This window comes from Natrix helvetica (genome assembly GCF_964273705.1).
Source record: "Natrix helvetica genome assembly, chromosome: Z".
Classification (NCBI taxonomy): domain Eukaryota; kingdom Metazoa; phylum Chordata; class Lepidosauria; order Squamata; family Natricidae; genus Natrix; species Natrix helvetica.
This window is the reverse complement of record NC_138554.1, coordinates 58,813,491-58,957,669: the sequence shown is the minus strand read 5'-3', so window position 1 is coordinate 58,957,669 and position 144,179 is coordinate 58,813,491. Positions and strand designations below refer to the sequence as shown.

Below are 144,179 nucleotides of genomic sequence, written 5' to 3'. Positions count from 1 at the left end.
TTTTTACAATTAATTAGTGTAATGTAAACAATAATAAGACAAGGTTCTTTTAACCATAGTTAGATTTACAAACATTAATGGCCTGGTATAGACATAATGCTGAATTATGATATATAAGATAAAATTACTGGCTTTACACATTACGCTTTACCATAGTTGCTGTCAAGGGGCAGGGGAGATTAGAAGATTAAGGCAATTCAACTGAGTATAAAAAATATTGCAAGCTTAAGCTCTCTACAGGAATCTGAGCTACTAACAGTCAAAGCAAATTGGCAGTAGATAAGAGTCAAAGGAATTCAAGATGGGCTGGACCTAGATCTCTTTTTTTTTAATTGAAAAAGTTTTATGACTTAATCTCTTCTCTTGGGCTCAGCCTGGTCATCTCCTACATCACTCCATATTGGCCCCTCTCCTCTTCCATGGGTTCTTCTATGCTGCTTTCCCCTTCCATCATTTAAAGTCTGAGTTCTCGTGAAAATCTGAGTTCTCGGGAAGTTGGCAAGGGTAGAGAGGAGGCAGTCTCAAAGGAATCCTCCTCCCACTCCTCTCCAGGAGCTGGTGAATCAGGTGGTGGTTGCTGTAACACACAAACATCTTTAGAGGGTCCCTCCCTGCCCCTTCTCGGGAGTTGAAGACCAGGTATGGAAGGTGCATCCTAGGTGAGTCTCCCTCTTTCCCCCAGAAGAATGCAGAGGGACTAGCTAACCTCTTCCTCAACCAGTTCCTTTGGTGAAATTGGCAGAGTGCTCATAACTTGGTTGGCCATGGCTTGTCAGGGAAGTGTTGGTGGAATTGACGAACTAAATCAGGGGCATCAACATACCATTCATTTTCCTAGGAGTGATTTGCAACCATGTAGCCTTTCCAATGAATCAAGTGCTAGATGCCTTTGCTTCTTTTCCTAAAGTCTAAGATTTCTTCCAGCTCGTATTCTGGTTCACCCTCTATTATGACTGGCAATGGAGGGTGTTGCTGGGATCTTATTGGGCTTGGGAGGCATCTTCAGAAAGTAATGCTTAATGAAATACTGGCCTTCCCATTCGTGGCAAGGGGGTGAGCTGAGGAAAGGTTAATCTTGACATTTAGTAGCTGGAAAAGTGTTTTCCAAAATCTAGATAGGAATTGCGCGCCTCTGTCTGACCCAAGTACTAAGATCATGCCATGTTAGAGAAAGAGGTTATGTCTTTATGCTTGTGAGTATGCCCTGGTGCAGCTGGATAGCTTCCAATCTCTCAGTGGTTGGTGGTGATTGATGAATTTGGAAATTGGAAGATTTAGGATTGTTGTTGGTTATGGGATCTTTTGAACAGAATACACTGGTTTGCAAGAGAACTGATCTGGCATTAAATTCTTGGAGTCTGGGATGCATTTAATATAGAAATCAAAACATGAGAAGAATTGACTTCATCTGACTTGTCTGGGGGAAAGCTTGGTTTGTTGCAATAGTTCCTATGGTCAGTGTTGACCTCTATGGGAAAACGTGCACATTCTAGGAAGGGTTTCCAGTGTTGGAATGTTGATTTAATAGCAAGGAGTTCTTTATTAAACATGTCGTAATTGCATTGTGGAGCAGACAGGGCACTGGAAAAGAAGGCACATGGCAAGATGTATGCAAAGGGCTGCTTTAACCTTTCCAAGGCTAATTGCAAATTTAATTCTGTTCTTCGTCAGTTGGGTCAGTGGTTTGGATTTATGAACAAAGTCTGGTATAAATTTCCTGTTGAAATTAGCAAAGCCCAGGAAGCATTTAACATCTTTGGCTGTGGCTTTCCAGTCTAGTATAACTTGAACTTTCTGGGAGGCCACCTGGAGGTATATCTGTGTCATCAGGGTCCCTGTGGAGCTTTCTTGGAACTGTTGAAAGGACTGTGTTATAGACTAGAGATAGATGGTGTTATATCCCTCTCCCTTTGTGGAAGGAGGGCAGTTCAGTTTTGACATAGATGGTCTCTTTGACCTCTCTTTCAAACCACAGTCCTTTCTGTCCAAAATGTGGACTTTGCTGTCTTCAAAAGAGTGGCCATTGCCTTTAAAACACAGCTGGGCTGCTGAATCTTGTCCTGATGAGTTTGTTCTACTATGTTGTGCCGCGCGTTTATGAAGTGGTTGTTTGGTTTCCCCAAAGTACAGATCTACACATGGCTCACTGCATTGTACTGCATATACTGTACCTCATTGCTCAGTTTGTTTCTGAGTTATTTATCCTTGGAATGGACAAGCTTCTGCCTTAGTGTATTCTTAGGTTTGAAGTGTGCACATATGTTGTGTTGGTTAAAGATCCCGCTGAGCTTTCTGATATTCCTGCAATGTATGGAATGACAATGTTGCTTCGTTTATTGTTCTCTTCATTGTCTGTTATGGAGTTGCTCCTGTAGGATCTTTTTTGAGATCTGATGAAAGACCATATGGGATAGCTACATGTTCTGAGGGCTCCCTTGATATGTTTTAGTTCTTTTTCTTTAGGCAGGCCTTCAGCTCAATGTTGTGGGGTCCTGATGACTCCTATTTTGTGCTCCAGTGGGTAGTGAGAATCAAAATATAAATATTGACCGGGGGGGGGGGATTCTGTAAACTTCAGTGTTAAGACTTCTGTCTGACAGCTGCACAGTCCAGACAGGCTAAATTATTTTCCTTAACATCTTCCCATGTGAATTTGATGTATCTGTCCACAGAGTTGATACGTTTGGTGAACGCTTCCAATTCCTGTGTTTTGATCTTGACCCAAGTATCGTCCGCATACCTATACCAGTGAATGGGTGGAATTCCTTTGAAGGAGTCTAGGACTTTGGTTTCTACCTTTTCCATGTAGAGATTGGCCACAACAGGTGAACCCATGGCACAGCCGTGTTTTTATCTGTAGAAATCTTCATTGAATTTATTATATATTTATGTATTATTATAAATAACCATCTATCTGCAAAGAGTATAAATCCTTCCATTCCCCACCATCCAGTCAGAGCTGGAGAAGCTTCTTGGATGAGAAGCAAAACATCTTCAAAGAAAAAACAGAAAGTCCAGATGTCTCTTGAAAAAGCATTTTTGGGACAACCATGACCTGGATGACTGAGGAGTTCCAAAGACATTGTTCAAAGGCTAGAACAGCTAGAACAGTTAAAGGTCTTCTAGTCCAATCCCCTGCTCAGGCAGGAGACCCTATACCATTTCAGACAAATGTTTGCCAGGTCTCTTTTTAAAAGCCTCCAGCGATGGAGCACCCACAACTTCTGAAGGCAAACCATTCCACTGCTTTGTTGTTCTCACTGTCAGGAAATTTCTCCTCAGTTTTAGGCTTTTTTCCCCTTGATTAGTTTCCATTGATTGCTTCTTTTCTTGCTTTCTGGTGCTTTGGAAAATAGGTTGACCCCTTCTTCTTTGTGGTAGCACCTCAAATATTGGAACACTGCTATCATGTTGCCCCTACTCCTTCTTTTCACTAGACTATATATACCGAATTCTGCAAACATCTTCATGTGTTTTAGCTTCTAGCTTTCTAATCAGTGGAATTGTGCTGGTTTGGGCTTTTTAAATCATATTTTTCAGTTTGTCAAGCTTCTTGATTTGTTTTCCCCTTTAAGATTTTCATCCATGGTGTCCTTCCCAAGTTCTCTCTAAGTTTTTTGACATCAGTTCTTTTAAAGTCTAAGACAGGGGTCTCCAACCTTGGCAACTTTAAGACTTATAGACTTCAGCTTCGCTGGCTGAGGAATTCTGGGAATTGAAGTCCACAAATCTTAAAGTTGCCAAGGTTGGAGACCCCTGGTCTAGTACATTGGTCTTATTATGTTCTATTGTTTGTGTCTGTATTATATTTCATTCTAACATGGCTTGGTCACTCCAAAATTCCTGCAAATCAACCTCCTTTATAATTTCTTCTCTGTTAGTAAGAATTAGGCCCAGTATAGCATTCCACTAGTTCCTTTCTCTACCTTTTATATGACAAACTTGTCAGCTGGGTTAGTCAGAAACATGATTGATCTCCCTCTTGATGCAGAATTTGTCTCCCACTTGATATCAAGATAGCTAATGTTGGTTGGGTGGCCTGTAATGTATGACAATGGCATCTTCTTTTCTTTTTATATTGACCCATATGCATTCTAAGAGGTTTCATCCTTGGTGTATGCATTTCTGTAAAGTTTACATATAATGCAGTTTCGCCTCCTCTTTTATTAGGTCTCTTTCTTTGAACAGTTTATATCTTTCTATCAGTACATTCCAGTCATGAATTTTATCCCGCCAAGTTATCCTACTTGTTTGGGGGCAATTGGTTTGCTCTCAAATAGCTACTCATAAACTGCTTCTTAACAATTCCAAAACTTTAAAGCCAACATGTGTTCATATTTACTTCTCTTAACTTTCAAATGGTGAGAAAAGAAACTCAGAATCAAGAGGTGAGTTAAAGCAAGAAAAACAATCCAATAAGGGAAAAAATCAATTTCAGAAAAACTAGCATAGAATCAAGGAGAGGAAAAGGCTCAGCCCTTACAGTGGGAAACTGAAGGAACACTTGGCTTTGGAACACATTCTAAATTGACAAAAGGGGGTTGGGCAGAAATTCCCTAACGCAATGGAAATAGCAATACAGAAAGAAAACATTAGATTGCAATCTGCCAAAAAATTTTTTAATTAAAAAGACATTTTTGACTGTAAAACGTAATGGATCAGACGAGCCATGATTTCATTTTGCTAAGCACATACTTAAGCAAGATGGCATACCACATTATTATATATTGAAAAAAATCTAGCAAAGTTATATAATACTTCAATTAATCATAAAGATAGTCAAAGAAGGGAGCAGATCGTCTGACAGATGCTAGCAAGAATAAGTGAGAATGGGCCCAATATAGATATATGGATATATGAGTAGATCACTCAACATTTCAGCATATTAGCAAGGATTTAAGCCTCTATTGTTCTAATAGCAACCTTGTAATGATTGAGAAAAAAGTTAGTGTGATCCATATTATTGTTTGAAAAGACTGTGAATTCTGTTCAATGCTTATTCAAATTGCTTGATTTAGAACTCTTCTGTATCTTTATCTTGAACCTCAGATATTTTTTTAAAAGAAGACTCTGAAAGCCAAAAGTTTCATTATTCATGGTATATTTAACCAGCAAGGCTTCATTTTATTCAGTTTTAATTCAGGTAGAAGTGTTTCTGAAAACATCTTGCTGTTGAACTGTCCATTCATCCCCTGAGGTTACCACGAGCATCAATGGAGACTGTTGTGATTGTAGCTATTGGGGTATTGGCAACCATCTTCCTGGCTTCTTTTGTGGCTCTGGTTGTGGTATGTAGGCAGCGTTACTGCCGACCCAAGGACCTCTTGAGTCATTATGATACCAGGTGAGATAATTTTTCAATTGTGGATTCTAATAATTCATTCACTCACCTAGAATGTTTTGGGACAGCAATTTCCAGAATTTGAAACAAGGATCACCAAAATTAAGGAGTCAAGGCACTGCAGGCACAGCACATGTGAAAGATTCCAAAATGGGAATATCTAATCTATGACTTTTGTTAATAATAAATGACAGTCAATTATAAGTAAATTTTGATCTCAAAACATAATTTATTGGTCAAAAATAAGCTTAATTAGGGGTATTTTAACTCACACATCCAACAATGCTTTAGATTTCTTTTGTGCTTCCTCCTAGGCCTATTGTTGACCTAATTGGAACCACGGAGACACAGTCTGAACCCTCTGAATTGGAGATGGACGATGTGGTAATAACAAACCCACATATTGAAGCAATCCTGGCAAATGAGGACTGGATTGACGACGCTTCGTAAGTTGGGCAGCAATGCCTTCCAGACTGCATAATCTGGAAGCGATTGTTTTTCTTCTGCTGCATGCAATTTGGGACAAAATGGCATAAGAGAATAAAGGCCAAAAATCTCTTCAAATTCCTTTCTTTAAATGCTTAGTACAGAAGTACTACGCTGAAAAGGATTGATAGTCAAGTATTTGACAAATACAGGTGAACCAAACACATATTTCTTCACCCATTTTTAAACCTATGTTGGTGGGGAGAAAAAACTGCAAAGGATAAATAGTTAGCTTTTGAAAATAGCCTTGTTATCCAATAATATTTGTTTTTAGCTGAATGATACTTTCCTTTCATTATGATCATCATTAACCTTAAACATCAATTTTGCCCCCATATTAGAACTAGACCCTTGTGGCAGACTTTGTTTTTTAATCATATCTGCCACATAAGTTGTTTTTTGCTTCCCTTTAAATCCACTAGTGCTTACTATCTCTGTCCTTCCGTGCTAACATTTTGCAAGCTCTTATCTCATCTGATACCTTTTTTCTTTGTCTGAGAAGATAGTTTCAGGCTCCATACTTCCAATGCATCTTATCTTTGCAATATTAATTTAAATGGAATAACAAAGAGTGTAGTAGGGGAAAGACTAGAAAAAACCTAATTCTAACTTATTAGTCATTTGTGCAAGTTATTGGTATGAATTTCATTATTGTTAAAAAAAAACGCTAGATAATGTCTTTGAGCCTTAACATGTGCATGTCAAGGTTCCAACTGACAAACCCAAACAAGTCAGCATTCCAAGACTTTCACTTTCCTCAAAGAACTACTTTACTGAGTACATCATTACCACACAGATGATCTTAAAACCAGGTCGGGCTATTTCCTGCACTTTCAGTACAATTAAAGATTAGACAATTCCCACCCTCCTCGTCACAGGTCACATTATCCAATTAGGTGTTCTGGCATCTCCTTGATAGCCTCTTTCAGTCTCTGGCTAGCACTGTTCAGATGATTTTGGTTCCCATGAGATAGAAAGTTGTTGATGTCTGGTTTAACATTGCAAATCTCCCTCGTCCCCCCCAAAAGTGTGTCAAGCTGAGAAATGGAGAAAATTGACTGTGATGGGACCAATCCATTTAGAAGTTGATAGTCAGACCCCCCCTAAGAGTGAGAAACACTTGGAAAACATCAAGCACGTACACACATTAGAGGTGGCTGGATCCCCCCTGACTTCGGAGAGGGCCTTCCGGTTTCTGGGAGTATTTCTCCTTACACTTTTTTATTAAGCGGTCTGCTTTCATATGCCTGGCCTTCACCTATCTAACCTCTGCTACTGGATACCCTTGCCACTGGACCAGGTATTGAAGTTTACCCTTATGTAGCCTGGAATCCAGGACCTTCTTGACTTCATAGTGGGTTTCCCCCTGCACCACTATTGGAGCTGGAGCTACATTGCTAGTGGACTTAGTTCTTTTTTTAAATCACATTTTATTAAGTTATAAGGTATTGTAAAATGCCAAAGTAAATAAGAGGACAATGAAGGGGTAGCGGGAAGAAAAGAATAGGGGGAGGAAGGGAAACAAAAAGAAGCATTGATTTCCTATTCTCTCTGTTACAGTAGAATAAGGCATTAACAACAGATCACAGTCTTTTGCTTTTCCTCTATAAATATAAAAATGGCTCTGTGTGTTTATATTCCAGCATAACTGGAACACCTCGAGCAATTTCAACCAAACTTGGTACACAGATGACTCACTCTCTGGAGAAAAATACTGTGGGGATAAGACACCCCTAACACCCCTTGGGTGTGTGTGTTGTGTTAAGATACAGCCTGTTGTGCCGTACTGCCGTACTGGCTTCTACTGTACAGCACGGTGGAGTTGCCATGGTAACGGTTACAAAGTACTCCACAAGGGAGCTCCCTCTGGTAAGGGGAAAAATCCAACATTAGAAATTACATTTGGTCCAGATATTTCCCCCCTATAAGTAAATACCTGGGCAACGCTGGGTTATCAGCTAGTAATAGTATAAACAAATCATTTCTATAAAGATCTATCAATCTAATATGTAAAGATCTATCAATCTAATATGTAAAGATCTATCAATCTAATATGCAAAATCAAAGTTTCATTTTTTTCCACATCAAGCACAAAGTTCAGAAGCCGTTTCCATGTAGAAACAAAAGTACTTATGTTCTTTTCTTTAATTGATAGTCAGTTTTGCCATTTCAGCCAATTCCATCTATTTCTGTAACCATTCTTCTACAGTAGGAATCAAAGTGTCCTTCCATTTTTGTGCATACAATAGTCTTACTGCTGTCAACATATATAATAACAAAGTTCCAATTTTTTTCTCCAGTTCTTTTTCTATTAGGCCCAAAAGGAAAAGTTCTGGTTTCATTTTTATTTCAATTTTCAGGATTTTCGGTATTAAAATATGAGTCATAATCCATTTTTTTTTTTTTGCTTTATCACATGTACATCATAAATGGTAAAAAGTCCCTTCTTTGTTTTTACACTTCCAACATACATTTGACATACCTTTATAGATTTTAGAAAACTTATCTGGCCTTAAATATCAACAATAAAACGTTTCTTTTAAATTATAATTTAATGTAAATTTTAGACCCTTCATCCACATTTTCCCATCCTTCAAGCATCACATTATAACAAAATCCATTGCCCACTGAATCATACAAAGTTTCACATGTTCATTTTCCAAATTCAATTTCAATAACGTTTTATAATCTTAGCAATAATATGTTCATCGTTATGCTAGTGGATTTAATTCTGACCCTGCCACCGGCTTGAGCAGACTACAATGGAACACTTGGTGCCTTTTCACTAACAAGCGTGGGCAGTTTCAATTCTACTGTCACTGGGTTTATTATTTTTACTATTGAAAAGGGTCCTATGAATTTTGGACCCAGCTTCTTATAGAGTAGTTTCAATTTCAGATATTTTTGTGGAGAAGTAGACCTTCTCCCCAATGTGAAACGGCCTCTGGAATGACCGTGTCTTATCTGCCTGAGCTTTCTGCATTTCTGTTGCTTTAGCCAGTGCCCATTTTAATTTCCCCACACACTTTGTAAGAAACCCACCCATTCCATTAGACTCACTGAGGAGCAGGGTTCCTGCAGGTATTCTGGTATGGGGATGAATTCCACTCCTATGGCTACTTTAAAAAGGATGAGTCCCATGCTACTATGCATAATGTTATTGTAGGCAACTTCAGCAAATGGCAGGCGATCTGCCCAGTTAGATTGCTGATAGTTAACATAGCACCTCAGCTATTGTTCTATCATTTTGTTAGCTCATTCCACAGATCTGTTGGTACTCAGGTGTAAGACAGAGCTAAGCTCTTGAGATGACCCAATTAACTTAATGAGCTCCTTCCAGAACTTTGCAGTGAACTGAACTCCCCAGTCCGAGATGATCCTTCTTAGCACCCCATGCAGCTGGCAGTCATGCTGCAGGAACATCATGGCCAGTCTTTGGGTGGAAGAGAGACTCGAGCAGGTGACAAAGTGTGTTTGCTTGGAGAAATAGTCTATCACAGTCCAGATTACTGTGTTTCCCCTGTTCTCTGGGAACTCCACTATAAAGTCCATCACTGTCTCCTCCCATGGTCGAATCAGATCAACTACCTGTTGCAGTAATCCTGGGCTTTTCCTTGGCCTTTTTTTCATCGCTGCGCACACAGCACAGCTTTTCACGTAGTTCTCTATGTCCTTTTTCATTTGCAGCCACCAAAATTGTCTCATTGTTAAGTGCAGGGTGTTTAGGAACCTGAAGGGGCCTGATTGCTTGGCATCATGGCTTAGTGGCAAAACTTGAGCCTTAGGATGCTGGGGACATACAACCTGCTACCCTTCCAGGCCAGTCCTTCCTTCAATGTAAGCTTTTCCCCATGGTCCTTGAACCATGGGTTGGATTGCAACTCTCTTTTTAGTTACTGGGTCAGTTCATCACTAGGGTCTGACTGTTTACTCCCTGGCTGCTGCCTCATCATCACTTGTGCCATTTTCTGGAGGGAAGGAATAAAAAAGTCTACCACCTCCTCCTGACAACTTTTGTATTATGGCAGGCGGGACAGGGCATCTGCTAGGAAATTCTTGCTCCCTTGGGATGTACTTCAGTTTGAAATCAAATTCTTTGAAGTATTGTGCCCACCTGGCTTGCTTTGGTGAGAGTTTTTGGGGAGTCCAAAGCACCTCCAGGTTCTTATGATCAGTCCACACCTCAAATGTTACTTTGCTCCCCTAGAGGAATTGGTGCCATGTTGGCAGCACCCATCGGATAGCAAAGGCTTCCTTCTCCTACACTGCTCAATGTCTCTCAGTTTTGGTGAGCTTTCAGGACGTGTGCATAGTTGCAGCTTCCCCTTTCAATTTTTCTGGAAGAGAACTGCCACAACCGGCCTCACTGCTATCAGCTTGGATGACGAAAGGCTTCTCAGAGCTAGGATATTTCAGGACTGGTTCCTCATCAAACAGTCCCTTTAACTTATCAAAAGTGTCCTGGAACTCCATCATCCAGGTTAGAGGCTGTTTCTGGTGCAGCTTCCTTCCCCCCTTTCCTGTCTTCCACAGTTCAATGATCAGCAGAGCGATTTTGGCAAAAGAGGGGATAAACTTCCTATAGAAGTTTGTGACTCACAAAAAACTCTGCAGCTGCTTGCGGGTTCGGAGGGCCTGCCACTCAAGTATGGCTTTTACTTTTTCTGGGTCCATCTCCACCCCTTCACTTGACACTCGGTAGCCAAGGGAGTCTAGGCAAGTCTTGTGGAATTCACACTTAGATATCTTAGATATAGGTTCATCACTAGAAGCTTCTTGAGCATCTGGCACACTTCATGTGCTCTTCCATTGTTTCAATGAAGATGAGAATGTTGTTCAGGTACACTAAGATTCCCTTGTACAGGTGTTCATGGAGTATCTCATTAATTAACTGCAGGAACACAGCAAGGGCTCCTTGGAGGTTAAACGGCATCACTTTGAATTGGAAGCTCCCCAGTGGACAATTAAAGGTAGTCTTCCACTTGTCACCCTCCTTAATTCTCACTTAGTAGTACACCTCTCTCAGGTCTAGCTTCTTGAAAATCTTTCCTTTGGCTAAGTAGCCTGACATGTCTTTCATTAGGGGGAGGGGTACACTCATATCCCATTGATCCCCCTCCATGCATAGCTCATTGATCCCCCTAAAATTCATGCATAGTCTCAACTACCCATCCTCTTTGAACAGTATGGGGGATGCTATACAGACCTTGGCCAGCTGGATGAATCCCCTGGCAAAGTTCTTATCAATGTAGTTTCTCAAATTCTCCAACTCTTTTGGGGTCATGGAGTACATCTTTGGCTTGGGGAGTTTCAACTCTGGCAGGATCTCTAATGCTCAGTCTGTAAGGCGGGGGGAGGGGTGATGTAGGACATCACATTCCTCTTCACTGAACACCCCTCTCAGGTTCCGATACTCTCAGGGGATGAGCTGGGTCTCTGACTGCTGTTATGAATCCGCTTTCAGCTGCACGCTTCCTCCAACCTCCTCACTCTGCCATTCAGCCTCTCCCCGAGTCCCCAATGAGAAAAGAGGGGAGTTCCCTCCTTATGCTCCTTTTCCACTTTCCTTTCTGCCATCATATGGTAAGGCCCCATTTTTCTAGCCAGGACATCCCCAGAATCACTACCTCCATCATTTTCAGCATTATTATGAACCAGATGATCTTATGATGCTTGCCTATCTACAATCATACAGACTCAATCAGGTGCATTGTGGGGGAGCTTCCTATTAGGGACCAGTCCACCTGCTCAAACCTCATGGACTGGGGCAGCTTCCTCATTCGTATTCCTGGCTTCAGAACTGTGGACAAGATCATTAAGCATTGGGTGCACCCATGTCTATGAATGTCTTCAATTCTCCATGGGCTCCCGACTTGGGCACTATGGTTCTTGCCAGAATAGAGAAGGAGTGGACGGCTCCACTTTCCATTGGATTGCCCTCTCCCTCGTCTTACTCTCATAAGGAGCCGGCTGCTGGTCCCCCTTGGCCAGAGTTCCCTCTTCCTCACTGCTAGGAGAGGAGAACTCTATGGTCTGGTGTGCTGTGCTTGACCTCTCTCTTCCCTTTTGTTGCAGCTTCTTTGGCTCGGCAGGACTGGACAGGGTGGGGGAGCAGGTACCAAGCATTATACTGCCCTATGGCCCTGCTGGCCACACCAGAAGCATAGGATTGCTTTGAGGGTTGGGGCTGCTAGGGGAGCAGCCACTGGAACAGATGCAAAACTATGTCTCAGCAGGCATCATTCTTGGCTTCTCTCCAGCTCCACTTCCATCTCTGTGACCTTCCCTGAGTCTTCTCCATTCTCCTGAAGGTGATCAGGTAGGCAGCCAAGTCTCAGGATGCCGGGGTTTTGTTTGCCAGTTAAAGCTTGAGAAATGAGAGCTAGTTTATTGTTAAGGTTTCAACTGACAAACCCAATGAGTCAGCACTCCAAGACTTTCAGTTTCCTCAAAAAACTGTTTTATTGAGTACATCATTTTGGCAAGGATGGTCTTAAAATCAGCTCTGGCTATTTCCCGTGCTTTCTGTATAATTAAAGATTAAACAGCTCCCTCCCTCCTTGTCACAGGTCATGTTGTTCAGTTAGGCTTTCTGGGTATCTCTTCCTTGGTAACCTCTTGCAGTCTCTGACCAGCACCTGTGATGATGATCTTAGTTCCCATGAGAAAGGAAGTTGTTGATGTCTGATTACATTCCAAAGCTCCCTCGTCCCTCCAAAGTGTTGTCAAGCTGAGAAAGGATAAAATTGGCTGTGACTGGTCCAATCCATTTCAAAGTTCACAGTGAAGGTTTTACACGTGTTTAATAGTAATAGCTTTTATATACACTTCACAGTGCTTTACAGCCCTCTCTAAGTGGTTATAGATTCAACATGTTGCCCCCAACAATCTGGATTTTCATTTTACCGACCTTGGAAAGAAGGAAGGCTGAATCAACTTTGAGCCAGTGAGAATTGAACTGCTGAACTGCTGGCAATCAGCAGTCAGCAAGATTAGCCTGCAATACTGTATTCTAACTACTGTGCCATCACACTGCAGAATGTGCATTGATGTTCGGTTTAATCAATTCTTGAAGGGAAACTTGTCAACTTGAATGACAAGAGCCAAATTATTCAAGTGAGCTGAGAACAAAATGTCCTACAGAATGCTCAGAAACAGAAAATCTTGTGTCTAAATAGGAAAACTGAAGACCAGAAAACTGAAGACCAGAAAATCATGGAAGAGTCCAAGTAGAAGACTTTTGGTGAAGTACTTACTCTAATTTGCTGCTATTTTCTTTTTCCTTAGGGGCCTGGTCTCTCACTGCATTGCTATCCTAAAGGTACATTTCTTATTTTTTTTTCCAAAATCATAATATGAAGATAAAAGGTGCACAGTCCACAGGAACATATGTAAGTCAGTAAGTACAATTAAGTAGCAGACAAACCCACCTCACATAACATTTATCTTACTTTCTGAACAGATCTGCCACACTCTCACCGAGAAGCTTGTTGCCATGACAATGGGGTCGGGCGCTCAAATGAAGTACCCAGCAAGCCTGAGTGACATTATTGTGGTGGCCAAACGAATCAGCCCAAGGTGCGAGTTATAAAGAACTTAAGGGGAACAGGACTTTGGATTGATCTAGGGAGAAAAAGTCCATTTTAGCCTGAACAAAAGATGGGATATAAACAGTGGTGGGATTCAAATTTGTTTACTACTGGTTCTGTGGGTGTGGCTTGGTGGGAGTGGCTTGGTGGTCATGTGACTGGGTGGGAGTGGCCAACTCAATGTCACTCATGTTGAGGAGGGTTTCACCTAACCTGGCCTCTTGTGACCATGGGGATACTGCAATGATTGTAAGTGTAAAGAACAGTCATAAATCACTTTTTTCATTGTAACTTTGAATGGTACTAAATGAACTATTGTAAGTCAAGGATTACCTGTCCAAAAATACAAAAATGCCCTAAATACCAAGCATCAGATTAGAAATACTTGCAGGTTGGAGTTACAAATCAGGCAGGGTGCCAGAGCATCTTGAGGAATTAAAATAGTTAAAATGCAATGATAATTATCAGCAGCGAAGTCTTGCTCATAAAGTGAAATCCTTTAGCAGAGAGGTCATTTAAGTTCTCCAGGAGAAGCAATCCTTAGATCCATTTGCACTACTTAAAGATATCAGCTGGCCTCACTCACCTTGTAAGATATCCTAAGGAAATCATCCAGATTTAAGAAAAGATCACATGCCCTCAGAAAGGCAGTAAAAAAATTAGTGCTTATTAAACCAATTACCAGAACAAATAGACACAGGAACTAGCCAGATTTCTGAAGCTGCTTCTTTTCAGGAACAGAGATTAACATTTTTCTTTCCAAACAAAGCTGAATAGGGAAAATTATTCCATCAATAAAGCGAAGATTAAACATCACCAAGCACAGAATTAAACTTCACCAAAACCCAGTTTTAGACCAAAACTCAGAAAGAGTATATAAACTCATGTTTGAATGTCAATCTTTTTAGCTAGTCAAGAAGCCTTGCTGAATGTCACTCATCTTGGTTCCTTGTCATTAAAAGCTTCTTTCCGGCAGCTCTGCTTCATTATTCAATTATTTCTTCAAAGTGCTGATCATTGCATCCCAGCTGGAAGAATTCCAACAGGTGACTATTTCATCCCAACAGCAGTGTAAAAAGCTTAAAACAATCCTTCCTCTTTAAGAAAAGCAAGCCCTAGCAAAGAAACAGCAAAGGGAAATTTAAAAACAAAACAAAACATCTGGAGTCAGTAAGCCTAGGCATACTGCCAAGAATGTAATAAGGGTTAAAGGAGAGGCAGTTTCTGTAAGCAGGGCAATAGAGATTAGGCTACAAACAACACCAAAATGTTTCTTCCCTGCTTTCCTTACAGGATTAACCCTGTAAAGTGGAAAAAACAAAAGGAGATTTCTTCTAACAACTGGTTCTTCAAACTGCTTAGAAAATTAACTATTGGTTCTAGTGAATTGGCTAGAACTGGTTGAATCCCACCTCTGGATATAAACCAAATGAATACTGTGTTTCCCTGAAAATACATCAGGGTCTTATTTTCTTTTTACCTACAAAATATGGCTTTGGCTTTATTATGGGGGGAGGGTTTATTGTTTTGGGTTGCTGGGCGGCTGCTCTATGGTTGTGGGCCAGCTGCTGCAGAGCGTACAACCATAGAGTGTGCGCTCAGAGTGGCCACTGCTGAAAGACTCAGGTTGGAAGCCACGGAAAAAGCCAGGCTGGGATGACGGCAGCGGCGGAGGTGCCCTGGCTCCTTAATGAGAGCTAGGCCATGCATTGTGAGGCTGGGAGGTGGGTGAGCAAGAGCAGAACAGCCACTCATGCAACCCTCCTCTCCAGCCGTGCAGAGCGTCATTCACTGGCATTTGGAAGGCAGCAAGCCGCGGGAGCCGGGCAGCGGTGAACAGGCGCTCACGTGGCTTGTTGATATCCCTAGGTCAGTGAATGGCGCTTTGTCCGGCTGCAAAGGGGGTTTGCCAGGTGGTAAGCGGCGCTCTGCCTGGCCGGAGGTGGGGGGTTGTCCAGGGGACTTATATGCGGGAGGGGTTACATTTGTGCCCACCAGAAAAATGTGGCATGGCTGTATTATGAGGACATGTCGTATTTTCGGGGAAACACGGTAAATGAAAGGGAGGATGTACAGAACACTATTGTGGGATTATTGTTTAAGCAACTTCTTTATGAAAAGGGCTGTTTCAACTGGTCATACTTTGGATGGGGATTCTTCCCTGATTGGGGCAGTTGCCCTTGTTGCTCTTTGCCCATTCTGTTTTTAATGTCCTTGAATTTGCAGGATAGATGAGGAAAGTTTTAGAGAAGGGATAAGTAAACTAGGCTGCAATTCTGTTCAAGATGCTAAATGTATCTGGGTATATCACAGGAGCATAAGAAGAAGGAAATGCAGTGGGGTACCTCAAGTGTCTGTCTTGAGTACAATACTCCCAAGCATCATAAATGACCTAGATGAGGGTATTAAGGGTGGATTACACAAAGCTGGGTGGGGGAGATGTTAACATTTCGGAACACAGACTCAAAATTCAGAAGGATCTTGTCAAACTTTGAGCATTGGTCCCTAGTCAACAAGCTGCAATTCATTGGTGAGAAATGTAAGGTCCTGCACTTAGGCAGGGGGGAAAATGCACACAGAATAGAATAAGTGGTACCTAGCTCAAGAGTAGTACTTGTGAAAGGCATCAAAGTGTCCTGACACTGGTTAAGTATGAGCCAGGAGTGTGCTGAAGATTCCAAAAAGACCAATGCAGTCTGACTACATCAATAGAGGGAAAGAATCAAGATCATGGGAAGTAATAGTACTTTTCTATACTGCACTAGTGAGGCCACATTTGAAATACTCTGCCTAATTCTACTCAACACAATACAAAAATTATGCCAAGACCTCAGAAAGAGTACAGAGAAAAGCAACAAAGATGATAAGGGGTCTGGAGCCTAAATCACACAGTGAATAGCTAAGGGAACTGGGTATGTGTAACCTAACGAAGAGAAGGTTTAAGGGTGGCTTAATAGCCATCTTCCAATACTTAAAGGGATGTCACAAGGAAAAGGAAGTCAGTTTATTCTCTATAGCACCTGAGGGCAGAACAATTTATTTTCCATAGCACCTGAGGCAGAAGCAATGGATGGAAGCTTGTCAGAAGGTGATCCAACATGGTACTAAGAAAGAATTTTCGGACAGTAAATTAATCAATTGGAACAGTTTATCTCTCTGAGTTGAGGTTACTCCATTGCTGGAGCTTTTCAGGAAGATTAAGCAATCATTTCTTCTGGTTGAGGTCCTGCCTTGGGCAAGAGGTCTAGTGACCTCCAAGATCCCTTCCTACTCCGTGTTTCTATGAGTCTAAGATGTAGTTAGACATTTATCTTTCTATCTCTCTGTGTCAGGTGCAAGTGACCACATCCACATATAAAGAGTTCAGGTTGACTATTTTATTGTGTTCTAAAAAAACCCGATATAAATTCTGTATAAGCATTTTACCAGACTGGTTGCCTTTGCCTTCCCTTGGAAATTATCAGATAAGATTTCAAGGAACTTAAGGGGAGGGGGTTAGGTCTAAGTCTCTTGCACCTGCTCAAAGTTAGTTTCCCACATAATCCCTTCCCCTTGTCTGGCTGGGAACTTCACAACACCTTAATTTCAACAGTTTAACCTTAACAACATCTGCCTGAGACATAAGGTCTATCCTCTATATGAAAGTAGACGGAGGTGGTCCTGGTAATGTCCTCACTAACAATCGGATAACAATCTTTAGTGTACTTTGTCACACTACGTTAATATATGAAATGCAAGAAAGACATGCTGAGGTTCATACAATTCAACAGGAGCAAGCTGTGCTGCTCCCCTCTCCTCCCCTCCCCCTTATACTGGACAGAGAAAGAGGGAGAGGAATGAGTGGATGGATGAATGGACAGACAGATACATAGCAGTTTTTATTTCACTTCTTAATGTGTACATTGTTAAATTACAACTAGCCATCTATGTTTTCTGCATAGGGTAGATGATGTGGTCCGATCTATGTATCCACCACTGGACCCCAAACTCTTAGATGCCAGGTGAGTAGGCATTGCTTGGGAGGGAAGGTGTGATACCTTTATTTTAGAGAAAAGAGGGCCTCTGTTTACATTTCTGCACATTTTTTTCTTTTTGACAAATTTAAATTTGAATTGTTTTGAGAAAGAAAAACACAAGGGAGAAGGAGGGACATGCTTACTTCTCCAAACAGACCTACAACTCATTCTTCTTTTTGAAATAATCGCTCATGAGAAAAAGGATAGATTTCTGCCTTACTTTCTAACTATATAATAAACTATATAACTAGAAAACAGTATACCATATTTTTCACACTATGAGATGCACTGGACTATAAGACACACATTAGTTTTAGAAAAGGAAAACAAGAAAAAAAATCTGCCTCTACCATTTTAATAATTTTTTCCCAAAATTCATATCTTTCAAAACTTTAAATAAGAAGCCTCAGTTTAAATTGTCATTTTTATTCTGCATTTTAAAGAATCAAGAGTTTACTTTTCATTATGTTGATTTAAGATGTTCAAAACATTTTATCCTTTAACTGATTTTTTGGCAAACACATTAATCCTTATAAATAAATTCTTGCAAAATTATTTTTAAGCACTCAGCCAAAATAATTATTTAAAACTTATAGCTATTATTCAATAATGGTATCAGCTGAGTTTCTTGTTAATTTCTAATCTTGTTCCTTCCTGCACATTAATGGAATATAACCTCTTTTTGATTCTCTAGCTGTAGCTCTAGCTTTCCCTTCTGTAAAATAAATTCATCATTTTTTGCGAAAGTTATAAAAGCTTATTGTCAAAGTATTTATAATAATAAATCAGTAACCCATTTGGTCCAGACACCTTTCCTCTTTTAGGGTTTTTTTTTAAATAGCTTTGCAAATATTCTTTATTGTTGCGAGTCCATTCGTAATCTTTTACTGCTTCTCTAGTCTTAAGCAAATTCTGTTTCTTGAAATATTCAACTATTTTCTCCATGAAAATTTACATAAATTGAAACAATATTGATGAAATACTTTTTCATAATCATGTTTATAGTGTCTTTTTGTAATTTTATCATTTGTTCTTTTTTGAGACTGTATATCAATCACTTCTCTAGTTTATCTGTAAATTCATTTTTTGTTTTGCATAATTCATTTTTATTCCATTATCTTAGTGTTAATATAGATAATTATCCCTATAGAAGCTTAATGTTGAGAAATATTAACCTTATCTGGAAACTTCTTTAATTTCTCATTATCTCATCCAAAATGATTTGTTTTTTCTCTTGCCTTTTCTTTTTGAATTCACTATTCATCATCATTTTAGCCATTGTCAATCCACTGCAGGATACAATAATAATACAATACAATACAATACAATACTAGAGTTGGAAGGGACCTTGGAGGTCTTCTAGTCCAACCCCCTGCCTAGGCAGGGAACCCTATACCGTTTCAGACAGATGGCTATCTAATATCTTCTTAAAGACTTTCAGTGTTGGGGCATTGAAGGATGAAGGCCTCTTCTACATGTATGAGATTTGAAAAAAAAACCTTTCCAACCAATATGGTCCTGAGCTTCCTTTTGACAATTGGCTTCATAATACTAGCTGATGTTGCTGATCCATTTTGTTTTAGGTCTTTTTCATGGATGCTTTTTATCAAGTGGGATCCATTTTATGACTGCCTTTGTCTAACTGCCATCAGTTCTTCTTGCTATGTGACCAGTCAATTTCCATTCTTTTACTCTCTTGATATTGTATACTTTTGCGTACAAATGCAAAAGTTCTAGAACTATATTAAAAATTTTATAATATTAATGTTAAATAGCTACTTAGAATTAGGCAGCATCAAACTGAATAAACAAATATGGTAATTAAATAATAGTATTATAATATCAATTTAACACACTGGTATGCACGCTTTAAATTTTAAAAAAGCTGGAGGAGCCTTGGCAGCGGAGTAGGAAAGGCTGGGCTTGGTTCATCAGCCTTGCCCCAATTTCTGTTTCTTTTGCAGGACGACGGCGCTGCTGCTCTCAGTGAGTCACTTGGTGCTGATCACACGGCATGCCTGCCAGTTTCCCAGCCGCATGGACTGGATTGACCAATCCTTGTCTGCGGCGGAGGAGCACGTGAGCGTGCTGCGCCAGGCAGCCTTGGCTTCAGAAGCTGAGCGAGTTCCTTCTGGACCGGAAGTCTTTCTGCAGGAGCAGTCTACAATTTAAGAACAAGGGGAAGAGGAGAGGGGACCCGTGTCATAAATGGCTTTGTAGTTCCTCTTCTTCATAAAGCTGATGATTTGGCATAATGACTGTTATCCTGAGGATGTCAGAAGCTCCCCTTCGGCTGTTCTAGTCTTGCATCTGGATTAGTGACTCAGATATAATTGTGCTGGAGTGGGTAGAACGGGGAAGGAGGACATAGTATTATTGTTAGTACCTTTTGTTTGCAATCAGAAATATTTTTGCTATGACATTTGTTATTTGTAATTAAAGCGAAGAAAAAAAAGGAGGAAGTTATATACAGGTAGCTTAACTTAAGACCACAATTGAGCCCAAAATTTCTATTGCTAAGCAAGATAGATGTTAGATATTTTGCTCCATTTTATTATTTTTCTTGCCATCATTGTTAAACAAATCACTGCAGGTGTTAAGTTTGTAACATGGTTGTTAAGTGAATCTGACTTCCCCCTTGACTTGTCAGAATATTATAAAATGTAAATACATAATCACTGGGATACTGCAATCCTTATAAATACATGCCAGTTGCAAAATGTCTGAATTTTGATCACATGTAAGTGTGAAAAATGATATCATTTTTTCTGTGCTGTTGTGACTTAATGGTCAGTAAACAAATGGTTGTAAGTCGAGGACTACCTATACGAAAACTGATGTGTGTAGTTAAGTGACAGTCACCCATAATTACAGTACATAATCCCAGGGCCTTGGTGTCTTTGATAGCAATTCTCCTAGCCATTAGTTACCTGATTCTGAAACATTTTCCAGTTTCTGCAAAACCAATTCTACAGTTGTTTGGATTCTAACTCGTGTTTTCTTTCTATATGAAAATAATGTGTACAGTGTAAATTAGGAGATTGTAGAGGAATGAACAGTTGATGGCATCAGTGAATTCCTCTTCCACAATTGCAGGTTGAACTTAAAATCATTCTTATGTATATAGAGGGAGTTTTCCCCCTCATTCAGACTTTTGTAATAAATAGTTCCCTTCATGTATTCAGTATCTTTTATTGCTAATATTAATGTATGACAAAAACCTCTTTTCTTACAAAGATACATCTGAATGTTAGATAGCAAAGCTTTAACTAGAATATCTATTGTTCACCCAAGTATTTCCAGACTGGGTCCTTTCCTGGTTTGCCTTTGCACAAATTTTTGTTTACCTACTCCTACACTACCCATTATCACTACCACTTTCATGTAAAAATAATATAATAATATAATAAATTATAACTTCAACCATTTCAGTTAGAAAAGGAAATATTTATTGACCAAGTTGAATCTTGCTTGCTTAGGTTTTCATTGTAATCAGCAGCATTATTGAAAAAAAAATTAATATACATATATGCAATGCAGATAATGAAACCGTTGTTCACTTTGACAAGAATCTGTCTTCTCTAATCTTTAATCTTCCTAAACCACAACTTCCATAATTCTAAGCCCTAATTCTGCTTCATTACAAAATAACTGCTGGAATAATTGCAGCTCAATCTTAAAATTAACTATGTAAAATAACACATTCCAGAGTGCATAATTGCAGAGTTCTCCCACTGAAAACAGTCAAATTTTCTGACCAGCTTATATTGCTTAGATATTATTTTCCTATAACTTTCATATAGGAATCGGATCTGGATCAAGCTATGTTTTGCTAGGTTCAGCCAACATTCAGAGGAATAGTTGAAATGCTGGTGGCTATCATTTATAGAAATTGGCAACATTGTAAACATTTCTCTAGCATTCAATAGTTTCAGAAAAGACAGAGTAGGGGTCAAAATACAGTCAACAAATGCAATGTTGATAATTGTTTTTTGCCAACTCAAGGATAAGACTTTCATTCAGCAGGGGTCAGACCCCTATGTAACTTGTTAATGGCCATTTCAAATTCAAAAAGGAAAAAAAATGTTTAGAGTATCTTAAATATCATTGTCTGACATTTACATTATTATCACATATATTGACATGTATATCTGAATCAAATATTTCCCTACATATGTTATCTGTTCATGTTAGAAGATGCATTTCAACGAACCTGCTATAAACCAATTCTGTTGTTTTTTGCTTTGTGTTGTTTTACTATGTCATTCCCTCGTCCCATGGAAATAAATTAGTGGAATAGTACAGTAGGTTCCATATGATAGTGAGGCTGGTGAGAAGATAAATGCTTGTAGGGTCACTCTTGCTGGTAAGGTCAACAGAGGAAGGGTGATACTGAGAATTATTCAAAAGTTAAGACAGATGAAACTGTATAAGCTTACCAAAAATCAAACCTTGAAGAAAATAATGACATATAAGGGCTCTGTTTTTGCCATTAAAACTAGACTGTTGTAACGTTTAGATGAATCTGGATAGCAACTCATCCAGAATGTGCCTCTAGGTATTGAGGAAATCATAAAATGTCCATAGGTAAAAGTTTGAGGGAATGAAATGACAGACAAAAGTTGCAAGCAAGCCTAGTCATTATGTGTAAATATTGTAATTCATTTTAGCCTTATGTGACATGATATCTCCCCTTCCATCTGCAATCAGACTGTCACCAGGGTGCTTTTGACTCTAAAAATCAATGCACAGCAGCACTGTATTGGTGGGCCTTCAAATTTGTACAAGATGCATAGAGTTGAATCTTTTAGTATGAAGATTCCCTTTGAGTTAGTCCAACAACCCTGCACCAATTGTGTCCAGGCAGCTCCCAGCCATGTATCAACATTAGGAACATCCTCTGTGAAAAAATCACTGACCAGTACATTAAAATGGTAATCATGTAGTAGGGTTAGACTACTCTGTCAGTATTAACAGTGACAGGTTTCATTCTACATTCTTAAGGGATTTTTCCACAAAGCTGAAATAGTGCGTTGGTGAGCAAATGTTTCTCCTCTCGATCTTCAGAGGAAAGCATTCATTTCCTTTATGAAGAAAAGGAAGAGGAGGAAAATCCTAAATAAACACACAGCTTGTACTCTGTCTCCTTCATGAGTCTGACCTTTTTCATGATTGCGATATTGCTATAATAATTTATTTGTAGTCAAAATGGAACCTAAGAGATAAGGAAACCCTGCAATCAGACCCACCCTTAGTCTTAAATCATTGTGCTGCTTGATCCATCTCTCTTCATGCTTCTTATTTTTTTTCATGATGATTAATTTTATGTGTACGGTCAAAATGGAGCCTAGGAGAGAATAGGCAGGAAACCAAAAGTAAAGGAACTTGTAACTAGACCTAGCCTGTTCCGAAAGAAATGCTATGACTGGTGGATATTTTCCTTGCTAGCTGTTTGGGTATTGAAGCACAGAACAATCATGTCAACACAATACAAAGCGTGGGGTTTATCTTACAGTTGTGAGGAATCACTGCTTCCTGATAGGTGCAGATGGAGCTGAATCCTTTGAAAAGAAAAGGGGGAGAGCACCGGGGAAAGATCTTTTCCCTCATGTGCTGATCATTGCTTTGCAATTTACCTAGAGAACTGTTCTTATAGCTTCACATGAACAACTTAGCACACACATAAGGAAGCTCAGTTCATGCATGTAAACACTGCAGGCACTAAATCGTAGCTGAGAGGAAAGGTAATCTGGTTCAATAACTGCGTCTTTCATTCTTTAGTTCCGACCAAAAACATTAGGGAGACAGAAGGAACAAGAACTGCTGTCTTGAGAATTAATTATTTTGACTGCTTAGAAAGGAAGCAGACTTCGAGACGGTAAAGCTACGTATTAGAATCAAATGTATATGTAAGATTTCTAGAAATTCTTGTTAGGAACCTGTACACATTTCTTTATACATTACTACTAAATTCGGATTTGTGAGTATTACTGCTTGCTGCGAATGTTAAATTTAAGTATTAAAAAAAGAAAGAAGGGGGCACCCGGATTTGAACCAGGGACCTCTTGATCTGCAGTCAAATGCTCTACCACTGAGCTATACCCCCTTTTCTGCTGTGAATGTTGCGACAGGTTTTTTTCAAGGGAAGGAAGTGAAACTAAACATTCCATTTTTGTAATAGAACCGGTAGGAATCCTGTTAATTAGTTCTTCAGGAATGTTGTAATTCATCAAAAAAAATGACATAAATAGTTCAATGGTAGAATTTCTTCTTGTAGTTTCATTATCTCCCCAAAGATCCCTTGTTCTTTTTTTAAATTAAAAAAAATATATTGTAGGGCTTTTTGTTTAGTGACCATAGGAAAGATTCACATAACACAGGATTTGAAATTGTACCATTTTGACCCAAAGCTGTATTAAGCCTACAAATATATGTGGAATATATACTGAGAGAACCCAGACTAGAAGATCAATATGATTTTAAAATTGGATAAAAAAATACAGGATTAATTATCTGCAGTAAGCTTGTGACACTTGTGACACTGAAAATGCAAATGATCCACAAGCACAACAAAACAATGAAAATAAAAAATTGGAGCGTCAGATATAATGAAGATGACTAATGACAATAGACAGCAATCAACCTTAGAACTGACAAAAAATATTGAAGTCCTGGAGACTTCTGCTTTTTAGGCTATCAATAATAAAGTAACCAGCAGTCAAGACATAAGTTGCAAGCAAGATTTGAAAAAGTAGCAATGAAGGTGTTGGAAAAGATATGCAGGTATCAGGATATATCTCTTTCTATAAAGATCAGAATCATGCATACAACAATTCTGCTGTGACACTTTATTGAAGTAAAAGTTGGACTTTGAAGACTCAGGATAGAAAGTATACTGACATTTTGAACTTTGTGTTCTCCAAGACTCCTTGGAGAATACTATGGATAGCCAAGAAAATAAACAAATAATCATCAAAGATATCAAATTAGGGTTCTCACTCAAGGCACACAGGATCAGGCTCAAATCATCATACCTTATATTATGTGAACACCTAGTTCTCCAGGAAAGTATATGTTGCAAAGGTAGAAGGAAAAAGAAGAGGATCATTAGGAGGAAAGTAAGACTCATTTATATGGCAACTAGTGCACTACTGAAAGACCTGCAAAAATAGGTTAGGACAGAGAAAATCTGTGCAGTCATTAAAATACACACCAACTTGTGGGCACATAAGTAATCAACCAATCATTTTGACCATTTAGGAAGGGAATTGTTTAAAACGTAATATCCCAAGACTGGGAACGGATATTTATTGTTTATTGAAAAGTTTGTTATGCATGGAGTCCTGTAAATAATGCATAGGATTCCTTACAGGATTCTGTAGGGTTGGGCATTACATTATAAGAACTATCTGCAGCCTAGTGCTTTGAAGAGGCATTGGCTTAGAAATATGGTGAGAGTTGTAGCCTTATACACATGGAAAGTATGCATTAATTAGTCTGCCACTAATCGTTTCCTGAGATCTTAACAAATAAGCCACTTATTACTATAAACATTTTCACTGGTCGCAATCCTAAACTTTAGTTCTTTCAAGTATAATTCCTGAGAAGAAAATTATATATACAGTTAATGGGGTAAAGGAAGAAAATGGGGAATATTTCAGAACAGATAGTAGGACAGTGAAAATAATTTTGTACAATGTCTTTTCATAGTTTTAATAGACACTTACCCTGGCTGATTAGTTTATTGTTCAATGTATCATGTCAACACAAGAGTCTAAGCTGAGTAAATAATGTTCATTTAATCATGGGTGAGCATGCTAATACAACCTATTTTAGTTAACAACTGATTTCAATGAAATGATATTATAGCTAACTTGCTGTTTAATTTTTGTTCAGTCAGTTACTAAAGTAATCATTTCTCATTTAACTATTCATTTCCCTTCTCTCTTCCCAGATATACATTAAATATTGTACAACAATAGCACTCTTGATCTTTAAGGTGTCATATAATTTGTTGTATGAGTTTCAGAAGCCCAATTATGGTCTATTACAACCTATATTTGCAAGTTGTAAATGCAGACTGAAAAAAATTGACATCGTGTATTATAAATGAAACTTTAATTGTTGCTCCAAACTTAAAATGCTATCTTTCTTGTTTTATTAAGAAAGCAAGGATTGTTGTAGCTCCCACAATAACCTAGTTGATTGAGAGACATTAGCGGAGTGGAAGGAGCACTTTTGGCAGCACTTTCTCAACCTGGCACATTTTAAAACTATTATATTCTAAGATTATCCAACCATCAGTGTCATAATACTTCTAGACTAATGAAAAGACAGGGTTTTTTTTGTTTTTGTTTTGCATAATCCATATTGTTTGCAGATTATAGGCAGATTGACAAAAATATTATAGTGGAAATACTCTTCATACAGGTTAGAATACCAATAATAAGCAATTCTGGGTGGAATTAATATAGATCACACAAACATATTTTCCTCTTCCTCTTCTTTGCTGCCACTCTTTATAGTCTAATGGAAATATAGACATATATAGACCTTGGAAAGTCTATATAGACCTTGGATGCAAGGTCTATCATGCAATTCCTCTTGAGTTGATCATCAAGTCCCTTTTTTGTGTTTCTGCTCAACACTTCTCACCTTCATTAGCAAAGCTTCTTTTAGAACAGCATCCTTTGCCTTGCCCTGGTCTGAGGACTGTTGCAGCTAGAAATGGCATATAAAGAACTGCTCTGCCCTAGGGCTGCACAAAAACATGCCATACTACTTCATTGACTCAATATTAGTATTATTCCTTTCAATTACAAGTCATCTTCAACTTAACCTTTTTAGTAACCATTCAAAGTCACAGCAGTGAAAAAAATACTTATGACCATTTTTCAGTTATGCCTGTTGCAGCATACCCATGGTCACATTATCAAAATGTGGATGTTTGGCAACTTCATATTTATGATGGTTGCAGCAGTGTCCCGGGGTTATGTGATCATCTTTTATGACCTGAAAGTCAACATGGAAGCCAAATTCACTTTACAACCTTATTACTAATTTAACAGCAGCAATTATTCATTTAACCACTGTGGCAAGAATATCATAAAATGGGGGGAGGGGATTCACTTAACAACTCTCTCGCTTAGCAACAGAAATTTGGGCTCAATTGTGGTCATACAGCAAGAACTATCTATAGTTGTAAATTAAGCTGCGTGTAATTGTTAAATTTTAAAATGCACACATATATTTTGAACATATCCCTCTGTCTTCACAATTTAACTTATTTCTTTAATACCTTTTCAGATTTAAAATAAAAATAGTACGTCAGGAGCTTCCACTCCAAAACCATATCCCATAATGAGGAAGGAGGACAAAAAGTGGTGAATTAGGAAGGGCGGGGCTTGCTTCATCAGCCCTGCCCCAATTTCTGTTTGTTTTGCAGGACGGCGGCGGTTGCTGCTCTAGTGAGTCACGCGGCGTGCTTGACAGTTCCCCAGCCGCGTGGACTTGATTGACCAATCGTTGGCCGCGGCGGAGGAGCACGTGAGCGTGCTGCGCGAGGCAGCCCTGGCTTCGGAAGCGGGTCGGAAGACTTCCTGCTCGAACCGTCTTGGTTTACTGCAGTGTTTCACGACCCGAGCAACTTTAAGACGTTTCCTGTACTTCAACTCCCAGAATTCTCTAGCCATGTTGAGTGTGGAATTCCATACGTCATACTATTGTTCAGATTGAAAACCATGGATATGTAATTCATTTTGCGAGGCTGATTTTATCCTTAGCATTATAGATATTGAGATATATAGATCCCAGCGATTTTGTAATTGTGTAAATTAAAAATGATTTCCTCGAGCTTGATTGGTCGTTTAAAAGAACTTAGAGCTGCACGTACACGGTGCTGCCGAGATTCCTGTTATGCAATTTGCGTAAATTAGTTTCATGTATGTACATAATGTATATAAATTGTTAAATGGCTTCTGCGTTGTTCCTAAATTCCGGTCGCTGAATATTACTGCTTGCTTTGAATAAAAAATATTTTTTGAGGGGGCACCCGGATTTGAACCAGGGACCTCTTGATCTGCAGTCAAATGCTCTGCCACTGAGCTATACCCCCCTCGCTTGTTTTGCGCTTGCTACAGTTTCTCTTCAAAAGAGAGAAGAGAAACTTCTCTCTTTCGAAGAGAAACTATCGTCCTGTTTTTTACGATAGGAAGATTTTGGATTCTGTCAATTAGTATTTGGAAACAATCCACCCGTTATATAAAGTTTATTTGGGCGTTTGCATTTTTTTCCTGAAAAATCCTTGCTTTCACTTCCGTCACTAATATATAGAACTGATTTTTTTTTCTGCTTAATGATGATAGGAAAAAGTCATATATTTTAGTGTTTTAAATATGTCTGATTTTGACTATTCAGGAAAGGCAGCCTTTAAAATTGTAATTTCCTGAGACTGAATCTGAAACTGGTTGCTGGTTTGAAAAGTTCATTAAACAGGAGGGCATAAGATTCCAGATGGGATTCGGCATTGTATTGTAAAAATAATCTACAGAGGACATGTTGACTATAGTATTCTCTACCAGCATAACAAATGGAAATTATGGATGGGGATGATTCCATGTATGTAGTCCAACATACATGAAAAGTATGGACTTTGGCAGACTTTTAACAACCAGTAATACACTTACTGCAATATACATCTTCACTATAATAGAATAATAGACCTTGAAGATTTTCTAATCCAACCCCTTGTTCAAGCAAAAGACCCTATACCATTTCAGACAAAGGGATATCCTGTCTCTTTTTTAAAAGCCTCCAAAGGTGGAGCACCACAACTTCTGAAGGCAAACCAATGTACTTTCACAGGAAATCCATCACTTCTTGTCCTGCCTTCAGGCGCTTTGAGGAATAGGTTGACCCCCTCTTCTTTGTGGCAGAATAGTTCTTCATATACTATATGTTCTGGCTTCCAGCATACTAATCATCTTGTTGCTCCTTTCTGCACTCTTTCCAGCGTCCCAACATATTTTTTATGTTGTGGTGACCAGAACTGAATGCAATAATCCAATGTGTGGTTTTACCAAAGCCTTATAATGTTGTACTAATCCTTTATATGATCTTATTTCAATCTTCTGATAAAGTATTGGCTTTTTTTGACAGCTGCAGAGCACCGCTAGCTCATATTAAGTGGTTATCTACCAGGATCCCTCTTGCAGTTACTTTTATTGAGCCAAGTTTCACCTAATCTGTATATATATCCATATTTGGTTTTTCTTGTCTAAGTATAAAACCTTACTTTTCTCTACATTGAATTTTATTTTGTTAGATACGGCCCAGTATGAAAGTCTGTCAAGATCCATCCTGATCTTGAGCCTATTTTCTGGGGTGTTGGTTATTCCTGTCAGCTTAGTGTCATCTGCAAATTTGATGGGTTTCCCTTCTATTCCCTCATCTAAATACACTGGTCAAGATCCTCCTCAGATGCTTCTTAAAATCAATCAAAAATATCAGCCTCAAATCCTCCTCAAATTTTCAAGTGTAATCCTGATAATATTATATATTTGTACAACTATTGTTGGATGGGGGAAGAAAGAGAGGAAATAATATAATAGATAATGAAAAGGTAAAAATGATTGTACAACTGCGCTTTCATAACATACTTAACTACAAATTACTCAATTACATTTAGCTTATTTTGTTACACAAATTCAACCTAATTAGTTAATCGTTCAGTAGGTATATTAAGTCAACCCAAGAATCTGAGCCAATGCAATTCATGATTCAAGCAACAGTTCAGTATCATGCTAAATTGTTGTTCAAATTTTGGTCAACATTTCAGTTAACCTGCCTTATTTTTTCCTTAAATATTATTTCCTATTCCTCATTTCACTTTCAAAACATTAAACTTTGTACAATAGCAGTACTGTCAATCTTCAAGCTGTCATAGATATTTTTGCAAAATATTATGTTAGGTACTCTTTTTGGCACTATAAATAATAATTGGAATTGAACCCACATGTTTAGGAGAACTTTTATCAGGATTCGAATAATAAGTATTCAATATTTTAAAATTACCGACTCAGTTTGAATATTCTTTTTAAACTAAAATTAAGCTCGGTTACATGGGATCACCCTACGGCAGAGATATGACGACTAAAAGTATTTAAAGAGGGCGTTTCTTTGAATAAATATGTACAAACTTAAACTACAAAGTCAAACTTTAAAAAAACGGCTAAAGCCCTTTGACTAAGTTCACCTTTAACGGTATAATATTACTTTAGCCATTAAAAAGAGAGAGAGAGAGAGAGAGAGGAGGGTTCATTTTATATCCGTTTCCGGCTTTCACATGAAAAGGTCGCCTCACGTGACATGGCATTTTGAAAACGTATAAGTGATCCCGGCAAGCTTTGCGCCTTCTTTTTTTTCCTCGGCCTCCTGAGCAAGATGTCTAAGCGAGGTAAGGCCTGTTAAACCATGAGATGGTCTGGAAGAGAATCCTCCTTCATCGCTCTAGTTTGGGAAGATATTAGGCTCGCTTTATCGGGCATTATTGATGGATGAAAGTTAGGTCTCTGATGAGATGGATATTTTCGACCACCCCGCTCAAAAACAATATTTTTTGGTTCGTGGGATTTAAGGAAACAATTGAGGGCGGGAAGGTGAGAAGTTGATTGGAAAGCAGTGCAGTTGTAACTTCAGCTGCTTTAGTAGGATTTTACTATAATAATATTTGCTGTATAATGGTTTTCAGACGGCGTACTCCAGATATTAGCCTATCGTCCCCTATTTTATTTCCATTGTAGTGGCTTAGATTACTATTTCACAACTCGCAACTTTTAAGATATGTCGAGTTCCCCAACCAGCATGGAAAGTTCCAGTCCATATAAATGTTGCGATGGTTGAGAAACTCTGCCTTAGATCTTTGAGAGGACAAAAGGAATTATTCATGCTTGCCCATTTGGATGATGAGGGATATGCAACTCCCCCCCCTTTTTTTTTTAAACCACAGTATGGAGATCAGTAGAGTTAATAGCTTAGCTATCAGTAATGGAGTTTTTCAAACTATTAGAACAGCAATTAACACAAAGTGAGCTTTTGTGTAAGTATGTGGAAAACAGTGATTTCTTAGTGAGGGGTAAATGAACCTGATTTTAAGACTCAAAAATCAAAAAAGGTGGTAGGTATTGGAATATTTTTATTGCTTTAATAAAACATTCTTCATCCTATGACTTTTTAATAGGACGTGGTGGTTCATCTGGTGCGAAATTTCGCATTTCACTTGGTCTCCCAGTGGGAGCTGTGATCAACTGTGCGGATAATACAGGTATGTCTTAATTTTGGTTAATTTGAATAAATAATTCTGGACAGCAAGTCTGGGAATTTTCTTAAAGGACTTTTAAACTGATCTTTAGCCAAAACGGCTTCCAAGAGCAGCTTACAGGCAACAGGGTTCTTTCAATTCCTTGATTAAGCAGCAGAATCAATCCTGAAGTAGATGGGAAAATGCTAGTTCTAATATTGGTCTCCTGAATGTTGGATTGGTAAATATATAAGCTTTGTGGACAATTGTAACATTCATTGTAGGAGATCATATTTAATGTTTCCTCTGCCTTCTGATAATGGAAGTTATTTCTGGAATTGGATGGAGCTTCTGTTTGTCCATCATGAAACACCCTAGGTGGTAAACAATGTATTATATAAATTAAGAAACATCCTTTAATTCAATTATTTACTGCAAAATCTAGATCAAACATATTTTTCTTAGATTAACATAAATATTTGTCGGTAACTTTTACTCTCCATAGAATGGAAATAATCCAACATGTGGTTGAATTTGGACTGGGTGATATTTGGGTGCTTTATTCTAGTAGAAAATATAAAGGTTAATACTTGTGCGAGTTAATTTCTTACACTGAGGAAAGGGTAGTAGTTATCAAAACAACACAGCCACAAGCTGCTATCTTTTGTACAAGAGTGAGGCAGCCGGCCTTATACATAAAAAGTGAGAAAGCTTGATTATGAAAGCAAAGTAAGGTGACAAATAAAGCAGGCAGGAGCCATTTTTAAATTGCCATATATGTTGACTAATAATGTACTCACTTAAATTATCACCTCCCTTATAATGCATATTAAAGCTTTTCATTCCCTGAATTAACTTTTTGCAGTTCAGAATCTTGAGAGAACTCTTGACATTATCTCTGTCCAGTTCAGCTGGAAAAAAAATCCTAGTAAGTTCAGTTGTGAGCCATAGCAGTCATGCTAAAAGAACATGATACAGACTAGAAGCAATAGGTTTTTCCCTTCAAAAAGCACTTGCTGGGTCTGTTTTCAAATGGCCCAGGGAGTTGTCGTGGAAGGGTAAAGAAACAGCATTACTTTTGGGTGAGGTTGCAGCATGTGCTGTTATTCCTCAATCGGTGATGCCACAAAAAATAGAAGAAGTCTTTATAACTTTGATACAAAGTATTTGTTAACAGCAATAATTCCTTCATTTCACAGGAGCCAAGAATCTGTACATAATCTCGGTGAAAGGAATTAAGGGGCGTCTGAATAGACTGCCAGCTGCAGGTGTGGGGGACATGGTAATGGCTACTGTCAAGAAAGGAAAGCCCGAGCTGAGAAAGAAGGGTGAGTGATTGAGTAAATAAGATGTATTGATTTACAATCTTGTTATTACTTTGGGACTGTAAGAGAAAAGCAGTTGGAAAAAAACTGGTTACTATCTACTAGTCATTACTTACCAACATTTTCAGCATTAAAAGTAATTAAAGTTAAGATGGTTGAATACAGTGATCCTTGTGGTAAATATATTGATGGGATCTATATTAGTTGTGACTTAACTATAAAGTGTTTTTGCGCTAGATTATTAACATTGGATGGAATCTAGTTTGGGTTTACTTTAAATTAATTTATAGATCAGATTGTGTTTCCATCTTCTGAATTCATCTTTTCTGGGAAAAACATTTTTCTTTTGGGAAATTCAATTAGACTAATATATCTAGTTTGGGTTATATTTTAGAAGAGTACATTAATTTAATCCAGAATAGAATATAATTTAGGCCAGAAATACTGTAAGTGATGCATATGTATGCTATCTATCTTCCTCAAATGATAACTCCCAGAGTTTTCAGAATATGGGGGTTGACTGAACTGTAGTCCATAACAAAGGTACTAGACAAAGAAAGACTATTCTGTTTTCCAATTTTCCCCCAGAGGGGGAATGTTTTATAATAAAGTAAAATCATACACTTTAAAGTTTATGTCTATTAGAAATCTTATTTGAGCACCAGAACCAAAGCTAGAGGCTTAAAAGATGATCTCTTCAAACTGAGTATTTTTGAAGTGCTGTTAATTAAATGGTGTAAACACATAACATACTTATCTGTTGCGATACCTGTAAGTCATAAAGAATTTAATACTACTTGGAGCATGTTTTCATTCTAATTTTTCTGACATATATGCATTTAGGGTTTTACATTTTATATTCTATGCTGCCATGACCTGCATTTTAATAAAGTTGATCTGTTTTCAGTTGCAGCATGTCCTACAACTCTAAAGAAACTGTTGCTTGATTTCAAATTCAGGTGTTGCTTACTAAACTACTGATTTTGAACTTTTCATAGTGCATCCAGCAGTTGTGATTCGTCAACGGAAATCCTACAGGAGAAAAGATGGTGTATTCTTGTATTTTGAAGACAATGCAGGAGTGATAGTAAACAACAAAGGAGAAATGAAAGGTATTGCTGCTAAAGGGACCACAAAACTAAAAAGAACATCATATTTTGCTTCTTGCAAAAATATTCAGTTTATTAATAGCTTATTAAGTTAGAGTTAGAGAATGTCCTGGACACTCATTAAAGTTTTACAAAACTAGCACAAACTAATAGAGAGCAGAAGCAAGCAACAAAGAAAGAAAACAAAAGCAAAAGTGTAGAATTAAAGAATTAAAAAGAAAAAATAGGAGGTTACAATTTATTTTGCAGCAAACATTAAGTACAACATTGTTTACTTTATGATTGTAGTAAACTCTTCATTTTCAATCCTTTGATACTTTTCTAATAAAAACCACATGCATTTTTCTGTTTCATGCAAAAATGTCAAGGTATTTCCAGTTCATCATAAATGTAGATATTTGTTTTTATAATGGTGTTGGGCGGCTGCTGCTAAGAAATATTTCTGGTTTGTTCTTTATTTTTCCAGGCTCTGCTATCACAGGCCCTGTAGCCAAGGAGTGTGCAGATCTATGGCCCAGAATTGCTTCCAATGCTGGCAGTATCGCATAAATATGTTTGTTCTTTGTAAAAATGAAATAAAAGTGATTCACTCAAAGTTTTGTGATGTGAATATCTTCCATGTTATAGAGAAGGAAAGAAACAGACATTCTGAACTAGCTTGGATATTATTAACAGATTATTTAATCAGAAAAACACTAAAACTGTTTGATGTGCTGTTTTAATAAATCTCAGTGCAAATCCATTTATGATATATATTAAGATCCCTTGGGTCGTGGACAGCCTTAATTCCACCTTTTAAAAAGTTGTAAGGTTAGAAATAGGTGAAGGAGAACCATATTTGTATAATCTTATTCAAAACACAGAAGAGGTATACTGTAACTATGACTGTACAAAAGGAGACACCAGAATTATTTGCTCTGTGGTTGTCCAGTGATAGACTAACTCCTTTTGGATGTTTTTTTAATTGCCATAAAAGATAAAAAATATATAATAATAAATGTATATAGAATTCTACTAAATAATTTACATTATTTTACATGTATGTTAGTTACACTACTTTGATTCATTAAAGCTGTAAACTCCACTGTGGGTCCTCACATCTCAGCTAAATATAGTACATTTTTGTGCTAGAAATATCCCCGGGTTATGCAGGATAGTTAATTACATGCTGGTTGGGCTGCCTTTCCCACTGAGTAAAGTTGAGTAGATTGTATCATTTGAGCAAATTAAGTGAAAGAAATCTTAACAAAGATGCACCCATGTGACCTTTTTTAAAAAATTGGACAATTAACTAGTATAGGACAATACAATCATAAATTGTATTATAATACGCTCCTGTTCATAACACATGAATGATTATCGCACTGTACAGTACATAATTTTTGGAGTATTTTAAAAGACAGAATACACAATTGGAATTGCAGTCAAAGCATCAGTTAAATATATGAATCTGGCAATAATTCAGAAAGTACTTTTTTCTTTGCACCATTTACGCCAGTTAATTATTCAAAAGTGGGAACTTAAAATCAGCAATTTCATGAATGAAATCCATGAAACACGTAACTGGTTATTCATTAATTTTAGGTTACAATACTACTTTGTTCCATAAATCTATCTAAAAAGATTGTGTCTTGCACTACAGTTCATGTATCAGGAATTGTGAGCTGCACAGTACTAAAGGAAATTCAGTTGTATGAAAAAAAATTAAACTTGGCATGTTACTTTAAATGTAGCTTCGCGATTTTAAGTTTTCTGTTGTGCAGGAACTATGGTAGATTAATTAATATAAATGAAACTAAGGATAATATTGAATGAACTATACTAAAGTAAACTGCACAAATGAAAAAACTATGCCAGCTTCAGGTTGTTAGGGAACAATTGTCTCTTGATAACATCACAGAGACTCTAGTAGTGTAATAATGAGAGTTGCTAGGAGAGAGGTAGCATATATATATGGTGTGGTATGATGTGAGAGATTAGTTTAGTGTGACAGTCACCATTTTCTCTTGAAATCATGACTTGTATTACACGGAGATGTCTACAAAAGCAAAAGGAATTCATCCTTGATGGTGTGGCAGTAGACACCATTGGTAGCGGATATGCTCACATCCTGCCCAAGCTGTGGTCTGCACTGCCACCATATAATGCTCAATTAGATATCCATGCTGCTAGTTATTTCTCATCTCCAGTGGTCAAATCACTGCTAAAAAGGACGGAGCAGGTAATGACATTTGAAACTTGAAATGGAAATAAATGTCGTAAATGAGCAGCAGGGCTATGAGATATAACGATGCAATTTCATATGCTAGACTATAGTCCAGGTTCCCATGACTTGTAGATAATGTAATACTTTAAAACTTTTGCTGAAATCAATTTTTGATGCATTCCTGTGGGAAATGGGTCAAATAAGCATACATAAAATAATTGAATAGCTTAATATATTTAAAGGGAGTGGAGAATTAAGATATTGGGCTTGTCTTAACTGTTGGCAGTTTGAGACCCAAGCACTGTATGACAAAGCGGGCTCCTATTCTTGCCCCAGCTCTTGCCAAACTAGAGTTTGAAAGCATGCAAATATAAGTAGATAAATATCACTTTGGTGGGAAAGTAATAGTATTCCATGTACCTCAGTCATGCCGGTTTGTATGACCACAGAAGTTTCTTTGGATAACATTATCTCCCTCAGCTAGGAAATGGAGATAAGCACCAGTCCTAGAGTTAGATAGGACAGGACACAAGAAATCCTTACCTTTACCTTCAATATATTTAAAATAGAATTACCCAATACCAAGTACCTAAAAACCAAAACAAAATCTCTGAAAACATAGCTCCAGCAGCTTTTATATTATTGCCTTAGCTATCAACAATAAGAAATATGGCTCTGGCTGCAAAATGCTGGACTGTTACTCTGATAATCCAAAGTAACACATTCCTCAACTAAAAAAAAAAATATTCCCAAATAATAAATTTATTTAGGTTTCTAAAATAACTGAATACCATCCACCCATCCATCTAGTCTAGCGAGTATAAAGACAACCTGTATTAAATATGGGGAAAGCCCAATTAAAAACTGTTCGTGCTGCCAAATTATCATCAGATGCTGGTTCCTCCTAAATTTTAGTACAGAATATTCCTCTTTTATGTGCTCTTGCACAGAGCTGCTTGATTTTTTTAGAAGGGAGATGGGAAATCGTGGGCAACAATGTTCTGTTCCTTGGACAGAGATTGGCCCAGACTGGTAACTGGTTCATTACACATACTTAAGAAAGCTATTAAGTGTAAAAGTATAATGTATCCAATATTTAGATTTTCTTTTCTTGGAATGTTTGGTCTTCAGGCTTGATGTCACAACTCTCTTTATGATCTCATTGTAGACATTACACACTGCATCACATTTAAGAAAAAAGAAAATACTCCATAATGATAAAAATTAAAACCAGTCTTCTCTCTCTCATACTCTGAATATTTACCATCCCTGCATATTTATTTGTTTTTAAACTGAATTAATTGGGCTTTGTTTTTCTTTTGCTTGACAGACTCGTGGTGGGACCTCTAGGGATGGGTGGATAGTGGACTATTTCCATATCTATGGGCCAGGCCAGAGGTATTTGAACAGGAGAAATTGGGCAGGAGCAGGTGAATGAAGTGTTGAACCTATCTCTTTCTCTATCTTTCATCTCACCAGTAATTATCTTCCAAATTTTTAAAATAATTCAGGAACTATGATAATGTCTTATTGAAACTACATTTCATAGCACAAGTGAAAATTATTGTTTAAAAAATGTGTGTGTGTGTGTAGATTTTCACGGGTATAGGTATGCTGGTCTTGTTGTATTCGGGTCTTTTCCCATGTAAGATTGGCAACGTTTCGGCGAGGTCTCACTCGCCATCTTCAAAACCCAGCCTGGTAGCAGCAGGAAAGGGAGGATGGTTTCACACATGCAAACCATGTGTGATTTGTCGCACGTGCACAATGAAGCTTTGCACATGCTTGCACACTGCTTGCAACGCCTGGTTTCCAACAGTACTGATCCACAGACTGGGAGTTGGGGATCCCTGGTGTAAACAATGAGTGATTAAAAATAGTTGAAACTAATGAAGTTCCTGGTGGCAAGTAAAGCAAATGACATGTACTATGCTTTATGTCAGGCTCAAAACTACGAATAACACAGCAATTTTTCCAAGCTGAGTTTTTTGTTTCACACCTATATACAAAACCTTGTCAGATTGAAGACTATTTGCATCCACAATATACTCTGAACCATTAGGGAGGGGTTTGTTCACTCTCGTCATCTCACATATAATATTTAGGCTGAGTTGCTTCTTATTCCTTTAGAATACACGTCCTCCCTCCTGGGAATTCAACACCTCGCTACATTCCATCCCAGTTTTCCTGTCATATCTCATATGGGCTCTTAAATATAATAATTCAAGAGTAACTTTAAGGCTTGTTAGCTCACCACCTTAATACTCCCCCACTTATTTGTTTTACACATAGGGAGCCAAATGCATAGAGCATGAAATTAAAATGTGAATTGGTAATATTGTTTATGTGGATCAAGATGACATTTGTTATGAGAACTGCTATGGCTGGTAGGACACAGAGCAATGTTCTTTGTTTTTGGGTTGGTGGAGAAGAACACTGATTAATCAGAATAATCTCTGGAGGTTCTCCCATTGAAGGCCACACAGAAATGAAATTTATCTTGTGATTTTTCAAAGTGCTTCGGCAGGATTACAAAGTGGAAATGGTGTGGGGAGAATATATATTAAGGGTACAATAATCCATTGCTGATAGGGCAGTTAGGGTGTGCAAAGTAAAAGAAAAACAAGGCAGATATTGAAGAAAAAGCATCAAGAGATAAATACTGTAAGAAAAATGGTGTGTTTTTGTACACAGGTTGCATTTTCCAAAATAATTCTTTAACATATTTTTGATGGATGATTTTTAGTATTTTTTTTATACAGGTCACTCTCCAGAGCAAGTGGCTGGTCACCATCTATACTTGATGGGTACAAAGCCAGCAACAGGTTGGAACGGCCGATATGGCTATCGCCGCAACACTCCAGATCTTCGCACACGCTCTTCTTGCTTTGGTGAAGTAACATGGCTCCCCATCCACTGAAGAAAATCAGATTATATCAATCTGTCTCTTCTTCTAACTTAAATGCTCTTCGTACGTTTTGTTTGTTCTTGATTTTTTCCAAAATAATAAAATACTTTTAATTTCTTATTTAATAGTTTATTGCTTGTGGGAAGGGAAATTCTGGCAGAAGATTACATTAGGATAGCATTTTCCTAACTGGGCATGGTAGCTGGGATGCTTTGGGGGAGGATGAAAGCTGTACTATAGTCCAAGTTGGGGAAGGAAGGAAAAGAGTGATAACAAAACATTCTGCCTGTGACAAAAGTGGCTTGATCGTATATTTTGTTCTTTGGGACTTTTGTTTTTGGGGCAGAAAATGTGTTCATATTAACTATGTTATACCATAACTGTATACCACTTTGGGTTTCAACAAGCATTGAATAGCAAATCTCAAACTTTTTAATTAATATTGAAGAGTTTCTCATTCCTATTATTTCTATTCTTTCATATGAACTCTGATAGAAAAATATCTATGTACTAGGATGACCAGTGGTAGAAAAAGAATCCGGTCTGGTTCAAAGCCTAGAGAAAGACACTGGAAAGAAGGTGGTGTTTATTTGGATGCCAGAAGCTTCAGTGATAGCAGTGTGTTTCTGGAGTGGCTCACTAAATGGGGTTGAGATAGGTGGCCATTTATAAATTCTTTGGGGCTTTGTGATTGAGATGCCTGTTCCTGTGTAAGAATGTCCTTTAATATTTTAATGGCTGCTGCCAGATTCCCATTTTTCCCATAAGGGGAAGTACAAATCTTGGGGGTTTATCTGAGCTAATCTTGTTAGCTTGCCTAATTGTATTCCTTATTTGGAGTCTCTTTGTTTATGGATGGATTGGCCCAGTCTTTCTGAATGGATGCAAAATCTCCATTCCAAAAGACCAGCCTCTTCAAAAATTAACATCTGGTTTGCCCAAACTGGTTTGAAGCGGCTGAATTGCACCCCTGAACACTTTAATGTTAAAATTGCAGCCATTAAACCACAATTGCGGATACACAGAATCATTTCTAAAATTATAAACAGGATCTACCAGCCATATCTGTAGTAGTATTAGCAACATCGCAAACACTACAGCAACAGAGGTGGGTTCCTACCTATTCGTTCCAGTTCAGCCGAATAGGTAGTAACTCCGGTGGACACGTGACTGTATCGGTTCTATCCTCGGCGGCACCATCTTGATTTTCTGTGTGCACAAACGTAGAACAATCTTCAATGAAAAAATGTAATTTTTATTCCTTTTAAAATGTGCGCATGCACAGATCATTTTAAAGGCAAATGCGCATGCACACAACATTTTTCAGGCACCGTACCAGTAGTAATGGCGGTCAGAACCCAGCCCCTGGACAGCAGCCATAGACAGACATGCAGTTCACAGTAGCTATACTCACATGGCATACTAAACTCTAAATCTAAGCACAATAATGAATAACATTTTAGGCTCTTGCATTGTTGGACACAGTTCAGATGGTTAGTTTATACTTCCATCTGTTGTGTTTCTGTAAAGAAATGTAAGGGAAATCATCCCAGTGCTATTATAGTTAAGCAAGCATGTAGATATCAAGGACAAACAAATGGGTCATGTACAAAGCAAATAATTGTTGGAAGAAATGTCCTCCTGGGTTCAGCTCCAAGTGGGAAGAAAGACACTGGAGACATGGAGGCTGCTTGGAAAGATGGTTTAATGGTGGAGAGGACCACATGGCTTGAGTCCTGAACAGAAAAGTTGATCACATGCTTCAATGTTCGGTGAAGTGAAGAGAAAGAAGGGCTAAAAGTTCCTGGCTTTATACCCCTTGATCGGCCCCACCTCTCTTGTTTCCTGTTCTTGTGTAAAAAATGTATTCTGATTGATTGTCAGACTCCCATGGGGTCAAGTTTGACTTTCCAGATGCCATGTGGTGAGTTGGGTAAAGGGCTAATACTATCATGCCTTAATCCCATTACTCTGGAGCTGAAGGGGAGAACTCTTTATTATGTAGAATAGTCTGACTTGGGCATCTTAATGGGTCATTAAGAAAAGTAGGGGCTATTAAGAGTGTGTCTGTTTTCTGCCTGAAAACATGTTTCTCCATTTCTGATCCAGGGAAATGTAGTATTCTGCCTTTTCAATATTTCCTAGGATATTTCATTTTTCTAGGAGAGGGGTGGGTGCTAATTTCCTACAATCCCTCCTTTTTTAAAATATGCGAGTGGGAGACACATATTCTTGACAAAAGATTAAAATTGGTCAGATCAGGGAGCTTTAATTTTTTTCTGATGCAAAAGGGGAGGCATTGAGAGAGGCTAGAAGGCTGGCAGCAGAAGTGGCTCCCAGAGCAAGCTTTCAACCATGAAGGTTTAGCAGCCAGGGAAAAAGTTTTGGAAAGAAATTTACAGTATCCAATTTTCCATGCCAATTAATTTCAGATATCACTTTTCTGAGGTTCCACACAGGTTACAAGCAAGCAGAAATCCCAAAACTCTTCACAGCCATGGTTTTGCCTTTTAAATAGCTACAGGCTGCCCATTTCCAAGGGATGGTTCTTGAACCTGCCCTAGCTCTTATTTTAGTGAGGCCAAATTGAGTTTAGCCAGTGTGCAAGCCAAGCTATTTACTATTTTTTAAATTACACACAATGAGCCCTAGGGCTCCTACTCATAAGACCACCAGTGCAACACATCCTGCTTTACTAGGTAACTGGGCAGCATCATTTTTGAGTCAGTCAGGGTTTTGGTTTTAGAGATCCTTTCTACTAGCTCTTCAAGTGGGGGAATTGCCTGAAGGGAATTTCCCCTCCCCCATGGGATTAGCAGGGAGATGTGACTGTTTGGGCTTTAGTGCCAGGGCAAAAATCAACCTAGGAGAAGCTTTGTGTGGAGGTAAATCAAGGAGATAGTTTCAATCTAATTCTGAATGGGGTTTCTCTCTCTCCCTTTCTCTCCCCCCCCCCTCTCTCCCTGCAGTTGCTTCTGCAATACAGAAAATATAGACATTTTGGAGAAATTTCCCTCCCACCAGACAGAAATCTAAGGTGTTCAGAACTTGCTGGGCTAGCCACTCTCAAATACAATTCTTACATGAGTACATTAAATTGATTACAATATAAAAGAGACAAGAAAGAAAACCTTACAATGAATTTATGTGAAGGAAGCAAAGACAGAAAACCTTACAATCAATGTCCACCCTCCCCCATAGTCTTTACAGCTGTCTTCTGGGGATTGAAAATAATCTTTCAGTCTTTACTTGTCCATCTCAGGGTCCTTTCTTTAATGTCTGCTGGATGGCATTAAGCTTGGCTTGCTGGTATGTCAGGCTTGGGAAGGTCTGCTCCACTCTGGTTGCTGTGAAGACTTTCAGTGGAGGGCTGGATTGAAACCCAATTCCTGGCTTGGTGGATGGAAGGTCTCCTCTGGAGGCATCTGGATCCAGGTGCTCTGCTCATCTGTGCAGGGCTGAAAGACATGAGAACAAGACTCCCCTCTTGTTGGTGGTAACAATATGGGGATATCATAGATGAGAAATGGGGTCTGGATACACATGCTTCAGGAAAGAGATGAAAACATTTAAAACACATACAGCAAATGCAAGGATAAAACTTTTCTAGTAGATGAGCTTAAAATATTCCCTTGTAACCTCGGGTTGATACTTTAAGGTACAGGGAGGGAAGGAAAAAGAAATACTTCTCTTTAATCTGTTTTTGGTGGCCAAACAAACAGAAAGTAACTCCCCCCTTCACAGTTTTCTGGGGTCAACAAATGGAGTGAAGGCAATTTCTGCCAGTTTACTCTTTTCTTTCATTGAACAATTTAAAATTGTTCTTATCTTTTTGGATTGGAGACATTTTATAGTTACAATTACCTCAAGGGTACACAAAGACTTAGACACATGTATACACGAGGACAAGGGCAAATAAGATGGGGTGAAGAGAACTCTCACGTTTACACACCTTAGTCAGTCCCAGCACAAATCTCAGTTAAATTAGGGAAGGCACAAATCTTAACAAACAAACCACATGCTTGCATAGACAACAGAGAGGAAGAGACAAACAAACAAACAAGAAAAAAAAAACCAACATTTTCCCTTTAATTTAAGTACCTTTATGTAGCCAAATTAGTTTTCCTGTGTCATCTCTCAGCAAAGCCCAGTTGCCACACAGTTTCCTTGCTCTCTCCATGCCAACCAAGATAGGCATGTGCCTGGCATCGCAGACTTCAAGGAAATCTCCAAGAGAAATTCCAATCACCCGTGAGCTAACGCTTCCCATGACACTTTACATGTAGGGCTCATTTTGTCCTAGATGGGTGATCCGCCATATATTTTCAGCAGGAAAAAGATTCCGGGAAGGACTTCAATTCCTTCAACGAAGTATTTCCTCGTAGGGAATTCCGCTAAGGTTTTCGGATCCAAAAAGGTGATCCAGGAGGACCCCTGCCCCTTTGCAGTGAGTACTAGCACCACCTCCTCTCTTTACGCACCTTGGGCCTTTGCTTTTTTGCTTTCACGGAATAAAAGCAACAGCAACAAAATTTCCATTCATTTTCACACATACTCTCCTTTCCCTAACAGAAGGTCCTATGCTCTGGCCTGACCCTAATACTTTCCAGGCTCTTTCCAGGCTCTCTCAGTAAAACACACAGAGGAACCAAGATCCAGCTGTGATTGGGAGAAAGATCCCATCACTAGATGGTTCCGCCCCAGGCACCTGATGGACCCTGAAAGGTTCCTGATGGAGCTTGGGACTTTTCCTGAATCCCTTGCTCACAACTCGACCGAAGCCCTAATGGAAGCCTGGGATTGGGTGGCCACTGGGGCCTTGGATCACATTGTGCCTTTGAGGCCTCTGATCCGGTGTCGATCCCATGTGGCTCCCTGGTTTACCAAGGAGCTCCGGGAGATGAAACGCCGGAAAAGATGCCTAGAGAGTGGCTGGAGGGCCAGCCGGTCTGAATCTGATTGAATACTAGTAAGAATTCATATTAAATCCTACTTAGTGGCTATAAAAGCTGCAAAACGGCAACATTTTCCCGCTCTTATTGCGTCCACGGATAACTGCCCAGCTGCCCTGTTTAGGGTGACCCACTCCTTACTTAACCAAGGAACTGGGAAAGACCCCTTGCAGGGTAGGGCTGAAGAATTTGTTCAGTATCTGCAGGATAAAATCGCTCAGATCCGCATAGGCTTCGACTCTGATTGGGTAGATTCGGGTGAGTCGACGGGGATGAATCTTGTGGAGACAATCTGGGATGAGTTTGACCCTGTGACCCCCGAGGGCATGGACAGGATTATGGGGAGACTCAGTACTGCCACTTGTGTGCTGGACCCATGTCCCTCTTGGTTAGTTTCGGCTTCCAGCAAGCCATGCCTTAATCCCAGTACTCTGGAGCTGCAGGGGAGAACTCTTTATTATGCAGAATAGACTGGCTTGGGCATCTTAATGGGTCATTAAGAAAAGTGGGGGCTATTAAGAGTGTGTCTGTTTTCTGACTGAAAACATGTTTCTCCATTTCTGATCCAGGGAAATGTAGTATTCTGCCTTTTCAATATTTTCCTAGGATGTTTCATTTTTCTAGGAAGGGGTGGATGCTAACTTCCTACATAAGAAAGGAGAAATTAACTAAATCAATACTGTACTTTGGTAACTTGTCATTTCTCACTTTATAGATGCCTATATTCTATGTAGTGCGAATACTTTAGTCCAGTATTTCTCAACTTCAGCAGTTTTCTGGTGCCTGGACTTCAATTTCCAGAATTTTGTCGTAGGATGTTAAAACCCACCCCTCTCCTAGAAAAATGAAATATCCTGGAAAATATTGAAAAGGTGGAACATTATATTTCTCTGGATTAGAAATGGAGAAACATGTTTTAGGCAAGAAGCAGACTCACTCTTAATAGCCCCCAACTTTGTCAATGGGCCATTAAAAAGGCTGTGACAGTCTATTCTACATAACAAAGATCTCCCCTTCAGCTCCAGTGTGATGGGATTAAGGCATGATAGTATTAGCTCTTTACCCATCTCACCACAGGGCACTTGGGAAGAAGCAATGCTCAACCAAACGTGGACTCAATACAGCCTACAGAGTTGCCCCCTGCATGGCCCCATAGGAGTCTTACAACCAATCAGAATACAAGCTCAAGAGCAAAGACCAGAGAGGGCATAAAACCAGGAACTTTCAGCATCTTGCTCTCTTTTTCTTCTTCACTCAACAGCTGGAAGCATGTGATTCCCCCTTTTCTGTTCAGAAGCTCAAGCCATGTTATCCTGTTCACCATTAAACCATCTTTCCAAGCAGCCTCCATGTTTCCAGTGTCTTTCCCCCCCATTTGGAACTGAACGCAGAAGGACATTTCTTCCAACAGGACACAGCAACAGTCATAAATATGGACCAGTTGCCAAGCATCTGAATTTTGACCACCTGATTATGGGGATGCTGCAAAGGTCATTACTGTGAAAAATGGTCATAGATCACTGTGGAAAGCCCCCCCCCCCCCAAGAATGAAATATTTTGGGGGATATTAAAAAGGCAGGATAGAATAATTCCCCTAAAGGAGAAATTGGAAAAAAACCTTACAGGGCAGAAACCTGCCCCAGTTTCCCTGCCCCCCAAGCAGAAACTGAGGAGGCCAGGTTTTAGAAATGCAGATTTGGTAATCCATTCAGAAAGACTGGGTCAAGGCAGAAACTCAGATAAGCCACAAACAAAAGGTTGACAAAATTAGCTGGGAAAAACCCCTAGGATTTGCATTTCCCCATTTTGTCTACACAGCCAGGCAAGACTTCTACATGGACCCATAGGAATCCAGAAGGTATAAAATCCACTCACCCTAAGCTCCATTTTGTCAGTTGAGCCAGAATTGTATGTGGTCGGTTGTTCTGCTTCATTAATAAAGGGAACCTTTCCAATCAGCCTCCAGCCTCTATTTTATTTCTAGCACTTTTCTCCCAGCTTGGAACTAGATCTGGAATTTTCTTCCAACATCTCTTTTTTCAGTGCCATTGTAAATTTGAATGGTCAATAAATGAACTATTGTTAGTTGAGGACTACCTGTGTTTGAATAATCCTTTCATGTGTCCATTTTGCTATCATGCTCCCATTCCTGTGAGAATTTATTTCCTTCACACTTTCCCTAATCTTGGTTGTTGAATTCTGGCTAGGTTGATAGGTAGTTAAAAGTAGTTTCTGAATGGACTGAAGTATCACAAGGATTGAACTGGCTTAAGATGGATCAAAGGTTTTCCTGCTACCTGCTTACAAACCGTATAAAAATGAGATGCATACAATCTTCCTTTAAGCCTCCACTCCTTCCAAATATCATATTACTATTCACATCATCGATAGTTGAGCCTGGGATGATGCGTTGCAATCTGACATATCAGGATCATTCATTATAATGAATATTATCAATTTTCCCCGTAAAGGAACAAAAACTGCAGATTCGACAGAGGAAGCTTTATTCACATCTAAACTTTTTAAAACCCATCACTTCCGCTTTGGGAGGAGCGACGTTTGAGAGAGGTATAAAATGCAACGTCATCATTCGACGCCGGTCTAAGCACAGCAGCCGAAGGAAGAGAAGAGCTGCGTTGCGGCTGCAGCGGAGACTGAACTGTCGCCATGGGGGGAGGCGACCTGGTGAGGAAAAAAGAGGGGATTGAGAGAAGCCGAGGTTCTCTTGAGGGCGGTGGATGGAGGGGTTGGGAAGGGAATCGAGAATTGGGGACCAATCCGAATTGGTTTGAATAAGAGTTAATCGAAACTAAAAGCCGATTTCTAATCGCCGTCCGGGGTTCACTTAATATTTATACATCTGGATGAAAATATAGGGATATTTCGTATAATGTAATTATATACTATATTATATAATACATGAATTTATAATTATATCATTGAAATGTAAGGACGTATTTAAGGGTGGAGAGCTGGGGTGGGAGAAAGGTTCAGTTGGAATTCAGAGTTATGGAAAGCAGTTCAGAAGAAATGGGGTAGGGACAGCAGCATACCTTCTTCAATTTAATCACTTGCTAGAGGTAAAGAGCATATTTATGGCAACCTAAGTGGCTTATCACAAAGTCATAATCGAAGTGTGATATCTTAGCTACTGTTTCACATATCACCAATTCATAATCTTTTACTTTTGCTTTAGCAATTTATGATACGTTACCCAGTGTTAACAAGCCATGATTTATGGTTTAATGTATGTGGTGAGCCCAGTTAGTATTCAAATGGTATATTCAACCATTTCTACGGTAAGAAAAGCATAACTTTCTATGATGTGTGAATCTAGTTGGTGAGTATAGGACCTTCAACATGCTTTTAATGTACAAATGAACAGATGATGGAAACCTCATTTGGAGTGGAGGAAACAAATTAAATAGCTCCACAGTCCAAAACTTGTAATGTGCTATTCTAAATCAATGATATGAGGTTGACTGTTGAAGCAAGGTGTATGTGCTGTGGAGTTAACTGCCATTCTGTTATAGAACAATTACTGTAAAGTATAAATTGAGGGAAGTATTTGAATAGCAATATGAATGTGGACAAAACACTTCTATGTACTTAGTTTTAGTTTACTGAGGTTTGCATTCCCATATTTTTCTGGCTGATATTTGATATTATTTGGTACAGCTTTTGTAGAGGAAATTTTCAGATTAAATCAAGGTAAATTTAAATGCCTAATTTTGTCTATAGAATCTTAAAAAAAGCTGGCATCCACAAACCCTCCGTAATGTGGAAAAAGTTTGGAAAGCGGAACAAAAACATGAAGCTGAACGGAAAAAAATTGAAGAGCTACAACGGGAATTGCATGAAGAGCGAGCACGAGAAGAAATGCAGCGTTATGCAGAAGATGTAGGGGCTGTCAAGTATGTTAAGTTGGATTTACTGGTTTGTAAACATAGAATTATAGCACAGTAAAGAACTATTTGGGCTATCAATTCTCTACACTAATATTAAAATATCCCTGGCAGAGACTGTTTAGTCTCTATTTAAAGAATTGGAGCGAAGGGAAAACATCACATCTTTGGATAATTGATTCCATTATTGAAATATTTATTACAATATTAATTTACTTTGAATGTTCAGTCAGAATTTGTCTTTGCCAACAGCTTTGTTGAAATAAATAAAAAATTACTATGTCTTCTGCATTCCCATAATGTTTAACAAAGCTATTCAATTCCAAAATGATACATTCAAACAAGATATGTGTTCTTGATATTTCCATAATAACTTCTGCTAATTGTTTTCAAGCATAAACAAGTTATTGTTACGTGCTCTAGAATCGCCCTTTAACTTGTTAAAGATTTTAGAACTATTTACTGTCTTCTAGTTATTTAGTACTTCCCCAGTTCTCTAGGATTTCTTAGTGAAAATATAATTGAAGACTTAGCCAAACCATCCTAAAATTCAGTTCATTTAGATCTGAAGAGTTAACTGATTAACATTTAACAGAATTTGTTCCTAATGGAACATTTATCTTCATTACAGATGACTGAGTGCAAAATAGCTTTGCATTTTCATTGTTGCCTCTTAATATTTTTCATTGTCATTGTACTTGTGAGCTATCTCTACCCTTATTTTAAGACTTGGCTCTGTTATATTTACTATGTATTTTCCTCTTTGGATCTTTATTAAGTTCTTTTTGCAACTATATTGGTTTCATAACTTGCTATAGATAAAAAGATAAAGATATAAAGCATACCTTAGCTAACATTTTAGTACCAAAAGAAATACAAGGCAAGTAGTATTGCCACCATCTTCAACTGTCTTTAAGTGATCTATATGTATACATATATATCATCTGTGCATAATATCCTGGTTTGCAAGTGACTTTGGCATAATATCTTCTAGACTGAAACTCTAGAATGTAAAGTAATTAAAGGTGATACTGTTCTGTATATTTGAAATGCATTTCCTTGTCACTGCCATCATCTTATCCAAATTATATTTTAAGACAAATTTGAAGGGATAAAGACTGAAATTTTAATTTATTTCAGTTTGGAGATGAAAACACTGACCTTATCATCCAATTATAGTACTTAAAATGTGATAGCATTTGACTTCTTAGCAGCCAAATTGATGAACCTCTCTAATAAAAGATTTAAAAAGTGGATAGTTACAGAAACAAGATTCTCATTTGGAAATCTAATGCTTGTTGATAAAGATTTTTTAAATTCAATTAAAATGTATTTTAATTAATATTAAATTTCCTTTAATAAAACTATGGAGATCATTGGAAAAATAAAATGTACCCCTTCAGTTCGCATCACTTCAGGAGAACTGGTTGTTAACTTTCTGAGCAGTTTGGTAAACTGGTTGTTGGAAGAAATTAGGACATAGAATCGGCTGTTAAATTATTTGAATCCCATCGCTGTCCTTTCCTCTAACAATTGTATTTCATTTCTGTCATCCCTGGGGAAATTATGATTTTGATAAGTATCATCAATATGTGTTCATTAGCCTTTTGTTTTCTCACATTCAGGAATTAAAATTGTATTTCTTGCATTTAGCATTCCCCCAACTCATCCCAAGTTTTAGACTTATCTACATGTGTAATGTGTTTTGATCCTCTTTGTAACCTTAGCCCCCAAGAAATATTAAATATTCTGCTGTAAGATGGCTTTACCTATTACAGTAATTCTTTGGTTTTTTTTTAAATTTGCACCTTCTCTTCTAACTCTAAGTTTTTTAAAAAATATTTGTTAATATCTTCCAAATAAATTAGAAAAAAAGATGAAAAGTTGGAATGGATGTATCAAGGACCAGGTGGCATGGTGAACAGAGATGAATACCTTATGGGGCGTCCAGTTGACAAGTATGTCTTCGAGACAACAGAGGACAAGGAGGCAGGCTGTTCTTCTGAGACTGGCCTTCTGCCAGGCTCTATCTTTGCCTCCACGGGTGCCAATTCTGCCTTGGATATGGCTAGCAAGATTCGGGAGGACCCTCTCTTTATGATAAGGTAATTAGGATTCTTTTCAGTGTGAAAAGGGGGCAGAAAGTATATAAATAAAATAAATAATAAATGAATGAGTAAGTGAGGTGATGGCCTGGTTGATTTATAAAATGAAAGTATTGAAATATCCCTGATATTTTTTAAAAAAACTCAATTATTCCCATTAATGTCTACATTGCTTCTCTTTAACATTTTGTGATATGTTTGATCAGAGATGCTAATCCTGTAGATTTGAGTATTCAGATGCTGTAACTATATCTATTTATTAGGAAATCTGTGTGGTCACTCATCTTATACAAGATAATCTGAATCCAATTATGATCAGTAAAAGCAAAATAAATAAAGCCAAACAAGTTTTGATAAAGATAGAATTCAATACCAATACTTGTAGAAGATAGAATCCAATACCTGTGGAAGATCATAGGTGTCAACCTGTAATCACAAATATATAATATTGAAGTAGAATATGTGAATTTCATATGAACATTACTTAATTAATTAATATTTTGTCTGTATAGGAAGAGGGAGGAAGAGAAGAAACGTGACGTTCTGAATAATCCTGTAAAAATGAAGAAGATCAAAGAACTGGTATGCTAATGCTGAGTGCTCTGAATGTAAACATCCAAATGGTTCTGAATTCCATGATGACAATCTTACGTATATTGAGCAAAATTTAGTGGGGCTTTTTTTCCAGTTTGATGTACTTGTTAAGGTGGTTACATAGAAATCAGAAGACTTAAGTTCTAGTTCTGCCTTAGGCATGGAAAACTGGCTGCCTGACTTTGGGCCAGTTATTCTCTTTCAATGCAACTCACCTCACAAGGTTTTTGTTATAGAAAAATAGGAGAAGGCAGGAGTATTAAGTATGTTTGCCATCTGAGTGGTATATAAAAAAGGTGGATCAAGTATTTAAAAATAAGATAACTATAACATCAAATTATTATGGACAGAATTGGGAGTTTAGAGTATATGTAGACAGTATGAAGTTTAATTTAGTCTCTGCTGAAAGACTATTTTAGAGAGAAAGAATAATATGCAGTATTAATGATTCAACAAAATATTAAACAGTTGCCCAATCAAATCCAAAGTCTTTTAATAGTTGCTGTATTTACAACAAAAAAATGTTAGAAATTAGTACAAACCGGAATGTAGTTTTCCCAAATAGTCTTGTACAAGATTGTAGCTGGAGTAAGATTTCTAAGTAACACTTCTGAAGATATGAAATTATTCCAAATATAATTAATGTAGAATAATTGCTATAAATCTTCACTCTTCTTATGGCAACCAAAATTTTCATCAACATCTTCATGAAAAGTATTAGAAAAACATTGAAAGATAAAGTTTTCTGAAATAATATAAGAATATTGAGCAATGGTTCATGTGACTGGTCCTTCTATGGCAGCCATTTTATGAGCATGCCCATAAATATGCTCTCAAATTGTAGTAAGTGCCTGTTAGCCAAAAAGGAATTGGTATCATGTTTTAAACTCTGGTAATTATTATGAAACTTTTACTTCCTTTTTCAAATGTTCCAGTTGCAAAACAGTTTGGAGAAGAAGAAAAAGAAAAAGAAAGAGAAGAAGAAGAAACACAAGAAACATAGACACCATAATTCCGGTAGTGGTGAAGATGAAGAGATTAAAACAAAGTATGCTTTGTACATGTTATACATTTATTCATTCATCCTACTTTAAAAGTTGGGTTTGACTACTGTTCATAATTGCAGAGAAAGGAGTGGAACTCAGTCCCTCACAAATACACGCTATTGTATAAAGAGGCTTTTGATATTTTAAAGGTGGTATATGTAGTCTCTGGTTAACAGCCACTCGTTCAGCAACTGTTTAAAATCATGAAGATACTGAGCAATAGTACTTATAACCTGTTCTCAAAGTTCCAGCCATCATAACCCCCACCCAGTCGTGATCACAATCCATGTGCTTGGCAACCAGCTTGCACTTAAAATACCAGTAGTTGCAGTATCCCATGGTCGCACGATTACCCCTTGTGTGATCTTCTTTGCTAGTTTCCCATAAAGTAAATCAGTAGGGAAGCCAGTAGGAAAAGTTTCAAGTCACTCCCATAAGTCATTCCAAACACTTGTTTTCCTGAGGAACCCAACTGTAGAATGCAAAAATACCCTATAGCGTGCACCCATTTTGCAGTCTATCCCTGATCTTACTCAATAGCACATGCCCACCCAGCTATGCTCATGCTGCAGCAGCCATTTGTGCTCCTTACATTCTGCAGCACCTATCGGCTTTGATTACACTGTAGCAGCCACTCACCTGTCCACTTAGCTGCTTAGAACTTGCAACTTCCTACAGGCTTTCCCATTGACTTTACTTCTTGGAAACTGGCAGGGAGTTGCAAGGAAGTCTTCCTTTAAAAACCCATGATCCTCACTTAACAATGGGAATGGGAACTCAGGATTGTTATTACTAAGTGATGGGTCACATGAGATTGTGCTTCATAATTGCATCACTTAGTTACAGAAATTACAGTCCCTGATATCATTAAGCAAGGACTACCTATACCGTGAATTGACAGTGTATCTTGATAGACCATTGTATTATTCTACATATCCCAGAGGAGCCACAAATGATATATTTATCTTCATATTTGAGCTAGTGTCCGTATATGCTGGGTTTCTATTCATATGGGCTTGAATTTGCATGTACACTACCTACACATTTAAAATAACTAGGGACTTAGACTTGTCACATAGATGAAGTATTATAATTTAATTTTCTTTTGCTTTAGGTCATGGGAGAAAGTAGAACATCTCCATCCCAAAAGAGCAGGATATGGATTGCAAGTATGTACTGTATTCTGTAATATTTACTATACAATATAAAATAGAGATGCTATTTATTGGGGCCAGTTTGACTCAAGTCATGAAGTATGCAAACTTACCTATTGTCACTGAATTCCTTGCTAGTGTAGATTAACTGCCAGTATCTTCACAGTCACAGTATGGGACATCTGTGTGCAGTCAGTTGAATATAGCAATATTTATTCTCTAATAAAGAAATATTTTCCATGCTTAAAACTCTTTTAAGAGAATGGCATTTTTTTCATAATGTGTAAGGTTCGTGATAGTGGCCATGAAAGGATGTTCCAACAGAGCTTACGATCAGAGCATCAAAGCCATTCTCCTGAAAGGCATGTCAACAGGAACACAAATCACGAATCAAGCAGGCATAAGAGATCAAGATCACCTAGAGACAGTAAACAGTAAGCAAAAATTGGGCAACCAATTCTCCTTTTCTAAGATAGATGTTATCTTAATTGCTGTGGAATTATTCAAATCTTAAATTAGTGTTTTGCATACAGTAAAATGTAAGGACTGAGAATACTTGAAAGATCATTATTCTGGCATCTATTCATTGTAATTTTTAATGTAAATATTTTCAGAATTATGGAATAATTATATTCATTGTTTAAAATTAATAACAATATTAGTATTTGAATTCACCACCACCACCAAATCTTGATTTGGAATGTTGCTCCTCAAAAGGCAAGTGCAGTCACTAGGTTGAAAGTGTAAGTGCAGTCACTGATATTTTAAGATTAAAAAATTAGTAGAACAGCTTAAAGTAAATAATTTTTAATAATGAATTATTATTTTCATGGAGGAAATAAAATTTTTGAATTGCAGGGACAATGGTATGGAACAAAAGGCAAAAACAGAATACAAAAATTTTCACAAGGAGCACCAATATAGAAGACCCCAGACTTCGAGGTATGTGAATGGATATGGTATTGGTGTATTTTCAGTGGATTGTGACATAAATTTATAATGTATTGCAGGAAAAGAATATTTTGAAAAACATGCATGCTATAATGCTTGGCAATTAAATGAAATGGTTTATAAAAATAATTAGATTCAGCAATTTCCTCTTATTTAAAAATCATATTATTATTGCCATTATTTAAAGAAACCAAATGTCCAACTTTATAAGACCAATCTCTTCCAATTTGATGGGTGAATGATCTACATTACTTAGGATACTACTGAACCTCAATCTCTGTATATCTAAGGATATTCTCAGTCATCCAAATCATGATTGTTGGAAAGGCGCTTTTTCCCCCCTAAGAAAAAACAAAGTCCCGTTGTCCTTTTTGGGGGGGGAGTGGGGAGCACTTTTGAAACTCAATTTTTACACCTTTTTCCTGCTGATTTCCAAACACTTTGGAAACCTTTAAATACTTTTGATGCGCTGGATGCAGTCAACTATTACATCAGATTTAAGGTATAAATTTGTTTAAGATTCATGTGTTGCAGAAGTGTAAAGAACGTAGGATCCTTTTTAGCTTGAATTTAGCCAAAAACCTAATTACTATTTTAGCACTTGGTGTGTTTTGACTAAAGAATAATAATTTAATAATAATAATAATTTGAATTTATTAGCCGCTCCCTTTCCAGACAGGACTCGGGGCGGCGTACAATGGAGCATATAGAACATAAAACATGAGTACAAACACATAAACATACATATATACAAAGACACACATGCACGGAGGAGGTAACAAATTACAACATTTAGACAGTTAAAAATCACCATTAAAATACCCCAATTGTAAGAAACCCAATGTACAATTAAAATTTAAAATTTAAAAAGACAGTCAGGAGGAGTAAGAAAAATTACGGTTGCGCCAGGCCAGATAATTGAAAGAGGTGGGTCTTCAGCTGTACACGGAAGGAGCGGAGATCGGAAGTAATCCTGATGTCACGGGGGAGGTCATTCCACAGGGCTGGGCCCATCACAGAGAAGGCTCTGCTCCTGGGTGTCGCCCCCCGACACTGTTTGGCGGACGGCACCCGGAGAAGTCCCTCTCTGTGTGAGCGAATTGGTCGTAGGGATGTGTGGGGCAGGATGCGATCCTGCATGTAACTAGGTCCTGTGCCATGAAGCGCTTTAAAGATCATAATCAAAACCTTGAAACGCACTCGGTAGACCACAGGAAGCCAGTGCAGCTCGCGCAGGAGAGGTGTTACAGGGGAGTATCTAGTCCTCCCCATAATCACCCGCGCGGCCGCGTTCTGGACCAACTGTAGTCTCCGAGTGCATCTCAAGGGAAGCCCCATGTAGAGAGCATTGCAGTAGTCCAGGCGAGACGTCACTAGCGCATGGGTGACTGTGCGTAGGGCATCCCGGTCCAATAAGGGGCGCAATTGGCGCATCAGGCGAACCTGATGGAACGCCCCCCTTGCCACGGCTGTTACATGGTCATCCATGGACAGCCGGGCATCTAGGAGGACGCCCAAATTGCACACCTGTTCCATGGGGGCTAGTTGCACGCCCCCGATGGCCAGAGATGGAAGCAACTGGTTGAACCGGGGGGCCGGAAGCCACAGCCACTCCGTCTTGGAAGGGTTGAGTTTTAGTCGGTTGCCATCCATCCAGACCCGTACGGCCTCCAAACACCGGGACATCATTTCGACGGCCTCATTGGGGTGGTTCGGGGTGGAAATGTATAGCTGAGTATCATCTATTTGAACTCTATTTTCTCCACATACAATAGCCAAGAGAAAGATTACTCCATAGATTGATGATGATGATTATCATTTGAAAAGCCACTGTCCTGTCTAAAATCATATTAATCTATTTTAAACAGAAAATTATCTGCAGAAGAGCTGGAGAAAAGACGGAAAGAAATGATGGAGAATGCCAAATGGCGAGAAGAAGAAAGGAAAAACAATGTGAACAAACATAGAAAAGAAGAAGAAAGAGAGCAAGCTCTAGAAAAACTTCGCCAGTCCAATGGGAAGTTTATACAGTGAGTGACCCCCCTTCCTTCTAAAATTAGGGAAGAAGCCGTAGCTCAATTGGAACAGCATATATTGAACACAGAAGGTCCTATTCAGTCTTCCTTAAAACACTCGATCATTACACTTGATATAGAGCAGCAACATCCTATATTTCGGTTTAATAGTATTTTTGTGCTGCATGCTTATTTCACCTACCAAAGTATTCGATATAAGGAGAAAATATTTTCTTTAACTTTTAAAACAGACACATTTGGAAGTTTCATACTTTTGTTCAGTGTTTCTCAACCTCAACAACTTTAATGTGGACTTCAATTCCCAAAATTCCCTTGCAAGTATACTGGCTGGGAATCAGAGAATTGAAGTCCACATATCTTAAAGTTGCTAAGGCTGAGAAACGGTGACTTAGATTCTCTGACTACAAGTAGTCTTCAACTCAACTTACCACCCCAGTTGAACCCAAAATTTCCATTGCTAAGTGAGATGTTGTGAAATTAGTTTTGCTCCATTTTACAACCTTTCTTGCCATAGTTGTTAAGTGAATCACTGCAATTGTTCAGTTAGTAACACAGTTGTTAAGTAAACCTGGCTTCCTACTTGTCAAAAGCTCACCAAAGATCATATGACCCTAGGACACTGCAACCGTCAAATGTCAGTTGCAAGCATCTGAAGTTTAATCACATGACCATGGAGATGCCACAATAATTCACCAGAAAACCGTTCATAAGTCACTTTTTTCAGTGCTGTTGTAACTTCAAACAGTGATTAAATGAACTGTTGTAAGTTGAGCACTACCTGTACATGCATATAGATGGTGCTTCTGCCGGAACAGCCAGTAAAGTGGCAAATGCAGACTGCTGGATGCAGCCTTCAAAGCAGTTCTGTGAACTTTCCAAAAGGTGGGGTTTCTTTAACAATTTGGGAAGGAATGTTTCACTTTCAATAAAATCCCTTTTTTTATCATGCATTAGTTAACTACAGAAAAATGTGAAAACAAGATAGATTTTTCTTTCATGAGAGTTCATGTTTTGCATTGCCCCACCCTAGAAGGGCATTTAAACAGGTTTTTTTTAAAGTATTCTGTTAATTTCCCCTTTTTTATTTCCTGTTTTTTTTGTGAGAAATGTTATTTGCGACAAAATGGACACTTTTCTAATTCTTAATGCCCTTCTTTATTTCTTTGACCTGCAGTAATATAAAATTGGAAAGTGCCTCCACTTCCTCTCTTGAAGACAGGGTGAAGAGAAACATTCACTCTATCCAAAGGACACCAGCAGCCCTGGAAAAAAACTTCATGCATCGATGAAATTGTTTTGTATCCTATCATTGGCCCACTAAGGACTTAAGTTGTTGTTTTTGTTTTGTTTTGTTTTTCTGTTGGTTTTTTCCTGAGGACCAACTGACCATTCAGGAAACCTCCTTGGGCCTGGTTATTTTTTCTTTGGTCTGGATAGCACAAGAGAGTTCACTGTGATATTCCGTTACAATGTTTTCCAATTAAGGTATTTTAACTATGTACAGTTTGAGATACTACTTGTAGGCCAATTTGTTCTGCCTTTTTCTTTTATATTTTATAATATAGTGCTATAAAAAGATTATAAGAGTTTTGCTTCTCTTCCCACTGAAAGGAAAGATGGAATCAAAAAAAGTAATTCTATTATTTTTAGTGATATTACAAAGAGAATAATTATTACAGAAGTTTTCATTGTCAAGTAATAATTCCTCTGCCTTTCATGTTCTTAAAATATAATATATTTGGGCTCAGGCTAACTGGGTTTACACTTCAGTTTTTCAGAATTTCTTTCCAGAATGGTTCATATCACTTTATTTGATGAAAGATATATTGTTAGCTGTAGAAGAAAATCCCTTTCCTAAAAGGAGAGAATTTTTTTTTTCATTTTTTTAAACTGGAGACATGAACATTTTGTTGTCTAAAATTGCTTCTATAACAAGCAATGTTTGTTAATAGGCAAAAGGGAACAGACAAAATTCTAGGACAGCAATCTTTCATATATTCTTTTGTGATATGTAAATGTTCACCTTTGTATGTCTACGTGGCATTTAATATATGTATATATCTTTATGAATCTTTTTAGTATTTTTGTGGTATTTTTAAATATTAGTAGTTAAATATACATAGTTTTTTACATTCTGCATTTTACATTTACTGTACCTTGCAAGCTGCTCTGGGTAGCTTGCAAGGTACAGTAAAAATGTCAATATATATTTAAAAATTTAAAAACTAGTAGATAAAAAAGGGCATTAAAAGTCCTAGGAAAATATTATAAACCTGGGGTCTCCAACCCCTGGGCCACAGCCTACTGCCAAACCCTTGAGCCGCTCAGAACTGGGCCATGTAAATGGCAGGTGAGTGCACACATGCGCATCCCCAATTGCATGAGTAGCAGGAGAGTGTGTGTGCATGTGCCTGCCGCTCACACAAATGGAGATGCACACCTGAAACATCCCGTCTTCGCCGCCTCTACCCCCACCAATTGGTCCACAAAGCCAGGAAACTCTGTTTTAAACTATAGTAAGGAAATGGCCTGTTTAAATTTAGATATAAATTTATTGATAATATAAACATGCTCTGAAAAAAGTTGGGTGGGTTGTTAAATCAACAACAAATTATTAATAATAACCTTCTTTGGAAGGATTTGTAAAAGGTGCCTCTTTAATGACTAACAGTGCGATGCTGAATGGAGTAGAAGGGCCTAAAAGAAGCATAGGCCTAAACTCTATTAAGTTTTAATACACAGTTGCAAGCATCTTAATCTGGGCAACCAGCAAAGTTGCTTTAGCGTGAGACTAATGTTAACTGAAGAAGATCCCATTCATCACTCATAAAAACAATTCTAAATCAGTTGTGGTTTGTAAACGTAAGTTTAAAGGCTGCAACACAAGAAGTACTTTGCAGTAGTCTTTGTTTCAGACTACCAGTACATAATTCACCAAAGCAAACTCATTCATATAGAGATGAACCTCCTGCATCAGCCAAAGCTGATGAACAGTTTGTGCCATTTATGACTGCATTGGATTCAGGACAATCATATATAACAAACATATTTAAGAAGGGGGGGGGGGACAGATATAGTCCCCAAATCTTGCAACATACCTTCCAACTTTGATTCATTGTTTTACACCCAGTCCCTTATAACCTGAGAATGTATGGAGGCTGTGCAGGAAAGGAGAAATGTAAGCATTACTGGCCTATGCTGCTAGCATACATGTAGTCATTGTTTAACTACCACAATTGGGGTAGCAATTCACATGATTGCGGTAGACGTAGCATATCATTTCTTCTGCAGTTGTTTTGCAAGACATATACAATCATGTGAAAAAGTATGCCCTCTTTGACTTCCGTGCTTTTATGTATCGGCATTGTAAAATCCTATGTTTTAAAAGTAACAGTTCTTAAAACTTCCAGCTTTAGTAGAGATAGTCATGTTTGCTGAAAATCAATTGATCAGCAGCACTTGATTAGCAGCACCTGGTTATTACTTAACCACGTCGTATCTATGGAAATAGTAAGGGTGCGCTTCATTTTTATACATGGCCTCTCCCTTTTGCTTTTCTTTTTGTAAAATAAATGATGACATAATATAATACTGTGATGGCGAACCTATGGCATGTGTGGCACGCAGAACCCTCTTTGAGCATGCAGGCTGTTGCCAGCTGTTCTTCGTGGGTGCCATTTGGTCGAGTGCCAGAAAATGGTCTGGAAAATGCCCAAAAGCCGGGTCATTTTCCAGGTCATTTTTCACCCGGAAAAAACAGCCACTAAACAAAAACGGCCTGAAAATAGCCCCCCAAATAGCCAGGCATGTGCCTACCGGCCAGCTGGTCTTCAGGTTTCCGGTGCATGCACGCGTGTTCTGGTTTGCGCACTCAGTGCCAAAAAGGTTCGCCATCACTGGTATAATATGTCATGTGTTGTTGTTCATCTTATATTGCAGGGGTCCCCAACCTCTGGGCTTTGGCTGTAGCCTGTTAAAAACAGGGCCACAGGAGAGATGAGCACGTGAAGCTCTTCTCGCATGAATGGAGGGCGCTTGAGTGGAGGGTACTTGTGCTCCGGCACAAAGTTCCATTCACACGAGCAGCAGGGACTTGCGCTCAGGTGCAAAGCTCCCCTTATGCAGAGCTTCCGCATGAGCGCAAGTGCCCTCCATTCGGGCAAGTGGATCTTCACACACAAGGACAAGTACTTTCCACTCACATGAGTGGTACTTCATGCACAAGCGCAAGCACCCTCTGCTCAAGTGCCCTCCAATCGTGAGTGGAGCATCAGGCATGAACACAAGCACCCTCTACTTGTGCACGAACGAAACTCCCATTTGCATGAGTGGAGGGTGTGCGTGCTCACCACTTACTCAAATGGAGTGCTTCTCACTAACACGAGCCCCCACTCTGGCACCAGGCCGGGCCATCAAGCTACAAAGGTTGGGGAATGCTGTTGTATTGTATTTAGGGTGCCGTCTTCTAAGAATTGCTAAGGAATAGATCTTTTTTGCTATGTCCTGATATAATAAAACCATAGGACTCAAGGAAGGTGTACTTTCTTTTTCATATCACATTCACATCACATCATATGTGCAATTCACAACTTTACTGCTGGCTTCTCCATTGATTCTGCTTGTAAGAAGCCAGCTGTGAAGTGCATAAATGGCAATCATGACTCTGGAATGCTGCATCAGTTGTAAATGTGAGAACTGGTCATACAATTATTTTTTCAGCATTATAGCTTTGTATGGTCATTAAACAAGACAGCCCTTAAATGAAGGTGATCTGTACTGCTGTCAATTTAACTCCAAATTACAAATGATTCTTTACAATGGATTCATACAGACATTAACATGGATGAGAAGATGGAACCTTGTGGACGCTCCATGATCATTCCAAAGTGTTCAAGCAAAAGTTACAATATTGCTTTCTATTTGTGTCCCCAAAAATAGGAGCAGAAACAACATAGTAATGTCTCCATGTCCCTAGTTTCCTCAAATGGTCTTAACATCTCAATGGCATCAAAATCTGCAAAGAAATCTAGCAGTAATAACAGAAATGCTTCCCTTGTCTCATTACAAATCATTCAACAGGTCAGTCAAGGCAAATCTGGAAAAAGATCAAGATGATCCATTTCATTAATAGCTCTTGGAGCTGTAATGTTTTCAACTTTTTCCTATTAGCTTTACTTCAAATAAAATATTGGGTATTGGTAGGTAGATGTTAAAATCATATGACTATAGTGAAGGTTTGTTAATCCATGGCCTCTTAGAGCAATTTTACCTGTAAAAGAGGAAAAATGGCGTGAATGATAACTGGAATGATTGGATTCTTAGTGACTTTCAAAGCTAAACGGTAGGGATCTAATGAAAAAAGTGTTACGATCAAACAGCACTTTCCTCAGGAGACAAGTCATGAAACTGATTCTACTGAATTGCATGGTGCGTATCTTAAATAACTGCTCCAAAATGATGACATGAAACACAACAAGAAACTTGAGTAATCTTGTTTGCACATAATAACATTCAAGAAATGTATGGGTGCCAGACTGATTGTTAGAGATTAGACACTTAGTTGTAGATTTGGATAGTTTTATGCAGATGCAATCAGGGAGAAAAAAATGTGTTTTTTTTCTTTCTAATTACCCTGGCACAGGCTTTATTTGTTAAATCTATTTGTCCGTCTTGCAGTGGAGCTACTCTGGGTGGCTTACAACAATAACATGGAAAAATCAATTTTAAAAATGTAAAAATGCAATAGTAAAGGAATGAACCCATAAACATAAACACTGAAATTAGAACAATATGAGAAAAATGAACAGAGGAGCAGCAGAAAGTGCAGGGGGGAAGTGGAGTCAGTTGGTTACCGCCTCCAGTGACAAATTCCTCTACTGGGTCTCCCAAGCCAAACAGCAAAGCCACATCTTCAAGCCCTTGTAGAAGGATGGGGATACGGGGTGGTGGTGTCAGGATGTTACAGAGGACAAGCACTACAGCAGAGAAGACTCTTCTGGATCCTTTCAGTTGGAATTCCTTGACTGACAGGATCTCAGCAGGCCTCCTCTACCAATACAAGTAGAGTGGGCTTGTCTAAAATCTTGAACTGCACCCAGAAGCAAATGAATAGTCTGTGCAGCTTGTCAAGCAGTGGTGTACCTGGGTCGTTGTACTTATGTCTTCACCATATCCTATTAGACATATGTCTATGGACCTGTCTCACAATAGCCTCATCACTTCATATTTCATCTTCAGTTGCTTCCTCTTCTCTTTCCTTACATTCTTCTCAGCATTAGAAGGCTCTTAAGGGCCTTGCTCCCCAAGTTTCTGCTGCGAGACTGTTTTGATACTAGACTCACGGGAGCAGAATGGGACAAGTCACCATGACCAATTCACTGTGGCCAACTCACCATGGCCAACTCACCATAAAACATCTTGCCATAGGACAACTCACTGCAGGACAATTTAACAATTCAATTATTTAAGATAAAAATAATTTTTGTCATTCATATTTCATTTTGTTCCTCTTGGCATCTTTTAATGATTCTACTCCACCATTTCTTTGATATTAGTGTAACTTTCCCTGAAGTGAGTTGTCCCATGGCAAGTTGGCCACAGCAAGTTGGCCGTAGTGAGTTGGCTGTGGCAGTTGGCCATAGTGACTTGTCATAGATGCCAGAATCAGTTGAGCTTATTGCTATTGTACCGATCTCCCTGCTGCATAGCGATTCCCTGCCTGAGCTGTTGAGTCCATCTCTGGACTGGCAATGGAATTCCCCAGACTTGGTTTTCAGTGACTTCAATCTGCCTTCCTTGAGTTCAGCTTCAGAAGCAGCTCAAGAGTTCATGACTCCATAATGGCTATGGGTCTATTCCAGATTGTCACAGGTCCAATTTGGAACAGTGATCACACATATCAGATCTAATATTTTATTGGTGCAATGTCAACATGATTTGGTGAGGAATCTAAAAATATCCCCCATCATGGTCAGATCACACACTAATATTCCTGAGACTCTCTTATACCACCCCCCTTCTCAGGAAAATCAGACCCATTTGAGAAGTCTATCCCTGGAGACTAAAGCCTTAACAGACTAGAATCAAAAAGGCCACTGAGGGTCTAGACAAGATCGCACCTATGCAACCTCTTGACCATTTGCTTTCATTGTGGTTCATTGAGGAACTAAGAGTTCTGAAACAAGAGAGGTTTGGAGCAGAAGTACCCAACCCCTCGGCTACAGACCAGCAGTGGTCCATGGCTCATTATAAATCAATACGGTTCTGTTGTTATTGCATCTGCAGAATCTTGCTCCTTGGCCCTGTTCTAAATCATCCAATTTCTCCTAAGCAAGGTGAGGGGGGAATCAGACAATCACCTCGATGGCCGAGGAGAATTTGTGGAACACAACACTCCAGATATCACAGTTGTTGAGGGCTGAAGTGTACAGTTTATTGATATCGCTGTACCAGGAGACACCAGAGTCAAAAAGAACTGGAAAAAATAATGAAATATCACAACCTGGCCATTGAAACTACGCGATTATGGATGAAACATGTAACAATGATACTCATCGTCAGGGCACTTGGTACCATGCCCAATAATTTTATAAAATACATCAAGAAATTGCAGCTTTCTGCAATAACATCAGCGGACCTGCAAAAAACTGCACTACTCAGAAAACCATACATCTTGAGAAGGTACTTGATTGATTCCTAGAACACTGACAGCAACCGTATCAACCTCAGCATCTGTCTATGGTATTTGTGATGTATTTTTGAATGTTCTGTTGACTTGAGTTTCATGTTTGCGGAATAAAAAATTATAGTAGTAGTAGTAGCAGCAGCAGCAGCAGCAGCAGCAAAAACGATCCTACCCAAAACTTTGGGGAGAGGAATGAAACATACTTCTTTCTAATTGTTTGTGGGACAGGTCTCCCCCCACTAATATGGATCAGAATTCAGAAGTCAGATTAGAACAAAACAGAGACATGTGTTTCCATCTAAAATAAAAGACCATAAATGTGTGTAGCCAATCAACATGTTCATTAGTTTAACTGTTTTTTTTTAAGCCGGCAAAAAACGGAAGAAAGCGACCAGCAATTAAACCACTAGCTGGATGTTCTGCAGAAAACCGAACAATTTTTTCATTTATTCTTATAGCAATCGCTACTCCTACCAGAGGTGGCGCTGTCTCTAAAATAGAACGTTTGTGTTACATAGTCATAATTTCTCATTCATAACTCTAGGTGCTCCGTTGTTGATTGGTTATTTGGTCCGTAAAACGGAGAAATACCAATCTATTTGCTGCAATACTCTCTTCGGAACAAACTATCTTTTCAAGAAAGGCAATTAAAGGAAAAGTTAGTGGATATGCTACCAGCGCGTTATTTTTTTAAAAAATAATCCAAACCCCATTGCTTTGCCACTACCTGATTTATTGACTCTTTTAAAATGAACTATTACTACCATACTTTTGCCCTTCAATTTCTCAAATAGAAATGGAACATTCCACTCCCCCTCCCTTTATTCGTCGCCATCTTGATGCCTCCTTTGCGCAGGAGTCGATGGCATAACTTGTTCTGCGGTGGAACGAACCACGGAAAGGGAAGCATGGGGGGGAAGGTGGGGTGGGGCGATATATTCATAGCGGGTGAAACTAATCGAACTATGTTATAAAGGGGGGTTAAGATTAGGCTCACTTGGGGAGGGAGGTAGACATTACTATTCGATAAGTGACAGGAGGTGGGGCTTGGACCTAACTATGATGTGGAAGGGGAGTTATGGTGTGGTGCCCGGTTCTCTGAACGGAACTCTTGCTTGTAACGAGAGGAAGGGTGTGTGCCTGTGGGTGGTACTGTTGTGATTGGTGCGCGTGCATGTGCATCTGTGTGTATCTCCGATCTATTCCGCTAAATTAGGCGGAGAGAAAAGAACAGAAAAACGACGGGCGGAGCGAAGGTTGTACCGTTGTGAACGCTTTTTTTAATTGGGGGGGGGAGAGATACGGCTGACTTAATTGCGCTGGGACTGGTCTAGGTGAAAAAGGGAGGGCTGGATGGTACCATTTTGGGGAACTTACAGGGAGAACTAAAGAAGTGCCGCCGATTCGATTGATATTCAACCGCGGTTGAGCGGAGAAGAATAGAAGCGGTGCCTTTAACGGCCCACTGTAATCTGAAGGTCGGAAAAAGGCAAGAAGAAGCACCGCTCCAAGTTTAAGAAGGTGGCATCAATGAGAGGCTGGTCCTAGTGGTACCTTGCAAGGAGGTGTCAAGTCTAACCAGCCTATGTACCCGTTGGTGCCATTTTGAGCTGATACAAGCCCTGTCTTCAAAGAGTGAGGAGGGAAGAGTGGCTTGAGAGCTGAAGAAGCAGAAGTCTGGGCCTTTTCTTGGAGAGCATTTTGACATGACTGCCCAGGTTGGAGGGTCCCAAGGAGAGGCATGAAAAAACCCTGCTTTTAGGAGGAGGCCAATATCTGTTCAAGCAGCCCCAAGGACCCTCTCTCTCTCTCTTCTCTCTCTCTCTTTCTCTCTCTCTCTCTGCCATGGCTTCAAACTGTACTGGAGGCACAGCAGCTGCAAGCGCTGGCTCAGCTATAGGTGCTGCCCTCAGTGCTTCCAAGACCAAGACAAAGAAGAAGCATTTTGTCTGCCAGAAAGTGAAACTCTTCCGAGCCTCTGAACCACTCCTGAGTGTCCTTATGTGGGGAGTCAACCACACGGTGAGCAAGAACTGCACAGTTCACCTCCCACCTCTTTGAGCTTAAGACCTCTCAACTAGAGAGGCACATCGAATATTTGTCTCGTCTTACAACTATTATGTAGCATCCCTTGTGTTGACTATTAGGTACAGGGTAAACATCTTTATTTTGGTATTTATATATTAGAATCCATATCTTGCATGAAAACAAATATTGGAAATATTGTAGCGAAAGGCATCATTTAAAAATGGACAGCAAGCAAAATTTTCTAAAATAATTACAAAGGGGAAGCAATTCTGTGCTGAATGAATTTCAAAGTTTTCCTCTATAGAAGATAGACGTTCTTTACTGTCATCTTTCTTCTCACACATGTGAGAGGGAATTTGGTGGAATGGTGGAGCATGTGAGTGGGTGTGTATTGTACGGTACCTATTAACGTCTTTAAAAAGCTGTGCTTTTCCTGAACTTGATTTAAGGAGAAACAATATTTTTGTTGAATCACCCTTCTTCTTCAAAATCAGGATTGCTTCACAATTTTAGTTTTTAGAACAAAGCAGGAAATTATCTTTATTCAGAAGTCAACTCTTGAGTTTAGGAACACTGCTCTGTATATAGGATTGTAGCTTCAAATCCTCAGCAGCAGATTCTGGTAACCTATGTTGTCATCTGGGTTCAGTAAATCCCTTTTTTGCATATTCTTTACCAAGGATGAGTTTTGATTTTCTGTATTTTAAATGATTGCTTGCCTGGATAGCTATCTTCATTAAGCAGTAATGTAAGTTCTCTGAGTTAAGAAGGGATAACAGATGGATTTTTTTAAATATCCAGAATAATATTATATAATTCTTAAATATCTATAAATATTATGATAAATCATTTTGTTGGAATTTGTCTGAATATATTTGTGCATTGTCTCAGTTGTACAAAGCAATAAAAGGCTCTTGCCATTTCAGAATCCAGGGACAGAACTGTACACATCTTAGAAATCCCAGTGAGCATTGTCAACTAGTAGCCCTAGAATATTTGAAAAGTTGCAGTTTAGAGGAAGGTTACTAAAAAGTATTCACCAGCAAACTTCACATTAGTTAGTAAGATGTTCCCAAATAAAATTGAGAATATTTCTTTCAATAGTAGCGGTCCTGACAAATGGAGTAGAGATATTTTTTTGTATCAATCTTACAAGCCCTGTTGTGTGTTGTATGTACATATCTAAATAGGAAATTATGGTGTTGATGGACTACAAATCCCAGTATTTTTATAATCAATCATGCTTCCTGAGTTTGCCGGGAATATTAATTTAGCAACGACCACACAGGTAGTCTGTGCTTAACAATGTGACCAGGATTTCTCTTGTTAAGGGATGCAGTCATGATGTGTAACATCACATGACTACATTGCTTAGCACTGGCATGCCTGGAAATTCCCATTGCTGTCATTAACTGAATTTCACGGGTCATTAGGTGAGGACCCACCCTGATCCAAGCCATTCCCAACTATGTCCTCTCCTCTCCATGCTTTGGAAAGATAAGGGGCTGCCTCCACTGTCTTTTCCTGAATGCCCCTTATTTCCCTATGTTCTCCCCAATCTCTCCCCTTTTGGCTACCTGCTAGCTCTCCCAACCACCCAATCCTTACCCCTACATCTTACATCACTGCAGTACCAGCCGGGGCCTTCTGTTGCAGGTCCTTTCGGGCCAGGACAACCAAGACTTCTTTTGCACCCCAGCCAGGATTTCTATTTGCAACCTGGGCCTCATTCATACCCCAGTTGGCCCAGCTGGGACCTTCTTTCATGAAAGGAGCCTGGCATGTGAAGAAGATTTGGCTAGGAAGGTTCTTTTATTCTGGGGCTTTTGTTCATATGCCAAACATCTTTTGCAACGGGCTTTGGGTGGGACATAAGAATAACCTCAGCTACACTGGTGCAAACAAGGCCCTGGTCAGTGCAGTAATGACTTACGGGGTAATGGTGAATATAGTATAGGTAGGGCCAGCTAGCAGCAGTGGGTAAGTGGGCACTTGTAAATTAAGATGGATCCAAGTGGGCCCAAATTTTGTTCACATGACCATAAGAATGTTGCAATAGACAGAACATTGAGGATTAGCAATAAGTCTCTTTGTTCGGCACCATTGTTGCTAGGGAATAGAAACTAAGCAAGATTTATCTGTAGGTGCTTAACAGACAGGGAATATGGTCTAGTGGTTAAGGCAACTGGCCAGAAACCAGAAGACTGTGAGTTCTAATCCTGTCTTAGACATGAAAGCTGACTTCTTTTTCAGTCCACAATGACAAGATGGGCTACAAACGAATCAGTCAATTGTTAATGAATCAACATTGACTTGATCTGGAAAAGTGAATCCTGCATTAGGGAAAACAAGAAAAAATGTGTAGATGGTTAAACTTGGTTCATTCAATTGCAATAGGTTTAATTATTTAGAAGTCACTGGTGAATATTTGTAAATGTTTGATGAATATTATTTATACAAACAAAGTGTCTTCCCCAAGTCACTTTATTTAGGTGTTTGTTTATATGATACATTGTGGGGAAAAACATCTATTGTTATTGCAGTAGCAATAAATACTATTGAATAAAAATGCCTGACAATTTGAGTTGAATAATATTTATCATCTATCATCTTGTTTTGTACTTGATGATTTATCTGATGGAAAATTGTTGGCCAAATACAAATATATATGTAGTACAGCACATGAAGTTAAGAAAAAACAAACTACCATGTTTCTTCAAAAAGGAGGCTGGGTCTTATTTTCCTTTGACCCCCGAAAAAATGGCTAGGCCTTCATTTTGGGGGGTTCTAATTATTTATTCACCTCACAATGGTGGCACCAACAGCCCCACCCAGCAGGAGCCCACTGCTGGCCCACCTCTGAGGCTGCTTGCTGCCATTCTCACACAGCGCCCCGGCCTCTGTTTCACCTTCAGACGCCTGCCAGAAAACATCTGAGCCAATAATAGAGGTCTGGATTGGTCCAGAGCTCTGTTATCCACTGCAAATGCCTTCCAGCAGGCATCTGAAGGCAAAACAGAGGCCAGGGCGATGGGTGGGAGTGGTGGCAAGTGACTGCAGAAGGAAGAAAGGCAGGTGTTGGGGTATGCAAGGCCTGGTAAGTAGGGCAGCTCCATCCCCATCCCCACCCTAGCTTATTTTTTACCTGTGTGTCTTACCCCCCCCACCTCGCACCTTAGGGTGGGTGGGGTCTTAATTAGGGCTAATTTTGTGGTTGGGGCTTAATTTGATTGCATGTGCTCAAAAACATGATAGGGTTTCTTTTCAAGGTGGGTTGTCTTTTTGGAGAAACACAGTAATAAGAAAAATAACATTTTAGCAGATGCTTACCATACTTTCAAACACATCTGAGGATCAAAATACAATCAGATGATTATCTAAAAGTATGAGTGATTAGGACAGATCAAAATTATTAATATAGACATAAATAATTATCTGAATAAAAACTGAGATAGAGAAAGAGGAGCATTACACTGTCATAAATTATGCAAACTCATAAACTGGAGGTAGCAACTGCTCATGATGATGATGTAGATGACATAGCCTAGAGCACTCAGATACTTATGATTTCTTCTCTCAATAAATATTATCCCTTTCATAGAACATAACTCTGCTTTCTTGACCACATTCATTTAAGGTTCAAACTGCCAGTAAATGTTAATGTGATTTATTGGCTCTACCATTGTACATTCCAACAATTCAGGTGACTTCCTTCCTTTTTTCCTTCACATCCTGTTTAGATGTTGCATTTCTTTTGCAGATTAATGAGTTGAATAATGTCCCTGTCCCTGTTATGTTAATGCCAGATGACTTTAAAGCCTACAGCAAGATTAAAGTGGACAATCATCTTTTCAATAAGTGAGTAATATTTTTTTTGATTAAAATATACTCCCCCATTCCCCATTTAACTTCAGTATCTGAATAGATGGCTTGTTATGAATATATAATGACATGAATTAGAATGTTGCAGAAGACAATGTGACATGAAAGAAACACAACTATTATAAAAGAGTAATTGAACTCGGCAATTTATTTGTCTGAATTTGCTCTATGTCCAGCCGTGAAAGGATATGATTGGGGATCACAATTCATTTTCGAATAAAACCAGGACATAGAGGATAAAATTTACACACTAGGGGTGAGGGTGGCATCATTGATTCATCCCTAATATGCTTTGAAGGCGACAATCTCAAGTACACATATGTTAACCTTTGGTGAGATTACAGTTCTCAGGCAACCTAGATCAACTTTTAATAATTAGATATTTGTTAATTTTTCCCATTAATACCATTAGTGTAATTTGAATAATATGTATAGTTTGGACATCAATTGTTAATAGATCAAGAATGTTTTGTAGATATAAAGAAAACTTCTTTTCTTCTTTAATAGCCTATCACAGTGATGGCTAACCTTTTTTGGATTGTGTGCAAAAAATGGGGAGAGCACAGGGGAGTCATGGTCATGCGCGGCATGCCCACCACCCATAATGCTATGCGCGCAACCCCTGCATGCGTGAACCTCCCCATGTGCAGGTGCACGCAACTGGTGCCCTCCCCCCCACTTTTGGCATGCTTTTTTTACCCTTCCCAGACTCAAGAGGCTTTCTAAGAGCATGGGGAGGGCAAAAACAGCCTCCCCCCCCACGGAGCCTCCCTGAAGCCTCCAGTGGGCAAAAAATGGTGCTATGGACAACCCAGAAGATCGGGAATGATGACTTCCGGGTTGCCCGTAGGGCCGTTTTTCACCCTCCGGAGCGCGAAAAACAGCCCAACACACAAACCGTTCCCAAACTTCAGGGAAGCCTCCGGAGGGTGAAAAATGGCTGAGGGTGAAAAATGGCCGAAAAAGAAGGCCAAAGTCAGCAGGCCAGTGCACACATGCGAGCTGGATATGAAATGGCAACACCTGGCGTGCCCTAACAAATGGCTCTGCGTGCCACCTGTGGCACGTGTGCCATAGGTTTGCCATCACGGGCCTATCATCATTTTAGCCATTGTGTATCAATTGCAGCATGAAGACCTCTTCCACATGTTTCCAACCAATAAAGTTCTCAGCTTCCTTTTGGTAGTCGGACCCACAATACTTGCTGATGTCGTCGATCCATCTTGTCTTAGGTCTCTTTTGTGGACACTTTTTATCAAGTGGGATCCATTCTATGATTGCCTTTGTCTACCTGCCATCAGTTCTTCTTGCTATGCGACCAGCCTATTTCCATTAGAATTCTTTCATTCCCTTAATAATATTGTATACTTTCATTTGTCGTCTAATTCATGCGCAGATCTTTCTATCTTGTCTTGTAAAGCTGAGCATGTATCTTTCCATGGCATCACTCATAGCCTTTGTGTTGATAGCAATAGCATTTAGACACAGTGCTTTATAGCCCTCTCTAAGCAGTTTACAGTGTCAGCATATTGTCTCCAACAATATGGGTTTTCATTTTACCAACCTCAGAAGGATGGAAGGCTGAGTACTGAAGTAGACTGCAGTACTGTATTCTAACCACTGCTCCACCACGGCTCATAGTGAGGTTAGCGTCCATGTTTCACTAGCTTATGTTAGAGCAGATAACACTGATCAAAAACTTTCTCTTCAGGCATAGGGGGAGCTTGCTGGAATACTGAATCAAACACCTTTTCATAGTCAATAAAAGCCATGAACAGAGGTATGGTGTACTTCTTGTGCCTTTCTATGACTTGCTGAACAACCTGAATATGATCCATTATTCTGTAACCACTTCTGAACCCTGCCTGCTGCTTTGGCTATGTATCATTTAATGTTCTTAATATTCTTTTTGCTATTATCTTGGTGAAAGCCTTGTAAATGACTGAAATAAAGTTTATTGTGCAGTAGTTTTTAAAATTAACCTGGAGTCCCTTTACTATGTATAAGAATCACTTCAGCATTTTCCCCTGCACTAGGTATTTTTTCTTCTCTGGGGCATCTCGAATACAGCTTTGCTAGTATTTTATCTAAACTGTGACCACCAGATTTTAGCATTTCAACCGTAACAGAGTCATTTCCTGAAGCTTTTCTATTTTTCATTGATTTTATGGCATTTTATTTTATTTTATGTATTTTATTTTATTTTATTTTATACACTTTATGGCACTAACAGCTTATCACTCATTATTTTTCTTTTTCATGAGGTCTTTATCATTTTATATGCTTTTTTCAGCAGTGCATCTTCATTTTAGCTTGTACCATTCTATTGATGACAGTACAATTGCAGAATATGGTTTTATTACTTGACATGATGTAGTCAACTTTGCTTGTGTGCCCAGATGGAGTCTTCTATATCCATGTTCAGCTAGTTTTTTTCTTGTAAAATTCATTCATGATGTAAAGTCCTGTCCTTTAGCAAAGTCTACTAGTTTGTTGCCTCTATTATCTCATTCACACCATATGGGCCAGTTGCTTTTTCTTCAGGTATTCTTCTTCCTATTCTTGCATTAAAGTCATCCATTAGTATTTTGTATTGGCATTTTTCTTTGTCTTGAAGGTGGACCACATCGTCATAACACTCTTCAACATCTCGTCATCACTATAGTTTATTGTTGGCATGTAAGATTGGATGATTTGAAGTTTGTATTGCTTTTTCAATTGAATGATGCATTGGGCTAGTCTGTCTGATATACTTTCATCTCTTAGTACAGATTCTTTTAGCTTTTGGCTGATGAAAAAACCAACTTCACCATATCATCCATTTTCAGGACCTCTAGTGTAGAGTAAATACCCAGTCCTATCAAGTTCAACTAAATTTTGAACTTTTTGTTGTGTTTCACATAATTTAATGATATCCCAATGCATATTTCTGCATTCAGTGAGCAGTTCTTCTAGTCAAGCATCTGTTTTCAATGTTCAAATGTTGACCATTTCTGTGTCCAAAGTCCAAAGACAGCCTGATTTAATCTGATGATTCTTAGCACCCTCCCCCTTTGGGCAGGTCTTTCTGCTGCCATGGTTGTTGCCATAGGGCCTCCGGGAATGAGGGCCATTTTTGAGGTGGTTTTGGCATGACGAAGGAATAGACCAGCGATGGTGAACCTTTTTTGGCTCGCGTGCCACAAGTGGGCGGAGCGCAGGGGGGTCGTGTGCGGGTGTGCCGCACCCATAATGCAACGCGCGACCCCCCAGTGCGCATGCGCACACAACGCGCGACACCCACCCCTCATTTTTACATGCTTTTTTCACCCTCCCCAGGGTCCAGAGGCTTTATAGGAGCCTGGGGAGGGCAAAAAATGGCTTTTAAAAAGGTGAACTCAGCTGGCCAGCGCACGCATGCGCGCTGGCCAGCTGACAGGGCAGCGCCTCGCGTGCCCTGACAAATGGCTCCGCGTGCCACTTGTGGCACGCGTGCCATAGGTTCGCCATCACGGGAATAGACCATAATCTGCACAATGGTGTAATGCAGGTTAGCAGATGTGATCTGTGATAATCTGAGGTATCCATCATGGCCTGTTCACCTTGTGAGACCCTTCTGGACATTTACATGTCCAAAAACATAACCCACAATCTTATTTACACTTTTGCCTCGTCAAGACCCCGATCATAGAAGGAGCGTTAGCCTACATTTCCCATTAAAATTGCTTGGAACATACCTCCAGCAGTTACATAAGATTTGAATGTCAGAGTCTGTAGAACTACCCAGAATTGTTTCAGAAGTCTTCTGACATTTTAATGTAGTTGAGAGGATATATAGTAGTTGCAAATTAGAAGAAGCATTTTATTTTTTCTTTCAAAATTAGCTGCAAATAGTCTTTCTTTCTTGAACTCTGAACAACTATTATGAAATCACCAAATTGCTTTTTGTAGCTTGTGTCTTTTAAACTACATCATAGTGTTTTAATTTAAAACATAATTTTACAATTGTGATTGTGATGTTCATTCAGTCCAGAAGCCAGACCAGATTTTGGCTATACCCTTTATGCATAATGCTTTTCATGTAGTTTTTAAACAAAAATATATTTTTCTTTCTTAAGTAATCCCACCTTTCCTCTAGGTTTCAAGATGGTGTACATACCATACTATTTCCGCCAGTTTTCCCCACAACACCTTTGTGTAGTAGGCTGTCTGAGAAAGAGAAATTGGTCCAAAGTACCCAGTGAGCTTACATGGCTACAGCTAAAGATGATTTGATTCTGGATCTCCCCAGTCTTAGTCTAACATTTTAATTTTACACCACACTAACATGTTTATTCAATTGATTAATATCATTTGTTCCCCATGGAGACAATGATATTTTCCAACTGGTACCTACCTTATCTAGTGAAATAGAAAAAGAATTTTAATCAGTCTGAATAAAGAATTTTAGATATAAGAGCCTCCTGACATGAGAAGGAATTTACCTTAGGCAAAGTATTTGCCTTTAATATTTATACAGAATATACCTTTTAATCTAGATTTACCTTGATCTTGCAGAAATGAAATGTTTTATAGATATTGACAGTACGTTTTGGGGTAGCAGTTAAGGAAGGATAATTTCTATCACGAAATGTTATAGAGATGAATCTTAACTGTTTGCATCTGGACAGTTGTACTACATTAGATAAGTATTTGACAGGGATCTCCCCTCAGGCAGATTCTATGCATGGAACCATTAGGTAACATTGCGAATAGAGCTGTTAATATGGTGTAATAATGCCCTCAGACAAAGTTTCAATGAGAGTATACTTGCACCTTTGTATACCTCTCTTAATAAAAATATTTTAGAACTAGACAAGAGGCAAAATAGGGCAGGCAAAACCATTAGGAGGCCAGAATTACATCCTGTTGAAAAAAAGCCACAATGGTTCAAACGCTTTAGCTTGGAATGAAGAAAGGTAAGGGGAAACATGATATAAATATATATTATACAGTGTGTAATATATAAACACTGTATAATATATATTTATTATATTAATATAATAAACATTTAAAAGTTTGTGAATCTTTTTGAATGCTCATTGTTTCTGCAGAAATAAAAGCTAAAATGATCTGTTCTCCAACCAAAAACTAGATACAGAGAGGCCAATTAAGTGTCTGTGTGTGTCTCTGTGTATATGACAATGTGTGTATATGTATATGCTGGAAAATGTCTGGGTATATGTCCATGAACTGATGCTCAAGACAAAGTGGGCCGTGCAGCAAGACAACAACTCAAAACACACAAGCATTTCAAACCAAAAGCTAATTAAAGCAGAAGAAAGTTATTGTTTTGGAAAGACCAAGTCAAAGTTCTGACCTTAATCCTATAGAAATGTTGTGGAAAGACCTGGAATGAGCAAGTTCATGCAAGGAAGCCCCTCATTATCCCTAAGTTGAAGCTATTCTGTAAGGAGAAATTAGTTAAATTTCCTCCAAGCAAACATACAAGACTGGTTAACAGTTATCAGAAATTTGGTTGCAATTATTGCTGTCCAAGGAGGTCACACCAGTTATTGAAAGCACAAGTTCATATACTTTTGCCACACATAAGTATGTCACTTTGGATCATCTTCCTCTATAAATTAGAGGACATGTAAAATGTTTTTGACTTATTTGTTTTGTTGAACTCTTTAGTTTTAGTAATCACATTTTATATCATTTGTACCGAAATATTGAAAAAAGGCTTCAAAATTTAAAAAAAATACTGTTGTAAAGTGCCTCGATTATGTGAAAAAGGAGATATTTGAATCATACGAATCACACTTTCATATCCAGGAGGCATAATCACACAGGGCATAATTTGAAATTTGCTAATAATACTTCTGTTAATGTCAAACTATTTTTAAAAAGATTGAACAAATACACATAGGGTCAGAGGCTACTAATATTTATGGTTATTTATTGGCAGTGTGAGTTTATGGAAAGTCACTGTAAAAGGGTCTATTGCTTTTCAATCCAAGCTTGTGAGCTTCCAAAATGCATCCAGATGGCTGATCCAACATGATTACTTATTGAGTAGATTTAATCTAATCCTCCTACTAGTAGTCCCCAAAAGAGATTGTCAAATCTAATGAAGGGAAATTTTTTAGGACTGATCATGAAAAGACAAATGTTATTTGAAATATTGAAAATGTAACCTTAAATTTAAGTGGAATAGAACTATAATTCATTTATCCTCCTACAGAAAAGGAAGTGAAGTGACAAACACTTATTTTTATGCTACATGAATTACTGAAAGCTTTGAACAATTTTGCCTATATATGTTCACTTATAAAATTAACTGTTGGGCATAATTTTTAGTTTCTTTCCTAGGTTTTTCAGTCAATATATGAAGTTAGAAATTCTACAACTGTTACTAACCAACTCATTTCCTTTAATGAAACCCAATTCATCTTTCTCTAATGCCATAGTGGAAGATGTATCATTTTGCCTTTCTTTTTATTCATTTAGATTTTTTTTAAAATTCTTAAGTCAATGTCAGTATTAACAGATATACCTTCATTATAGAGTAAGCAGTCAGCAGCAGTCAATCACAGGTTTTGATTTGGCAGCCAATAGTTATTCAATCTGATTTTCATTTTATGTCTTTGAACTGCTATGTTGCATTACAGTTCCAGGATTCCAGAACAACATAATCAGAATTACAGCATATCTGAGAGAACATTGTGCTAGTGAAGTCTGAATTCATCATCACATAATGTACTGTAGATACACATTTTAAAAAATAGTTATGTACAAAAATGAAGAACTAGACATACAGTATTAAGGTATGTTCTCAATCATACCATGTCTCTAAAGATCAGGCTCTTCTGATTGGTCTGAGAACCGAATAGGGGAGTTCCACACTGGAGATGTAGAGATGAGGCTGGAGGGGGCTGCTAGATTTATGGCAAACTCCACCTAACCTTCCCACCCTTGCTCTCTGCTGCCCACTCATCCATCTTTTTAGTTACCATATTCATATATTATTATCATTGTGTTCCTCTTTCGTTGTTTATTTTATTATTCTGTTATTTTACTTCTGTTCTGTTTATACTTTCATTTTTCTTTCTTTTTATTTTATAAGCCACCTAGAGTAGCCCTATGGTGAGATAGACAGCAAATAAATTAACAAATAATAATAATCTATATGTATATTTAAATTTTACATTTACACGCTAACATCAACAGTAGAGACCTTCATGTTTCTAGGTTCTGTTAGGTCCAAGGACTTGGGAATAGACACCTAACCATCATTAAAAAGGCACAACAAAGAATGTTCTTCATGTGTCAAATCAGAAAACTAATATTGCCAAGAATCTGCTGATGCAGTTCTACAGAGGAATTATTGAGTCTGTCATTTGTACCTCTCTAATTGGTTTTGCACAGCGACCAAACAGGACAGACATAGACTTCAATGGATAGTTAATGACTGCACAAAAACGATCCCAACCAGCCTGCCTTCCACTGAAGTTCTGTATACTGCACGAACCAGAAAGAAGACAGAAAATATCCACAGACCCCTCACATCCTGAAAATCCTGGACATTATTCATTTCAATTTCTCCCCTTAGGACGCCACTATAGAGCATTGCATGCACAACCAGATATAGGTTTTTCCCCTGTGCCATCATTCTGTTGAACACTTAACACAGCACTGTCTCATTTCTCCTTTTTTTTTCATTTTTAATCTTTCCTATTCTGTTGGTTTCCTATGATTTATCAATTATTGTTTGTAACCTATATTTAATGATTGTAATTATGGTTATGACCTATGATCTATTACTTGCTGTTTATATGTACGTTGTAAGCTTATGCACCAGAAATAAATTCCTTGTGTGTCCAATCACACTTAGCCGATAAAGAATTCGGTTCTATTCTAATTTTCTATTCTATTTTCAATATTGAATCATAAATTCTTTGTTGCTACTTTCAGAGAGAATCTCCCAAGCCGCTTCAAATTTAAGGAGTATTGTCCAATGGTATTCCGAAATCTCCGGGAAAGATTTGGGATTGATGATCAGGACTATCAGGTAGGGAACAAACTAATAGTTTTTATTGAGATGTGTCAGTTATATAAATAATTGAAGTATGAAAGTATTTCTGCCTTTGTTGTAATTGGAAATGAATCTTGTGCAACAACAGCTGGTGTCAGTGAATCAGATTGAATTATTTATTATATTGATTGTATTTGTATTTTCCTCCAAACAAATTGTGTATTTAAAAAATGCCAGGCTTAAAAAAAGGGTAGATAGAAAAAAAAGATGTATTTGGGGAGCGGTTGGTGAAAGTATGAATAAAGAAACATATAAAGCAGTGATGAAATTCAATTTTTTTTACTACCAGTTCTGTGGGCGTGGCTTGATAGGTGTGGCAGGGGAAGGATATTGCAAAATCTCCATTCCCATCCCACTCTGGGGCCAACCAGAGGTAATATTTGCCGGTTCTCCAAACTACTCAAACTTTCCGCTACCGGTTCTCCAGAACCTGTCAGAACCTGCTGAATTTCACCCTGATACAAATACATGAGGGAGAAGCCTAAAAAAAGAGGACAGCAGAAACTTATACTAAAGAATAGATATTGTATGTAAAGCAGAGTTTCCCAACCTTTCTGGTTTTGTGGACCAGTGGCGGGGAGAGGGGATGTTTCTGTCTGTGTGGTAAGCAAGCAGGCATGTGCTCATACAGCTCCATTAGCATGAGCAGCGAGCACAGACACCTGCCACTTAAACAAATGGAGTGCGTGCATTTGTTCGCCTGCGCAAATGGGTGTGTGCACACACTCACCATTACTTCCGCAGCCTTGTTCCGAATGGCTCAAGGCCTGGTAGGTTCAAGGCTGGGTAGGTTCCCCAATCTTGGGGAACCCTGATGTGAAGAAATGTTCTATGAACAGAACAAATACAGGTAGTCCTCGAATTACAAATTACTGGAGCCTGCCCATTCCATTTGTAACCCGAATGGGAGTGACTCTCATACCTTGAACAGGATCACTCCCTCCTTTCACGCTTGCATTTGCTAATTGAATGCGAGGCTTGTTAAATGCACATGAGGTATTTTAGGGTGGGGAAGGCTGGTGGGGCATAGTCAAGGCCTCTGCGACCCACTAAAATGCCTCATGCTCCCCATAATTGCTTTCCCCTCACAGCCAACCTGCCGCACCAGGTCACTTACAGTGCAAAGATCTAGCAAGAAGTCTCTTCTCCAGCCTCTCAGCCATGTGCAGCTTTGTTCAGGTCTACGCAGACCTCACCCAGCATGTTGCAGGCCAAAATGGAGCTTTGGAGGGATGGATTCACCCCTCTGGTAGGCTGTTCAGGCCTCCGGAGGCATCGCCCAGCACTTTGCAGGTCAAAAAGGAGCTCTGGAGGGATGGATCCGAGCTTCTTTTCAGCCTCTGTGCCAAGCGAGACCTCCGGAAGCCCGAATGGAGTATTCAAGGAGTGGATTCGCCCCTCCAAACCTCCATTTTGGCCAGCAATGTGCAGGACAAATGTTGCAGAGCTTCTGCCGTTGTTCGTAAGGTTAAACAACTAACTGCTATGGTGCTGCAAGATTCATAGTTTGAGGACTTGTTCATAAACCCTAGGGGGCGCTTATCACATAACATCAAATGTTCGCTAAGGGAACACTCATAACCCGGAGATTACCTGTACATTGTGGCACAAAGGTTTAGCAGAACCATTTTGAGTGGGCTTTTAGAAAACTAAAATCTGGAATGACCTGTTTTCGGTTTCAACCAAAACAAACTCCGGTCTGCAACATAAGTAGAGAAACTCCTAGAACTTCCCTTTGTTCTCTTTGATTTCCTTCTCCATGTCATCTATATGCTATCTTACCCATCAATGTTCCTAGCACTTTTCTTCCCCATATCTCTTAGTTGTCATCTGTATATTATTAAATTCTCATTGACCTGATCTTTAATTAGGTGAGATGATACATCATAGGAGGATACTTTTTGAACCAACCCCTAATAAGCTAACTTATAGAATATGTCCAAAAGTCCAGGACTCTGCAGGGAATGAAATTTGGGGAAGTTGTAGTTGCTTCAGTTCTCCTGGCTGCTGTGGTCACATGATCTTTATTTGTGATATTCTGTAACAGTTCCCAGTCAGTCTCGCAATCACTTGCTCCTCTCCCACGCAGCAGCAGCTACTCACTAGCCTGCTGGAAATGGAAGGGATACTGTCTAATGGTCCCTGCCAGTGGGGAAGCTGGCAGAAAGTTGTAAGTCCCTCTTACTCTCTCTGTTGTGTGTGGTGTTTTTTTTTTTGCCTGCCCTGGGTTTTTCTGTGTCTAAACAGAAGCACAGAAATATCGGATATGGTCTCTCTCTAGTTTTATACAAGTATGACATACCCAATTTGTCTGTCTGCTCTTCTCTTCCCCATTATTTCCAAGTATGGATTTTGTTCTTCTTTTATCTCCACACAGAATTCTGTGACCCGGAGTGCTCCAGTATACAATGATAGCCACGGGCGGTGTGGAGTTCGCTTCCTTACCACTTATGACCGGCGGTTTGTCATCAAGGCAGTGTCAAGTGAAGATGTTGCAGAAATGCATAACATTCTAAAGAAATATCACCAGGTGAGATATATGCAGGGAGAAAGTATACTGGTTTTTTTTCCAATAATTTTTTTTATTTTTTGTTACAAATTTTTAAATTATTTTACGAACAGTCCGTGTTTTCCCCCTTTTTACATTCTCTCTTATACTTAATTTGTTTTACATCACATTGCCATTCCAATTCCAGCCCATTATTTTCTTCCCATGGTTCCATCTTAAATTTAATTTTTTCTTAACACAGACAATATCATTTTTCATCATTTTATTTTTCATTTGTTATTCTAATTTCTATAGGTAGCATATATCATCACATTCAATTTTACTATAACAAGCATTTTACTTAATTGGTTATCCACAATTAACCATGTTATTTTTTTAAACTATATATCATTAGCAGTATTAAAATATTTCATTTTCTACTAATACATCTTTTCTTTCTCTTCCTCCTTTCCTAGCCATTTTTTCTTGACTCATCTCTTGCTCTCTTTGATGTTCTATTTTTCATCAATTTGATGTTTGTCCTCCTATCCCCTTCTCTTAATTTCCTTTTTTTCTTTTTTTTTCTTTTATATGTATGACATCTTTTCTTCAGAATTTTCCCTATCATTCTTCTTTGAATTATTTGAGTTAGCCTCCCTAGGATTTCTCTTTTTTTTGCTTCCCACTATTTCTCTCTTTATTTTTGTATTGTTCTTTTTTTAGATAGCATTTTCCTTTCTCTCTCTCTACTCTTTCTGTATCTCTGTAAATCTCAATAGAATTTTCTAACTGGTTTGTATTTTCAGGTTTTTTTTTCACCCATATTAACCTCTTGCCCCTCTTTTGTGTTTATCTTTGTCAGTTCCTCTCCTTTGTCCTGTTTTATATTTTTCAATGATTTTTCTGGTTCTTTAATATCCTTTAGTGTTGTATGTGCATCTTTTAACATTTCAAGTAACTCTTTATACCTCCCACACTACATGTTCAAGTTTAACAAGTTTTTAATATTATTATATTTTACCACACTTAATTAGGTCTCTCTCTTAGTTCCAAATTTTTCCAGCTGTAATGCCCAACCCCAGTCCCAAAATATAGCAGTTCGTTCCAAGATTTTTAGCTTTCTTTCTCAGCTGTGGCAAAACAAAGTCAAACAACAGGAAATGGCCATACTGTTAGGCATGCCTCCCTCAGTAACCAAGAAAGAAACCACTCAGTTCAATGGTTGTGGAATTAAAAGTACTTTTACTGGTTATGAATAGATAGCAGCGAAGTAAAGCAAGGTCTGAGGCAGAAAAGCGCGAAATCATACATATCAAACTTTTACCCAGCCCCCTCCCTCCAACAACCCCTACCCCATTGCCCAATCTGCATCTCCCTTAGGTGTCATATGGGTTGCATCTCCAAGTAGCATCATCAGGTTAATATGCAGGATGGTTGGCCTTGACCAAGTCCAAACATCGGCCATCAGCATGCGCAGATGATAGTGAGAACAGAACTCTCTTTTTGACATATCCTCCTGTACTAATTATTCCCATCCCAAATACTATGCCCCCCGCCCTCGTTTCCATGGCAGCCGAAAGCAAGCAAGCGAAGCAGAGGCTGACATCCAGCCCTTCTTCAAGAGAGATATCATCCCTGCAGAAAAAGAGAAAAGGAAAGCAAAAATGCAAAACAAGAATATATTAAATCAAGGTTTATCAGGATAACTGGAGTAGAATCTCCTTAAAAGTCTGGGAGCTGTAACTTGAGATTTGTCAACCCATTCCGCCTGAGAGGAGGAAAAATGTTTACAGGATACCAAATACTGAATGCGACCCCTATGTTTTCTGGAGTCCAATATTTCTTTAACCCCAAACTGTTGCTCTCCCTCAATAAGAAGAGGGACCGGAAGTGAAGGTTGAGGTGGACGAAAAGAAGAAGTGTGTTCCAGTTTTAACAAGTTCACATAAAACACAGGATAAATACTTCTAAGGATCTTTGGTAATTCCAATTTTACCGATACAGGATTTATGATTTTCACAATGGGGAACGGTCCTACATACTTCGGGCCCAGCTTCTTTAATTTTTGGTTGGTTTGCAGGGACTTATTGGATAAAAACAACCTATCCCCAACTTTGTACTCTCTCGGTTCAATCCATTTCTTATCCACCTGTTTTTTATGAGCCTCGTGAGCTGCATCCAATGCTTTGAGGGTCATGGGCCAAAATTTCTGAAGTTGATCACTCCACTCAGATAAGGACAAAAATTGTTCTTGAGGTAATTCAGGAATTGGCATAAAGTCTTGACCAAACACAACTTTGAAAGGAGTCATGCCGGTACTGCTGTGAACAGAATTATTGTACGCCACCTCTGTATGTGGTAACAGTTCAGCCCAATTATCCTGTTGATAATTGATGAAACATCGGAGGTACTGCTCCAAAACCGAGTTAGTCTGTTCACAAGCCCCATTAGTCTGAGGATGGTGGCGGAGTTTAACCCTTGGGCGGAGCCCATCAATTTCAGGAATTCTTCCCAAAAGAGGAAGGTGAATTGAACCCCCCGTCTGAAATTATGCGTTCAGGCACACCATGTAATCTATATACATGTGAAATAAACAATTTAGCCAACGACTTCGCTGACGGGGTCTTGGAGCAAGGCACAAAATGAACCTGTTTGGAAAACAAATTGGTGATAATCCAAATGGTATATCCTAGTCTTTCTGGTAATTCGACAATAAAGTCCATTGATATCTCCTTCCATGGGGCTCCAGGAAGGGCAACACTTTGGAGGAGACCCTGGGGTTTCCCTGGTGGTCGTTTTGCGGCCACACAGACAGGACAACTGGCTATGTAGGACTCAATGTCTTTTTTCAATGCAGGTCACCAAAACTGCCTCTTAATCAAATGCAAAGTCTTTACAAATCCAAAATGGCCCATCATTCTTGAATCGTCGGCCCGTTGAAGAACGACCGGTTTCAGGATAGCAGAAACATACAATTTAGCCCCCACCCAAGCTAGTCCATCCTTCATGGTACATTCATCAGAATGTTTCTTGAACCATTCATCGGATCCAAGGCCCTCCTTCAGTTTGTTCATTAGGTCCGTAGTCACATCCAAGTCAACAGAGTTTTGGCTTCTAGTAACCATTGGTGCAGCCAGATTCTTAGCTAGGATGACTAGATGAACCACACTCAGTTTAGAGTTATTGTACTGGGGAAGCCCGGGCAAGGCATCAGCCATAATGTTCTCCCCCCACTCCAGGATGTATTTCAGAGTAAAATTGAACCGGATGAAGTGTTGTGCCCAACATACTTGTTTAGGTGATAGTTTACACGGGGATTGCAACAGTTCTAAATTTTTATGATCAGTCCATACCTCAAAAGGGTGTTTTGCCCTCCAGGAAATGTTGCCGTTTCATCAAAGTCCATCTGACAGCAAAAGCTTCCTTCTCCCATATGGCCCATCTCCTTTCTGTCTCTGTAAGCTTACAGGAGGTGTAAGCACACGGTTGCAATTTACCCTCAGCGTTTGTTTGAAGCAATACCGCTCCCACCGCCATGTCACTGGCATCAGTCTGTACCGTGAATGGCGCATGCATATCAAGGTGTTTCAAAACCGGTTCTGCTGCAAAGAGTCACTTTAATTTCTCGAAAGCAGCTTGATACTCCACAGTCCAGTTCAAAGGCTTCCCCGGCCTAGGTTTTGCTTCTCCTTTAGATTTTAGAAGATTTGTAATGGGCAGAGCAATGCTAGCGAACGAGAGAATAAATTAACGATAAAAATTTGCAAATCCCAGAAACCTTCGCAATTGCTTCTGGGTGCAAGGAGGCGCCCAATCAGTAAGAGCCTGGACTTTTGCTGGGTCCATCTCGATGCCTTTGTGGGAGATATGGTAATTGATCTTCTCCTGATGAAATTCACATTTAGACAATTTGGCATAAAGTTCAGCTGCTCGGAGCTTCTTGAGGACTGAGTGGACCAAAGTCACGTGTTCCTCATGTGTTTCCGTGTAGATAAAGATGTCGTCGAGATAGACTAATACACCCTTGTACAGGTGCTCATGCAAAACTTCATTTATTAATTGCATGAAAACTGCTGGCGCCCCCTGCAGACCAAACAGGAGTACCCTGAATTGGAAGCATCCCAAAGGGCAGTTGAATGCAGTTTTCCACTCACCTCCTTCTTTGATTCTGACTCTGTAGTAGGCCTCCCTTAGGTCCAAATTCATAAAAATCTTCCCCTTCCCCAAATGGGCTAACATATCCTTCATGAGTGGCAGGGGGTATACATTTTCCACGCAAATTCCATTCAGGTTTTTGTAATTCACACATAAACAAAAGGAGCCATCTTTCTTTTCTCTGAACAATACGGGTGCGGCCACCCGTGGCCTAGCTGGTTGTATGAAACCCCTTTTTAAGTTTTTGTCAATAAGCTTGCGCAATTCCTCCATTTCATTTGGGGTCATCGAGTAAATCTGGGGTTTGGGGAGTTTTTCTCCTGGGATGATCTCGATGCTGCAATCAGTAGTGCGGTGGGGGAGGGGGCAATTTGTCCGAAACTTTTCACTGAAAACCTCCTTGAGGTCCCAATATTCCTTAGGGATTTTCTCCTCCCCTTTGATTTTCTTTTGTGCTGCAGCCGCTAGGCTTGGTTCAGCCTTGGCTATGTGGGAGACCCTCCCCTTCCCCTCTCGGGGTTTAGCAGAATGAATGCGTAACCACCCTTTTCTCCAATTCACATAAGGGTTCCATTTACGTAGCCAGGGTAATCCCAGTATGAGGGGTCGGTCCATTCCTGGGGCAACGATGAAACTCAAAGTTTCTTGGTGATCCCCCATCCACATTTCCACTGGTTCCGTTACAAAATGGGCAGCCCTCCATCCCCCCAGTTCTCCGCCCAGTTCTCATGAAAAAAACGCTTCTCCTAGGCCTCTTGGAAGAGTTTCATAGCGTGGGACATCATGAAATCCTCCTCTTCAGCTTCCTGCCAGGCAACTGCAGGTCATCGGTGTCGGCTGATGGTAACTCTGGCAGGAATTTCCTCAGGCTCATATTTCTGCCCCAAGGTGAACAGATCTTTCCTCCAAATTCAGTTCCGCCATACGCTCCATCTCCAAAGGGCAGGAGTCTCCTGCAGCCAGCCATTTGTCCTCTGGTCATTGCCTGGGTTGGACATTTCTTTGGAGGTTTGGGTTTTTATTGCACTCCCCTTGGAAGGTGTTAGCTCGGGATGAGCGCGAAGAGAGACTTTGCTTAATGTCAGGCATGCCTCCCCCAGTAACCAAGAAAGAAACATCTCAGCTCCAATGGTTGTGGAATTAAAAGTACTTTTACTGGTTATGAATAGATAGCAGTGAAGTAAAGCAAGGTCTGAGGCAGAAAAGTGCAAAATCATACATATCAAACTTTTGCCCAGCCTCTTCCCTCCAACAAGCCCCACCCCATTGCCCAATCTGCATCTCCCTTAGGTGTCATGTGGGTTGCATCTCCAAGTAGCATCATCAGGTTGGTATGCAGGACGGTTGGCCTTGACCAAGTCCAAACATCAGCCATCAGAATGCGCAGACGATGGTGAGAACAAAACTTCCTGTTTGATAAATCCTCCTGTGCTAATTATTCCCATCCCAAATACCATGTCCTCCCCCCCCCGTTTCCATGGCAGCCAAAAGCAAGCAAGAAAAGCAGAGGCTGACACATACACTCCTTAGAAAATCTTCCACTTATTTTTCTTGTATTCAGTGTCAAGTTTCTCCACTGTACTTTGTTGCCAGATGTTGTTGTATATTCTTTCCTCCAGTAGATGGTTTTTACAATCCCACAGACAGTCAAATCAATAAATTGTCAAAGTTTCCAAGAGCCAAAAGTTCCAACTGCACTCAATAATGTTTTTTCTGTTTTCTCTGTCTTTTTCCCTTTAAAAAAATGTTCTAGTTCCAATTATATTAGCCACAATTTTCTCGGGCAGTCCCCATTTTTTTCCTTTTCTTTTCCCTACTTTCAAATTCCAAGTGACAGTTAGCCGCTGTTTTAAATCACTGGACAATTTTTTAAAGCTCCGAATTTAAAGTTTTCTTTATCCTTGGGTCAGCCAGACTTTCTCCCGGTCCCAACACTCAGTCTGATCGCTGTTCCTGCTCTGAACTTAATCCGGATGCCCAGGCTCAAGAACAGTCATTGAAGATGGCCGCCACGCCCGCTGCCAGACTGGAGAGCTTTGTTTCCGATCTGCCGAGGAGCTTGCCTTGCTCCTCGTGGTCATTCAAAATGCCTCTCCTTCTTCACCGTCCCTTCAGGGCGGTTCTAGCTCGAAGGCCTCCCAATTACGGTTCGCCAGTTGGGTTTTTTCCAGCTGTTTCTGCCATGATGCTTCCGGTTTCTCGAAAGTATACTGTTTTGGTGGAATTTTAGTAGATGCTCATATTTTGGAAAAGACTTCTGCAGAAATTTTCCTGTTCTCTCCCAACAAGAGAAAAAGAAGAAGCTAAAAAAAGAGATTCATTCTTTCTAGTTTATGAGATTATTGCATGCATAATCTATGAATTATGCTGCAATATTTTTATTTAGACTATTAGATACAGATGTGCTGAGAGTTATTTTCCTCAATTTCTTTTTCACTTTCTTTTTTTAAATTTTTTTATTGTTTTAAATAAACAAAAACACAAAAAAGAATCATCCTTCTTTACGTCTTGTCAAAAGTGTGTCGATTGGTTACAAACAGTTTTCGTGCGTTTCTATAATAATTATTACATACATTTCCTTCCCATTGAATAATAGATTTTACATCTAAAATCTTCATACATTTTACTATCAATACACCACCATTCTCATTTAACTATAATTATTTAAATGTGCTTTTATCTGATATCATTTGCATTCAAAAACACAACCACCCACTGGCATTCATTGGCAATCTCAACAAACCTCCTGTAACATTACATCTTATAACATATTCTAAGAGAAAAAAATCAATTAATAAAATATCTAAGCATTTCCCCCCCTTCCCCTCCAATTCACCATTTAAAGCTTTTATACAATTGCTTTTACCAATACCAACACAAGTAAATATCATTAAATATTATCCGTTAACATTTCTTTAATTATTATTGTAACTAATTAAGAATTATTTATTATATATATCACATCTTCTCTCATCCGACCCAAGTAGACTTACATTTTTATATATAATCTAAACAAGGATTTGTTAATAAGATTTATAAGTCTTTTTCCCAGGTCCCAATTTGCAATTTATATCCAAATGGCTTTTACTAGTCAAAATCATTATTTCATTACTATTATCATTATTATTATAGGTAACTAAGGATTATTTACTATTTATGTCACCTCTCCTCTCGTTAGACCCAAGAAAACTTTACTTCTTTATAACAAAATCTCAAAAGTTTATTAATAACATTCATCAAAAAAATTCCCCCCAGGTCCCAATTTGCTATTTATATCCAAGTTGTTTTTACTGATTAGAATTATTATGTCATTCTTATTGTCATAATGTATTACTTTTTAACAAATAAACATTTAAAAGCAATCTAAAAAAAAGTCTATAAAATATTAAGGTTCCTATCTATTAATCACTAATAATTAATTAAATTTTTTACCATCAACATTCACTATCAACCTGTATCTTTCCAGTAGAGAACAATCTTGTCCCTTTTGCCAGTTGTTCTGTCAATCTTCTTATTAATTCCTTTATAAAGTTTTTATAAACTTCTCTCCGCACTTTTTTGCTTGAAAGATCTCTCAAAAAGCCTTGTTGCCCTTGAACTGGTATTAAAATTAGCATGTCTCTGATTAAACGTATTTCTGAAACAGTTTCTCTTCTTAGTTCCTTCATCTTCACTTCCCCCCCCCCCCTCTGTATTTTGAAGAAAGGGATAGGACTCCTGCATATCAAATTCACTTTTCCATATTCCCTTCTTTCCATTTTCACCCAGGTTTGCTCCATCATTAAATTCATCTGTTATCTTATCCTTGTCTTCTTCATCTTCATTCGTTTCTTTATTTTTTGGGACTCCAACTCCATCATCCTTTGCTGTAGGAGATAGTAGTCTATCCAACTTCTTATCAAATCTCTCATATCTTTTCCCACAAATCTTGAAGACTCAGTATTCCCTCATCTGAAGATTGATACATGTTTCCAAATGAAAAAAGCAGGGAGAAAAAAAAAAGAATTTCCTTCCCTTGCCAAGAGTGTTTTTAAAAAAGGCACCTGTAAAAACAACTGTGCCCTTGGCTTCTTATCAAATTGCACAGATAAGCTGCAAAGCTCCAAAGCTGTAAAGCTCTCCGTTAGAGCGTCAGTAAAATCGAAAACAGAGAGAACATACATTGTTTCAAAGAGAAAAAAAAGCCAAGTTCTAACTTCCGAGTAGCAGATTCATTTCTTCTCCTATTTGTCTCAAGCTTATGGAAAACAATAATCTTTAAAAGTCTTTAATGAAAATTAATGAGAAGTAGTAAGAAGAATTATTAGAATAAAAAGGTTTTAGTTCCATCCAGCAAATAAGGCAGCAGAAAATAGGAGGGAAAAAAAACTGTTTGTTCACTTATGAAGAGAAACAAAAAGCGTTACAGTCACTTCAATCCACAAAACATCGTTAACAAGAAGAAAAAGAAATAAAAACTTTCCAAGGCAGTCCAATAAAGATAAATTCAGCCTCTTTATTCTTTGCTTAAAGGACTAATTTATCTTTAAAAGAAAAATCCTTTGGGCAATCATTCTCAGAGGAAAAGCTCACCAGATAGACTCACTTTCACTGCCTTCTTTCTGGAGCCTTCTCCGACTTTGTCAGCACAGGGCTGTCTGTTTATCGCCAATTTGGAGCGCTTCCCTTGGGTCAATCAGGGACTTTGCGATGTCCCTGAGACCAGCAAGGCTTTGTCTCCCTGTTCACCATCTCTTCAGGATGGCTTAGGTCTGTTTGGACCGTATGGCGATAAAAATATCAACGGCGGTCTCAGACAGTCGAGACCGCACGTTGTGTCATCGCAACATTGGCTCTTCTCCCAATTTCTTTTTCACTTTCCAGTTACTGGAAAGACCTGCCTTAATTAATTTATATCTTGTGATGGAGAAGCAACATTCCAAATAGAGGAAATAGGATATCAAAAGAAAAAGCTCTTTTACCATCCAAATGCAAAGGGTTTTTTTGGATCATGGGGATTTTTTTCCCTTTAACCTTCATTTATTTTATCCTGAAATTCATTTTTATTTTAATTTATTTTCTTCATTTGAGACATTCTAGTTGTATTATCAAAGAGTTCTAAACCAATAGTCTATATTGGACAACTCATCATACTTGAGTTGAATATAGGGCTCAAAATTATGTTTCTTATTTCTAAAATTAACCATTGTAGTAAAACAATTGTGCTTTACCAATGTCATATTTCTCAACCATTCCACAAAATAAAAGATGTTGTCCTTTTGGTTTCATTTATTATAGATAATTTAGTATATCGGGTTATATTAGGAAACATTGATACTTTTAAAAGTACCTCAAATGCCCTTCTAAATCTTCCTTTTGTGGCAAGCTTTTGTGGCAAACCTGGCAGCTTTCAGACTACACTAATTGATTATATATTCTTTCCCTTTTTCCCTTATTCTCTTCAGTTCATTGTGGAATGCCATGGAAATACACTTTTACCCCAGTTTCTTGGCATGTACAGGCTTACAGTAGATGGTGTGGAAACCTACATGGTAGTCACCAGGAATGTATTTAGTCACCGGTTGACAGTACATCGAAAATACGATCTCAAGGTGAGCATCTCTGAAGTTCAACAATGTCCCATTCTGGCTCAAAAAAGTGCATCCTTGTAAGTTTAGAATTATAAGCAGATACTTAAGTCTTGGAGCTGTGAAAAAAGTAAGATTGCTTGAAAAATACTATTCACATGGCTACTACAAGTAATCCTCTATTTACCACCATTTGTTTAGTAACCACTTGAAGTTACAATGGCACTGAAAAATGTGATATGACCATTTTTTACACTTAGGACAATTGCAACATCCACATGATCATATTTTGGATGTTTGGCAACTGGTTCACATTTATGACAGTTGCAGTGTCACACTTTGTGACCTTCTGGCAAGCAAAGTCAATGGGTAAGCTGGAATCACTTAACAACTGTGTCACTAAATTAACAACTGCGGCAATTTACTTAACAACATTAAGAAAGGTCATAAAACACAAAAAGTGTGGGGCAAAACACACTTAACTACTGTCTTAGCAATGGGAATTTGGGTCAATTGTAATCATAAGTCAAAGACTACTTTTATATTCACATGGTTTTGTTTCCTTGTATAAGAACGCTGGTTTTCTCTGAGGGTTGAGTCTCGTAAACCATGGCTACACTGAAGCATTTAGGCCTGGTGTTGATTTTGTGTTCAGTAGGAATTTTATGCTGGAAGAGGAAAGCTATCACCACAGAGTTAAAAGGAGAAAGATTATTTCCAGATTTTCTCTGTAAAATGAGATGCGGTATTCACTAGTTGTATTGTGTTTTTAATTCCTGTGATTTGCTAGTATAGAAACATTCTATTCTATTATAATATTTGGTATTCCCCATCTCACCCCCCAAATTGGGGGTGTTAGGAGACATTGGAGGGTAAAGTAAATATTTTCTTTTGAATAACTGTGACTTATTCAGAAATTTTTAGACTAATTCTTTGGAAATCTTTTGTTTTTAGGTAATCTTATGACTGTTTGCCAACTTCTATTTGCATATAATGACAATCAGAAATGAAATATTATTGCATATATATTCCTGCACTACATATTCCCCAAAAAATCAAACTGTACTGCATAGATGCACTTGATTTCCTAAATCAAACACTGTGATAGTTTTAAGGCAATTAGTTTATGGTTCACTGAGATGAGAGAATACAGCTATTGTTTTAGTATGTTGTGTGAGCCTGACTATCCATAGAGCCATAATGTCTTCATTTATGGATGCATTATAAACAGCAGATCTATTGTATTATTCTGGATCAAATTTAGCATGTTCTTTGAATCTTGCTGGTCTGTCTGTGTAAGCATTCTGCCTTCAGCCATGGAAAATGCATGCCTTCTTGGGGGAGAGGATAATGTGATCCTCACAGATCCATGTGATCCATGTGGATCACATTAGGAAAGTGAGAAAGAGGCTGTTGACCTTCAATAAGTCATTTCTAAATCATAGAATTGGAAAGAATCTCAGAGGTCCTCTTTTTCTGTGCAGCATCAGTTAAAGCTAACATACCATAGTAAAGCTGACTTAATGTATTCAGTTCTGGGGAGTGTAATATTTTCCCAGATACAACCTTTTTATGGTTTAAAGGTTTAGAAAATGAAATTAGAGTAAATAAGAAAAAGAAAAGTGCATTGACTTTATGCCCTTAATTTATAGATGTGTAGTCAGAGTTTTTTTTAAAAAAAACTTTTGGCTTTAAGTAGATAATTACTTTCCACTTTTACTTTCTCCTCCAGGGTTCAACAGTAGCAAGAGAAGCCAGCGACAAAGAAAAGGTAAAAGTCAAAGTTAGAGAAAATTTTAAAATAAAAACCTTTGTGCTTTGAATAAACCTATAAAATGTTACTTCTGTATCAGTACTTCTAACAGGATTAGGCAAAAGGTCCTATGTAATACAAGTCCCCAACAATATCCTCCCAGAGAGCATGATGGGAATTGTAGTCCAGCAAAGTTTTGGAAAGTGACAGTTTAGGAAGGATTGGCCTCTGCTATATAATAGTGGAAAGTTACATATTGAGGGGCTGAGAAGATGCATTAAACTGCATTTGGGTAGCTACCTTGCAACATATATGGGGGAGAAATAGGAAAGAGCATACAATGATTGTGTTCTTATCCTCCATATGATGACTTTGCATTCTTTTTTCAATTAAGTTTATTTTTTTGTTTTAAAAAGAAGCTGCATTTTTGTTTAAAAAGACTTGATAATCAAAATCATATATAAAATATCAAAGTTTAATAGAATCTGGCAGTAATACATAACATTAGCAGCTTGATATAATATTAAAATAAGTATTAACTAGTTCTTAAACCAATTAGTGCTTATCAAAATAAACATGTTTCTATTCTTCTGTATGGCTTAAACTCTTGTTTGGGGTAAAATATTTATTCTAAGCAAGGATGGGATATCTTTTTAGTGTTGAGAGTTAACTAATTGCATATAAAAGATTATTAGAAACTCAGATATCAGTCAAAAGTGGATATCCTCTCTCCTTCCATTTCTCCCCTATAGACAAGCATGTACACCCAGGGATACATTTAAACACGTAAGCATTGATTGTGGCCCTTCAGTTATAAACAAAAAACTGCCAATGGGTTTGCCTCAGAGAAACCTCAAAATACATTTATTCAAAGATTCTTCCTGTTGGGATTGAGAGCAGCACAGAGAAAGGCAGTTTAAACAAAAAATTTCCCTTTGGACCTTCTCTCATGTAGTCCTCAACTTATGAATGTTCACTTAATAGTGGTTTGAATTGAGACGGCCATGGGAAGGATGCCATCTTACCATCGCAGTACATTATACCACTTTCTTAGATACAAGTTGTCTCTCTCCTCAGGGACTAAAAATCCTGCTTGGATTTCAGCAGAGAGAATTTACAATTTCGGAGCTGAGAGACGCACACATATGGCCTGGATTTCCTAGGGCCTGTCTCATGCCCCTGAGGTAATCTTACCTGGGACTCTGTCCACTTAACAACCTGTGAGATAGCTAAATGACCACAACCAGGAGTATCGAAGCTGTGGTCATTAAGTGAAGCAATCAAGTGACATCTTGCTTAACAGCCACTTTGCTCGAGATTCCAGGTGCAGTTGGTTATAAGTCAAGGGCTACCTGTATTATAAATTATATAGTTACTCAAAATTATTTGCATGTCACTCCATACATCACTATGATTACAGCTATCAAACAATTCTAGAAGTCACTCTGGACTCTCTAGTTGAGACAGAAAGTGGAAACTGCATGTTTTAGCAATGAGAGAAAGCACAGTTGGAAGGAATAAAGTAGGAAATGGAAGGATTGGAAGGGAGATTTGAGATGCACTTTTTTTGAAAAAGTTTTTTATTTTATTTTAATTTCATACATATAACCACAAGTATACCATTACATCTGAACAGAATTTTTTTGTGTTGTCCATTATCATATCATTCCTTCAACTCTGAACAGTTGTCATTTGCTCTTCTGCTTTCAATACACCATATTATACCCTATTTCACTGCCATCCTATCTTCTCTCCCTGTGTCCTTCTCCCTACCTCCTTTCTTCCCTCTACCATCCCTCCCTTTTCTACTTCCTCTCTCCTTCTCCTCTCTCCTCTTTCCACTCCTTCTTTCTCTCCTACTTTTCCTCTCCCTTCTGTTTCCCTCTCCTCTGTCTCCTCTTTCTCCTTACCTCTACCTTTGCTTTCTCTCCAATTAATTTACATGGTGTATATCAGCATCTGAGCACACTTCATTTAGTATTTTCTGGTATTGATCATTACATTCCAATAAACATCTTTCATATTTATGATTTTACATGTATGGGATGCACCTTGAGGGACCACTGAAGACCCTATAAGCATCCCTGATTATAAATGTAAAGAACCAAAACAGTGTTTATTCCTTCTATTGCTGTTTTGAGTTTCTAATTATGTTATTATTGCCACCATATTCTTTAATTAATTATTTGAAATAGATTGATTTCTAAATGTATCTATCCTTTGCCCTATCCTTTCTTGACCTAGTTAATATTAGTCAAAAACATATCATGCCAGACTAATCTTATTGCATTCTTTGACAAAGTGACAAAATTAGTGGACCAGAGCAATGCCGTCGATATAGTTTACTTGGACTTCAGTAAGGCATTTGATAAGGTAGACTATAACCTACTACTAGATAAAGTAGAAGAATGTGGGTTGGACAGCATCACCACCAGATGGATTCATAACTGGCTGACCAACCGCACTCAACGTGTAGTCCTCAATGGAACTGCATCTACATGGAGTTAGATATGCAGTGGACTATCCCAAGGCTCTGTTTTGGGCCCAGTACTCTTCAACATCTTCATCAATGATTTGGATGAGGGAATAAATGGGGAACTCATCAAATTTGCAGATGACACCAAGCTGGCAGGAATAGGCAACACTCCAGAAGATAGGCTAAAGATACAGAAGGATCTTGACAAACTTGAACATTGGGCACTATCTATTAAAATGAAATTCAATGGTGAAAAGAGTAAGGTTCTACATTTAGGCAACAAAAACGAAATGCACAGGTACAGTATAGGTGGTACCTTGCTCAGCAGTAGTAACTGTGAAAGGGATCTTGGAGTCCTAGTAGACAACCATTTAAATATGAGCCGGCAGTGTGCAGCAGCTGCCAAAAAAGCCAACACAGTTCTAGGCTGCATCAACAGAGGGATAGAATCAAGATCATGTGAAGTGAAGTGTTAATACCACTTTATAATGCCTTGGTAAGGCCACACTTGGAATACTGCATTCAGTTTTGGTCACCACGATGTAGAAAAGATGTGGAGACTCTAGAGAGAGTGCAGAGAAGAGCAACAAAGATGATTAGGGGACTGGAGACTAAAACATATGAAGAACGGTTGCAGGAACTGGGTATGTCTAGTTTAATAGAAAGAAGGACGAGGGGAGAGAGATGATAGCAGTGTTCCAATATCTCAGGGGTTGCCACAAAGAAGAAGGAGTCAAACTATTTTCCAAGGCACCTGAGGGTAGAACAAGAAGCAATGGGTGGAAACTAATCAAGGAGAGAAGCAACTTAGAACTCAGGAGAAACTTCCTGACAGTTAGAACAATTAATCAGTGGAACAGCTTGCCTCCAGAAGTTGGGAATGCCCCAACACTGGAAGTCTTTAAGAAGATGTTGGATAGCCATTTGTCTGAAACAGTATAGGGTTTCTTGCCTAGGCAGGAGGTTGGACTAGAAGACCTCCAAGGTCCCTTCCAACTCTGCTATTGTATTGTATTGTAGTATGATCCCATACCATAAAAACCCTTAACTGACCCAGTTCTATGCTTTATGAACCCAACCTTTTTCTAAACAAGGAAAGTGCTTCAATTATTGTTGTTATTGCTTTTTTGCAACCTCATTCTGAGGTGGGGCAGTAAGACTTCCAAATGTTACAGAATATAAGCATTGAAATACTATTGCACTGTTAGACATAAGCAATCTAGACAGCCAATAGGGTAAGATAAAGATGTTATATGTCATAGAAATCTGAACCTAAAATTAATACTATAAATAGAGGACAAGCACTTTCAAGAGCAACAAGTATATTTCCTAATCACTTAATTGGTGAAAGAGAACCAATGGTTAAAGCACCAGCTAAAAAACACAAGACTGTGAATTCCAATTCTGCCTTAAGCACCAAGCCAGCTGAATGACCTTGAGCCAGTCATGCTCTCTGAGCCTTAGGAAGGAAGTAATGGCAAACCACTTCTAAAAACTGTTGTTGGTAAAACTGCAGGGACTTTTCCAACAATAACAACAACAAAAGCTGGTGAAAACAAGGACAAGACTGACTTGTCCTTGTCCTGAACTAGGAGTTTTACAGCCTTTCTAACTATGGAAAACCTGATGTGTGCATGTTCAAAATGGGCGACATCATCCAGGAATCCCAAGGATGCCCTTACTATGTAGCCCCATCAGATAGATCAGAAGAACATATGTAGGTTAGGAAGATGGGGCTTTTTTTTTTAATAAAAAAAATATTTTTAATTTTCAAAACAAACACAACACATCCTTCTTTATATACTGTAGAAAGTGTATCAGTTGGTTACAAAAAGGCTTTCATGCATCTCTTCCACAGTCAACAAACATAATTCATATTAACTCAATTATTTTAACTCAGATATTTATACATGTTACCATCATCATACCTTCATTTTCATTTGACTATAATTGTTTAAATGTCCTTCATCATAAAATATACCAAGATTTAATACATAACCACATACTAGCATTTCATTTACTATTTCTAAAATCCTCCAATGATACTGAGTCCTTATATCCTATTCTAGCTAAACATCCATAATATTTAATAACAAAGTTTTCTAATCTTCCTTTCCAAATCACTGTTTACAATGTACATCCAGTTTCCTTATGTTGTACCCATACCTGTATATACGTTGTTATCATTATCCCTCCTTTATTTAACTATATCCTGCATCATAACATTTTCCCCCTAATAATCAAGACTTAACTGTATCTAACTTAGTTCTTTTTATTAACTTTTATATATAATCCAAAAGGATTTTTAATCTTCCTTTCATGGGTACCATTCAATATTCATATCCAATTATTACTTATAATAACACTACACATTGTATACATTATTATCATTATCAATTGTTTATTTAACTATATCTATTGTCACTAAATTTCACTAAGTTTAACTAGTTTTAAATTATACTCTTCCATCTATCAGCCTGTATCTTTCCAGTAGCAAAACAGTCTCATATCTTATGCCTTGTGGTATCAGTCCTCTAATCATCTCCTTAATCAACTTTGTATGGACTCCTCTTAGCAACTCCTTGCTTATAAAATCTCTCGTGTAATTTCGATGGCCTTCTCCTCTTTCCTTAAGCAGTTTATCTTTAATTGTCAGTAGTGTTATCAATGATGTTGCTAATGAAATTTCTCTCTTTAAATCCATAAATTCTTTTGTTTTTTCTTCTTTTGTATCTTGCCATCTGGGGTAGATTTCCCCTCCATTTAATTCCTCTTTCAGTATTCCACTTTTTCCATTTTCAGAGACAAACCAATCACCATAAATATCAGCAATTTTAATTTCTTTATATTCATTTTCCTCTTTGATTTTTAGGATTTTAACCACCACTTTTTCCACTTGATAAACATCTCCATCATATTTTGCTGTTAGATGCTCTCAGTCTTCCAACTTCTTCTCTATCCTCTCACATGTATCTGATAATTTCTGTATTTTTGAGAATATCTTTTGCAGACTTAAATTTTCTTTCTGCTGTTGAAATTGTGCCATTATCTCCAGCTAACAAAAACTGCTGCTCTAGCTTGGAAGGTTTTAACAAGATTAAGCATAGATTCACAATAACGTTTTATTTTCACCTTTCTCTGGTTAAAGATATACTTCAAAGGGACATCAGTATGCTTTTCTTCTTATCACTCTCTATAAACATGCAGTAAGACCTTGGAGTGCCAAGCCAGGATAATCAGTGAGAAAAGAAGAGTGTTTCATTTCTAATACGCAAACCTCCAGCCTCCAAGTAGCAGTATTATTGTTGCAATTTTCTTTGTTTCTTTTTGAATCTTTTTTGTATTTCAAGTTTTTAAAAGTCCGATTCTTGAATGAGTTAGAAGAACACCCACAGTAATGAAAGAGGAGAAATTCAGTCCATAGGTTACAAAGAATAATAGAAGAAGAAAAATAGAAAAAGAAAACTTAATCCATTCGTTTTAAAAGGCTTCCATAAATTCCATCCATGAAGATAGCCTTTAAAAAGTAAGATAACCCACTGTCCAAAACCATTCCAATTTTAATTCCGCCGCTTATTTCTTCTGTTCTCCAATTTAAATTTATTTTAAGTTTTTTATAGGCAGTCTATTTTAAAACGGTAAAAATTCCTCACCAGCTGGAAACACTTTCTCTTTCCATATCCTTCCGTTTTGGAGCCACCCCGACTTCATCAGCCTAATGGCTGGATTTTTTGTCGCCCTCTTGAAGAACTTCTCTTGGATCAATCAGGGACTTTGCAATGTCCCTGAGATCAGCAAGACATACTCTTCCTGTTCACCGTCTCTGCAGGACGGTTCAGGTCCGTTTGGACCACCCAGCGGCAAAAGTATCAACTGCGATCTCAGAGCATTGAGATCGCATGTCGTCTTGTCACGACATCGGCTCCTCCTCCGGGGCTTTTTTTTTTTTTTAAGACACTCCACCATAGTTAATTTAGTAAAGGTATGGCAGGAATTGCCCTTAAAAGTTTCTGGTTTTATCCCAGATACATCTTCTTGAAATCTATATGGCTTTGGTTCTTTGGTTTGCTAGCTGTGTGAGGCTTGACAACAAAATGGAAAGACCAGTTCCTAGGAGGAGTCTCTTTTTGAACTGCTATCTTCAACTGGGCTGTGTTGCTCTTCTGACCTAACCTGCAATCCTCCTCTACTTCCTTCCCACAATCTCTCACAAAGTTTTACTTTTAGCCCAGTAGTTTGTCATCAATATTTTCATAATTTTTAAATTATTTACTCAATGTTGATTGGAATTGAATTTGCCCCAACTTTAGCAAAGGGTATATTGAGCTGCTTTGGATTTTAAAATATGGAAGCAATGTTTTGCACTTACTTGAGTTCAATCCTCTCTAGGCTAAGGACTTACCAACCTTTAAAGACAACGATTTTCTAAATGAAGGCCAAAAGCTCCATGTTGGAGAGGAATGTAAAAAAAATTTCCTGGAGAAATTGAAGCGAGATGTTGAGGTAGGATAACTGACTTGTTGATTTTTGGGAATTGGGGCATAACTAAGAAGTGGGATTGACAGAATCCCCACTGTTACAATAATTTTCAAACTCTTTAAAAACTAGATCAGGTAGAGATGTCAGGTAGGCTCTGTCTCAGACTCTAAAGTGAATTTAGATTAATTTGAAAATCTGTTTTAAAAAAAGCAAGCAGAGGAGTTTTATTTCTCTTGCATTTACTTTGGAATTTCCTCCTTCATCTTACTCAAGAGTAACTGAGTTTTCCATTACTTAAGATCAACAGAAGTGAGTGTTACTCCTACACAATGCAGAAGGAATTTGGTAGCGCCTTCCGTAACTAACAAGCTTTGTTGGATTGTTTAATCAATTTAAATTTAAACAGAATGCAGACTTCAAAGTACAACAGATCTTAAAATGACCATTTTGTAAAAGTTCAGGATCATTGAATGAGAGAATGCTGAACTCACAATTTTATGCAATATTTCTGCAAAAGCAGTGTTTTCTTTTACATATTACAATTGTTAAATTGATTCGGTACTTGCAGTCTGTCTGATATGTAACCTGCACGTGCATAATTAACTAGTCTTCCCTTCCACCTCATCCCATTTTAAATTCTACATCAGTCTAGCCATTCTATGCATCGGATGAAGTAAGCTGCAAAGTCAGAAAAATTTATTAAAAATATTTTCCTTCTATAACTCTGTAAACCCAAGAATTTCAAGCAATCAGGTAAAAATGCTTTGAGATTTATGGGACTTAATACTTGGAGCTGGTGCTGAGTTAATGAAAGACGGTTTAACTCAAATTCTAGAGGTGATAGAGAGACATTGAAAATGAGAAGGATTTTTTTTCTTTTGACTTCCAGTTTCTTGCACAACTGAAAATCATGGATTACAGTTTGCTGGTAGGAATTCATGATGTTGATCGAGCTGAGCAAGAAGAGATGGAAGTTGAAAACCGGGCAGAAGATGAAGAATGTGAGAATGATGGCATAGGTGGGAATCCAATTGGTTCCTACGGGACTCCACCTGACAGTCCTGGTAACCTTCTCAACTTCCCACGTTTCTTTGGGCCTGGGGAGTTTGATCCATGTGTGGATGTCTATGCTATGAAAAGCCATGAAAGTAAGTACTGAGATCTGGATGCTGGTAATGGAAATGGAAGACAAATGTAAAATTGGGAAAAGCCAGAGTCTGATTGTAAGCATTTATTGATACATGGTGGTTATTTGAATCAACATTATTTTCTCCACTTTTTTGGAAATCTTAAGAGTGTTTGACTCCCTGAACTATAACAGTATATCCAGTAAAGTAGCCTTAATTACAGACATGATTTCCAGTTTAATTTTCTTCATAGTGTGTGCAGCCACAGTATAGAGTAGGAGTGTCTATTTGAGAGCCAGGTGATAGAGAAGATCATTTGGATGTCTTCTCTAATACACAAATGTCCAGAAGATCTTCATGTCCTTTAGCAGCTTTGTCTAGTATTCACTATGCCTACAGGTAGTCCTTAATTTATGACCATTCATTCAGCAACCATTTGAAATTATAACTGTCCCAAATTAAATGACTTACAACTTGTGTCCAAAGTTATGTCCATTGTAGTTCCTCTGTGATTATGTGAACAAAATTTGGCAGATTGTTTGCAGATATGATTCCAGAGGCGGGTACAGCTTCTTCCCTGTGCCCAATCTCTGTAGGCCACCAGCACATGGAAACTTTCCACAGCCCGGAAAGCCTTGATTTGCTACACCACCAGCATGCAAAAAACTGATGTAGCCCAGAAGGACTTAGTTGGCTACCTAGCCCATTAGCACATGCAAAGCAGCCCACTTAACTTCACTATTTTCTTCAACTGCTGACAAGCATATCATGCAGTCTATGTAAGGTGCAGCTTTCTTTTTAAGGATACCTTGCTCCATTCTCCAAATGGGCTCCATTCCTTGGAATTCTTCTTCTCCAAGTTGCCCAATTTGGAGAATGAGGTTTCCAAAGGATTGTGAGAACAGAGCTGGCTCTCATGGTGCTTTAGAAGCATCCCAAAATGTGCAATTTGGTGTGCCCTGTAGCTTTTAAAGGTCTCACAAGACCTCCCAAGCCCCCGTCCTCATCCTTATCTCCCTCTGTTTAACAATAAGATTGCTTAACAACCACAACTGGGAATGATGAGATTGCAGTCATTGAGCAAAACAGTCACATAATGTCTTGTTTAATGATCATTTTTCTTAACCAAGTTTCCATGTGCTCATAAGTTGAGGACTATTTATATTTATTTTGAACAGCCTGATGTATAGCCAACTTATGAGTACAATTGGGACTGGAATCACATTGAATGAAATGGTTGTTAAGCAAGATGCCCACGTGACTGCTTCCCTCAACAATTACAATCCCAGCTCTCCCAGTTGTAGTTGTTAAGTGGACAGAGCAAAAGAGCTACCTGCTGAAAGAGGACAGCTAGCCCTCCTTTGTGTGTGGAAGGGAACTCATGCGCTGGGCTGGGGAAATCAGAAAGATCCTCTCTTTGCACAAATACTATGTCTCCCCTCCATATATAGTAGGGAACTAGTGTTGGTCGGGAAAGACAAGATGGGGATTGCAAATATTCTGCTTCATCTCTCTGACTCAGTGCACAACTTCCATGAGTAAAAGGGAACTTGGGTGGTGCATTGGAAATATGATGCAGGGATGACAAAAATCTGAGCTTTAGTACTGCAGCCTGATTTAGAATTTCCAGAACAATTTGTACCTTGTGTGGAGGGAAGTGTAAATCCTTCAGCAAGTGGTAGCAACTTCTAACCCCCACATGCCAACTTCCCCAATAACATTTCAAGGAAGCCAGCAGAGAAGAGTACAAATGGCAATTGCATGGTCATTGGACACTTGATAACTGGTGCTAAATGTGAACAGGTTGACCAGCACAGCACAATTATGTGGTTGGGGGGAGCTGGGGGGGGGGGAGGGGAGAGACGGGAAGAATGACACCATGTTTTATCATGGCTGGAAGTACTTTAAGGTCCATAAAATATCCTCTCAGAACTGTAGCGTCAAATGGGCATTAAATGACTGATGGTATATTGAGGATTATTATTATTTTAAAGTTTTTTTAAAATAATATTTACTCTCAAGTCTACCATAGTTGAAGAGAAAACTGCTCTGCATATAATAAAATCATCCACTTCTTCCCCTGCCTCCTCAATATTTTCACTGCTTTAGATATTGCCTGAAGCATCTGTTGATAAAAATCTAATTCTTGGATCATTTAGCATAAAAAATTCTGCTTTAGTTGTGCTTGCAGATCAATGAGAATAGCAAACCCTAAAAATAGTTCTGCATCCTCCAGTACTAATAACTTTCTCTATCTTGTTTTAACCAGATGCCCCTAAGAAGGAGGTATATTTCATGGCAATTATAGATATCCTTACACCTTATGACACAAAGAAAAAAGCAGCGCATGCTGCCAAAACTGTGAAACATGGGGTAAGAAAGAACGATTTGTTTGCATTTATCTCATTGTGCTTAGCCAAGCAATTGTTGTTGTTAGTTGCGAAGTCATGTCTGACCCATCGCAATCCCATGGACAACGTTTCTTCAAGCCTTTTGGCCTTTTGGTACTCTCCATGGGTTTTAATGGCAAAGATACTGGAGTGGGCTGCCATTTCCTTTTCCAGTGGATCACATTTTGTCATGGCTCTCTGCTATGACTTGTCCGTCTTAAGTGGCCCTGGATGGCATAGCTCATAGGTTCTTTGAGCTATGCAAGCCCTTCACCACAGCAAGGAAGTAATCCATGAAGGGGTACCCAAGCAATATCACATTTTATAATATATTTCAGAACAGCTGAAGCCACAGCTAGCTGAGCAGTGATCCAAATTTGTGAAAGAGGCAGGGATGCAACCATTTGATATATAAATTGATGGGGCTAAGACTTCCATGGGTTTTCTTTTTTCTTCCTTTCAGTATATTATACTTGTTTTCTATACTACACTTTTTATCTGTGTGATACAATTCAAAATGATAGCAATTTTTCAGGAATTCTGGTTGCAAAGGGCTTTGGAATTTGCAAAAAAGAAAAGAAAAGCTGGAATAGAAATTTTGTTAAATAAAAGCTATATCCAGTCAAAGAAGCATGGCTTCTCTACCTCTAAAACAGATATTAGGTTTCAGTGGTGGAAGTGTAATTGGATCACCATTCTGTATTGTTTAAGTAAGTTTCCCTGTTTCCTCAAAAAATAAGACCTATCCCGAAAATAAGTCCTAGCATATCTTTTATGCATGCGCCTTATATAAGCCTTACCCCAAAATAAGCTCTATTTAAGAGCCTGTGCAGCCAGACATTCCATCTGGTTGCTCATGGTGCCATGGCCACAAGATAAGGTGGGGTGGAGCTGCCCCATGTGCCCCACACTGGCTTACCTCAGGGCTCCTATAGTCAGGCCATCTACGCCCCAATATCTGTTTCACAGTGGTAGCACTGGCAGTCATGTGCAGCAGGTGTACATGTGGCCACCAGCCTACTTCTGCTTGCTCGTGGCCGCAATGGAGAAGGAGGCAGAGTGATGTGCTAGTGCCACAGCAGGTGCCAAGGTATAGGTGGCCAGGCTGCGAGGGCCCTGAGACACCCCTGAGACACCCTGAGGCCCTGAGACACCCCGATGTGGGGCGCATGGGGCAGCTCCATCCCTACTGCCTTGCGGTGGTGGCACTGGCACACTGCATGGCCTGCCCTGCGGCAAGCAAACAGAAGGAGTGAGCCTCCCGTACATTGGGGGGGGGGGGGGCGAGAAAGACACTCCATGAAAAAAAGCCCTAGTGCTTATTTTGGGGTCCAGAAGAAAATAAGTCCTATTCTTATTGTCGGAGAAACACAAGTACATTATAGTCTTTCATATTCTAATCATTTTGGTTGTTTTTTGACCATTCCGCAGTTTCCAAGTAAATACATCAGGAATATTTTAATATGACCATACCAAAGATACATTTTGATATGATTTTTATGTTGTTGTTCTGTCTTCTATTTCTGTCTGTTCTTGAGTCTTTTACTATCACCACCACCCACAAGATATTTCCTTTCAATGAATCTCTTGCCAGTGTACATGGTTTCCTTCTTAAAATTACTTTGTCCAGTTCAGCTCCGTCCATCGGAGCCTCATCATCCAAAGCCACAGGTTACAAAATGCTAAATGAGGACCAGTATGAAATTAATGCAGAAGAATCTTTGGAACATTCAGACGCTAGAGCTGAGGCTATTAGGATAACAATACATCCTTTTCCAGTCCAATTTATCTGTTCAAATGGGCATGGTCCAGTGCCTTTCTGCTCAGTTTTTCTTTTCTTTTTTCTTTTCATCTGCCTTAACAATAATTTTAAGAGGACTCTTGGTTTCCTGATAATTTATTTCCAATAAAATGCTAATCTCAAGTTTTTTTCCTGGACTGTCTTCTAGCCTCAGCCCTTCATTCTAATTGGACACTGTAACAATATACTTTTGTGCAGGTGATGAAGTCACTGTTGGGGAGGCAGTCCTATTCTTTCCATAATCCTAAAGTAGGCTGCATCATCTTTCAGACAAGTGCCTTTGTTGTTCCTCTGCCTGTGCAAAAAGCATCAGAGAGAGGGTAATTGTAGCCACATATTTCTAGTGGCTATATAAGTGCCTGTTCAGATGTTCTGCCTCTCTGCTGCAGGTGATTATTTGGCTCTCTCTAAACTGAGTGGAAACACAGGAAGAGAGCTTTGCCCCTTGGAACATTCAAATAGCACTGGGCCTGGAGAGCATGCCCTACTGCCAAAAAAGCTAGGATAGTCAGAAGATGTTTGAAACATCCATCAGCTGAGCAATTTTTCTTCATAAATGTCCATTGGTAATATGTAGATTGTAAGTCCTTTTCTCCTTCAGATTCTGAAGAGGATGAATCAATATAGAGCCATTTGCTACTTCTCAGATTTGTAAAAATTTGAGGCAATCTCTTTAAAGAAATGACTGATGGCACTTTTTATGCTTGAATGAAATTATATGTGCTTTAGGTTTTTTGTTTTGTTTTCCAGGCTGGAGCAGAAATTTCCACTGTCAATCCCGAACAGTATTCAAAACGCTTCAATGAATTTATGTCCAATATCCTGACATAGTTGTCTTCCTGTTGTTGGCAGAAAAGAAGAAGGGAGAAGAATAGTAGAGGGTGGGTGGTAGTGTTTCCAGTTCTACAGGAGTGCAGCCCAGTCTGCTGGATATGATATTCTGTGAGTGTGTAATGACAGTCTGACCTAGCAGAAAACTAACCTCTAGATGTGGGCCTCCAAACCTGGTGGAAAATGAGACTATTACTCTCTTCTATTTTGGTTGCTATAATAAATATCCAAACATAAACCTGAGGAATAAAGTAGTGTTAAGATTTGCACTTTTCTTTGAAAAGCATCAGTCTCCAAATGATCAGATGTTAATGTGAACACATAACAGAAGATATAAATGATGGTTTCCTTCAATTGAACTATGGCTGCTTATTCAAAACAAATTCCCTTTGTTGCTTTCTCTAAGGATTGGACAAGAGATTACTTGTCATTTCAAGGACAAGAACTGTTACAGTGATTAAGGAAAGCCATTTAAGTTAGTTGAACAAACTTTTTACTTCTGGTCTTTTGATATCCCACTTTCTTTTTGCATTGTTATTTCAAAACAAGATGAGAATATGAGGGAATTAGATGGCTGCTTAAAATTTTATGCAATCAAGGGAGGGAAAAAAACAGTTTCAGAAGAATCCACATTTCTAATGAAATATGATACAATATCTTGGTGGAGATCATGAAGAGGTGAGGTAACTTTATGCAGATACATTTGTACTGAGTTGGATTACAACTTGGATTAAGTTATCTCTAATTTAATGATCTACCAGAGCTAAATTATTCATGGTTCAAACTTTTATACCTTGATCTGGTTGTAAATGCTGTAAAATGATATTTTCCTGTTTTAAAAAAGGTACCACTTCTTTGTAAAATCTTATGCTGTGAACCATTGTGTTAGAAATATTAGCTTTTGATCATTCCATTGGGGAAGAATCTAGTCTCAGAATATGGGGAAAATATAATGAATTGTTGAAGGTGACTGCTCTTAACCACTAGGACAGATTGTTCTGCTAATCCAGATTTTTGGAATAAATTGCACTAGCTCAGTTTTCTTAAAAGGATCCAAACTGTTCTTGCCTCATTTGAATTACAACTTTTTCTTGTAATCTGCAGACTAATGTTGGATTTCACCACCGTTCTTGTCAAAACTGAAGATTTTGAATTCATTGATACCATTTTTTCAGTATTCTTCTTGTGAGGATGGGTTGTTTATAGGTGTTTTTTTAAAAGAGGGATTTGGCAAATTATGAACCATCAACTTGCAATCAAGACACTTTGCTTACTCTTTCTGAATGTGTTTCTTACACATGCTTTTTGTGTGTGTGTATGTGATTGTTGGGGTGTTAATGTCCTGTGCCTTCTGCTTTGTGGATTCTATCTTTTTTGGGAATAAGGTAAATATTTTTTTTCTTCATTGTCCTCAAGTATGCGTATTCTTTCAGATGGGTTTTTCACATTTATAAACAACAAAAAATTGCATAACACATTCCACGATTTCAAAGTCGTATAATAGTTTACAAGGCTTAAAAATCATGGAATATGCTGTACATACCATAAGATTTTGTTAAGGCATAAAGTAAACTATAAATGCTGCACTTAGAAATTCACTGTAAAATAGAAAATTTGGTCTACCCTGTCTTAACATGGTCATTTCATTTTCAGCTCTTTTTGTTTAATTTTGATTAAAATTGGTAAGCATTAGCCTAAAATGCTGTTTTTTTTACATTTTTTATAAATATTTGCCTACCTTAATCTATTTAGGAGTTAGTCAGTGCACAGCTTAAAAAACCACGAAAAGATATGTTGCCAGGTTGATTCATTTATTGAAGACACTTGAAGCAACCAATAATGGGCACTCAGGCAAAAAGAACAAACTCTACATCTTTGCCTCCTCTTACTTTCTCTTCTCAGTCTTCCCTGGCCTTTGCCTCTTGTCTGTATCTGTACTCTCTCCATTCCTCAATCCACTTCCATCAGAAGTTTTTCTCTTTAACACCTTTAACATCTTGTTCTTTTGTCTTCAGCTGCCTTCATCCTCTGACCAAAGCCACCCAACCCATCTAAGTTGTTACTGATTCCATTCTGGCTCATTGTTTAAAGTCCTCTTTGATGTGCATACTTTGTGCTTAGATCTTGAATTTGAGTTTTACTCAGATATCTCTCAAGATGATCGGGAATATATCCCTAAACACACCTTTAACTCCCCGTTTGATTTTATTTTCTGTCATACATGCCATTGACTTGTTAGTCCTTACTACTAAAATTTTGCCCACATATCCTCTTTGCCATCTCCCACTCCCATATTTGTGCCTTTTGTTATGCTGCCCTCTATTAGGAACTTTTAAGACTTTCATCTGAATTCATCTTAAAGTCTTATATCAGCAAAAGTATAACTGGCTTTTGCCTCTAGTCCCATTTTATCCTTTTTCTATTCTATTAACTTAATATTCAGCCTCTGAGTTCTGCCCTGGGGTGGTGCTTAGATCCATATGACACTTGGATCTACATACTGTTGTGGAATTTTTCCCTCTCAATATTTTTTTAATAGAAAAATAGTTCAATGATTTGAAATCTTCAAAAGGTACAGAAAAAGCCTAGTGGGGAGGTCAAGAGGGATGTTTTCAGTCTTTTTAATTCAGGTTTCCCCAAATCAAATATCACTGAGATGCTCTAGTTTACAACTCCACAAAACATGGGATTTGTAGGCATTATACGTCTGGGAGATGTCTTTTGGGGAAATTTGTTACACCCACATACGGACACTTGAAATTTACTCACTGGGAATTTCTACAACTTTTAACATTCCTGTTTCTTGCCATTCACACCCAAAATTTTAATCAGAAAATGGAATCACGTGAAAATCTTTTGTTTCCACAACACAGTATTAGAATTTTCCCCTTATGAATATTCAATTAATCTGGCAATGCAATGAGAATGATTTACACAAGAAATTCTGATCAAAGCATTGCCTGTAATGCTACAAGAGGTGTGTGAGAAAAGGAACACATACCAACTCTTCAGAGTATTGTTAGTTTTGACAGAACATCTGTGATTAAACGTAGACCTGATCAGTCTTTTGCTCTTCCTTCCTTGTTCCTATTTTCTATATCAGTACTTCCTTCCTGCCTGATATCCTTAATCAAATAGCTCCTGCATATTTTCCCTGTAACTCTAAGGATAGCACTGGCAATGCAGTTTTATTTCCAATTCAGTATGTCCAAGAGACTTTTTAAAACTCATTTATTTGCTTTTCTGCCCCAAGTTTCATTCCTCTAAATGGCATGCATATTAGCACAATTTATCCATCAGTTTAGTCTGAAAATTGTCCCCATCCTTTGTTTTGTTGCAGAAGAGCCCATATTGGATCAGAAGCAGATGAATACTAAACTATTTGGAGATTTAGCAGAAATGTATGGCCATTGGTGCATAGAACTGCAATCTTTTTAGATCAAGAACTTTGTTTGGAAATCAAACAGATTTCTTGTTCACCAATTCATGCAAGGGAATGTCAAGTCACTCTTTTTCTTCCCAGTCTGCATCTTGTTACAGTTTCAATGATCCCAAGTTATAGCTAACACATTATAGAAAGGAAGTACTTTTTCAGTAAATCTGTGATTTATCTTTTTAAAAATATATATTTGGAGCAGTTTTATGACTTAAGAAAGTTAGTGACCTATTTGGAGGATTTTGGGGCATATGTGTTAGTCTTGTTCCCAAGTCGACTTACACATGTACATTCTCAGTTGGATCATGTCTAGCCAAAGAATGTGTGTTGTTAATAGTAGTCTTAGCTTCTTCATCTCCTGTTTTGTGGAATGTATTTCCCCAACCCAGGGTTCTCCAGATATATTATAGCAAAGTTCCCACCATTGTTAACATGCCTATTCTAGAGTGAGATGGAACTCATACTCTGTTTTTTATTCATCATCTAAAAATATTAAGGTATCTTCAGGGGGAATATAAACTAAGTTTCAGCTTTGGCTATCATGTTTGAGGATGAAAATCTCAAATTTTGTTCAGTATATAGTAACTTTCACTGCAATCATTGATGTATCCCCAGAGTCTATATTGTTAGGTGGTTACATCCAGGCAGTTAAGCTGGAATTTCCTGCACTGGAAAAAAATGTTGAATGTGGATTTTTAAGGGCTAAACTGCAGTAGATGGTGACAATCTTTAATCATGTCTGTTATGTTCATGTGTAGAGGAAGGGCTTGGGGAAGGTATCATTGAAAAGCACTCGGGTGAAAATGTTATCTTATAAACACAAATATTGATGGCTAGCTATAAGCCACATGGTCAAATAAAGTTTGCACTTCTTCATTATCTATGTCTTTGAGAACCTGGTATGAGTGTGTGCAATGCCATCCCAGGCAATCTTTCAAAATTGTATTAATTGTGAAACCATATATTATTTAAAAAGATAGAGGAAACAAGACATTTGTGTTCCAACCATTATCAATCTCTTGCTAATTGTATGCTTGAATACCATATGAATATATTCAACATAATATATATAATCATATGGCATTTAAACATAAAAGCTGGTTCATAATGGCAAGCAGGCAATTACAAATTTGAATCTCCAACTAATAAAAAATAATTTAGGTTTTTCATACCTTTTTTAAAATAAAATTTTGAAGTCAATGTGCTTATAAAGTATGAGATACTGTTTTGAAATGCATGTATGTTAACAAGGTGTGAAGTCTCTCAGGTGGGTTAAACAAAATAAAAATGAATTTTTTTGTGTAAAACTGCTCTCAGGGTTTTATTTTTCTCCTCAAAATAGTTGGAAGAATGAAGAAGTTGTTTAGCTTAAAAGGCTTGACTGGGTGAGTGCTAGTTGTGATTCTTGGGTGCAATATCACACGATCATTTCAATCTTTTACTAGGTTTTCCATCTACTTGCATGCCAGATGCTGGCAGTGAAGGTTATAAATAGCAATCTTGTGAGTAGGGATACAGAGACTATCGTAATTGCAAGCTGGTTGTCAAACACCCAAATCACAATTATGGGACTATGGGGACACTACAATGGCCACAACTTTAAGGAGAGTTAATAATCACTGAGTCAGTAACTGAGGATTAGCTGCATATTCCCAAGTAAGCCAAGAATATATCCACAAAATTGTGTTCAGTTTATTTGCAAATGGGTTTACCCATGCATTTATAAGGTCCATTGATCCAGTTGTGTTCACTTAACCCATTAATAAGATTTCTCTCTAAATGCTGGCCTTCTGCTTTAATAAAACAAGAAAAAAAGACCCCCTCATTTGAAAACTACAGCTATTTATTACTTTCAAAAGAACTTTAACAACAAACTGAAATCAACAGCTTAGTCTAGAAAAAAGTCCTACTGAAATGACTAAAAGGTTTAAGGGTACCACCTATCTCTGCTTATTTTATAATGCAGCATTTGGGGGTTTCAATGTTATATATTGTCTAGTGTTCTAGACAATAGAGATTTTTCATTTAAATAGGAAGTGTGTTTGGAAAGCTAAATATGAGCTGTCTTATGGTAGGTCCAAGAGATATACAAAATATCTTTAACTGAAGTTTTAAACATGTATTGAAAAGTGAAAGCAAATAAGTCAGGCTCCAAGCATATAAAAAAATTCAGTTATGAACATTTGAAATTAAGGTCTTTGGTTGAGTTTAGCTCAACAACCATTACCTTGGCCTTGTCATCATCTTTTTTGGGTGTACATTAACTGTGCAACTTATAGATGTACAGTATTTGGGCCAAAATTGGGATGCACCACTACCCATGAGCAGCTCCTCAGTGACTACCTTGCCACTACTATCTAAACTCAAAGGTATGTTTTCTTCAGCAGTCTCCAGCTGGCATGAAAGAGATGACCAAGTCAGATATGAATCACTTTTGCTCAGTTTAGATTTGATCTCACACTGAATATCTCTTGCAATCCTACTCAAGTCCATGGAATAAGACACACTGAATTTGGCAGGACTTTTCTCAGGTTACATCAACAGCAGTATTTTGCATTAAAAAAAAATGCCGATTTTGGTGGATGCCATTTTTTTAACGTTTATAATTTATAGATCAATTTTGGTAAGACAGCCAGATTACATTATTACATAATTGTCTGAAAATTATCCTCTTCAGAACAATCCTTTATCTTTGATTTTAAACAAATCAAAATATATACAGCTTCTACATAAAAATGAAAAAGTTGTGGTTTTAGAAAAAAAAGTTTATTCCATTAACAGTACACTATTTCTTATCTTGAGATATTGGTTTTCTTAGTAGGACTTTAACTTAATCCATGCGAGCTTTCAGTGTCCGGGTAGTTATTTTGTCTTTCTCACTGGTAAAAAGAGAAAAGGGAGGGAATCAAGATGAGAATTGTACTAGTTAATCCTCTACTTCCAAATAGCAATTTAATGACTGTTCAGATTTATAACAGCCTCAGAAATAGTTATTTATACCTGCAATGCCTTTCCAGCCATCGTGAAATGTCAAGCCACACTCCTCTCTGTCACATGACTGCATTTCAGGCATTATGACTGGCTGCAGCTTCCTGCCATCATATAACTAATTTGTGATATTTTTTGCTGATTTCACCAAAAACTACAACTGCTTAATGATTGCCATAAAAACAGTAGTAAAATCAGCCTGTCACGAGGGTGCATCAACCTATAACCATCATCACTTAAAACCAAAATTCCAGTCCCAATTGCAGTCAAGTCAAGAATTATCTCTTGTCTAACAGTTAAATCCGATTTTATCCACCAACAGGTAAAAAAGATATCTACAACCATAACTGTTTTCTCAAGGTTACCCATAATAACAACACTAGACCCAGAAGGCAGGACAAATGAATTGGGAAAATAATTTCACTGGCTTAACCTTGCTTGCTGCCAATTACAGTTATTGTCTTTTCAGGCTAGCCATGAAAATTAACCAGAGAGATACTGTCCCACATAATTTTTTTCGAACTGATCTTTACCCACTCAGTTTCTACTTACATCACGTGCACTATCACTCCCATACCAGACACAGCATCTCTGTCCACAGCATTGAGCATGGACTGTCCTATGGTTTCAAAGAGGTGATCAGGTTCCTGCATCAAAAAAAAAGTTCACTTTAATTTAGAGAGTTATTTTTAAGCATTAAGCAAACTTAAGTGAATGTATTGAGTATAAAAAGAATGTAGACTGAAACAATACAGCTATATTGCCCCTTTGAAAGTCCCTAAAAACAAGTTTGATGAAGATGGAGAGGGAGAGGAATTACATATTAGATCTCTATTAAGGTATTTACAGAGAATGTATGAATATGGCTATGAAGCTTCTCATACAAGTTCTCTCTAGGCCATATCAATATATTCATGCATTCAGCATGTAGGGGTACAGCAGAATTCTAAGCAAAGCAGCATATGAACAAACGATTTTAAACTGAAATATAATTTCTGTGCTGAGGAGAGGTTTATAAAGTGAAAAATACTGGGAAGAACTTGTACATGTGCCCTAAAGCCCTATTAACATCTACTTTTTGAAGTCCAGAGACTGGCTTTTATTAAAAGTGTTATTTAAAGTAGTAACCCTGCTATATTACTTATGACTAGCTCTATATTTTCCTTACCATGTCTGGCTCCCAAAGAGACTCACACATGCCATACATTTGCTCTGTACAGGTCCCACTGACCACAAAATCATCTGTTATCATCGGACAACCAATCAAGTCTAAGGAGCAGATAAAGGGTTCATAAGTGACTGGATTTAATCCAGCAATTACAGGTTCTGTATAATAAGGTCCAAACCTGAAAGCAACAAGAAAAGAAAATAATTACAATTAACTACATTTTTAAATTATAAATTTTCCTTGGCATGACTAGGAAAAGGTTTAAGATATGTCCACAATTTGTCTATCTCTAATACTAAGAAGCTGGGGAAAAATCCTCATCAGTTTTGAAGAGTACCTACTACCATCTTGAGCAGAGAAGTACCATGTTTTTCAGAATATAAAATGCACCTTAATTTTGGGAGAGTAAGACAAGGGGAAAAAAGTTTCTGCCTCTGCCTACCAGCATCCATCTGGCTAGCATCCTTGCAACAAACAGCAAATGGCCCGGTTAGTTTCAGCATGCTAATGCAGCCTGATTCAGCAACAGCAGTGATTGGCGGGTGGAATACCCCCAATCAGCTGCGGGGATTGCCACACACCATCACTGTCTCTGTGCCTCGCATTTTTGGGTGGTTCCAGGTGGTGAGGATCCCCACTTCCACTCGGATTTTGATAATGAGCTTTTTATCTATTTAAAACAAATCCTATCACCTTACACGTATTTAACTGGAGGGGGTGGGGTGGGGTATGATTTTCATGGAGGCAGAAGAGGGACTTGGCACCAAAGGCTCCACTCCCGAGACACCCCATCTTCCTACCTATAACCGTAGGCATTTAAAGCCTGGCTTTCTCGCAGCAAGGCTCCAACAAGGAGCCTTCGGTCCCAAATCCCTCTTCTGCTCCCATAAAAATCATACCCCACCCCACTCTATCCAGTTAAATATGAATAGGGTGATAAGGTTTATATTAAATAGATAAAAAGCTCATTATCAAAATCTGAGTGGAAGTGAGGATTCCTGCCTCCTAGAACTACCCGAAAATGTGACGCACGGAGCAGGTAAGTGGGGCTACATTCGGAGTATAAGACGCACCCAGATTTTCACTCCAAAAAAAGATGTGTCTTATACTCCAAAAAATACGATATTGCTATTTAATTGCAACTGATAGAAACTAGAGTTCAACTAAATCTGAAGGAGCAAAAACAACCTGCTTATTTAGCAATAATCCTGATGCAAATCAATTATTCAGGAAGCAAATCCTGAGATGGAAAAGTCTCATAAAATAATTAATGAATCTGTATGCTCCATACAGCCATGATTAAAACCAATGATTCTGTTAGTGCTAGGTAAGAAACACACCAATTTTGATATTTATACCTTAATCTATGTATCACAGGGATCTTAAACTTTGCAATAATGCAAACAAAGTGAGGAGTAAAGCCTAGAATACGTTCTGACATTTTGTCTATATGAGCCTTGCTAAATTTTAAAAATTAGTGCCCATCCAAGTAAGTTGTTCCTGACCCCTTCCCTGATTCTCAGTTCAAAAATAATTGCCTTATCAAATCTATTACTGAAATTTATTTTTTAATAACACTATTTCCAGATATCATGAATGCTTGACTCTTTACCGTCTTTCATATAGGAGATTAGACACCATGCTCATTAGGGTCTGCGGCTTAATTTGCCTCCCTTCCTTCAGTTCATAGAGATTTAGTCGAAATCTGAGCCTTTGAGCACTGTAAGAGGAAAAACAAAAGTTTCAAATCCACTTTAAGGCAAAATGATCATTCTCTTCTATTTACCATCCAAGTGGCACAGAAGTATAGTTTAAAACCTACTAGCTGTCTGTAAGTACCGTATTTTTCGAAGTATGATGCACCAGAGTATAAGATGCAGCAAGGTTTTGAAGAGGCAAATAAAAAAAAGTAGGTAGGTAGATAGAGAGGGAGAGAAAGAGAGAGAAATACAGTAGGTTTGTTTGTTTTGTTTTTTTGTTTTATTGGATTTATATGCCACCCTTCTCCCAAAGGACTCAGGGTGGCGTACAGCATTAAAAAACACATATTACAAAAGTTAAAAGGAAATTAGAAACAATCCAAAAAACAAACCCAATTAATAAGGTAGATAGGTAGATAAAGGGATAGAGAGAGAGAAATAGAGAGATAGAGAAATACAGTAGGTAGGTAGGGGGAGAGAGAATGTAGGCAGGTAGGTAGAGGGATAGAGAGAGAAATAGAGAAATACAGTAGGTAGGTAGGTAGGTAGGGAGAGAGGGAGAGGGAGAGGGAGAGGGAGAGGGAGAGGGAGAGAGAGAGAGAGAGAGAGAGAGAGAGAGAGAAGGTAGGTTGGGGGGGGGCAAAAACAGCCCCTTTTTATCTCATTTCTGCTCTCCCCAGCCCCCAGGAGCTCTCTGAAAGCCTCCACAAGGTTATGCACGACCATTTTGTGAAGGGGACAGGATTTCGAGAGGCAAAAATGCTATACTCAGTGTATAACACGCACCCAGATTTTCAGCCTCTTTTCTGAGGGAAAATGGTGTGTCTTATACTCTGAAAAATACGGTAATAATAAAATAGAAATGCAATGAATATGAATTGATTCAAATTTGTTATTTCCCACTAATGTGATTAACACATGTACACATTACTACATTTCTAACATCCTTTATACTTCGATCAAGGGGAAAAATAATAAACCAATAATTTGTTTTGTTAAGCAATCAATATGGCGTACCTAACTTTTCATTGTAGAATTTGAAATTCAGGGAAGCAATCTAGAGATGACTGCTTGGAGGCATTTAAAATAATAATTACTATTTAAATTGTTGTAAAGGCTAGCAACCATTGTTTAATTCTGAAAAGGACATTGAAATTTAGAATATTAAACTCACAATTCTGAATAGTTTACATTCTATTTCAAACCACATGCAGAAATGATCAGGGTGTGCACTCTCCAGATGCTTTCATTTAAAGTATGTCCCTGAGTATACAGAGACTGCAAATTTATTTTGAGTATCAGAGGAGTAAGCTTATAGCTTATTTCACATAAATATTTATCCCTGGCTACTGCGAGATGTTCTGCATTTTAGCTACTTAGAGGTTGAACTGTACAAGCACAGTTGGGACTAAGCATATGGTCATTAAACAAGCCATAACATGACTGGGGCTGATTTTACTGTGGTCCAATTTCCCCAACTGACTTTATTTGTTGGAAACTGGTGAGAAGATTACAAAACATGATTACATGACAAGATGCTGCAACTGTTCTACATGTGTTTTGGTTGCCAAGCCCCTGAACTGCAATCATATGACTGCTTATAACTTTGACCATAGATGCTAAGTCATTTTTTCCAAGAACGTTGCAACTGTGAACTATAGTTAAAAAAGTAGTCATATTGATAACTATCTGTACTTTAGGTGAAGAAAATAATTATATTGTTGATACTTTAAATCATTGTACTACCATTTCCCTGAAAATACAACAGGGGCTTATTTTCTTTTGCCCCACGAAATATGGCCTTGGGCTTATTATCAGGGAGGGCTTACTGTTTTGGGCCTGCCGGGCAGCTGCTCCCTTGTGAACTGGCTCCTGAAGAGCCAGGCACAGCCTCAGGGGTGAAGCAGCAATGAGATAACCATGCTCAGGAGCCGCCACCAGGCAAATCCCCTCTCCAGCCGGGCAGTGCCATTCACTGACCTGGGGGGTATCCCTAAGGTGCCAAGACATGTGGCGCTCTGCCCGCCCCCCAGCTCCCGCGGCTTGGCACATTCGGGATACCCCTAGGTCAGTGATGGCGAACCTATGGCACGCGTGCCAAAGGTGGCACGCGGAGCCATTTGTCAGGGCACGCACTGCCCTGTCAGCTGGCCAGCACGCATGCGCGCGCTGGCCAGCTGAGTTCACCTTTTTAAAAGCTATTTTTCACCTTCCCCAGGCTCCAGAGGCTTATAGGAGCCTGGGGAGGGCGAAAAGAGCCTCTTCCCCCCCCCCCCGGAGGCTTCAGGGACCATCCGGAGGCTTCCCTGAAGCCTTCGGAGCGCTTAAAACCACCCTCCGAGCAAACTGGAAGTGACTTCCAGGTTGCTCGGAGGGTCGTTTTAAGCGTTCCGAAGGCTTCAGGGACCATCTGGAGGCTTCCCTGACGCCTTTGGAGCACTTAAAACGACCCTCCGAGCAAACCGGAAGTCACTTCCGGTTTGCTCGGAGGGTGGTTGTAAGCGTTCCGAGGGCTTGGTGAGGGTGCGGGTGGAACAGGCGCTCGCGCCACCCCCCTCTCCAGCCGGGCAGAGCTCCATGCACTGACCTAGGGGGTATCGCGAATGTGCCAAGCCGCGGGAGCTGGGGGGCGGGCAGAGTGCCACATGGCTTGGCACCTTAGGGATACCCCCTAGGTCAGGGGTGGCGAACAAGTTCGACAAAAAGAGCCAAAATTTTAAACTGTGAGAGTCAGAGAGCCACACCACGCGCTCCCTTTCGGCGCTAAACCCGGAAGTACGGTCTTGCCCCGCCCCTGGCGACGCGACGACGCTTGCCTGCGCTCCACCAGCTCGGCTGGGAACGGAGACGTTTCCTCAGCGGAGCGGAGCGCCTGAAAGGGACGCAGGCTCAGCCTGCCAGGCTGCCACCACTCCACTGAAGACATTGCTGAGCAAAGAAACGTCTCCGTTCCCAGCCGAGCTGGTGGAGCGCAGGCAAGCGTCGTCGCGTCGCCAGGGGCGGGGCAAGGCCATACTTCCGGGTTTAGCGTCGAAAGGGAGCGCGCGATCCGGGTTTAGCGCCGAAAGGGACAAAATCCAAACTTGGCAAAGAGCCACAGTATACAAAATAATGATAAGAGGCAAAGAGCCGCATTCATTTTGGCCGAGAGCCGCGTGTTCGCCACCCCTGCCCTAGGTCAATGAATGGTGCTCTGCCCGGCTGGAGAGGGGATTTGCCGGGCAGCTGCTCATGAGCATGATTACCTCATTGCTGCTTCGCCCCTGAGGCTGTGCCCGGCTCTTCGGAAGCCAGTTCACAAGGGAGCAGCCGCCTGGCAACTCTCCCCTCCGGCCAGGCAGAATGCCACTCCTCAACCTAGTTTTATCCCGAAGGCGGCAAGCAACGTGAACACTCCCCCCGGCTCCTGCGACTTGGCGTTTTTGGGATAACACTAGGTCAGTGAGCGGTGCTCTGCCTGGCCGGAGGGGGGGGTTGTCCAGGGGGTTTATTTTTGGGGGTGGGCTTATATTTTTGCTCACGCGAAAAATGTGGCAAGGCTTTAGTTTCGGGACAGGTCATATTTTCGGGGAAACACGGTAGACGTTAACTTGTTTCTGCAAAATCCTGATATTTAGAAGCTGTCTTCCAAGAGCCATTTTAGCCATTCTTGACTAATCCCAGAGATTCAAAATCCATCATCTAATTTACCTCCCTGCCTACCACTATAGATGTGAATAACTGGACCTAGCTTCAACTGTTCAGTAACCTGACCAATTATAACGTATTTCCCAATGTTGGAATAAGAATAAAAATAAATAAGAATAAATTAAGAAACTAGCTACAAGTTAGTTACAGCTCTTATGAATATTCTAGTTTCTTGCTTATATCTACTTAATGCAATACTTACACTGTCTGCACATCTGTGGCAAGACCAGCCAGACCAATGAATAATCTGTCTCCCATTGGAAAAATTTTCTGGAAGTCTGTAGACACCATCTGAGCTTGAATACCAAATCTGCGATCAGCTGCAATAGCCACACAGTTTTTCCCTTTCATGGCCATAACAGCCCCTCCATTATAGGACATAATAGACTAGAAAAGAAAAAAAGTTGAATTGAAATAATATGTCAAATGCAGCACTTTTTTGCTAGAAGCTATTAAGTTGCACAAATCAAGGTTTATCCTTATGAATATGAAGAACATCAGAATAAGCATATTTGAGCCACAGTGCAAAATATTCCAAAATGTAATCCCCATACCGGACACAGATAGAATGGGCTAAAAGAAATGTTCTATTTTGGTTCAGAGACTAATTTTTTCCCACTTCATTGTAATCACAGTACAAACAAACTCTAGTAAGCACTTTTTTTTCCTGGTGTTCCCATGATTTGCCTTCATCCAATTCCTAATCCATGCTCCACACAACATTACGTTGTCCTTAGCTTTCCCATTTTAAAAATATTTTTGCCCCTAAGTAACCAATTATGGATATAATCTTACAAATCCCAATACAGTTGGTGGTACTGTAAAATCACCTCATAAAAGTGGGATCAGCCTGGTGTCTATTGGCCAGTATGGGATCATATGGACACACTTCTCACTTCCAGTCCTTGGACATCATCCTCCAGAAACAGGGAGGGAGAGGGAGAGACTTCTCTCTGCTGCTTCAACCCCCACCCTATCAGTAAACTGTTACTTGAGCTATCAGCAATTTGGGCTAATCTGGATGTCTAAACCAGGAATAAATTTGGAAACCTGATGAATAAAAAGTTTCTCCTTATACTTGCCCCGTCTCCTAGCTCATGCAGCCAATACCCAGGCTGGAAAAGACAGCAGGTGAAGCCAGGACAAGTTCTAATAAATGGCCAATATTGTGGGTGTAACCATTTGACAAAACCTTATAAATTATCTGACAGAGTCCAACAGGATTAAGATGCTGCATAACTTTGCAAAATAAGTAGACAAAACTCCAGCAGTCCAGAGATCAAATGCCATTGATGGATATTAGGAAAGTGAGGAGACTCAGTATCTCCTTGCAGAGCATTATGAGAGCATTATCCTCTGGTTGCAGGACAGAATGAGAGCATTATCCTCTGGTTGCAGGACAGAATGAGAGCATTATCCTCTGGTTGCAGGACAGAACAGAAGTAATTTGGATTGGCAATGGAGACAACAGAATCTATGCCAATTTAGATTACTGCTGACTCAGAGGTGGAAGGAAAGCATTCTGTAAGGCTGAACTATAATCAAGCAGTCCCTAATTTAAATCTCTCCTGATATAAATTAACTATGGTGAACCAGTATTATCCAAATCAATATTATCAAGTCCAGAATACTTTTGATAACAATTATATTTTCCAAGCAGACTTCTCAAGAAAATAGTTAATTTTAATCCCAAGGGACTATCCATTATATAGTTATTATTTGTAATACTATTAAACCTAGTATTTACTAAATTATTTTCATATAATAGATGTCTGAGAGGGGAGATGATATTGAGGAACAATTTGAAACTTCACAAAGGAGTCTATGTGCTGATGAGTTTGAGGGACCCCCTGCTTTAAAGCACGGTGAAAAAGTCTGGCTCTTGTGCCAACCCTAACACAGATTTTAAAAAGGCCAAGTCTCAGGATTTTCAGCCTAAGACTGAAAATCAGGCTTGTCAGATGTTACATCTTTTCTATCCTGCTCTACAGAGTAGTGAGTTGGTCTCTGACAGAAAACCACTTGAAACTAGAAGCGTTGAAATGTGGATTTACAGGCGGCTGTTAAGTATAAAACTGGGCTGACAAAATCAGAAATGAGGAGGTGATAAGCCTTCTGGGAAAGCACAGGGAAATCTTCATAGCCATTAAAAAGCGAAAGTGTGAATATTTTGGACATGTGATGCAACGCCCAGAGAAATAGGGTATCCTTCCCTTAATACTCCAGGGAAAGATGGGAGGCAAAGGAGGTCCAGGCAGGAGGAGGACATCATGGCTTCAAAACCTAAGGGACTGGTTTGGGCAAAACTCAGCAGCACTTTTTCATGTGGATGGTGACAAAAATAGGATTGCCAACATGATCGCCAACGTCTCATGACGGATATGGCACAAGAAGTAATCCCAGGCGCGCAATTATTCCGCAAGGCCATGCATGCACTTTCACTATCGCCTCCATAAAAATTCAGGAAAGAAAGCAAAAACCTCCCTCCCACCCTCCCCTAATCTGCAATCAGCTTCTACAACAGACACGACTGAGAGCAAGAGCTGGGGCCACAGACCCGACGACCCCGGTATTCTCTCTCCCCCCCCCCCCCCCCGCTTTCTCTTAAGTAGACTGATCTCCGCCAAGGAAGAGAGTGGCCATTGATCCCTTCCCGGATTTAAGCTAATTCTCCTTCTGCTTTTACCCGCATCGTCTCCCCCCCCCCCTCCAACACCAAGACTCACCATGATGGAAACCTTGGGGGGGCAAAAAAAAACGCTTCCTCACGCAGCAAGACCAGCTTCCTTCCGCGGCTATAACTAAGCCCCGCCTCTACCAGGACGTAGCACTTCAACATAAGCTCCTGCGATTGGATTGCCTGCCCCTGCCAATCTAGGACCGGAGATGGGCTCTCGGTACAGGAAATGAAGAGTCATACCTGTTTTTCATAGAGATAAAATTAGAGAGTAGTTCGTTGCAGTCTATGAACACGGGGTTTGTAGCTCGAATTTTAAACGGCATTTTAAGATAATCCTTGGAAAATTCGCTCTTAGAGAAAAAAAATCGAGCTCCGATACACCTAACTTTTCTTGAAAAAAATAAACTACAAAATATGCCACTGAAAAATAAAAGATAAAAAGAAAATTATGTACTAGCTCATTTTATTATTGAAAGTCTCATTTTCTGATTCTTTGGAAATAAGGAAATTATCAATTTATTCAAAATGTTACTCTCTATATTTAATAAGCAACTCTTTCTTCACTCTACAAAGACCCTTTTAAAAACATCACTGGGAAGAAATTAAGCAACATAATACGAATCAAGTGAAGGAAAATTGGGAAGCTGGTGTGCATCTGTAGCGATCATGTTAAAAGTTGCTAGCTGCATTACATTTCTGCTAAGCCGGCACAAAGCTTGCTCAAGGTTTTGCTTTGCAACAATTCTATGCAACATTCTTTGCTTTGCAACATTTCTATGCAACAGTCTTCTGTAACATCTTTTTGTAACATGTGAACAAGCTTGCCCGGTAACACGTATACGTGACAAGTGAACAAAGCCTGCCCAGTAACAAGTGTTTTAACCATGCAATAACACGCTGTAAGATAGAAACCCTTTGTATGATTTTAATAAATACCGTCTCAATCGGCCAGCCGGGGTCTTTTCACCTCGCTGAGTTGGTTGGTGCGTTTCATCACACCATGGTGTCCGTTCTTCCTTGGCAGTACCAGACCCGCCTAACTTAGGCGCACCTCCGTGGAGGCCAATAGCCGAGCTCAGACACACCCTTGCGAGGGTCCCATAGCCTAACTCAGGCTCACCCCTGTGGGGGTTCTAATGCCTAGCTCCGGCTCACCCTTGCGAGGGTTCCAAAAGCAGACGAGGTCATTGCCGCGTGGCAGCCAGCCACGCACTCACAACTGGTGACCCCGACGTGCCGGATTGCCTTTCGGACGTCTCACGCCGAGTCCCGTGTCTACGTGTTCGGCGCCTTGATTCTCATCTTACGCACCTGACGGGCAAGCACATCGTAAGTTATGGGCTCCTCACATTCAAAGTCTCATTTTGGACATAGAAATGAGCTTTCACTTTTAATCAAGAAAGCCAATCGTCTGCAAAAAATTAACGGCACTAATGTCTATCCTCTTTCTAAATCTGATATTGATCAACTTCTTTTATATGTCTATCATCACTGCCCGGGTTATCCCGACTCTGGAACTCTCAAACGTTCCACATGGGAACGTCTCGGCTCTTATTTTCACTCTCCTCCCCGTGCCCCCTTTGCTGTTATGTCTTCCTGGCGTGCCGTTATGGCAGCCCTCAATACTGTCTATCCCAAGGATTCTTTTCCTTCTCCAACACCCCCCCCTTCTGTTTCTTCTTCTGTTAAACACTCTCTGTCTACCCCTGTAAATGTTGATTCTCCCCCTCCCTATCCTTCACCCACGGCTCCCGATTACCCCCCTCCTCTCCTTTCTCCTTCTTCTGTCCCTTGCCTCCCCTCTCCCTCCCAGGGCGGTCACGTTTCCTCCCTTCTCCGTTCCCATTCCTTTTCCCTTGACTCCTCCGATCTCCCTGCCGCCTATCCTCTTACCTTTGTGCCGGGCGCCCCCGGCCCCCCTGTCCATTCTAACATTGAACTGCGTGTTTTAAAAAATCTAAAAGAATCAGTTAATGCCTATGGTTTACAGTCTCGCTATACTCAAGGCTTGTTAGATTCTCTTGTGTCTGCCACCACGGCAATGCTTGTGTATGATTGGAAAACTTTGTTTTCTATGTTAATGACTCCTGCTCAATACGTTGTCTGGTTGTCTGAATATGAAAAACTAGTGGATGCTGAAGTCCTTAAAGGGCTTCCAGCACAAGTTACTGTTGACCATCTTAAAGGCACGGGCGCATTTTCCACTCTTATTCAACAGCAAAATTGTCCTCGCCGCGCTCTTGCCTTGATTCATTTATTGGCTATGTCTGCTTTAAAACGAGTGGATGACTCTTCCACTGAAGCCACTCAAGCCTTTTTGAAAATTATGCAAGAACCTCATGAATCATATTCCTCCTTTATTAATCGTTTGCAGACTGCCTTAGAACGACAAATTGATAATGAAGCTGCGAGGAAAGAACTTTTGATAAAATTGGCTTATTCTAATGCAAATGAGGATTGCCAGAAAGTTTTACAACCTGTCGCCAATAAACCTGGCGTGACTATCGCTGAGTTTTTGCAACTTTGTCGTGTTATTGGTACGACGTCTCACACAATGGGCGCTCTCGCTGCGGCCATCTCCTCCTCCATTTCTACTGCTCTCCCACCCCCTGCTACGCCATCTGATGCACTTGCTCTCTCTCGCCCAGGCAACTGTCATAATTGCGGAAAGCCTGGCCACTTTAAAAATCAATGCCGCTTGCCTGGCGGTGGAGGCCAACCGAGGGGCTCTCGGGGTACACCCCCCAACCCTACGGTGAAGCCAAAAACCATCTGCCCTCGCTGTCGCAAAGGCTTTCATTGGGCTTCGCAATGCCGTGTTAATCCCCCTCCCGCGACCCCTCACTCGGGAAACTAATTTCGGGGTCCTCAGCTAACCCCACTCCAAAGGCTGATCCTCCTCTTTTGTCTATTGCTTCTCGGCACTCTTTGGTACATGCTCCGTCCCCTGATATGCTTTCCTCACCCACCGCCTATCCGGTGGCGCTTTCTGAAGCATTTACTTATGATGATCCTGGCTCAGTTTTTACCCTCCCACTGTCAGTTACTTTATTGACTCCACTTTCGCCTTCTCAACCACTTTTGCTCATGCCTAACTCCACCCTCATCCTCGAAGGTGTGGTTTCTGCTCCTTTTCTTTATGACTCCTCCTCCTTAAAAAATATTTCTCTCGCTGGCATCGGAGACCGATGCTTCCACCTAGCGGCTGATACTATAGTTGCAACTCTTTTAATTCTGCCTTCTTCTGATAATTCTTCCATCTATGCTTTACATCAACCTGTCCAATCTAATAAGCCTCTGCTTACTGTTTCTCTTAATGGACGTCCTTTTACAGGACTGGTCGATACTGGAGCTGACGTCTCTGTCATCCAACAATCTGAATGGCCTTCCTCCTGGCCTTTGCTTGATTCTCCTTCAGTGCAAGGTGTGGGCGGAGCCCAATCGGCCAAGGTTAGCACCAAGTGGCTTTTCGCATCTATTACTCATTCTTCTCTTACTGCTTATATTAAACCTTATGTTCTACCTTTATTCATTAATCTTTGGGGACGTGACTTGCTTTCTCAACTTAATGCTACCTTGAACATTCCTTAACATCATGTCACTATTTTCTCTTAAGCTTTCGCTTGAAACTAATATCCCAATTTGGATTGATCAATGGCCTCTTCCCATTGATAAATTACAGGCCCTTCATGTATTGGTGGATGAACAGTTGCAATTAGGCCATATTGAACCATCCACCAGTCCTTATAATACACCTGTATTTGTTATTAAAAAGAAAAATGGGAAGTACCGCCTCCTTCAAGACCTCAGGGCGGTAAATTTGATTTTGCAACCTATGGGGGCGCTTCAATGTGGACTCCCAAATCCAAATTTAATTCCACAAGATTTTGATCTTGTTGTTATTGACTTAAAAGACTGTTTTTTCTCTATTCCATTGCATCCTGAGGATAGACTTCTTTTTGCCTTCACCATACCTGAATATAATAATTCTAAACCAACTGCTCGATACCAATGGAAATCTCTACCTCAAGGTATGATGAATTCTCCCACAATGTGTCAATACTATGTTGATAAAATTTTACAACCTTTTCGCCACAAGCACCCTACATTTTTGATCTACCACTACATGGACGACATTTTACTGGCAGCTGAAGGACCTAAAGGTACAGTATCAAAAACATTACCTCAATTACAATCTTTGTTACATGCAGCAGGCCTTCACATAGCTCCAGAAAAAATTCAGCACCAATATCCAATGCAATATTTAGGTCACAAAGTAATTGCATCTGCTGCAGCACCCATATTACCACGTTTAACACTTCCCCCTGACCCCACATTGGTTCAGCTACAACAGTATTTGGGAACTCTTAATTGGGCTAGACCATATTTATCCCTTTCCACAAATGATCTTTCCCCCTTGTTTCAAGGCTTGGTAGGCCTTAAACATCCTTCTGATACCATACATTTGAATCAGCAGCAACTTGATTCTTTGGAAAAGATCAACCATATATTGCAAACTATATGGGTGGATAGAGCGCTCCCACACACTCCCCTTTCATTAGCTCTTCTTACAACTCCTCAACTTTTGACAGGGATCATCATACAAGTAGTGCTGACCCCAAAACCTAAACTTTATATTTTAGAATGGTTACATCTAGCACATACACCTCGCAATTCACTCACACCCAGAGCAGCCCAAATGGCTTTACTCATTGAAAAAGCACGAAGAAGAACCCGTGCCTTAATGGGAATGGATTTTGTTACGCTTTACCTCCCTTTCAAGTTATCTCAATGGGAACCTCTTTTTCAAAATTCTACTCTTCTCCAAGATGCACTCACGGAATGGCCTGGTCAAATTTCATGTCATCTGCCAGCTGACCCAAGGCTACAAGTTATTAAGACCATTCCGATACAATTTTTTACACCAATAACATCACAACCCATCAAAGATGCGTTAACCGTATTCACAGATGGGTCCAAAAATCATGGTGCATGTACTTGGAATACACAACAGATATGGCATAAGAAATTGACTAATACACAAACATCTGCACAACAGGCTGAATTGGCAGCTTTTATTCTAGCTTTGGAATTATTTTCTTCCAAACCTCTAAATATCATCACAGACAGTCTGTATGTTGCTCAATTAACTTTACACATTTTTGATGCCTATATCTCACCCTCTTTAACACCTTCCCTTTTGATGTTGTTTACACAATTGCAAACAGCACTACACGCAAGGACTAAACCTTTGTTTGTAGCACACATTCGTAGTCATCAGCATCTGCCTGGGTTCCTATCTGAAGGAAATCACATGGCAGACGAGGCCTGCAAAATGATGCCTCTAACTATTGTTTCACCTCAGCCTGCCCCATTAACAGCAGGTGAAAGTCACACCTTTTTTCATCAAAACAAAAAAGCCTTGATGAAGCAATTTGGCATATCAATGGCAGAAGCAACTGCCATTATTCAACAATGCCCCACGTGTAGTCTCCAAGCTAATAATATCCCGCAAGGAGTAAATCCAAGGGGTACTGAGGCTTGTGAAACTTGGCAAATGGATGTCACTCAGTATTTTCCCTTTGCCCCATGGAAATACCTTCACGTTTCTGTGGACACTTTTTCGGGTTTTATTATGGCAACCCCGCAAAGGGGTGAGAATACCAAGCAAACAATTAATCACTGCATTCGATCTTTCGCAACATTGGGGTGTCCAAAAATTTTAAAAACTGATAATGGTCCTGCTTATACCTCCTCTGCTTTTGCTGAATTTTGTTATAGGTGGTCCATTATTCACAAATTTGGAATTCCTTTTAATTCAAAAGGACAAGCAATTGTAGAACGAGCAAATAAAACCTTGAAATTAGCTCTTGATCGGCATATGGGGTCAAAAGGGTTACACCCCCCCAATCTCCCGATGTTGCAAAACATTCTAAATACTTGCCTTTATACTATCAACTTTCTTAACCTTACTGGCACACCTGCTTCCTCTGCAGCCTCTCGTCACTTTTCTAAACCTCCTCTCCCCGCCTCCCGACCTCTTGTTTACTACAGGCAATTGCCGGATCCACACTGGAAAGGTCCGGCTCAATTGATTACTTGGGGAAAAGGCTACGCAGCGGTACAAATTGATGACAAGACTCTCTGGGTTCCTGCTCGTTGTGTTCGTCCGTATCACCGCATACCAGAAGAAGATCAAGATGACCCTGCCTTTTCTTCTCCCCCTGACATCTCACTCCTTTTTCTTTAAACTTTTTTTCTCATTGTTATCTTATATCTCTGCTCGATTTATTGCTCACCCTCAGGTGATTTTTGCACCTCTTGACACTCATGTGACTTTTGTGTTCAAAGACACTCTTCTCACTACTTGCCCCTATGCCTTGCAGCATCAGGGCAAATTTCTTTTCCCTTCTTTAAAACCTTTGATATTAATTCAATACTTATATCATGACTCTTGTCAAGTTCGTCTTTCCTTACACATAACTCCTCAAACTATTGGCTCCTACTCGTGCATCGGATTTTTGTCCAATAACACCTATTTTAACCAAACTGTTTATCTCTACTCAACACCCTCTGTGGTTTATCCTCCATTATCTTCAATTTTTCTTTCTTGGATGACTCTTGTCCACACCTCTCCACACCCCTCTGCAAGGACTTTGCTTCGCCATTTTTCATGCTGTTTTCCAGAGCCATGCGATGTGAATACTTGTTTATGGAAAGCCAAAGAAATTCCAGACTATGCACCAGGAGTAAGCGAGCCTCTCCCAGAAGCAAGGATTCGCCGAAACGCACCAGACTTTCCAAAATACAATTCCCTCATACGAACACACCAGGTACGCTACACCTTCATACAAGGAGTGCCATATGCTCCCACCATGTCCTGTCGACAACGATCTCCTATCAAGAAAAAAGGTATTTTTTGGCGATGGTTTTTTAACAACACATGGCTTCCTGAAGATTCATAACATCATATTGCATTACGCTGGACAGTAACCAAACAAACTAAGCAATTGCGAACAACTAAAGGACTTTTTTGGTCATTTTATCAGGAAATTGAGAAATTGAATATCCCCGAAATACCACAACATGTTACTAACACTTTTGTCCAATTAGCAGAGGACATTGCTAACACATTGAATGTTACTAATTGTTTTGTATGTGGGGGAACCAACATGGGGGAAAAATGGCCCTGGGAAGCCCAAGAATTGAATTGTTCCAAAATAATGAAAATGTGGTTAGGAAAAAATAGCTTAGCTAGATAAGACAAAACTGCTTTGTTTTAAGTTATAAACATTAAAAGGTTCTTGACAAACCCAAACAATCAATCACTTACATGGTTAACACCCGATGGTTATTTTGTATATAGATGGGAAGAGAATGTTGTAAAAGGCATCTAACCCAAAGCGACGTGGGAAAAAGAACAATATGTGCCTTGCTGATTGGAAGGTAATGGAGATGTTGCAGAAACAAAAGAGAGGAAATAGGCAAGTCGTTAAGGACAGTTGAAGCTTGGCAGTTGGTGAGGTCATTTTGAGACCAAATCAATGTGCATTTTGTACAGCAACTGGTCATTGCAAGAAAGGATTTCAGAAAGTGAAAGAAAGTTAGAGAGATGTTTTTTCAGACAGTCAGAGATATGTTTTTGAAGATGAATATGTGAGGACTTGTGTATGTGAGGACTTATGAACTCTGATGATTTAATATCTTTAGAATAATTTTGCCACAAGGACGCACTTGCTATATCTGGGGGGACCTCATATTGCTCCAGACAAGGTACAGGTTTCCCCCCTTTTTTTTTCAACTATGGTATTTTATCTACATTCCCAGGTTTAAAAGCTGTTTTTATATTTGTTGCAATGATTGCTATGGGATGTATATTATTACCTTGCTTATTGCCTATTTTTGTATTCATGATTAAGCGTAGCTTGAATGCCATTGCTGAAGCAAAAACTACTGCACAAATTAATATGATGCTTGAGAATAATGCGTATATGTTGATACCAACAGATGAAAGTAAGCAACCCTTGCTACATTTCTCCCCGGATAATGATTCAGAAGATGACGCTGAAAGAATGGTAGGTGCGGACACAGGAAGCCTGGGGTCGGAGGGCAACACGCGACCTGAAATAGCACTCACCTCCATGGACGTAAAAGCTCCATGGTTTCAGCCTTAATAAAGTTAAAACAGAGGAGATGTAGCGATCATGTTAAAAGTTGCTAGCTGCATTACATTTCTGCTAAGCCGGCACAAAGCTTGCTCAAGGTTTTGCTTTGCAACAATTCTATGCAACATTCTTTGCTTTGCAACATTTCTATGCAACAGTCTTCTGTAACATCTTTTTGTAACATGTGAACAAGCTTGCCCGGTAACACGTATACGTGACAAGTGAACAAAGCCTGCCCAGTAACAAGTGTTTTAACCAATCATGCAATAACACGCTGTAAGATAGAAACCCTTTGTATGATTTTAATAAATACCGTCTCAATCGGCCAGCCGGGGTCTTTTCACCTCGCTGAGTTGGTTGGTGCGTTTCATCACACCATGGTGTCCGTTCTTCCTTGGCAGTACCAGACCCGCCTAACTTAGGCGCACCTCCGTGGAGGCCAATAGCCGAGCTCAGACACACCCTTGCGAGGGTCCCATAGCCTAACTCAGGCTCACCCCTGTGGGGGTTCTAATGCCTAGCTCCGGCTCACCCTTGCGAGGGTTCCAAAAGCAGACGAGGTCGTTGCCGCGTGGCAGCCAGCCACGCACTCACATGCATCTACAATTTCTCTGCTCCTTCGAATGTTTTTCAGACCTGGGGTTCGACATAGAAAGAACTGAAGAAGCTTCTAAGAAGCGAAACGTTTTCAAATAAAAAACCATTAAAGTCCAGTTGTCTTTTGGAAAAGCACCTTTGGGACATCCATGAACTGGATGATTGAGAGTCTCTATAGACCAAACACTCTTTTTATGATCCTGTAATCCCTTAATTCAGGATAGAAAAAAATGATAGAGGAAGGAATTTATTGGCAGAGTAAAAAAATTTTAGAAGGTAAATACAATAGCAGAGACATCACTCTGCCAACAAAAGTGCGTATATTCAGGGCTATGGTTTTCCAAGTTGCAATGTATGAATGTGAAAGTTGGACCATATGGAAGGCTGAGGGCCAAAGAATTGAGGCCTTTGAACTATGGTGCTGGAGAAGACCCTGCGAGTCCCTTGGATTGCAAGGCAATCAAACCGGTCAGTCCTAGAGGAGATCTGACTGCTCTTTAGAGGGCCAAATCCTAAAGATGAAACTTAAATACTTTGGCCACTAATGAGAAGGAAGGACTCACTGGAGAAGAGCCTAATGCTGGGAAAGATGGAGGGCAAAAGAAGAAGGGAACAACAGAGAATGAGGTGGCTGGATGGAGTCACTGAAGCAGTTGGTGTGAGCTTAAATGGACTCCAGAGGATAATAGCAGACAGGAGGGCCTGAAGGAATGTTGTACATGGGATCGCGATGGGTCAGACACAACTTTGCAATTAACAACAACAACAACAAATTACAGTAGAATGGGAGAGTTGCATCAAGATGTCATTCTGCATTTAATACTTTTTAAAAGTCTTTCATGTAGACTAATGTTTCTCAACCTCAGCAACTTTGCTATATTAAAATAGATTTGAATTGCAAACATTGCAGAATACAGATAGCAGCAAAGAGATAGTTTTTTTGTATCTCTGTGTTGCAGTCTGGATACCAAGACTTATAGTTTTTGCAATGTTACAGTCCAGATTGGTAGCCTTATTAAAGCTAGCACTAAAAAGGGACATTTCATCTTTGCTATTCAGTCTCCATTGGTCTGAAATTCCCTGAAGCCTCCGGAGGGCGAAAAACCGCCCCTACGGGCAAACCAGACATTCAGAATGGACTTGCTCTTAGGGCCGTTTTTTGCCCTCCAGAGGTCCTTCAGGCTTCCTTGAAGGCTCCTAAAGGCTCCCGAGGGGCAAAAAACATCCCTACAGACAAACTGGAAGTCACTTCTGGTTTGCTCGTACAGCCGTTTTTTTCCCCTCCGGAGCCTCCAGGGAAGCCTTCTGAAGACTCCAGAGGCTTCCCTGAAGCCTCCGGAGGGCGAAAAACGGCCCTACAAGCAAACCGGAAGTCCATTCCTGAATTTTCAGTTTGCCCGTAGGGCCCGTTTTTCATGCTCCAGAGGCTTCAAGGCAGCCTCCGGAGGGCAAAAAATGGCCTCAAAAGAAGGATAAAGTCAGGCACTGGAGCTGACAGGGCAATGCCTTGCGTGCCTTAACAAATGGCTCCGCATGCCAACTGTGGCACGCGTGCCATAGATTCTCCATCACGGTCCTATTCCGTTGAAAAGCATCAAATCTTGGGTAGTTTTAATACAATACCACTTTTGAGCAATATATGGTAAAGGTAAAAGTTCCCCTCGTACACATGTGCTAGTTGTTCCCCACTCTAGGGGGCAGTGCTCATCTCTGTTTCGGAGCCGAAGAACCAGCATTATCCGAAGATGTCTCTGTGGTCATGTGGCCAGCATGCCAAAGGCACACAGAATGCTGTTACCTTCCCACCAAGGTGGTCCCTATTTTAAATGCTTTACTGCTAGGTTGGCAGAAGCTGGGACAAGTAACGGGAGCTTACTTCATTACGCAGCACTAGGGATGCCAACCACCAACCTGCCAACCTTTCTGATCAACAAGCTCAGCGTCTTATCCACTGAGCCACTGAGCCACTGAGCCACGTGTCCCATTTTGAGCAATATAGTCATTCATTACTTATCATTTCCAAGAATAATCATATCATTGATATACTGGTCATCTTATTTCCAGTCTTTTGCTAATAATCTGTTGGATGAATATTGCTTTTTCCCTTGTCAACAAATATTGAAGGAATGGTGAGTTACTTTATGAACAGAGTGGATGAGATCTTGAAAAAGAGAGAGAGGTGAGAAGCTGAAAGAATGAAAGGCATTGCTGGAAGCCCTCTGTGGAGATGGTGAAAGCAAGAATTCAAGATTGTGTAAACCATGATGACAAGTAAAATAGCAGAAAATAGATAACAATCTCATAACTGTTGGCCTTTTCTATGTAGATTCCAATATCAGATGCAAATATATAAACCACAGGTTGCATTATAAAATCACAGTGCACTGGCCTCCCACCTATGGACACCTAAATTAAATTGAGGAATATCTTCTCTCTCTTTTTTTGTATTTTACACCTTTAATTTCTTTGAGTTTCTTACTTGTTTTCTGTGCTTTTGAAAGCATTGTCTATTAAGAAAGAGATTAATGTATTGGGTAAAAGTGAATGTGTAAACCACATAGCTGGTTCATACCAAGCAAAGCAAAGTACAGTGTGGGTTAGTGCAATATGTAAGTCTAACAGGGCACTTTTAATTTCGAGGCAGGGGTGGTTGCTAAAAAAACGTAATAAGACTTTAAAAATTGAACACTGGAGGGAACTAGAAGAACTAAAGATTACAGTTAAGGAAGAGAACATTCAAGTTCATCTTATATCAAACATTAAAGTTCATTTTTATATCAAAATGAAACAAATATTTTAACATTAGACATATTGAAGGATATTTTTGAATAATAGACCCAGGTAAATTTTAAATGTGTGTGTCTCTACAGATTGACTGTGTTTAAAAGATGTTATGGAAGAGGAACAAGTTTTTCTTGACAAGATTGAGATTGATTTTAAAATCAATTTAAAAATGATAGGCTGCAAGAATAACATTGAAAAAGATATTGCATTGAAGGTACAAAAGAAGAGCAGACTTCCGGTGGCACCGTAGGCTATGAAGGACGTTCCTTTGGGAATGCCAGCCTTGTGATAGCATTTAAGCTGCTAGAACAGCGTAAATCAGCTGTCAAGTGGCTTGAAAACTCCCCCCTTGGGAAAAGAGGGGGATGAGAGCAGTCGGGCAAGGGTAGAGCTCCCCATAGGCCTCCAGGAGCAATTCTGGGGCTCGAAGGGTGAGAGCCCCCCAGCAGCCCGACAAGGCTCCACATCTCGGGACGCTTCTGCTGCAGCAGAAACAGAATGCCACAACCACCCCTGCAATCAATGTTTTAATCTACAATTGAATAAGAAGCAGGCAGAGCAAAGACAGGAGCGATTATAATTGCAAGTATAAACTTTAACTCCAGTGCAGTATAACTTCTTTCTGTGAAGATTGAGGAGAACAAAGGGTAATAAAGATGGCGTCTGCAAGTCAAAGGATGTGATCAAAGTGAAACTTAAAAGGAAAGTATTTGTTAAGTGTTTGTTAACGTCGTTAAAAGACTCAAGAGCTCAAGATTAAAGAAAACAGTTTTGGTTTACTAATGAGCTATAAGATTTAACAAGTTTGGGGATTAAGTGGACTTTTTGGACTCAATAATTTAGTTGTTGGAAAGTGTGATTTGAATATTCGGAAATGCCTTCAAAACAAATTAAAATAAGTGCCTCTAAGAGTGCTGGAACTCACCCGGCCCAGCCACCTAAATTGCAGCCTTTATTATCTTTAGCAGATACACAAACAGTGACATTTGAAGATCTCCAAGGGGCTTTAAAGGCACAAGCCTAGTTTCTGCAAGAAAAAATTACATCTGCCCTTAAAGATGTGTCTGATGAAATGCCTGAAATTAAGGACTTAATTCAAACCCCTAACCAACAAATAAGAGAGGATATAGTGGATGTGTTTAAGGGTTTGTTTGCTTTTGTAACATCATTGGATGACAGGGTGGAAGAAATTACTCAGTCTAATGTGAATTTGGAGAATAAAGTTGATGAGATTCAAATCAAGATATGAAAAATCAGAGGCAGAAGTTACAATGATACAATACAGAGCGATGGAATTTGCTTTGAGAATAAGAGGCCTGAAAGAAGATAACCAAGAAAATGTGAAAGAAATCTTTGCAGAAGCTTTCGCTCAGTTAATTGGTGAACTAAAAGCAGAATATGATTGGCAGATTGAAAAAAAATATCGTGTTAATTCATGGATTGCCAGACAGAGACAACTACCAAGAGATATTGTAATCTATTTTGTTACCAGGAAAACAAGGAATGGAATATTACAAGCAACTTACGAAAGCAAACTACAGGTGGCAGGATAGGAGGTGGCAGTACTGAAGGAAATTCCTTTTAAAATATTGAGATCCAGAAAGGATTATGCATTCCTAGTTGATGAACTTAGAAATAGCCACATACAGTATAGATGGGAGGCTCCAGCTGGATTGGTGGTGAATTATTTAGAAGAAAGATATCATCTTAATTCAGTTTGGAAGGCAAAAGGTTTTTACAGTAATGTAGTAAAGGCTGGATATCCACCAACCCCAGGATAAATCCAAAAGAAGAAGCAGAAAAATAACAGGATGTGAGATAGTAAAAAAGGTTATCCACTTAAGACTCTATATTACAATTTTAAATGGGAGATTACATAAGTATAATTATGACCATTATGGCACAAAATATAGATAAAGATGGATAAATGGGAGAACTTACAATAGTTTTTGCTGTGAAGGATAATAGTAGTAAAATGAAAGTCTTGCTTAAGTTTTTATTTTTTCTTTAAATGATACCAAGATTTAAAAAAAAACGGAAAAAAACATGCAAATATGGAAGAATGGTAGAAAGGTATTGATAATTTTGTCTAATAATGATGGGAATATGGGAAAAGATTTAGGTAAGAAATGAAAAATGTATGCAAGATTAAAACTTGATAGAGAATTTTTATAAGATGTTTTATAGACGGTCTTTAGATCTTAAAAAGTTAGCTTGTGTGCATTCCTAATTTTCCTAGTGACAAAATAGATGACAATGTCTCTTGGCAGTTGTCTTTGTCTGGCAATCCATGAATTAACGCGGTAAATTTTGTCAATTTACCAGGCACATTCGGCCTTTGATTCCCCAGTTAATTGAGCGAAAGCGTATGCAAAAATCTCTCTTAAATTTTCTTGGTTATGTTCTTTCAAACCCCTTATCCTCAGGGCAAATTCCATTGTTCTATATTGTATCATTGTAAGCTCCGCCTCCGACTTATCAATTGTCCAACTTTGTATTAGACTCATTAATTTCTTCCACCTTCTCATCGAGAGATGTTACGTAACCAAATAATCCTTTAAATGCCTCAACTATATCCCCCCTTATCTCTTGGTTATGTGTTTGGATTAAATCCTTAATTCCAGATATTTCATCAGAGACATCTTTAAAGGCACTTGCAATAATCCCCTCCAAGACAACTGCCTGTTCTTTTAATACATTTTGTAAATTATTTTGTAGAGCCTCCAGTGTCAGGGTTTGTGATTGTGTTTCCACCGGATGTAGTAAAGACTACAAATTTTGTGACTGTGCTGGAGAGCTACCAGCACTTTTTGAAACATTGAATTTTGCCTGCTTTGAAGCCATTTCAAAGTGTTCAAATCAAGCTTTTAAGCAACCAATTTGTTCAGTCCAGAAAATCCACCTATTCTCTCAAGTCTTCCAGCAGCACTAACAAGCACTTAACAAGTGCTAATCAGCTTTCTGCTTCACTTTCGTTTTCAACACACTCTATTATTTCGGCGCCATTTTTTTTAAAGTTCCCTTTAAGTTTACAGAAGGAGATATAATCTACGGAGTTAAGGCTTGTACTTACGATATATTGACCTCCTGGTTTGCTCCGCCTGCATCTTGTTCAGATGTAGAATAAGCATTGAAACAGCAGGGGTGGACGCTGCCTTTTGTTTCTGCAAAGGCAGAAGCATCCTGAGATGAGGAGATTGTCGGGCTTCCTGGGGAGTTCACACCCTTCATGCCACAGAATTGCTTCTGGGGCCACTGGGGGCCTCTACCCTATGCCAGACAGCTCACCTCCCCCTCTTTTCCCGAGGGGGGGTTTCAAACTGCTGGACAGCTGATTTATGCAATCCTAGCAGCTTGTTACTCAAACACAGGGCTGGCGTTCCCGAGGGAGTGTCCTCCAAGGCCAGCGGCGCCACCGGAAGTCAATGAAATATTGCAAGCAACCTATAAAAACAAACTGCAAGTGGTAGGTCAAGATGTGATAGTATTGAAGGAAATCCCCCCCCCCCAAATGTTGAGATCTAGAAAGGACTATGCATTTCTAGTGGATGAACTTAGAAAGCACCAGATTCAATACAGATGGGAGACCCCATGGTGGTGAACTACCTGGGAGAAAGACATCGTCTCAACTCTGTCTGGAAGGCAAAATATTTTTATAGCATAGTATTAAAGGCAGGATGCCCCCCCATCTCCAGGTCCCAAAGAAAGAAAAGAGACAGAGGACCCAGGCAGCAAGATAATCAGGCACGAAACTGGGGTTGTGAGTTTATTGCAGGAAACGGAAGAAATTATGGAACAGAGACAAACCCATGTGGCTACTAAACGTAAAGAACAAGAATTAAAGTCTCAACAAGCCCAGATGATAGTCCAAGATAATATAAACATGAGCACAGAAGCAGTGGGAGAGCTAGACTGAAGGTGAAATCCCAGCAAGATTTCCAGGCAGCTCTTAGAAAGCTTCAGCGTGTTGAAGATGACAATTAAATTTCTAACTTGGAATGTCAATGGCTTAAACTCACCACAAAAAAGGAAAAAAATATTTCACTATTTGAAACAATTTAAAAATGATGTAATTTGCTTACAAGAAACACACATTAGAACACAGGATCAGAAATACTTGATGAACTCAAGACTGGGATCGCATTTCCTAGCATCTGCTCCGGAGAAGAAAAACGGTATAGTCATATATTTAAAAAAGACTTAAAGGCTGAATTAATGGAATCAGATCCTCAAGGTAGATATATTGCAATTGAACTATTAATAGAAGGAAAGAAAATACTCTTAACAGGAGTATATGCTCCCAATCAACAAGAAGAAAAAATTTATAAGTTGCTTCACACTAAATTAACACAATGGGGTTACAGATCCTGTGTTTTACTGGGCGATTGGAATGGAGTACTGGATCCCGTTCAAGACAAGAAGAGGCTTTTGCAAAATACCCAAACGCGAACAAGATTACCTAAATCCTTTTTTGATATGATGGATGACTTTGAACTGAGAGATATCTGGAGAGAACGGAATGTTAAAGAACGGGATTTCACTTTCTTTTCTGATAGGCACCAATCCTTTTCTATAATTGATTTTATACTAATTACAAATGACTTTTTTTCCAGGGTGAAGAAGACTAAAATATGCCCGAGAACTTTAACAGATCACAACCCGGTTTGGATGGAATTTGAATATGGAGACCAACCTAGGAGGTCTTGGAGATTAAATGAACATCTATTTAGATATGAGAAAAATGTTATGGAATGTAAAAAACTATTGAAAGAATATTTTGCTTTTAATATGCATAAGGGGATATCTATGGAAATGGTTTGGGACGCAAGTAAAGCATACATGAAAGGTGTTTTAATAAATTTGAATAATGTTTATAGGCGCAGATAAAGGGAGAAACAAAGGGAATTAGAGGAAGAGATTAAAAAAAGAGCAGGAGTTAATGTCTATACCAGATGATAAGAAGACAAAAGAGGTAATTACTTTATTGCGAGGGCAGTTTGATATGTTAATGTCGGACCAGATAGCCACTAATCTATATGCTAAACATAACACTTTTTGCAATGCCAATAAGCCAGGTACACGGTTAGCATGTATGTTAAGAAAAAAACAAAGATCTCGTAATATAAAGTAGAATACAAAGGGAAAGAAGTTTTTCAACAGGATATGATTAAAAAGACTTTTTAAGAATTTTACACCAGATTGTATGCTGGACAAAATACAAGGGTCAGACATAGACCGATATTTGGAGAAAGAGAAAATTCCTATACTTACAGATGAGCAAAGGGGAAGATTGAATCAACTTGTAACTACAGAGGAAATCTTCCTGGAAATTAAGCAGTTAAAAATCGGTAAAGCTCCTGGCACAGATGGCTTGACAGCAGTTTATTATAAAAAGTTACAACTAGAAATGATGGAACCTCTTAGGGAACTATTTAATAAAATCCAAATAGAAGGCAGGGTTCCACCATCCTGGAAAACAGCTTTTATTTCATTGATTCCAAAAGAAGATCAGGATCCTACCCAGCCAAAAAACTACAGGCCTATTTCATTACTTAATACAGATTATAAAATTTTTGCTAAAATATTGGTAAACAGGTTAATGCCAATTGCGCAACAAATGATTCACAATGATCAGTCTGGTTTTATACAGGGGAGACAAATGAAAAGTAATGTAAGACAAATGATCAATATAATGGAATATTTGGGAAAGTATAACCAAGTCCCGGCAGTGCTTTTATTCTTAGATGCGGAGAAAGCATTTGATCAAGTCAATTGGCAATTTTTAATAAAAATATTACAAAAGATGCAGTTCATAGAGCATTTCATGCAATCTATCAAAGCAATATACCAGAAACAGACAGCCCAAATTATAGTTAATGGAGGCTTAACAGAATCTTTTAAAATTGAAAAAGGAACAAGACAGGAGTGTCCCTTGTCTCCATTATTGTTTATTTTAACCCTGGAATTGTTATTGAACAGAATACATGGGTCTGACGAATTACAAGGAATTAAGATTAGGCACTATGAATACAGAGTAAGAGCATTTGCAGACGACTTGGTTGTAACTTTAACCCAGCCGGGGGAATCAGTTATAGGTCTAATGAATATAATTAATCAATATAGTCAAGTATCTGGGTTCAAAGTAAATCTAGGGAAGACAAAGATGATAGCTAAAAATATGACTACGAACCAAAAAAAAAAAAAAAAAGAATTAGAAAGAGTAACAGGATGTGAGATAGTAAAAAAGGTTAAATATTTAGGAATTTATATTACAACATCAAATGGGAAATTATACAAGTACAATTATCAACCATTATGGCATAAAATACAGATAGAAATGAATAAATGGAAAAAACTACAATTGTCTTTGTTGGGAAGGATAGCAGCAGTTAAAATGAATGTTATGCCCAAGTTTCTATTCTTCTTTCAAATGATACCAATACTTTAAAAAGACGCAAATTTGAAAGAATGGCAGAAAGGTATTAACAACTTTGTTTGGGCAGGAAAGAATGCCCAACTTAAAATTATACTATGAAGCAGCAGTTTTAACAACAATTAGTGATTGGATTAACCTAACAGAGGATAGAATATTGAATATTGAAGGCTATGATCTGGTATATGGCTGGCATGCTTATCTAATATATGACAAGAAGGCCGACAAGATTTTTAAAAGTCATATTTTAAGGAATGCTTTACTGCATGTCTGGAAAAAATATCAATATAGGTTAAATGACAAGATACCTATGTGGGGGGTGCCCAGACACGCTATAGAGAATGTAAGTATAGAACAAAAACAAGATGTAACTACATATGCAGAACTTCTTAGTATGGATAGAGGTGTACCATAGTTAAAATCTTTGAATGCATTAAGAGACGAAAAGGTAATTCAAACCTGGTTTCAGTATGGTCAGTTACAGGCTAGATGGAAAAAGACCAGAAATCTGGTATTATCCAAAATGAGGATAATTTGATAAAACAAATTAGGGACCAGGGTCAAATGCACATAAAAAGGTTGTATAATATATTGGTAGAAATAGACTCAGAAACAGAATTAGTTAAAGATTGTATAATAAAATGGGCACAAAATTTTGAAGAACCAATAGTGATGGAAACATGGGAAGAGATTTGGGTAAGAAATGTAACATTTACACAAGTTCAGAACTTGAGAAATAATTTTTACAAGATACTATACAGATGGCATTTAGATCCAAAAAGGCTAGCCTGTATGTATCCGAATCTACAATCTAAATGTTGGAGATATGACTGTGTTGGTGCCATGTATTACCATATTTGGTGGACTTGTAAAAAAATTAAAGCATTTTGGATAAAAATATGGTGGGTTATTCAAAATATTTTGAAAAAGAGGATAAAGTTCACATCCCAGTTGTTTTTGTTAGGTATAGTTTCAGATTGTACTGTTATAGAGACTAATTTGATTTTGAACCTAACAACGGCAGCAAGACTGTTAGTGGCACAGTATTGGAAGAAGGAAGAGTTGCCCACTATCCAAGAATGGACGTTAAAAGTAGTAAACTTAGCAGAGATGGCCAAAATTTCAGTGTATCTGAAGGACCACTCAGATGAGAAGTACAAGCTGGACTGGAGAAGATGGATTGATTATATTCAAAACAAATACCGGACTAAAAAAATTCAGTTAGTTTATGAATGAAGGCATAAGGAATGCTACAATTTATTCAAAGCTAGTTTAATAAAGGGGGAGTTAAAGCACAAGAATAGTAACATGTTAAAATTAGTTAGCTTATGTTAGCGTATGGTTGTTAAATGTTTATACCCTGTATTTTGCTCTGGGAGGGAGGGGGAGGGAGGGAGGGAGGGAAGAGGGGTAGGGATGGGGGAAGAGGGAAGGGTAAGGGGGGTAATAATTGTAAAACATATTAAAAATTTTAAGAATAAAAAAAGAAAATTACAAGGACAAAAAAAGTTAGCTTGTGTGTATCCCAATTTATAATATAAATGTTGGAAATGTGATTGTGTTGATGCTATGTATTATTATGTATGGTGGATTTGTAAAGAAGCTGAAGCATTTTAGATAAAAATATGATGGATTATTTAAAATATTCTCAAAAAGAGGATAAAGTTCACTCTTCAGTTGTTTTTGCTAGGTATAATTACAGATTGTACAATTATAGAGACTAATTTGATTCTGAATTTGATAATGGCAACAAGATTGCTGGAAGAAGGAAGAATTGCTTACTATTCAAGATTGGACGTTAAAAGTAGTTAATTTACCAGAGAAGGCTAAAATTTTGGAAAGACTATTCAGAGGAGACACACAAGTTGGAATGGAGAAGATGGAATGACTATATTCAAATAAATATTGGACTAAGGAACTTCAATTAGCTTATGAATGAATAAGGACTGTTATAGTTTATCCAAATTTAGCTTAATAAAAGGGGAGTTAAAGTACAAGAGGGAAGTAAGATGTTATAGTTAGTTAGCTTATGTTAGTGTACGATTGTTAAATGTTTATAGCCTGTATTTTGCTCTGGGAAGTTGGGGGAGGGAGGGTTGGAGTGGTGGCAGGGTTGGGGTGGAGGGAGGGAAGGGGAAATATCTGTAAATTCTACTAAAACTTTTCAATAAAAAAAAAGAAGGTACAAAAGAAATCAGCCAATGTCTTAATAATTAATCAGGATATAAAAATAATGACCCAAGAAAGTGACCTGAATTATTTTCCTATATTGGATGTTCAAAACAGACCTCTTAAACCTTTGGAGGAATTTTATGAGAAGGGACAAAGGAAAAAAATGAAAAGAAATTAAATTCTAGCACACTATTTTAAGGAACCAAAAATCAAGATTGTTAGAAGTAAAAGGAAGGAATGTATAGTTTCAGGATGGTGAACCTAAGCCTCCTGAAGATCCCTGAAGGCTCCAGAGGACTAAAAATGGCCCTATGGACAAACCGGAAGTCCGTTCCCGAACTTCCAGTTTGTCCGTAGGGCCAGTTTTTTCACTCCGAAGGCTTCAGGGAAGCTCCTGAAGCCTCCAGAGGGCCTCCCAGGGTGGGTGGAAGCTGTTTTCACCCTCCTCAGGCTCCTATAAAGCCTCTGGAGCCTGGGGAGGGCGAAAAAAGCACCCCGGGAGGGTGCAAAAATGGGTGGGGGAGCGCTGGTCATGTGTGCATGCGTGCTGGGGAGGGTAGCGCATTGCATTATGGGTGTGGCACTCCCGCACACAACCCCTCTGCACTACCCCTGCTTTTTGGCACACGAGCCAAAAAAGGTTCGCCATCACTAGTATAATTGATTTATTTGATCAAAGTTTAATTGTTATCATCCTTAATGGATTTTTGCCAACATCAGTCCTGAAATGATTATATTTTATGGATTTGTTTATTGATAGGGGATGGAATATAGGAAGAGGAGATATTTGCTGTACTTTAAAAGAAGGTGATAAGTTACTATAATTGTTTATACTTGTGATGAAGATAGGAAGTCACTTCTTTATATATTTTTCTTTTTCTTTATTACACTCTTATTTTGTCTTTATTTTCCATTGTTTTCTATTTTTTTCTTTCCTGCGCCTTCTTTTTTTCTTTTTAGTGTTTTAGTGTGTATTAGTAATTTTCAATAAAATTACTATAAGAATTACCACTAAAATGCACTTCCAGTGGAACAAGCAGAAGCTGGTAGGTTTGGCAATGGACAATAAATAATTCTAAGGATCCTTTACACTTTCATTTTGAATTCTCTCTCTCTTTGAAGAGGAGACTTTAAGACAACTGGGTAACAGTTACCAAAAGTGACGGCCGTCCCTGGGTGGGCTCGAACCACCAACCTTTCGGTTAACAGCCGAACGCGCTAACCGATTGCGCCACAGAGACTGCTGTAAGCGCTTTCTTTTTGCTTTGGATAGCCATTTCTAACCTGAAAAATGCTTTCTACATCCCGCCACTGGAGGCAGAAGAAATCGTGGGGAAGAGATGGGGGGGGGGGGATATGAAGTAGCGCGAAACAAAAAGTTTAATTTGATTTCGAGTCCTTTTTCAAATGAGACGATCCATGTCAGATACAGAGTTAGAGCCCCCTCCGGAGCTTAAGTGCTTTGCAACTGCCCTGCAAATGGCCTTGTCTCGATCGTCTCTCCGCTTCCCTCCCTTCACTAAAATACATGCTTTTTGTTTAACCCTCTCCTGGAAAAGACGGGGACTCTCCGGGCTCGGTTCCTGTGAGTTTTCCGTTTGGAAAATATTTATTCAAGCTATAGACAGAACTCGAAAGCTTTGCCCGCTCTTTGGGCAATTGTCAATCTTTCCATCCAAAGACCTCGCGAGCAGGGGCGGTGGGTCATTTCTTGAAACAACTCGGCATGTTTAAATTTGCACGGAGTCAGAACAGGCTACTCGTTTTATAAAGATTACGGCGCCCTGAATGGGTGCAACATTTGGGAAAAGCCGTTCACCCCACAACGTGAGCGAAAATCTGCCGGTGGGAAAAGTTGTCTTGCGAATTCCATCTCTTGTCTCGCTTCCTGTCCCCACTAGCGAACGTAGAACTGGCTGGGCCACCCCTTTCTAACCGGGCAGGGCGACTATCATAACGCCACACATTCGGAGAGCCCGAAACTGACAGGCCGCTTCGTGACAGCGACAGAGGCGCCCCACGCAACACGTCTGCCGGGTCAAACCAAACGCCACCAGATTTGTCTGGGGCGCTGCGTAACTGTGTCCCTCTGGGGCGTTTCTTTTTCCCTTCCATTTACTTTCCTTTCCGCAAGAACTGGACGGGTCGGATTCTAGATTAAGTTCGCTCAGCGCAAGCACTCCCAAGAGATTGGGGGCCCTTGGTCTCTTCCGCTGGTTTTGCTCTGTTTCGGCGCAGTTTGACACTTTGGCCTTCGGATGCGAGTCGTTGGGGTTTTTTAGAGCAGACAGGCGATGTCTTTGAAAGAGGCAAAGTGGTGGTGTCCATGGTGTCAAGATATTCAGAATTAGGCAGAAATCGGAAGAAGACAGGCGGTAAAGGTGTTGGGGGGGGGGGGTTCTGGCCAAGAAAAATTTGGTAGTGGCTTCCATGAGCCGGAAATGAGAGAGGGCCGAGGGAAATCAAGACTGTTGTTGCCGTGGTACCTTAATGAGAACCAGCAAGAGCCAATGTGCTAATTGGGGAATTCTTAGCAACTTAGCGACTCTCTTGGGACCAGAGACGAAAACTAACCAAACGGGCTGGGTTCTTCTAAGCCTTCACTCCGCAAATTCAAAGAAGCCAGTTGTGTATTATACCAACTCAGCCACTAGGTGTTTCTCCGAGCCGTCGGATGAACACAGCCAAGGCTGACGGTCTTTCGGCTGAGGGATAGAAAAAAGGAGTGCCTGTCCCACTCAAAGAAAAGAGGAGAAATAAGTAGGGCTATATAATTATGATAGTTTCTGTCATATGACAGTATAGCTGAATTTCGAAAAGGAATCAGCTGCCCCATCAGCATACTCCTGAATCCTCTCGGCTTTCTCTCTCGAATTTAATTTTTCCTACCGACGAATCGGATGAAAAGTGTATGTTCAATCATTTCAGTGCCTCCAAAGAGCATCAATTTTTCTCACCACTTTAGAGGACAGGATGCGGGCAGTAACGGGACTTTTGCCCCGTCGTCACCTTTCGGCAAACCTTTGGAAACTTTATCGGTGTGTTTTCAAAAGAGTCTGCCCTGCAGAGCAAGAGCAACATAGGGCGGCGCCCAGCCCTCCCCACCGATCCCTCTCCCTTTTCGTCGAGCAGATCCCCAGGCCAACAACTTTCAAAATTCACCTACAGACCTGTTTGGTGTAGCGAGATTTTTATTTATTGGCAAGGCAAGGAGAGAGAAAGAATTTAGTATTTCACGATTTCCTCTAGACTCTACTATCTCGGGTTCGGAATGAGATAAAGTAAATTAAACGAAGACTTATTTCTGCAGATAGGCGGGAGGAAAAGCATTTCAAAGGAAAGACTGGATCTCCCTGTGCTGTTCTCATTTTCTGAGGGGCCATGAGTCGATGCTCTCTTTTGTAATCCAGAGGTGTCCAGAGAAAATCTTTCTGTAGGACTGTGCTGAGAATATACGACCGCCCTGATTCATCGGAGAATGAAGCTGAAGAGGTCATTGTCCTACCGGTAGTTGAGAGGATTTTAGATGCATCTTATGGCTGTATCTTAAAATGGGATTAGTAAATAATACCCTATGTAATCATTTAGTCTTGTTAGAGAGTTAGGAATGAAATTCCTTTAAAACAGCCTGATCTACAAAAATGGGTTACCTCAAATGAATTTCTGTCCATTAAAATAAAAGATCCAATCCAGTCTGGCAGTAGTTGGCAAATCAAAGTTCTGACAAGATGCTAGAGGAACCAAGACTTCTTAAAAGTACCTTGTATCTGTTAGGAAATTCCTGTTTACCAGAAATCCTGGGGAAACTTCATTGAAAATAACCTTCTTTCATCTAAGTGAAAGTTGTTGAGCTTGTTGACAAACTTGCCCAGGGTTCCTGGTCAAAAAGGCCTGGAATTATACAATTTTTCATCAGGTGCACCCAATAGTTTTAACCAAAATGTCTTACTTTTCTTGCCTCTAGAAAAAGAGGAAGTAGTGCTGGAAATATCAGATCTAAATTATTTGGTAAACAGAATTGTTATAATGTCCTGGAAATTTCCATAACATTAGGAGCTGCTTCTTCATGCTGCTATTGATGTGACTTTTTCTCAGATATCCTCACTGAAGAAGCTTTATAATTGTCAGGTCCTCATGTGTATAATCGGTTACAAACAACTTTCAGGTCATTTTCTCACTGGTGATTTAGACTAGTTGTGCTCAAACTAAGCAGATTTAAGGTATGTGAACTAACTCCCAGAATTCCCTAGCCAGTATGTTGAGGTCCATGCATCTTAAGTTGTTGAGGTGGAGAAGTACTGATTTATAGAGTTATCCAACCATTATTTTGGAGATATAAAGGGAATTTGGTGAATGGTAAAGGCACCAGGCTAGAAGCCAGAGGGTTTAAGCACAAAGTCAGCTTGGCCAGTCACTCATTCTCTTCCCTAGGAAACAAGACCAACCAACTTTCAAGACATTGCCAAATAAATTGCAGGAAATTGTCCAGGCAGTTGCTAAGTATCAAAACTGTTTTGAAGGCACATAAATAAAAAGGCAGTGGTACTGTATCAGAACACCTGTGGTTAGGTAATGTTGTGAATCGTTATGTTCACAATAATGGCTCTCAATATTTTGAGAGCCAATTTGACC

At 39.0% G+C, this 144,179-nt stretch overlaps 6 protein-coding genes across 10 annotated transcripts in view; 5 read left to right on the top strand and 1 right to left on the bottom strand.

The window, feature by feature from the left end:
- Nucleotides 1-20,608, top strand: part of TMEM98 (transmembrane protein 98) — a 31,598-nt gene extending 10,990 nt beyond the window's left edge. For both annotated transcript variants that reach the window (XM_081971034.1, XM_081971035.1), the window contains exons 2-7: nt 5,133-5,344; nt 5,656-5,787; nt 13,115-13,148; nt 13,290-13,405; nt 17,358-17,417; nt 19,397-20,608. In XM_081971034.1, coding sequence (XP_081827160.1) covers nt 5,214-5,344; nt 5,656-5,787; nt 13,115-13,148; nt 13,290-13,405; nt 17,358-17,417; nt 19,397-19,604 — 681 coding nt within the window. In that variant the 5' untranslated portion in view covers nt 5,133-5,213 and the 3' untranslated portion in view covers nt 19,605-20,608. The remainder of the gene's footprint in view (nt 1-5,132; nt 5,345-5,655; nt 5,788-13,114; nt 13,149-13,289; nt 13,406-17,357; nt 17,418-19,396) is intronic.
- Nucleotides 20,609-29,812: 9,204 nt separating this feature from the next.
- Nucleotides 29,813-33,758, top strand: RPL23 (ribosomal protein L23). The gene is made up of 5 exons (XM_081971255.1): nt 29,813-29,886; nt 30,670-30,753; nt 31,929-32,057; nt 33,053-33,166; nt 33,630-33,758. Exons 1-5 carry the CDS (start codon nt 29,874-29,876, stop codon nt 33,710-33,712), a joined length of 423 nt encoding a protein of 140 aa, XP_081827381.1. The 5' UTR covers nt 29,813-29,873; the 3' UTR covers nt 33,713-33,758.
- Nucleotides 33,759-33,906: 148 nt separating this feature from the next.
- SPMAP1 (sperm microtubule associated protein 1) lies at nt 33,907-38,397 on the top strand. The gene is made up of 3 exons (XM_081971254.1): nt 33,907-35,384; nt 36,700-36,799; nt 38,132-38,397. The coding sequence occupies exons 1-3, from the start codon at nt 35,178-35,180 to the stop codon at nt 38,287-38,289; spliced, it is 465 nt and encodes a 154-aa protein (XP_081827380.1). The 5' UTR covers nt 33,907-35,177; the 3' UTR covers nt 38,290-38,397.
- Nucleotides 38,398-45,776: 7,379 nt separating this feature from the next.
- On the top strand, nt 45,777-56,598 carry CWC25 (CWC25 spliceosome associated protein homolog). Its single transcript, XM_081933711.1, has 10 exons — nt 45,777-45,914; nt 46,971-47,143; nt 49,003-49,239; nt 49,752-49,821; nt 50,769-50,881; nt 51,994-52,048; nt 52,322-52,467; nt 52,892-52,975; nt 54,853-55,014; nt 56,195-56,598. Exons 1-10 carry the CDS (start codon nt 45,897-45,899, stop codon nt 56,307-56,309), a joined length of 1,173 nt encoding a protein of 390 aa, XP_081789837.1. The 5' UTR covers nt 45,777-45,896; the 3' UTR covers nt 56,310-56,598.
- A 7,098-nt stretch (nt 56,599-63,696) lies between these two features.
- PIP4K2B (phosphatidylinositol-5-phosphate 4-kinase type 2 beta) lies at nt 63,697-108,465 on the top strand. Of its 4 annotated transcripts, XR_014176738.1 has the most exons (11): nt 63,986-64,726; nt 68,493-68,590; nt 76,550-76,646; nt 79,048-79,200; nt 88,758-88,904; nt 90,613-90,651; nt 97,499-97,612; nt 98,478-98,736; nt 100,985-101,088; nt 103,657-104,415; nt 104,842-108,465. XR_014176738.1 is itself a non-coding variant. In XM_081969787.1 (10 exons), the coding sequence occupies exons 2-10, from the start codon at nt 68,526-68,528 to the stop codon at nt 103,735-103,737; spliced, it is 1,059 nt and encodes a 352-aa protein (XP_081825913.1). In that variant the 5' UTR covers nt 63,697-63,960; nt 68,493-68,525; the 3' UTR covers nt 103,738-108,465. The 4 variants fall into 4 exon arrangements, 3 of the variants coding, with proteins under 3 accessions (XP_081825913.1, XP_081825912.1, XP_081825911.1); XM_081969787.1 differs by lacking the exon at nt 63,986-64,726 and adding an exon at nt 63,697-63,960 and having other exon boundaries at nt 103,657-108,465; XM_081969785.1 differs by having other exon boundaries at nt 103,657-108,465.
- A 1,458-nt stretch (nt 108,466-109,923) lies between these two features.
- Nucleotides 109,924-119,576, bottom strand: PSMB3 (proteasome 20S subunit beta 3). The gene is made up of 6 exons (XM_081971033.1): nt 119,443-119,576; nt 116,919-117,103; nt 112,942-113,049; nt 111,330-111,507; nt 110,714-110,808; nt 109,924-110,052 (listed from the first exon to the last, which is right to left on the bottom strand). Exons 1-6 carry the CDS (start codon nt 119,443-119,445, stop codon nt 110,004-110,006), a joined length of 618 nt encoding a protein of 205 aa, XP_081827159.1. The 5' UTR covers nt 119,446-119,576; the 3' UTR covers nt 109,924-110,003.
- Between the last annotated feature and the right edge of the window lie 24,603 nt (nt 119,577-144,179).

What these genes read in the sequence shown, in the direction of transcription:
- RPL23 (XM_081971255.1), top strand. An exon ending in CAACTGTGCGGATAATACAG is followed by an intron (nt 30,754 to 31,928) that starts GTATGTCTTAAT and finishes TTCATTTCACAG; the next exon opens with GAGCCAAGAATCTGTACATA. An exon ending in GCCCGAGCTGAGAAAGAAGG is followed by an intron (nt 32,058 to 33,052) that starts GTGAGTGATTGA and finishes AACTTTTCATAG; the next exon opens with TGCATCCAGCAGTTGTGATT.
- SPMAP1 (XM_081971254.1), top strand. Translation starts at nt 35,178, where the DNA reads ATGACTTGTATTACACGGAGATGTCTACAAAAGCAAAAGGAATTCATC. An exon ending in TGCTAAAAAGGACGGAGCAG is followed by an intron (nt 35,385 to 36,699) that starts GTAATGACATTT and finishes TTTGCTTGACAG; the next exon opens with ACTCGTGGTGGGACCTCTAG. An exon ending in GAGAAATTGGGCAGGAGCAG is followed by an intron (nt 36,800 to 38,131) that starts GTGAATGAAGTG and finishes TTTTTTATACAG; the next exon opens with GTCACTCTCCAGAGCAAGTG.
- CWC25 (XM_081933711.1), top strand. An exon ending in GATGAAGAGATTAAAACAAA is followed by an intron (nt 50,882 to 51,993) that starts GTATGCTTTGTA and finishes CTTTTGCTTTAG; the next exon opens with GTCATGGGAGAAAGTAGAAC. An exon ending in TCCAATGGGAAGTTTATACA is followed by an intron (nt 55,015 to 56,194) that starts GTGAGTGACCCC and finishes TTTGACCTGCAG; the next exon opens with TAATATAAAATTGGAAAGTG.
- PIP4K2B (XM_081969785.1), top strand. Translation starts at nt 64,550, where the DNA reads ATGGCTTCAAACTGTACTGGAGGCACAGCAGCTGCAAGCGCTGGCTCA. An exon ending in GACAATCATCTTTTCAATAA is followed by an intron (nt 68,591 to 76,549) that starts GTGAGTAATATT and finishes TGCTACTTTCAG; the next exon opens with AGAGAATCTCCCAAGCCGCT. An exon ending in AAGCCAGCGACAAAGAAAAG is followed by an intron (nt 90,652 to 97,498) that starts GTAAAAGTCAAA and finishes AATCCTCTCTAG; the next exon opens with GCTAAGGACTTACCAACCTT.
- PSMB3 (XM_081971033.1), bottom strand. An exon ending in GCCACAGATGTGCAGACAGT is followed by an intron (nt 113,050 to 116,918) that starts GTAAGTATTGCA and finishes TTCCTCTTACAG; the next exon opens with TGCTCAAAGGCTCAGATTTC. An exon ending in AATCTCCTATATGAAAGACG is followed by an intron (nt 111,508 to 112,941) that starts GTAAAGAGTCAA and finishes TGTTGCTTTCAG; the next exon opens with GTTTGGACCTTATTATACAG.